General features: G+C 44.1%; 7 protein-coding genes across 13 annotated transcripts in view; 3 read left to right on the top strand and 4 right to left on the bottom strand.

Moving 5' to 3' along the window:
* Positions 1–3879: 3879 nt before the first annotated feature.
* Positions 3880–69168, bottom strand: LOC143008350 (plexin-B2-like). Of its 3 annotated transcripts, XM_076160079.1 has the most exons (43): positions 69113–69168; positions 56507–56558; positions 39814–39949; positions 29790–30307; positions 28312–28638; positions 27694–27832; positions 27353–27498; positions 27085–27264; positions 26628–26762; positions 25858–25958; positions 25622–25748; positions 23610–23772; positions 23295–23406; positions 23021–23132; positions 22834–22935; positions 22630–22725; positions 22449–22536; positions 22094–22257; positions 20482–20630; positions 20255–20390; positions 17838–17974; positions 17512–17694; positions 17226–17337; positions 15911–16120; positions 15745–15828; positions 15561–15656; positions 15101–15237; positions 14911–15011; positions 14602–14831; positions 14117–14298; positions 13855–13921; positions 13479–13625; positions 12843–12920; positions 12667–12745; positions 12451–12551; positions 11411–11492; positions 11124–11275; positions 10755–10915; positions 9500–9647; positions 9202–9266; positions 8973–9048; positions 8546–8620; positions 3880–8076 (listed from the first exon to the last, which is right to left on the bottom strand). In XM_076160079.1, exons 4-43 carry the CDS (start codon positions 30303–30305, stop codon positions 7972–7974), a joined length of 5601 nt encoding a protein of 1866 aa, XP_076016194.1. In that variant the 5' UTR covers positions 30306–30307; positions 39814–39949; positions 56507–56558; positions 69113–69168; the 3' UTR covers positions 3880–7971. The 3 variants fall into 3 exon arrangements, with proteins under 3 accessions (XP_076016194.1, XP_076016196.1, XP_076016197.1); XM_076160081.1 differs by lacking the exon at positions 39814–39949; XM_076160082.1 differs by lacking the exons at positions 39814–39949; positions 56507–56558; positions 69113–69168 and adding an exon at positions 39391–39762.
* A 47537-nt stretch (positions 69169–116705) lies between these two features.
* Positions 116706–122281, bottom strand: dclre1c (DNA cross-link repair 1C, PSO2 homolog (S. cerevisiae)). Its single transcript, XM_076160085.1, has 15 exons — positions 122022–122281; positions 121860–121911; positions 121623–121707; positions 121369–121428; positions 121212–121267; positions 120844–120945; positions 120689–120761; positions 120402–120542; positions 120195–120296; positions 119849–119985; positions 119677–119731; positions 119426–119514; positions 119226–119323; positions 118569–118652; positions 116706–118383 (listed from the first exon to the last, which is right to left on the bottom strand). The coding sequence occupies exons 1-15, from the start codon at positions 122128–122130 to the stop codon at positions 117575–117577; spliced, it is 2052 nt and encodes a 683-aa protein (XP_076016200.1). The 5' UTR covers positions 122131–122281; the 3' UTR covers positions 116706–117574.
* Positions 120293–123576, top strand: meig1 (meiosis/spermiogenesis associated 1). Its single transcript, XM_076160086.1, has 4 exons — positions 120293–120382; positions 122512–122627; positions 122919–123069; positions 123304–123576. The coding sequence occupies exons 2-4, from the start codon at positions 122617–122619 to the stop codon at positions 123454–123456; spliced, it is 315 nt and encodes a 104-aa protein (XP_076016201.1). The 5' UTR covers positions 120293–120382; positions 122512–122616; the 3' UTR covers positions 123457–123576.
* Positions 123577–124683: 1107 nt separating this feature from the next.
* On the top strand, positions 124684–128755 carry tmem243b (transmembrane protein 243, mitochondrial b). Of its 3 annotated transcripts, none has more exons than XM_076160056.1 (5): positions 124684–124888; positions 126546–126813; positions 126927–126977; positions 127081–127185; positions 127293–128755. In XM_076160056.1, exons 2-5 carry the CDS (start codon positions 126736–126738, stop codon positions 127410–127412), a joined length of 354 nt encoding a protein of 117 aa, XP_076016171.1. In that variant the 5' UTR covers positions 124684–124888; positions 126546–126735; the 3' UTR covers positions 127413–128755. The 3 variants fall into 3 exon arrangements, with proteins under 3 accessions (XP_076016171.1, XP_076016172.1, XP_076016173.1); XM_076160057.1 differs by having other exon boundaries at positions 126572–126813; XM_076160058.1 differs by having other exon boundaries at positions 126575–126813.
* A 184-nt stretch (positions 128756–128939) lies between these two features.
* dmtf1 (cyclin D binding myb-like transcription factor 1) lies at positions 128940–135034 on the bottom strand. The gene is made up of 17 exons (XM_076160052.1): positions 134966–135034; positions 133470–133585; positions 133193–133288; positions 133014–133099; positions 132769–132880; positions 132588–132664; positions 132242–132399; positions 132120–132152; positions 131926–132035; positions 131526–131754; positions 131291–131442; positions 130956–131144; positions 130728–130810; positions 130287–130475; positions 129988–130200; positions 129720–129825; positions 128940–129618 (listed from the first exon to the last, which is right to left on the bottom strand). Exons 2-17 carry the CDS (start codon positions 133579–133581, stop codon positions 129584–129586), a joined length of 1980 nt encoding a protein of 659 aa, XP_076016167.1. The 5' UTR covers positions 133582–133585; positions 134966–135034; the 3' UTR covers positions 128940–129583.
* A 415-nt stretch (positions 135035–135449) lies between these two features.
* cwf19l1 (CWF19 like cell cycle control factor 1) lies at positions 135450–140942 on the top strand. Of its 2 annotated transcripts, XM_076160055.1 has the most exons (15): positions 135450–135605; positions 135946–136030; positions 136329–136413; positions 136530–136631; positions 136729–136943; positions 137026–137141; positions 138684–138768; positions 138866–139024; positions 139127–139316; positions 139432–139511; positions 139630–139839; positions 139945–140064; positions 140176–140273; positions 140412–140594; positions 140821–140942. In XM_076160055.1, exons 1-14 carry the CDS (start codon positions 135583–135585, stop codon positions 140554–140556), a joined length of 1713 nt encoding a protein of 570 aa, XP_076016170.1. In that variant the 5' UTR covers positions 135450–135582; the 3' UTR covers positions 140557–140594; positions 140821–140942. The 2 variants fall into 2 exon arrangements, with proteins under 2 accessions (XP_076016170.1, XP_076016169.1); XM_076160054.1 differs by having other exon boundaries at positions 135451–135605; positions 140412–140942.
* Positions 140943–141440: 498 nt separating this feature from the next.
* LOC143008330 (CD9 antigen-like) overlaps positions 141441–144179 on the bottom strand; it is a 10694-nt gene continuing 7955 nt past the window's right edge. For both annotated transcript variants that reach the window (XM_076160039.1, XM_076160040.1), the window contains exons 3-8: positions 143597–143694; positions 143175–143249; positions 142985–143086; positions 142776–142865; positions 142409–142492; positions 141441–142291 (exon numbers count right to left, since the gene is read on the bottom strand). In XM_076160039.1, coding sequence (XP_076016154.1) covers positions 142226–142291; positions 142409–142492; positions 142776–142865; positions 142985–143086; positions 143175–143249; positions 143597–143694 — 515 coding nt within the window. In that variant the 3' untranslated portion in view covers positions 141441–142225. The remainder of the gene's footprint in view (positions 142292–142408; positions 142493–142775; positions 142866–142984; positions 143087–143174; positions 143250–143596; positions 143695–144179) is intronic.

Consider the following 144179-nt stretch of genomic DNA (forward strand, 5'->3'; position numbering starts at 1 on the left):
AAAGACGTTTATACTGAAAGCAAAGAAACAGGAAATGCCTTTAAAAACGCTGTCCGCTCATCCAGGTCGCAGATACAGCGTGATGGCGGTCACACACACACACACACACACACACACAAACACACACAGTAAGGATGATGGTTTTCCAGATATTCCTCATAAAGCAGGATAGCAGGGGTGGAATGTAGGTCACGTTAAAGCTGAATAAGCCCAACAGAGCTGCTGTGTAGTTTACAGCCTGTGGTTGCTGTAAACGGAGCATTTAGACATTTAATCAACCACAACTCATCAGCACTGAGGGTAAAGGTCAACAAAGGTCAACTAAGGCCACAAAATCAGGCCGACATTTTAGAGTGGAGGAAAATGTGAATTAAATATCCTGGTTTTACTGAGAATGGATGGTTTGGATCTAAATTTGAAGATAACGAAAAATGAATGAGTCTGTTTCCTGAATCTGCAGCTTTCATTTTGACTCATAAATCTTTCTCTTTGCTCTTTCAAACTCAATAAATCTGCTCCAGTTATTTGTCTTGACGTCACTACATTTCCCTCTTTTTGAGACAAACTTGTAATTATCTTAAACAAATGAGATGGAGATGAATCACATTCTGCTGCTGTTGGCCTCCAAAAACGACTAATAAGAATAAAAGAGTAATTTGAGGAAATAGATGAACGTCAGAATGTTAAAAGAAATAAATTGGAATGTTCAAAGAACCCATTATCCTGATAGTTCATCTGCTGCTGAAGTGTTTCCTTAGACACTGCAGTATAACTCAGTCTGGTTTGGGAATATGCTCTGGACACGGAGCCTGGGACTCTATTTCCTGCAGCGTCCCAGCTGAGGGGCCACAGCCTGCAGGCCGGGAGGGGGCAGAGGTGAGAACACTACAGTATGACAAAACGTGACCATGCAGAGAAACACACCGTGTGAGTGAGTATGGAAGAGCAGACAAGAGGGTGAGTGGGAGGATTTGTGACCAAGCAGCAAAAGCTTACGACTGTGTGTGTGTGTGTGTGTGTGTGTGTGTGTGTGTGTGTGTGTGTGTGTGTGAAGAGAGAGAGAGAGAGTGGGTCTTACTTCACAGTTAAGACCCACAGCTTTCCATCCACCAGTGTTTCCCAAGAAACTGTTAAGGGAAGAGCCTGACCCCCGTCATCTACACACATACACACACGCGCGCACACACACACACACACACACACAGTGCTTTACACTCACGGCCCTTCATCTCCCTCAGGGTCTCACAAATGCTCCCACTCACCCTCTCTTCCTGTTTCTGCACACACTCACAGATGCAGATACACACTCCTACACACAGAAAAAATGAATCAGTCATGTGTTGAACTCTCACCTCTCACCTTTGACAAAAAGAGGAAGTAGTACTTTGTGAAAATGGAATGAGCGGATGGAGCAGGATCTCCACGTACACATGTCATGTGTACGTCTCTGTAAAGAATCAGGTCCAAATGAATGATCGGCCTTGATTACTCACCAAGAGTCACGGCTTTAAATCAGGAAATGGAACATGGTCAGGGAAGTGATGATTGAGTAAAACGATTAGCAGGAAGGACCTTGGAAATTAAGGAATAATGTTCAGGTATCAGTCAGGAATCTCCCCTAAAAGTTGTAAATCAGTATTGAAAAGAGAAGGGATCTGCAGGAATACAAACTGGGAATATTCCTGACTCTGTGTGTGTGTGTGTGTGTGTGTGTGTATGTGTGTGTGTGTGTGTGTGTGTGTGTGTGTGTGTGTGTGTGTGTGTGTGTGTGTGTGTGTGTGTGTGTGTGTGTGTCTGTGTGCTGTCCAGCGTGAGAAAGCGGCTTTCTCCTGAGGAAAGTGTTTGACCAACATGCCCCCAGGACAGGAAGTAGCGGTCACACACGTACACACACATTCACACACTTAGCCCTCAGTTTTGAGCCTGTGTTGCCACCCTGTGGACAGTTGTGTAAATATGTGTGATGCTTTCGTCTCTCTTTGAATGTGGTCCAGTACAGTTTGGACATCACTGCACCTTCTGATTTATAAAGTAAAAAGAAGTTATGCAGCATTATAACAAATCAAATGGATTATTTATCCATTATGGAGTGATTTTAGGAAAGAAAGAAGGAAAGACAACGAGATCAATATTGTAACGTGTGGCTCAGTGTCACAGCATAAACAAGAACATACACAAAGCGCAAAAAAAAACACCATACTGACATAAGTAACACACATCAATACACAAGAGCGCACACACACAGCGTGTTGCACAACCCCATTTAAGAACTGAAGTACTTCATAATGTTAAAACGAAATCTTACACAAATCACGCTGAACATTTGATTAAAACAATTATTGATGAGCACATTACACAAAACCTCATTAGATAGTGTGGTGAAGATGTGGCGATTACCTGCAGTTCTTCTTTAGTAACACAGGGAGGCAGTGGTGTCACATTCTACATTTGGCTGAGGCAGAAATGTGAGGTTTGGATTTACAGTTTAAGATAACAGATACCAATGACATGAGGTAAAACGCTTGCTTACTTTGCTGATTCATATTATGATGTGTTGTAGACTTCTTCCTTCCTTTATTTCTCTCTTTCCTCCTGCTTCCTCCAAGAATAATGGTCTTGTACTTCAGAACTTTGTTATATGAAAGGTTGAAATACTTCCTGTGACATTACTAGTACTTTACAAATGGTTCAGAGGAGAATATTGCTGACATATTTGCTGAAATTCTTCACAGTCCTGTAGTTCACAGGAGCTGTGACTGGATGATTGCAGTTATGTGTATTACAGTTGTTCAATAGGATGGAAATGGGATTCTATGGGAATTTAAATACCATGCCATTACTGGTTGAGTGCGAAAAAGGCATTCAATGAAAAATGTAAAGATGCAACGTTTGCTTTTCTCTCCACAGCAGCTCTTAATAATGCCAATGTGACACAATAGATGGATTAGTATTATTTAAAACTCTCATAATATTCATTAATATTAAATTTTCCTGACAGAGAAACACATTCTGTATGAATTTAGATGTATTGTTATGGAAAAGAGAGTTGTTGTCCAACATTAATGAGCAAGAAATGTAAAATGTCCTTGAACGATCATAGTTATGAATAATGAATAAGATTCAGTTTCGCTGCTGTTGGTCTTTGCCTCAGGCTGAGTAGGAGTTTGTCCATTAAAAACATTATTTCCTACTGCAACACATGCATACATGTAAAGTATGCAGTTTTAAAATGCGCCCTCATTTTTATAACTCTTTAATAATCGAATGTGTGTCCTTTATGTACATATAGTGTAAAATGTCACACGTCAACAAATGAAAAACAATCTCACCTCCACATGTTTTAGTGTTTAGTGTGCATGTTTGTACAACACTGCATCTGAAAGTAAAATCCAGGTGAAAATTTGTTAAAAACTCATTTATTCCTGACTACTTGTAGTGTTTGTTGGGTCTTTGGGGATAAACAAGTGAATATCAAACAATCTAAAACATTCATGACAAAGCCTTGACGCTTATTACATTAGTGCAAAGCCCCAAGGCTGAACGCTTATTTCAAACCATAACACATACATTTCTACATTTCAATGTGCATTTAACTTTTATAATGTGACTCTTATGGGGAATACAAACCCTGAGCCCGTATCAGGCTTTGACCTTCACGTTTACACTCGGATACAGGTGGATACATACAGTGTGTGAGTGTGTGTGTGTGTGTGTGTGTGTTCCCAGTAATCTTAGGCTGTATTCATACTAATGTGCCGCAAGTGTGAGAAACCGATTTCATACTTGTGGTCGCTGAGTTAAGAGTTGTGTCATAACTGCAACAGAAAATCAATATGAGAAATGACACCAGATGAGAATAAAAAACAGAGAAACCTCCAGTTGGTATAAACATCTTTTTATTGGATAATTTGGAATTGTTGGATCTGGACTTCTTGCCCACTTCTCCACTTCCTTAGAAGAGTCACTGATTTGGGCTTCAGTCCAGTCCAGGCGGGTCCTTGTACATTTGTACTGGTGGTTCTGACTGGTAGACACTTGGTCCAGTCGGTCAAACCATTTCTCTTTTGTTATGTTGATAATGATTGAAGACAAAAAGGAAAGAAGCTGTATCTGATGTACAAACTGTTACAGTGGTAAAACTTTACATTTGTAAAGGCATAAATCTGTACCAGTGGGCTTTTTGTTTCCTTTATTACATCCAGATTCTCCTCAGAATCCTTGTTCTTTGTGTTTTGTAAACGATATTTCACAAATGTTCAGTTTACAATGTCATAAAATATAACAGATCCTCAAATCAAAGTACAAACAGAATGTCTTACACACGTCACTGATCACATCCAGCCATCATGTTTTCATCCACGGTACCTTTGGAAACACTGCTAATTATTCACAATGGCAATTCAAAGCTTATTATTGGAAATATTCACTGTACTGTCCTGGAGCTTTAATACTTCATATACCAAAGTACTTTTTTCTCTCATTTACAAGTTTATGTCGATTATTCAGTGTTGGTGCTTCTCAAATTAAAATATCCATATTATTGACATTACAGTTTTTTTCTCAGCTACATTACAGAAAAATAGCAGATTGAGAATAAAGTTGTAATATTTTCAGAAATAAACACTGCCATGACAACAAAATCATTATTTCAAGAAAGATGAATGAATTTAATGAATAAAGTCATTATAGAGAAAAATGTTCCAATTTTCCTTACAGGAATCTTTTGCGTTGCTTTCTCTTAATCTGAATATAATTGTAACAAATTCAGATGCAGTTGCTCATGTGTAGAAATAAGCGGAAATACAACCGTTTCTTTTTCAGGGTTCAATCTATCATCACTGCATTCACATCTCCTCCCAAACTCTCCTCAAAAATGCAACTTTGCTCTCGTAACATGACAATGTTTTAGTTTGCTCTTGGTCAAGAATAATTGGGTTTTCCTTCTTGTTGCAGTACCACTCCCAGCCACCATGGGCAGCACTGAGAGCACCATGGAACCAAACCTCATCTGTTTACTTCACACCTCCTTCATACACGTCACACTAGCAGGGGTGGATTTTACAGTTCAACAACGTTTTGGAGGATTAACTTCCGTTATCTCTGCTTGATAAACCAAGTGAAGTTGGAACATCGTTCTTAAATATGCAGCAAAAATGTAGCAATATATCCATGCTATTAAAATACTGGATAATACTTCACTTTCCTTCGTCTTTGTGTTGTGATTTTAAAATTCCTCCCCCACTGACCTTCAGTAAACCTTTATGTGCTTCTGTCACCTTTTTGGCTTTTATGTTTATTATTTCTACTCTTTAAGGCACTTTGCTGGTGGGAAAACCAAGGCAGAAAGCAGCTAGAGTTTCAACAGAGCTGGGAATTCGGTCATATTATTTATACTTTTTTAAACTCTATCTGTTGAGTGCTATGAGCATGAATCTCTTGTGTAAGTAAACAAGCTGAAAAAAAACGCTTTATAATGATTTAATGATGAAAACATCTCTTGATGATAAAAGCAAGTGTTTGCTTTGAAAAGCCAATGAAACGCGTGATTCAGCAGAAAAAATAAAATAAATCCTTCTGAGATCTGAGCGAAATGGAGTACCGACACATCAACAACATCCACATTTCACAACAATTTTCATAAAAGTACCACAAGATTATTTAATAGTTTTTCCTTCCCCGTAGATTTCTGGCTTTTCTTATTATTTGTACGACTAAAACAAAATTCTGTAGGGAAACGAACACACTGCAACTTCTAGGCCAATATCTGGCATGATAGTGGCGTTTATAAGCTAATAAATGAAACAGAAAGTTTATGGAAAGCAGAAGTAGATCATTATTCATCTTTTCAGTCGTGTTCTTCGAGTTCTAATGAGGCCAAATTTTGGTCAAAAACCTGCAGTGTGTCCATGATACGTTTAAGGATTTAGTACAAATATACAGCACCAGCTTCAGGTTGTATTGCTTCAGACGCTGATTTCAAAGATCCCATTTTATAGGATTGTAAAGTTTAACTTGAAACGTGAACTTAACAAACAAGAGTTTTTTTCTCGAAGCATGAAAACAAACCTTTCTTTGAGAGCAGGAATGAAACTCACAGTTTACATCATGTAACGCTTTGATAGGAACTCAAGCTGGACATGAAGCTTGTTGTTTGGGCTCAGCAGGCAAAAAATAAGGCAGCCGCACAGTATGATGAAGACCATGATGGTGAGTGGAAAATAAAGGACTTAATTCACACTGCAGCAGTGTAACGGCACTTAACAAACCCAAACCTCCATGTGGCTTTAACTGGGTCCACAAAGGGATCAGAAATCAGGCTTGCCTATGTGCTCAGAATGTAATGTTTACCTGCTGTCTTCCTCCCTGGAACAGTTCACATGAATCACGTTATACTTGTTTTATTTTTGTTTGCTTAACTGCTTCCTACTCCATGAAAGGTGCGTTTGATAACTTTGTCTCATTCTCACCACGTGTTGTAGTGTCCAAACAGCAGCAACAGTTAATTGAGCCAGAAGTGGAACCGAGATGACGAAACTTTGCTTGGTAAGAATTGACTAGAGGTGTCGTTTGGACGCCACCTAGTGGCCCTCTGGGGCGGAATGAGGCCTACTATGTTTGGATTTAAGACGTTTCAATACTTTAAGACGTTTGGAGTTTTTAAGGATACACAAATACCCTGTTTATGGAAGGCTGATCACTTCCGAGGTGAAATATAAGCATAACGACTGACTTCATTTAAACGCATTATGAAAACGGAAAATAGCTAAAAATTAAAATCACAATAACGACAAACCGCTTAAAGTCGGTGGATTTACACGGACGTGATCAGGCAGTCATGATTTTGCACAGGAAATTGAAAAAAACGTCCAACGGCATCGTGTCAAGATGAAATCATACAAACAGGATATGACATCATGGACCACCCTGATTAACCTTTCAACAAAACAACAAACAAACTGAGTGCTGATTTGTCAGTCCAGTAAGAATGTGGTGTGAGCCTCTTATTAAAGCCTGTACAAAGACTGAAACTAGACAACACAAAACAAAGATCATCCAGCTGATTATCTGTCATTTCAGTTTGTTTCATATTTAACACAAGATCATCAGCAAGAAACACATTTGGCTGTAGAATGGTGAAGTCTGTGCTGCTGTTTATCTTTTTCCTTCCTCGTACCCGGAACTCCCTCGTCTTTGTAGGCTGTGAGCCCTGATCACCGTACCGTCTTCACGTTGGTCGATTGGTGTTTATACACGAGTTAAAAAGTTATACGTTTCAGTTCTCCTTCTCTGTCGACTTCAGATCAGAAATCAGGCGAATTCATCCGGCGTCCACAGTTTGTTTACGTTGCTTCACTCCTTGATGACGAAGCAAAAAAAGTGGTCAGTTTGCCATCTCTACATCCAGATCCTTAAATGGCCGTAGAGCCGCTTCATGTGTAAAAGGCTGAGTGGTCAAAAGTAAAATATTTGGTCAAGATTTACTACTTCACTGAATCACTTCAGGTATCCAAAAATCGGTCTCCATTGCTCAGGCTGCAGGGCCTCCCTCAGTCCTTCAGTCGATAAAATTAAAGTTTGTAGATGACAGTGATGCAGCAGAGGCTAGATACAAAAATACACCTTTAATTTCCCAGAACTCCCAGCTGCAGTCACATCGCAGTCATTATCCTTCCCAAATTCCTAATAGCTCTAAATGGAAGAATGACTCCACTCGACTCGTTACCATAACAACACAAGTGTGGCACCAATGGCTGCATTAAACACTTCATTGGTCCTTAATCTCTGTTCCTTAAATGGTGGAAAATATGTAATGGAGTCCTTTAGCTCCGCCCCTTCAGGCCTTGTATGGTCATTGTTTTTGTGGGGACTTCAGTCCGTCAGCACAACCTTGTCCTCGTCGTTATATGGGAAATGGAATTCTGTGTCGCTTAGCTGTTACACACAGACCCCCCCCCTCCTGGTGGTGGGAGGTCAGAGGTCAGTGACCTTGTTCTCCAGGGCGGCGGCGATCTGTTGCAGTCGGAGCGTGAGCTGCTTGTTCTGGGCTGCAGGGTCATCGTCCAGGGACTGGATGATCTGTGAGAGACGAAAACAACTTCAATCTGACATCTTTGTAATTAAGTTATTAAAATATCACTAATCACTACGTTTACACACACGTATACACTCATTATTTATCTCCACTGTGATTGAGGCAAATGTACATGTAATCAATCCGATATAGGGCTAAATGTTGAGTAAATATAATTGATTTGTGCCTCTTTTAGTTGAATAATGGTAAATACATGATGTATGAGTCTTAATCAGTCCCATTACTCATGAGGCTGAAATCTATTTGAATTATTTAACATTCATCTGAGATTGAAACGAAACACGTCTAATCGCCATATTTACAATTAAATGCTGCCGAGTGAAAATGATGTAAAACGTTGCAACACAACTACTAAACTGTGTCAGGTTTAAATGGTTTAAATGTCCATTATGTGTAATTACTCCGTGTTCTGGTACATCAAGAGTGTTTACAGAGTGCAGAGCTGCTTCTTACCACGTCGTAGTACTTGCTGGCGTACTGGTAGAGCTGATGTAAGGCCGCCTGAGTGTTCAGCTTCTCTGTGTGTTGCTGCAGTGGAGGAAAACAGTTTAATAGCTGTTAAAGCCCTCTGAGGTGAAAAAAAAGTTTGAAACGTCTCAGAAATATGAAAATGTGATTCCATTAGGTGGATGGAGGGAAAACATGCAGGCTAGGAGGAATGGAGCCGCTGCAGAGAATATTAGTCAGTCAATTCAAGTAAAAGGATTTTTTTATTCATTTACATTTATTCTCATTCACCAGCTCTCAACAGGTCCGAATACATTTTTTTTCAGAAAATAACTAGTTAAAAACATCTACAAAATATTTCCCTTTAAGGATCAATAGTATGTGGAAACATTTGTATACTTTTAAATGGAAACCTAAAAATATAAACTCATACCCTGGACACCTCAGCCAGGTGTGTGTTCATGTCCTGATCACTGACTGACACCATCTGTCTGATTCCTTTGTAGTAACTGAGAAGAGAAAACACACAGCGTGACAAAATAAATCCACTTTCATGTAAGAACAGGAACGCGACAAAGCAGCTCAGGGAACTTAAACATTCCTATAAGAGTGAAATTAATTTCCCTGAACTCCCATCTGGAGTCTTTCTCTATCAAACTCACTCATCCACCATCTTCTTGTACGTGGAAATCTCCTTTGCATACAGCAGCTTGTTGCTGGGTGACTCCTGCAGACACAGAGAGAGAGAGAGAGAGAGAGAGAGAGAGAGAGAGAGAGGAGAGAGGAGAGAGGAGAGAGAGAGAGAGAGAGAGAGAGAACAACAGCAGATGGTTTCAGCTGAGATGAGATGCTTTGATTACTGCAGCCAAAGCTTTTGCCTAATTGTTCCAGCATCTTTCTGGTCTGCGTGAAGGTGAAGGTGACTCTGTTAGAGCGCTCGTGTGGTGAAACTCGACTCACTCTGCTGAGTTTGTGCTCTGTCTTGTTGCAGGCGTCCATGAAGGTTTGGAAGATGACGTGAAGCGACCCGTCCACCACCTCCGTCACGTGGACGTCAAAGATGAAGCTGGGGTTCCTCAGGAGGTTCACCCAAAACCTCAGGAGCAGGCTGAAGAGCGCACACACAGACACAAATACACATTCATGTTCAGGTCAGTACATCTGAAGTAAATCAATCAGCAAGTTTAACTGTAGTTTGGCTGAAATTTAAGTCTTTTCATTGCACATTTTTGACATTTTTAACTTCTAATTGCCCCAAACGCAGATGAATGGAAGCCCCAGTCTGTATCTCTGTATCCGTCTCTGTCTCTCATGGACACATCAGAGACACCAAGATCAGACTTATTATTATGGACCTGTGAACGCTGCTGTGTGTCCCTGTGAGACGCTCACATCTGTCCTCTCCCGCTCCTTTCATCTTGTCCTGCCACACAAACCTCCACAGACCCTCGCTGCCATCAATAAGTCACCGCCGCCATGAATATTTCATACTCTGAAGTTATTTGTGACGGCATGTGTGTGAGATGGTGGTGATTGACGCGCTGGGCTCAGGGCCGTCTTTTGAAGCGGAGCAGAGACGATGTGAGCGTTGTCTCTCTGTCATCGTCTATCTGTCCCGATAAAAGGCAATTAAGCCTTTTATGTGGTCAACTGCTTGGATTTAGCGATGGAGACATAATTACCCTGTAGTTTAACTAATGGGCTATAGTACACACACGCACACACACACACACACACACACAGACAAAGTGTCAGTGTGGTGTAATTATTTCCCACGTTAGGTTCCATCTCCAACAGACACATTTAGAAAAGCTTTGAAGTGGAGCTGAGACACACACACACACACACAGACACACACACACACACACACACACACACACAGTAACATCATTACATTAGTTCACAGAGATCGCCTGTCATCCAAAAACACCAACAAAAAAGAACTCTTTTGATAAAGTATAATGCAACTGTTGTATGTTGATGTTAATGTATTTAATTTTTTATTCAAGTTCACTCACACACAGATCCGCACTAATTAATTTTCATGTCACTGTTGTTATGACTGCTACTATTAATTATTCTATCATAATTAATTTTAAGATTTCAAAGTGGTCAGAATTGGAGCTGCTGGTCTCGTTTCAGCTGATCTGTTAAGGCGGCGTTAGAAGAATCAGGACAGACTGTTCGTGTGTGTGTGTGTGTGTGTGTGTATCACCTGTTAGTCTTCCAGATCTGTAGCGTCTCCTCGTCCACATTGTCGTGTCTCAGCGCCTGTTCGTCCAGGAAGTCGAAGAAGTATTTGACAGCAGGAGGAACGGCGTTGCCGGAGCACAACACACTCCGGAAGAAGTCATCCACAAACTGCTGCAGCGTGCCCTGTAACACACACACACACACGCGCGCACACACGTCATTACAGTTGTCTTGTTGTGTGTAAACACCCAATCACTCTCATATTTGGCTACATTTTTATGCAAGTAATCAAGTTATCTATGCAGGTAATTTCATTTATAATTAGGGTGCGGAATGGTGAAAATCCTCCTCCTCATCCTCATCAGCCAGATGAAGATGTGGGTGGCTGTACCTTGACTGACAGCAGCCTGGTCAGGTAGATCTCTGTGATGGCTTTGGTCATGGCTTTGTGCTTCATGCTGCCTTTCCTGGACTTCACCTCGTCGATGTCGTCCGCCGGCCTCACAAGGTGGAACGTGTTGTCCTCCTCCAACAGGGCGTTTTCTGGACAGACAAGGTTGTGAGGTTAAATTATGACCAACAGCGCCCCCGAGCAGCACCACTTTGGGATTCGGAGTAGAAAAAAAAACATGAACATTTCCAGAGGGTGTGTGTGTGTGGGTGTGGGTGTGGACATACTCTCATCATGGTTGTCTTGGTGTTGGAGGAAGGACTGTGTGTGTATAACTTTGGACAGAACCACCGTGGCATTATCCCGAACCTGGAAAACACAAACACATTATATCATATGTATAAACTCGGTCGTTCATTTTACTTTACATTTTACAGGATTTAAAGTATTCTGGCATAAAGCAGCTATAACTTCACCCAGCAGCTTCCCGACCCGTTTAAAGAATTCATTGTTTTAAAGAGAAAGGTGGCCTTGATTCTCTCCCGTTCCCGATCAGCGAACCGTATTAAATGTGTCGTCTGATTGCGGCAGAAATGAAGGCAGATAAAATGTTTAAATGTCAAACGTGGCGACAGAGGAGCGACTTTTATTAACTGCGCTGGTGTTGGTGCCACGCGGGGGAGAGTCCCATGTGCTCGGACATTGCTCTGCTCTGTGACTCATGCTGAGTAACGTCCAAGCTCCACACACTGAAGCAAAAGATGATTAAGAAAATAAATCCAAAGTGTGACCTGGAATTCCCATCATGCCTCACGGAGGGCATCCACCTACAAATGTTGTTACGGAAATCTACAGCGTGGGACAGATGAATCCTCTGGAGTCGGGAGACATTTTATGGCATTTAGAAAGAAACTAAAGCCAATTTCAAAGAAAAGTCTAATTGAATTGATTCGATGAAAATCTGATTTTATTAGTATATTGTTATTATTATTATTCTTATTGGCAGAAATGTTTCCAAGAAAATTTGAAATACCTCAATTTATTGCGTCTAGCAAAGATTAACAACATAACTTCAGACTTTAAGGGATTAAAAGAACAAGATTACTAACCAAAGATTTGATTAACCTGACACTGACTTCAATCCGCTTGGTTTGTGTGTCAGGAATTTCCTAGAAATGATGGCGGATTAACCTTGAATGACTAATTCATTAGTCTGGATTCAGTGTGGAGGTTTAATGTCCGAATGTTACTTCATGAACTCACTGGTTTCAAAGAAGCAGCCGCATTATTGAACCTTTGACATGAATTCTTCATCACACACACTCACATTATAATGAGCCAAAGTGTTGAGTCTTTTCCAGCGTCCTTCTTTCTGAGAGGTCAGGTCAAGGTCGGACAGAATCTGACCACTGCAACCAGGGCGCCACTCTGGGGATAAAGGAGGAAGAACACATTAGAACTTTGATCTCATTTTCTTACAAATGTAAACTCTCTGTGTGTGTGTGTGTGTGTGTGTGTGTGTGTGTGTGTGTGTGTTTCTCACCCAGAGCAACACTTTCCACCTTGGGCCTCTGTGAGTACGGCAGATTCCTGTAGACCTGATCAATGATCTTCTCTTTCACCTGGAGAAGAGAAAATATCAAGTTGAAAGAATGACACATGTCATTTCAATAAGCCGCTGAGATTTTCAGAATTTGAGTTTAAAAGCATCAAACCTACCTGAGAGATGGTGTCACAGTTCAGGACCTTCACCGGGGTGACATCTGGACCTTCACCATGCACCTGGACCTGCAGAGTCTGATGAGACAAACATGGAGGAAATGACATCATCGTGTGAAGAACAATGTTATGATGCATCTATTCAGAGAGTCTGTGCATCAGCATCTTCTCAGGATGCAGCACATTGCTTCAGTCTCGTACTTTGTGTCCTGATACCTTTGGTTCCCTTGATCAAGAACCCTTAATACATGTATTCAACCAACACAAACATCAGACTCTTTGTGCTCCTCCACAGGCTGCAGAGTCCAGGAGGCGCCTGTTTGTGTTAGTTGATATATTTATGCAGAGTGCAGAAGCGTTTCAGCTGCGTGGCTGAACGTCTCATCACTGTGTGTGACTTCACAGGCACACACAGATCTACTTTTACAAACACACATCAAAATCCTTTCAGTTTTTCATCTTCACTGTGTCACAGAGGAAATACATGATTCTTTTGGAATGATACATGTTGTGTTCCGCAGCGATGACGTCAGTGGTCTCTATGGGACAGTCAGTAGAGTTTAATGTTTTTTTGAATCACTTAAATATCCTGAAGATCACCCCAAATACTTTGATAGTAAAGAGAGCTGAACTCACCAGTACACAGTACTCCACATTATCTCCCAGCAGGCCTGTATCGTTCAGCGTGTATTTGGCTTTGTTCATCTTAGCGTCCACAGGCCCTTTCTCAACCTGATGCTTCAAGGCTTTGAACAGTTTGTATAAAGGCTCTCCAGCTGTGTCCTAAACCACACACACACACAAACACACATATAAGATCAGTATCAGGCAATTATCAGATCAACTCAGAAAATGAGAGAGAGAAACAGAGAGGGGGACACAGAGTGCAGTGATTATGACAGAAGGTTGTTCAGAGAGCAGAACAGGAGCCATAGTGATGATGAAGAAGAAGATGAAGAAGAAGAAGAAGAAGAAGAAGAGAACACTGAAGGAAAACAGAAAACACTCTTACCTTGAGGAACTGATAGAGACAGATGCACATCCAATTACAGAGCATCCTCTCCACCACTGTCTCTGACCTGGACACACACACACACACACACACACACACACACACACACACACACACACAAAAGGATACATCATGTGGGTGAGTGTAATCACTGGAATACTTTGTTCTAACAGAGGTTGAAGTAAGTATTCTACTCTTTACTCTACTTTCATATTTTGAATTTGTTCTTCTTCATCTCCTGTGTGTGTGTATCCTTCCTCACCTCCTCAGCATGAGCTTGGGGTTTTTGCTCTGGATGTGCTCGTCCATCAGCTCCAGCAGCAGCGTCCTCATGATGTCTGTGTAATACTCTAGTTTGCCGTGCAGCGCCACCGTCAGCAGGGAGGCAAAGTAACCGCGGGAACGGGCATTGAAGTCGGGACGACTCTCCAGTGTGCGGATGAACTGATAAAAACAAAATTTAAAAAAAGTGTTTACTATGGCAACAAGGGAACGTAACGTTTATAGAATCGTCATGGTGCTGAGGGTGGAACGGAGTAAAGGTCATGGGGTTATTACAATTGACAGGGTTCATCCTCTGGGGGGATATGAATGTGAAGATGCACTCTCTAATAGATGCTGACATGACCGACTTGAGGGACAGGGTTGCTACGGTAACGATTACGTAACCTCGCCACTTAAAACTCATCCCAGAGTAAGCAGAAACATCAGGAAACATCCTCTGAGGAAAAGGAAGAAGGGACTCACATTGATGAGGAAGGGCTTGCTGTTGAGCAGGTTGGAGAACTGGTTGAGGGCTCGTGTCACGGTTTCGCGGCGAGCTTCCGGGATCTGGAGCTTCCCGGTGATCATGACGTCGTTGGCTCCGTCTTTGGACGGCAGGAAGAAGTTCCGGTCCGTGTAGGTTTTGTAGTCCAGGAAGGGGATTCGGGCCTCGCTCAGGTCGCTGGTGTGGTCTTCCATTTCGATCATCAGGTCTGTCAGACACAGTTTTGTTTTGACTTAGTATAATGTGGATGTGGACAACAAATTGTGAGCGTGTGTTCGAGTGCTCACCAGTGAATTCTTTCTTGCAGCAATCTCGGACACTCTCCTCCAGGGTCTCCAGCTGTTGTTTGATCTTCCCGTACTCTCTCTCCGCCTGCTGACTCTTCCTCCTGACCGGCACAGAGAAACACGTATGAGCAAATATGCGGGCGTTTATGTGTTTGTGCATCTGTGTGATTGTGCGGCGAGCGTGCGGCACCTGTAGCAGTACACAGACACGGCGATGAAGAGCAGCATGGGCAGAATGACTCCCGGGATGATGATAGCCAGAGGAACCTCGTCTTTCTTGGGGTAAGAAACCGAACCGACCTTCCATTCGCCGTTACCGAACTTCACCTAAGAAGGAAACAAAAAGATCAATCAGTGTTTCTCTGTGATGCTGCCTCACATATTATATATCTTTGGAAACGTTGGGGAGAATATAACTGGATGTGAGTTGGTACCGATGCCAAGGGTGGAGTAGTAAACGAGGAAATTGCTAATCAAGGACGCTGTGTTCAATTAAATTCACTGAAGCGTGAAAAATAATTATGATGGTTGTTAATTTAAGAGTCAACACGTGGGTCTCACACACACACACACACACACACACACACACACACACACACACACACACACATGCACACACACGCGCACACACACAGACACACGCTGTTTACCACAAGCTCCAGCAGGTCACTGGTCGTGTCTCTGCGATGGCGTTTGGACGGAGCTCTGGGATGAGACGATGGAGCGTCCAGGAACAACTTATCGTCCTGTATGGAGAGAGACACACTTTCATTTACACTCGCAGGTAAAAGGGAACAACTTGTCTGAACCTTGTGTGTGTGTGCGTGTGTGTACCTGAAGTGTGTTAACGTGGCAGGAAGCGTCTCCGACAAAAGCCTGAGCCTCTCTGGCGGTCATCGCTTTTGAGAACCCTCGACCCTGAGGAGGGGAGGGGAAGGACAGTGAGACGGGAGCGAACATTGTGGGCAAACATGGCAGCAAACAAGCAGGGCGTGCTTACCGTGACGATGATGATGCTGGTCTCGCTGATGATGGTGTTGGGCAGGTCGTTGAAGGTGGGGTCCTGGTGGTAGTCGAAGCCCTTCAGATCCTCCTGCACGTTGTCCAGCTGGAGGAACGTCCTGAAGCTCAAATTGTCTGCACAGCAGTTTAGTGCCGGGGAGAAGAACTGCAGCACTGTGTCGTTCTTACTCAGAGCCTCCTGGACGAACTGAAAACCAGAACACGAGACAAGCGTCAATACGTTCCCCCTGGAGTCCAGATGACACGGACTGTAAGAATGAAATCAAAGAAGAATGATAGAACTTTGTCTTATAACTGTTCGGCTTTGAACATGGATTTGTTGGGCAGCGATGGACTTTAGGGTCTACATACTGTCTGTCTCTCAGGTTACAGGTTTCACGTCTGATTGAAGCCTATTAAAGACTTCAAGTTTAGTGATGAATATTAATGTGATGCAGGAGATGTGAAAGTAGAAGAAGAAAAAGGTCATTAAAATCTTAACAGCAGGTTTGAATGCTTTAACTGACAGTAAACTAAAGTGAAAACGACAGTAAGTATTTGTCTCAGTAATAAATCTCAGACTGCATCATATCCGTCACGTGGATGGGGAGAACAGTTTGGATCTGATTTTCTGACGGAAGAACTTCAGTGACGTTCCTCCAGGAAAACCTGGACGAGCGGGAGAGAGACAGAGTTTCTATTTCACTGCTGAGCGACTCTGAGTGACGCCGTCTCTGAGGAAGACTCCCTGCAGGCGGAGAGGAGGTGAAGGAGCTTTGTGGTCTTCATCAAAGAGAGAGTGAGAGAGAGGGAGGCAGCAGGGAGGCGGAGAGGAAAGAATGGAGGAGGAGGAGATGCAAGAAGACAGACGAAGGCAACAAGAAACTGCATATGACAAACAGACCAATGGACCAAGTACTTCCACTGCAGTACTGCTACTTCACTGCTCATTCTTCTTCTTCTTCCTCTATTAGTGGTCGTGACCATTACGATGTAGGATTCTAATAAAAAAGCAACGCTTTGTTCTGTTGTCAAGACGCCAAACAAAAACAGTTACGTAATCCTAAACTCTCCTGTGGGAACAAAGCAAGTTCTACAAAAAGCAGCACGTCGTTGTAGAACATGGAGGAAAGAGATGTGAGAACGAGCCGGACAATGAAAGAGAGAGAATGAAGGAGGGAACAAACAGATCTGTGGGAGCGATGAGACAAGAGGTGACAGACGGAAAGAAGGTGAGAGACACTGGAGTTGCTGTTTATACTCACCCACACACACTCTCTCTCATACACACACACACACACACACACTCTCACCTTTGTGGGAGTGCTGTCCTGTGGAAACTGGTCAGCAGAGGGCACCACTGTCATGGTGGCCCTCTGGATCATGTCGAAGTTGTTTCCCACCACCATGATCCTCCTGCCGCCACTGCGCACACACACACACACGGAAGAGGTAAAGCAAGGTAAAGCAAAACGTCTGTTAAGTTAAGTTTTTAAAGAATGAAACAAACATGGAAACATGAAACAAACTGTAGATGTACGTAACTCAGCGAGAAAGTCACATGACACAAACACACACTCCCTAACGAGGGACACTCACCACATGAAGCTGCCCTTGGGGTTGAAGTCAATGACCTTTGGGTTGTCGGAGTACTGGAACGCCGCCTTGACCTCCTTGGTGGTGTTTTTACCGTATTTCACCGTGACGGGCAACATCTCAGACGGGACCTTCTGCCCGCGGTACGAGCCCGTCTTACAGGTGATCTCAGCGCCGAACGACAGGCTGAGGGATAGAGAGAGACGGACAGAGGGACAGACAGGGAAGGGGTGAAAAAGACAAAAGACATTATTCATCATCTGCATGTCTTCTTGAGGGAATCTGTCCATTAACTCTTCCACCACTGTCAGTCTCTAGTCTCTGCTTACACTTGACAGCTGACTACGCCCACGATGACAGACACATCTTCTTTAGTTGCCGTGTCCAGGTGTTCTCCAACAATGGTGATGACCGTCCCTCCGGCCGCTGGACCCTTCATGGGCGTGACGGCTTTCGGCTTCGGGTCCTGGACGGGGACGACAGACATCAGACATTTGCACATGAAAAGGCGAGTTTATATCTCAAGATGGGCGGTAAACAAAACACAAGAGACACTGGAGCAGAGACCAATAATCACAAACAAAATGTCACTGATCGTAAATCTCCGATAACAGCAAGAAAGGTACCAGCTCTAGTTTCATCCCTGATAAAAAATTAAGTCCATCTGTCTTTATGTTATTTAAGGTGGAATTCTCTACTAACTACTACTTAATAACTCTAAAACCATCCTGACCTGATTATTGGTTATTGACTAAATAGGAATGATTTACTTCAGCGCGATCAGTTTGGATCGGTTGAGCTTCTTACTGTGATCCAGCTCGCGTGTCCTGAATTCCTGAACTTGGCTCCCGAAGGCGCCGTGAGCAGAATTTATTGCAACAGGTCGACTTTGTCAGCAATTTATTCACACCGCCGTCAGTTTGTGGGGAATTTATGACACACACACACACACACACACAGAGCGAGAGCGAGAGCGAGAGCGAGAGAGAGAGAGCCTGCAGGTCTAATTGGGGATTTACTTTCACAGACTAACGGCTCGAGCGGCCTGCAGGGAGTAAAGCTCTCCAGATGGACGTACAGACCCCGTGTGCTCAGGTTTCCTTTACCTGCAGTGTGCCGCTCAGGTGCAGCAGGGCACAGTTAAACTCCACACATAATCACATTTAGTTTAGAGTCCAAATACTACAGTGTGACGACGACATCATGCGTCAATAGAGGCTCCGCGCTCACAGATTTGATTCATCCGTAACGAGCCACAGCGACAGTATTACGTGTCATCTAAATGTGGTGAATTTCATCTTACTTTCCTCTCCCGGTCTTCGCTTGGGTGAGGATAAATGTTGAGCGCTGGCAGTAAAGCGGAGAGGCCAGAGTCTATAAAAGAGGTTTATAATGTTGGCGACTTCGCTCTCTGGATGTGTTTCTCAGCTGAGTTGACGAGGTTCAGGGTCAGAGAAGCTCCAGACTAATGAGCTCAGTCGCTGCTGAGGAGAGAAACTCGAGTTGCTTCACACTAATGAAGCACAGATATATCTTCACACTTCTTTAGAGCGGCCAGGAGACTGATTTACGCACTTTTCCATCCACTTAATCCTTTGACCGGAAACATTTCACACATTATTTCAATAAATTTGCAGGGTTGGTCATGAAAATATGTTGTACAGCCCTGGAAAGTTTTGGAGAAGTGATGAAAGATTTCTGAATTTTGATTGTTGGAATGTTGAACCTGAGGAGTGAAAACAACGAAGATGTTTCTGTTTCCAGAAAAAATAACTCTGCTGTCATTGTAAGAAACCAGACGGCGGCGGTTGCTAGGAAACGTTACGTGAAGCCATCGTCACAATGTATGCAAATGTTTTGTTTTGATTCTTCAAGTTTAGTTGAGTTTAGTTTTCAGCGCCAAAGTAGCTGTAGGCGGTTATACAGTTATGGAGAAGTTTGGGAATGTAATTGTCAGATGAGAGCGTAGGCGTCACTTCAACAGGCCTCGGCTGTCCAAAGATATTCAACTTTAAATACTTTGATCACATCACAACCTGAAGCGCACTCGACAAAACCAGCACAACAAAATCTGACTCATGGATGCGTCGCTTCACCGTGAGCTTCACAGTCTGGCGGCGGCGGCAGCAGCGGCGGAGAAACGGCAGCTGGTGCTTCCCATTTGTTGGGCGCAGCAAGACGGCGTATTAGAGGATGAAGCAGCTTCCAAACACCGGAATTCAATCTGCCTGGTGAATTAAGACGCCGGCGGTGGAGCTGAAATATGTTATGAGCTCGGCAAGAGAAAAGGTGTGCGCGTGTGTGTGTAATGCAGAGACTGTGAGACGGTTTCTAAAGACAAAACTGAGCAAATAAAGAGTGAAGCTGCAGAGGAACTTTAGATTTGGTCTCACCGATTTGGCAGTGAAACAAAAATATATCAGAGACAAATTCATATTATGAAAGTTATGAAGGCAAAGGAAAGGCATGAGTGTGTGTGTACCAAGTGTGTGAGAGGAAATGATTAAATTCTACCCTTCACATAAACAAAACTGATAAGATTCAGCCTCAGTAATACCTGAGAGAACGCTGAACAGCTGTATTTTGGATTTAGACTTCTGAAGGAAGAAGGTGCGTAGTGAAGTATGTTCAGAGTTCAAACCTCCACTGAAGCTCTGAAATGCTCTGAAACTGTAAACTAAACGGTGATCATAGAAAAACTCCATATACAGTATACAGTATGTGGAGTAACTTGATTCACACTCACCCTGTAGGTGAAGAGGACATCAGAGACTCCTTGTCTTCCTCCCTCTACCTCCACCGCCACCTTTCCACTGTTGGTCCCTTCGACGGGGAGGTCAGCAGGGGGCGCTCTCTTCGCTGGGCCGATCTCACACACCACACTGTTGATAGAGACAGACGCTGTGTTAGAGGCCGTATGTGAGGGTGTGTGTGTGTTGTCAGGACTCTGGGTCTGCTGGCTTTGAGGTTCACCTGGTTGAGACGGAGTATCTGTCCCCCTGGTGGACACAGTCCACTCCAGCCACCGTGATCCTCCTGATGTCCTCCTTCCGTATTCCCATGTTGGAGCCTTTGATGGTGACTGAGATGCGTCCGTTCAGAGGGCCGAAGCGAGGGACAATCTGCAGGACGAAGACAAAAGCTTCAGCTCTGTAACCTTTTCAGGTCAACACTTCAAGTCTGCATCTAAATGTTTTCCACATCGATTGTTCTTCAGCGTGACGAGTCGATTTTTCCTACCACACACACACACACACACACACACACACACACACACACACACACACACACACACACACACACACACACACACACACACACACACACACACACACACACACACACACACACTATGCAGAGTTTTGGTCCACTGTTTGATTGAATTGATTCCATGTGACACAAATATTTTCCAACTTTTGCTCTCCATTTTTCTTCAAGCTTTGTGCCTTTTCACCGTTCGACCGCTCGCCTCAATAAACTCAAGTATCGACGGGAAAGTAGAGGCGATGATATAACTGACAAACCGGGGCGTGCTCGACACGATGGAAGCTCCAGACAAAACAGGAAACAGACAGAAGGTAACACGGCAGAAACAAAAATCGATTTATACAGTAAGATTAGAAAGCGGGAAAAACACAGCAAAGTATCCGAGGATTTCTTGGTTTGTGGTGTTAATATGATGGAGGATGAGGAGAGACAAAGATTCTCCTGAAGGGAAACCGGAAAGATTCACAACCAACCAGGGAGCGAAGGGAGAAAACAGGGATTTTATTCATCCTTTTTTTATCCTGGAACACGGTGAAGACCCTCCCCCCCCACACACACACACAGTTTGATCCAGCAGCCAGAGGTAAATTTATTCATTGTGTGGGTGTGTGCGTACATAAATGTGTGCATCATCATTCCATTGTGACATATTTCTCAGTGCTTTAAAAAGCTTCGGGAGCTGTGTGTGTGTGTGTGTGTGTGTGTGTGTGTGTGTGTGTGTGTGTGTGTGTGTGTGGCACAAAAATACAGAAAAGTGTTAAAATCTGTGTCAATGTGATACATGTGCAAAGATTTCACCACTTTGCTTTGAATTGTTTTCATCTCACTGTGTGTGTGTGTGTGTGTGTGTGCGTGCGTGCGTGCGTGCGTGCGTGCGTGCGTGCGTGCGTGCGTGCGTGCGTGTGTGTGTGTGTGTCTGTTAAAGGTGCTGATTAGTGAGCCTCCACAGTTACACAACAAAGCTGCAGAGGTCGGCTTCAAACTTGCAACTCTGGTAAGTATGTCAGGGTTTCTCCTCTTGTGGAAACTAATCAAACTTCAGTTGTAGTAATGAAAAAAGTATTTTAAATGTCACGCTGTACATTCATTCAATTTAAATCAAATTGAATAATGAAGTGAGTTTGTATTTGGGGTATTTGGGGTTTATTCTCCTATTTGTTAAGAGTGTTTATTGTCATTAGCATCTTTACATTAAGATCCTGCACCGTATAGACCAGTGTGTCAAAGTCAAACTTCATCCTGTAACGTTGCACGCCTCCTAAACACATGATGGGAGGTTGTGGGTGTGTGTGTATGTAGGAGTGGTGTTTGTTCTTACGTCAGTGATCTTGGGTTTGGGGCACTGCAGCGGCTCTGATGTGGGGCAAAGCTCGCGGTAAACGCAGGCGCGCATGCTGGAGCACCACACACACTGATACTCAGTAGCAGCGTGCTTACACAGGCTGCAATCCTCTCTGCCCACAGAGCAGTTATACAGGACGACTGAGGAGGAGGAGGAAGAGGAGGAGGAGCAAGGTCAGAGGTCATTATTATAACACTGCTGAAACATGGAATTGGGATTTTGTTTTCACACAGCATGAGATCACATTGTGATCACATATGTGCTGTGGATGGATGATGGCCATGATCTTGTTTAGTGTGTGTGTGTGTGTGTGTGTGTGTATCATGCCAACCTGTGAGTGTACTGTCAATCTTCCTCTCTGTGTCTCTGTCTTTGATGTGGAAGGAAACGTTCACCTCCTGCTGCTTGTCATAGGTGAACTGCACACACACACACACACACTGAGTAACAGTTGTAAATTCTTAAATGATTGATTCTACAAAATTTGGTTGAAAAAAAAATGCCACACTTACCTCATAACCTCTGAAGTTGAACAATGGCCCCTCACCCTGAGTAACCTCTTCCTCTGTATTCTTCATCAGCTTGGTGCCGATGGAAAACGTCCGACCCTAGAGAGCGAGAAAGAGAGAGAGAGAGAGGGAGAGAGGGAGATTATACCTGCAGGTGTTTAGGTTCAGTCAGGTAAACAAGTATCTGTCAGGAGTGAGCGGTCTCACCATGTAGATTCCCAGGTTTGTTCCCTGGAAGCTGATAGGAATTCTGTGACCCACAGGAATGAGCTCAGGCTTCGGAGACTCAAACTGAGGACAGTGGGCAGGCTGGAGGACGCAGAGAGAGACACCGGGGTCAGAAGGTAGGTGAGTGTAAGAGCTTTAGAGTACACACACACACACACACACATACCTGCTGTGGTTTGACGATGTGAGCGCCAACTACAGCATCATCGCTGTCACTGCAGCTGTGGTCCCGAGCGTTCCACTGACAGCTCCATTCGCTGGTCACACACGAGATACACCTGGAAGCAAAAGCCACAGATGTCAACCACAGACGACCACAACCCCATGACCGGTACACTTACTGTATGTGCTGTGTTTGTGTGTGTGTGTGTGTGTGTGTGTGTGTGTGTGTGTGTGTGTGTGTGTGTGTGTGTGTGTGTGTGTGTGTGTGTGTGTCTCACGGCGTGTTCTGGTTCTTCCTGATGGTCGCGCCGCAGTTGTAGAAGTGATACTGTCCTGACGTCACCTCGATGTCCCGGTTCACCAGGACCTTGACAGGAACTGACACGTAGTCTAAACACACACACACACACACACACACACACACACACACACACACACACACACACACACACACACACACACACACACACACACACACACACACACACACACACACACACACATTGAGACACATCGTGCTGCAGATTTTGTGTGCCTGTAGAAGGGAACCCATGAGATCATACACGTCACCACCTGCGTTCCCGGTCACGTACCCTGCAGGTGGGGGGTGGAGGGGATGTCCACGGGGTCAGGTAAGCTGCACGTCACCACCTTGCCATCGTCGGTCACCACGGCGCCACTGCGGAAAGAGCCAAACATGCACTGCAGCCGGTCGGACACCTGCAGGTTGGGCAGGGCGGGGACGCTGATGTCCACCTGCAGAGGAGACGGGACAAGGAAATATGTATATAGAGTACTTTGACTTTAAAACAATTTTCAGATTCTCATTTGAAGGAATACAAATCTACAACTGGAATAATCTACTCCACTAGGAGTACTTGGAATACTTGAGTACATTTTAGTACTAATACTTGGAAGGTGAGTACTTCTTCCAGCTCTGTGAGAAGGGGAAGGAAGGAAGGAAGGAAGGAAGGAAGGAAGAAAGGAAGGAAGATAAACAACCAGTTAAAGAAAATGGAGAAAGTGGAAAATGCAGGGAGAAGAAAATGAGAAGGAGTAATTACTTTTTGTATCACACACACACACACAAACGTGTATATAGAGAGAAGAGGTGTGCTCTCTGTTTGTGTATTGATGATGGGAGGAGATCTAGTGTTTCATGAGTGTGGTTCTGTGGGATGGATGTGAGGACAGAAAAAAAGAGGAGATAGTGTGTGTGTGTGTGTGTGTGTGTGTGTGTGAGCTTGTGTCTTAATGAGATGCCAAGATGTGTGAGTGTTCTAAAGAGACGTGTGTGTGTGTATGTGTGTGAGTGCGATTGTGTCAAAGAGAGGCCTCTAAAGAACGTGTGTGGTAGCTCTGTTGCAGTGTGTGTGTGTGTGTGTGTGTGTGTGTGTTTCTACTGCAGTAACAATTACTCTTCATCTGCTCTGCTGTTGGGCTCCTCATTTCTCCTCGCCGACCTCCACCGTTTTAATTTGGCCGTTGAAGTTTTAATTTCAAACCTCGGCCCGAGAATCTCCAGCGTGAATTCATTGCGGGCGTTTGGCTCGTTTTTCCGAATTTAAAGCGGCAGCGGGCGAAGCATTAACGTGCAAATCCTCCCGACTCAGCAGGTCTGAGTCTGCTGCCTCATGTTTACACTGTAGAGCTTATACATGAAACATGTCACATTCATGAAAATCCCCCCCATGAAGAGAAAGAGTGACCATCATCATCATCATCACATTACAAATTAAACTTTAAAGTCACAGACAAACTTTGTAAATCAAAGCAGCACAGTCGTCTATACAGCTGCACATGAATGGATTTGCTCGCTCGATCTCTTACATCTTTTATGACGACCTGATTAAAACCATCATCATTCGCTCTTTGTTAAATTTGCACCTCATCATCATCATAAAGTGATGAGGAACACGAGCCGTTCCCCAATCAATAATTCTCCTCTACATTCCAGACGTCATTCATGAATAAAAAATACATTTCTATTTGCATTCTGACTGATTGCAACTCCACTGCTGTGTGTTTGAGTCGTACGTTACATTTACACGCATCGCAGTGACCTTTGTTTTGCAAACCAAAAGAAGTACAGATGGTACAAAGTAAAGTGTGTGTGTTTCCACTCGTTCTCAAAGCTTTCCTTCATTCTCAGTCCTACGCTTTCACAGGAGGCAGCTGGTTACAATTTGATATAAAAGACTACCACTCTTATCTTATTTCTCCATCTTCAAATCAGAAATATGAGTCATGAATTATAAGTCTTCGATTCCTTTATAAGGGTTTTTACTCTGGAGCTATTTCAGACACAAGTTCAAGCGATAGCGCCTCACAAAGGATGTAAACCGCCATTAAGACGACATTGAAAACATTAAGGGTGGCTGGTTCGAGCCCCTGCCGAGGTGACCCTGAGCAAGGCACCGAACCCTCAATTGCTCCCCCCTCTGCGAAGGGTGTTATGCAAATGAAATGTAAGTCGCTTTGGATAAAAGCGTCTGCCAAATGACCGTAATGTAATGTAATGTAATTAAATCACAGAGAAAGATCACATACATCCGAGTCAAGATTTTCCACAGACAGACAGGCAGACAGACGGACAGAGGCGTACCTGCTGTGTCTTCTTGCAGCTGAGGTTGGGAGGGTTGAAGGCTTGGATCTGGACACACTGCTGACCGGGCGACCACAGCCACGTGTTCTCCTCCGTCGACCTCCTGCACGCCATCTTCCTGGTGCACCTGCGGGTCAGACAGGAGGGAAAAGTGAAGACGTGAACACATGACACCCGAGGTCACACTGAGCGAAACGTGTCGATCCGTTTAGTATCGCGCGCACACACACACTCACCGTCCCTCCAACACACACCAGCCACAGTAAGGGTCCTTCATAGACACACAGGAGTGGCAGTCGGTCTTCAGCTCACAGGATTCAACCGGAACCTTTGTGATCTGCAGAACATCACAGTGACATCGCCTGTTAACGGTGCACAACTATAACAACAATTTAACTAAAGACGGAAGCCTGAACTGGAACTAATTGTTCACACGCCACATTTCATCTTGATTATAGAAATCTGGTCTCGCATTTTGTTTTATTTGCAAGGTAAAATGTTTTTGTATCCTTAGCCACAGACTTCCTAAATAAACAAAGACGTTTCCCTCCGTGACAGGATGAGGCAGACCGCTGTCGTTGGCTCGCCTTGATCAAAGGGAATGCGCCTCTTGAAGCGCGCTGTAATCAATTCATTTCTCAATCGATAAACTTGGCCGTCGCTCGGGCGCGGTGCGTAAGAACGATGGCGAGCAGAAGATGAAAAGACGAAAACAGAGAGGGGGAAAGATGAAGAGAGTAAAAAGAAGAGGGCGAGATAGAGAGGGCAGGAGTGATTAAATCGATGGCTGCTCCTGTGTGGTAATGCAGACGGATGTGCCGGTGCTCAGTGAGGGAGCGAGAGAACAATGAGATGAGACAGACGGCATAAACGACAGACTCATTAACAAGATGGATGGAATACGAGAAGAAGAAGGGAATGACATGCCAGAGGAGGCGTCGCTGAGGTCGGACGGACGGAGGAAGATGAAGAATCAATGTGTCGTGAATCAATGAGCATGTTTGACCTTTTTCTCCGTGGTGATGTAAAGGTGCTGCAGGCCGGCGTCCAGCAGCAGGTCCTTGTTGACCTTGTCGCCCGGCACTTCGCCCGGCACTCGCCCGTACACCTCTGGGTTCGCCGACAGATGAACCTTCAGCACCTGCAGCACCACAAAAACCTCTGTCACCATTTGTATTCATTTACCTATCAACCCATGTGTCCGTGTTTCACTGCATCCTAAGTGTGATTCATGACTGAAGAAAGGTTGGTTTAGCTTGAGCCCAACAACAGCAACAACACAATTAAGCTACATTTAATATTATGAAAAAGATCATAAATAACATGACAAATATTGTGAAAAGGCAATTTAGAAGTAAAAAAGTAACAAAAATAAAAACATTATTATAGCACTGAACAAAAAGGCTTCAGATAATTCAAGGAGACAAGAATGAAGGAAAGAAAGGAAGTCTGAAGGTCGTTACCTCTCCGGCCGACGTGCCCACAAACGCTACAGCGTGCTCCTTCTCCACGGCGACAGCCACGGCGGTCATGTGACCCTTGCTGACCAGCGAGGGCTCTGCTGCCAACGCAAACTTGGCCTTGCTGGCCAGAGGCGATGGCAGGAACTCGGATCCGCACTTGTATATCTTAGCCATGGTTTTCTGATTGGAGAGGAGATCAACACAGAATCTTTAACATCTCGAGTTCCTCTTCTTTTCTGATTTTGCCTGTGGCGTGGCAGAGTCAGACCTGATTGTTGAGGATGCACAGGTCCTCAGACATGGACGAGTACGGCGAGTAGACGGCCGCCATCCCATTAATGACGCCGTTGTCGCTGTAGCAGGCACCTATGATCTCCACCAGCCTCTTATTAATGGATTGCAGGGGGTACGCACCTGCACACACACATAAAATCACCATGAGAACCTGCCTGCCACCTCCCCATGTTCATGTTAAAGTCCAGTGAATTAGGCACTTTTGTCTCTACAGAGTTACATTACTAATAGAGTAAATGATCACAAACCAAACGTGTGTAACCTTGGTTACCACGGCAATGTCAGTCAGTGTGATGATAAGATGGTGATACATACACATAGCTGAGGTGGACGGATCTTCATCAGACGTGAAGGTGACAAACAGGACTTTGTCATGAGCTGAAACGGCTCCATACTGGCCTGATTGGGTCAAAGTCTGAGCCAGAACCTGACCTGGCGTGGCTACATATGCAGCCTGGAAGTGGAAGAGGAGGATAAAGAGGAAGAGGGTTAAGACTGTATTTCAGGTCAAATTTTCAAGTACCAAATGTTAAACATTTCAATTACTTTTCCAAACGCTGTCTGATTCCAGTTCATGACCTCAGGGTTCTAACAATGCAAGTGAATTCTATGTACATTTGATGAAGGGGTTGACGGCATGTTGCTGGTTTAACTTGAGTTTTCTTCTCTGAAGACGAAAACCAAAGGAATTGATGCTGTAAATCCAACTTCTAACCTTGTTCAGGGGTCAAGACGCAGACATTTTCTAAAAGGTTCCAATTTAGGACAAACTCGTCCAAACGTTGAAAGTCAGAATGCATTTTTCCAGGTCACCGCTGCCCACAAAACCCCAAATAAGAGAGCTGACAGACAATCCACAGCCTGTGGAGTGTTTGTGTGTGTGTGTGTGTGTGTGTGTGTGTGTGTGTGTGTGAGAGAGAGTGTGTGTATTACCTGTGCTTTGTTGTACTTGTTTGTCGCGCTACAGTTGAGCTGCAGCTCGGTGTACGAGTAATAAGCCTGATCATTCTCGCACATCCTGGAGATGAAGGTGAAGTTCTTGGTGTCCTGGATCCCCAACGTCCGCGAGAACAGGAAGTAGACAAAGCCGCCGTCTTTGAAGGCGAAGCGAAAGTCGTGGAGGTACCGCAGGACGAATGGGTTGGCCTGGACCGCCGACGCCTCGATGATGCTGTCGAAAACCACCCAGTCGCTGTAATCCTGGAGGATGCGGGTGGAGATCAGCTTTGTGCTGTCGTGGCTGCCGTAACCCTTACCGACCTACAGGGGGCGACAGAGGAGATGCAGCTGAAATACTGGAAGAAAAATTACAATAATCCTCTGTGTGCTTATTTATGTTCAGTTAAATTAGATTCCCATAGAAGATTTAATTGTATATCATCTGGATCCACGATACAACTGTAACATGTCTATTTTATTTATTTATTTATTCTATTTTCAATCATTTCATTCTATTTGACAGCGAGGTTGACATGGCGATCACGCTTGCTATGGTAGTTGCTATGTTTGGGGTGATTGCTGTTGTCTCAAATAAGTTACAGGCCTATCACCATTAGTTTAAGATCTTTTATATAAGATTTAACTAGATTAAACTAATGGAAAATCTGAGTTCTACCACACAGCTTCAGATTTCTGGGAAGAAAAAGAGGATGAGGAAGCTGAGTGAAGTGAAGCATCTTTCATGGTCCTGTGTGTGAGTGTGTGCAGTGAAGAGTGAAACCTGCTTCACACCACTCAGTCAAATGGGGCCTCTCACGTTTGCACAAAGCCATCAAGCGGCTGCACGTTTTCAGGTCACGCGTCTGCTGGCCCAGGATGACTTGGTGCCATGCGAAACATCGTAAACTCTTCAGAGCGTCCCTGTTACGACCAATTTACTCACTCTGTGTAAACACATAAAACTGAAGAGAGATGACAGCCGCTCTGCCTCCATATGGCTGATGGTCGGCGGGATGAAATTAAAGCTTTGTCAAAACGGCATTTTACCGTTTGTTCACACAGAACCACAGATGGATGTGATCATTTACATTGATTTTGAAATTTACCTCTACAACAATATGACTGATGAGTCGTCTCTTCTGCTGTGTTAGTTATCACAGAGAGAATTACACAGCATTATTGGATAAGACGCAACAAAAGCATTTAAGCTTGCAGATTTTAGCTGAACTAATTATTGTTAATAGTGTAACCAACTTGTTTGTATACACTGCAATATGTTAGTTTATGATTATTCTTCAAGAGGTTACAAGAACAGTGCATTTGACGACAAATGCAAATAGAAGTATGACCCTAATTGTAAAATATTGGGGAGTAGGTATCAGGTTTTCCCTCTTGTTGTTTCAATGTATTCATTTTCCTTCTGCACAGCACTTTGAGCTCATATCTGACTGGATGTGTAACGTTTCTCTCACCAGGAACACAGTGAAGTTGTCCATGGGCGTGGTGAAATATGACATCACGCCCACCACGGAGACGCTCTCCTCTGCACTGGCCACGTATGATTTCTCTCCTTTGGTGTCGCTGAAGTAGAGAAGCTGCTCCACGTTGCTGAGGTTCCTCAGCGAGCAGATCCCCCTGAAAACGCTCCCGCACACCACCAGCGTGTCTTTGGCTCCGTGCACTAACAGCAGCTTGTTGTGGTTGGCCGTGTCCACTGCTTCCTCGCAGGCGTCGGTGACGGGCGGCGTGCATTGCCGGTTGTCCCGCTTGGGGCCAGTCTCTGTGCGGGCCTCCACCCGCAGATCAGGGTCCAGCTGGTAAAGGCCGTTGACGGCGCCGACGTACAGCCGGCCCGTACCAGGGTCAGACACCACGTTGTTGATCAGTGTGTCCGAGTTGAACTCTAAGATGTCGATGTTGGTGGAGCCGAGGTGAATGGTTGCCAGAGCAACCAGGGCGTACTGCCCTATCCACCACCGCTCCATCATGTCTGGTGGAAAAATGAGAAAGAAGAAAAGAATAAACTTTTTACTCAATTGTCACACAAAATGACTCCCAACAACAGCAGGGTGATTACAAACTCCAATAGGATGCTCATGATGCTCTGTTTGTAATCTGTATTTAAGCAGGCATTGGAAGAAAATGCACACTTTGGTTTTATTGCGTCTATCCTCAACTATTTTAATTGTATGTTTGGACTGGAAGAACACAGCCTGGTATGATTTGTTATTGTTGCCATATAAACGTAAAGCTTCATCTATAATCTACTTATTTTAGAGTTCCTATTTTAATGCCACATTAGTCGGAAATATTTTGGGGTGTTTGTTGGCTTAAGTGTTTGGTGCGCATTCTTTCAGACAGAAAACAACAATTAAGTGAGTAAATCACATTCAGAGAAGACGAAGAGCAGATAGTGCTCGTCCTCTAAACAAAGCAGAATTTTAATTGAATGCCGGCGCTGTGGTAGGAGGCTAAGCACAGACGGCAGCAGCATTTTAAAGAGAAGAGAGCCAACGCTGAGAGCACAGAGAGAAGAAAAGCAATAATGAGGCGCCGCTCATTAAAGCCAGCACATCCTTTACTGGGGGGGGACCAGGGAGGACAGGGGGGAGAGAGAGGGGGAGGGAGAGAGAGAGGGAGAGTGGGGGAATAGAGAGAGAGAGATGATGAGGTGGAGCGACCGGCCACAAAGTGAGAGTTGCTGAAGCAGATTAGATTAGGAGACGAAGAGAACGTGTGTGTGTGTGTGTGTGTGTGTGTGTGTTAAAGATAGAGATGGAGTGTTGCAATTAGATGTCTGACACACAGAGTTTCTTCCTCTCTTAGGATGGATGGGTGTGTTTGAGTTAACCGTGTAAAACGTTTGGTAACGTCATAAAAACGCCATGCAAAATATTTTGGTTCCAAACGCACCCGGTGGCTTCCGTGGAGGAAACGGTGCAGCGTTCAGACGTCCTCCTCTCTGATGACAAGGTGGAAACATATTTAGGACGTTTATTTATGTCGCACATTTAAAGTTAAGAGTCGCCGCTCGGCCAAATGAAGACGTCTGCCAGATGATCACTGCTCGATGGAGTGAAAGGCATTTTAGTCTATTTAATCTGTTTATTGAATTCACTTCAGTTCACTTCATTGCAAAGGGATTGATTAGTGTGAACAGACTTATCTCACCACCCACCCGCTGCCCACATCACCTACACACCACCCATCTGCTGCTCCTAATGGCCTGCAGCTTATTAAGCGTTATGGCGGAGAATCTCAAACACACACACACACACACACACACACACACACACACACACACACACACACACACACACACACACACACACACACACACACACACACACACACACACACACACACACACACACACACACACACACACACACACACACACACACACAGGCACAGTGTTACATTCTCAGCTTCTTCTAATCAGAAATCATGCACATCAACGAATTGGTCTACAACGCTCGGTTACATCCTTGTTCCCTTAAAAGAGCTCCGTTCTCCTGACTTTGAGCTCTATTCTCTAGAGTTTGAGCTCTGTTCTCCTGACTTTGAGTTCTGTGTTGCCTTCATGTTGGCTGCTCTGGTTTCACTTCATCTTCCCTGCTCCTACATCCCATCAGACAGTGGAGGTAGATTCACCTCCTCTGTCTTCCTGCTCTGGGATGCGTGCATCTGCCACATCAAAGGGAAGCCATTTTTGGTTTGCGCGTACCATCTCCCTCTGCGTCGTCAGCCATCTTGGCCTACCCCTTGTTTCCTTGCCAACCTCCCTCCCTCCCTTCTTTTCCTCGTCGCCTTCTTTTCTTTCTTTTATCCCTCCTGCTTTCATCCCTTAAACCTGGCTTGTGTCAGCCGCGGAATAAAGAGAGCATCAAGGTGTGTGTGTGTGTGTGTGTGTGTGTGTGTGTGTGAGTGAATCTCAGTGAGCAACAGTTTGATTCGAAAGGTAATGAAATTAAGCATCAAACTTTGGGTTATTGTTCAGTTGAGACATTAGTGTGATCACTGTGTGGATGAGAACAAAGCCAAGTCAATCAATCAATAATAAAAGCAATCCAGTCATCATTAATGTAAACGTCTCTAATGTAAAAGTAATTACGTACATTAAGAGGGACAAAGTTAGACCCGTGGCTGTGAAGGTTAATAGAGTTTGAGTGGCTAATGTAGTCAACCAAAGCTCCACATTAATATTCTAGTATAACCCTGAGTGTGAGAGCGTGTGCGTGTGCGTGCACGTGTGTGCGCGCGTGTGTGTCTGTGTGATTACATTCACGCCCACACTCTAGGCGTCTCCTGCACAAACGTGACTAACAAAGGGATGAAATGTAAATGTTGTAATGGAAAACTGAGACATTTTATATAACTCTCACACACACACTCACATACACACACACTCGCACACACAGGCAGTACACTGTATGTAGTTACAGAGCCCAGAACAATGTGTGACTCATTAAAATCCTGCCTGCATACTTTGTGCTTTGACCCGTCTGCTAAAACTTTCTAGTGAAACTAAATCCAGGAATGTCTGCTGAAACTCCGGCCGGGGGAATAAAATCCAACTGATTCCTTTTCTCCTCCTCTTCCTCATTGTCTCTCTTTCCCTCTTCCTCTCTCTGTATCCAAACCCGTGGGGAGAGACGTGTTCAAACAGAGCTGCTTTTCCGACGGGCCAAATCCCGACAGGCCCCAGGCACATCTGAAGGTCCATCTTTGGACCCGTCTGTCTCCCTGCCTGCGGCTTCCTGTCTGGGCCCGTCTCTCTGTCTCCCTCTCTGTAATCATGTTTGACCCCGCTGCGTTTGTGAACAATGATAACCCTCATTTACCAAAACAAAGGGAAACTGCGCACTCTATGTAATGTGAGCCGCCGGGTGTCAGGTTACCCACCGATGAAATGAATGATTGTAAACGCTGACACACAGTTTGACTTTGATGCTTTAAGCCGAAGGAGAGAGAAAAATGTAATTTGTGCCATTTTATGATCATTTTTCTTCAGTCTGACACGAAAACTCTCCATTAACGAATGTAAATTAATGCTCATTTGTGTGAAAATCCACAAATCCCCATTTACATGGCACATCATCAACATGCGTTCCCGCCGTCTACATTGTGATGGGATCTCAGCAGGAGGCCGTCACGCTACTTAAATCCGTCCTTCCTCCTTACTCGTCATTTACAGAGTAACTAATAACGTCGGCTGTCAAGTCCGTCGCTCCAGCAACCAAGCCACAACTCATTCAAAAGAACTTTGTAAAAGACAGCCAGCGTTTTCACTCATGATCGTTTCCCAGCTGTGTGAGTTTCATGTGAAATGTAATGAACAAAAAACATCATTTGTGGAATTGTTGAAGATTTTATGACATTAATTAATTTAAATGTTGTTTATTTATTTAGAAAAGCTCTTTGTTTGGGACTAAGATTTCACCAGCGTGTGCTCATTTACATTCGTGGCCACCAGCGGGCGTCATTAGCCATTCGCCGCATCAGGCCAGAAGCGCGCTGAAGCTGATTGGCCGGGCCTGCGGGGGATCTGGCTGCTGTGATTGGTGGAGCTCAGGGGAAATTGAGCTCTTATTGGCGGTAATGAAGAGGCCTGGAGGAGAGCTCAGCTGACACAAAGTCAGCATAAAACTAAAAGAGCAAAGAGGATGGAGGCAGCACAGAGGCACACGACACACACACATACACAGCGTGTCTCCTCGCTCTATTGCCAACACACACACCACACACACACACTGGCTTAAGCTCTTCCATCAGTTCCAGAAGCATGACTTTACACACTCTGTGCAGCACCGGCGCACAGGCCAGGAGCGTGCAGCAGCGGGAGTCTCAGAGTTTTCCAGGCTGAGGTTTCAGGTGGGCCAAGCAATACGGAAAACCGCTCACTGTGACCACAATCAATCCACACATCTAGGACAGAAAGTTCTGTGCGTCACCCCTAAACGACGGCAACAACAACAACCACCACTACCATTCCATGTGGATTCACGAGACGACCAAATAAAGAGATACATAGAAACAAAAGACCGTAACCATAGCGATGATAAGCTTAGTGCGTGAAACTCATTGAACTCAATAAACACATTGCGCCCAATCAAGCTGTGATTGCAAGATGGCGGAGAGTGAAGGGCGAATGAGGAGGTAAATGTGAAACAACTCGGCCTAAACACTTCAACACACGTGTGTGCAAAACGGCGGCAACAGGTTCCTAAGGAGCCATCGGTTGGTTTCGCCGCCATCGCCGCATGTGAAAATGCACAAGGCCGTCAAGACTGTACTTCAAGCTAGAGAGAGAAATGATGATACATCCCAATAAAGAAGTGGTTTCAGAGCGTTTTTGTGAGAGGTACTACTGCCTAATGTTCCTAATTTGTCAAGAATTAGCTTGGAGTGAAGTTTTGAAACACACGTCAATAAGCCATAAAATGGGTTAAAGTTCTTCACCAAAACCCTCGCAAAGTTCTATATTTTGCCTATTTTTAACTTATACCTCATTTTCTCTTAAGACCCCAAAATAAAGACCAAAATATTCTTCTATTTTTCATCTGAGCAACTAAAGTGCTGTGCGTCCGACTTACGGACCACGGGTTGTAAGACACACCGCTGATCCTGCTGTGTGTAAATGTGAGAGGAGGCCGGCGGAAACACAAGTGGTGCTTTAAGAAGAGTAGAGGATTAGAGTGGTGTGCGTGTGTGTGTATCTGTGAGAGAGAGAGACGAGAGAGAGAGAGAGAGCGAGCGAGTGAGAGAGAGTAGCGGTGCCATTGGGTGATGTCTCAGCCAGGCACCGACTGAGTGAAGAGAAACAAACAAAGAGACAGAGACGACTGTACAATTAGTGGAAAGGCTTCACACTGATGCCCACTGGTGACACTGACACACCAGAAATGAGAAGAATCCAACCAGTAATCTTTAAGCCCATTAACTATAAAATCCATTTAAGGTGAATGCCACCATCTTATTTCCCATATTGATTCAAAACTTTGTATTAAACTTTGTGAACTTTGTGAATCGGAAGTTATGCACTAGGAAGAGGAAGAAATGGGGCTTAATTGACAAAGAGACACTCAAAGTCTCTGGTGACTCAGATGTATGATTCATGAATGAGTAGAAAAGTTGAACATCTTTTTTTGCATTTGTCAGTTTGAGGAAACTTTCTGCAGCTATATTCACTAATATGCAAACACAGATCCGCTGTGTATTTACTGCAGGCAGTTCCTTCATGTGTCAATATAAACACAGAACATATATGATCCTGACATTAAACACCTGCTGCTGCAACATCAGCTCCTCTTCATCCCCACTGAGGTGAGTTCACATTCATTGTCATCATTTCTTACGTCTTCATCTCTTCTGAATCTCATCACAGCCGATTCTGTGATTATTTGGGATGCAGAGTTGAATGAAAAGCTCAGTCCTTTAATGTCTCTGTCACACAGAGGACATCCTTTCTTCATCTCATCACGCTCCTCACTGTGGCTCTGGTGAGTCAAATACACACTCAGGTTCTAAAGTGTTTGTTTCTTTATAAAAATTTCAGATCTCCATTCTCTTGTTGATACCTTGACAGGAATTTGTTTTTTGTTTTTCAAATTCCCTCTGACTTTGTTTCTTATTCAGTTACAGTTTGCCTCTGCTCAAGGTCGCTCCTGCTTCATTCATTTGATTATATTTTGTGCTGATCAACATTTGTTATTTTAGTCAATAAGAATTGATACATTTTAATTGATTGACTGGTTTTGTGCCAATGTCCCTGTGTCCTTGTGGTTGGAGTCAGTTTGGAAATCGTTACCTGCTCTGGTCCAGCAGTCTGACCATGCCTGACGCTGAGGTAACCAATCAGCTTCCAGCCGCTCTTTATTCATTTCACCTTTAGTTTTATGTGTTGTTGGTTTTTCTGATTTTTAAAAGGTGAATCCAGACACTTTTCTTACCGTTTTATCTCTTTCTCTCCTTTCTCCTCTCTTTAGTGGGATTGCCTTAACCTACCACAACATTACAGAAGAAAACTTACGATGACTGTAGCAAGGAAAAAATATGGAACTGTTCCCAGAACCTGGAGTGGTAGACAAGGTTGACTAATGTCCCACCTCCATAAGGAAAATTCAACGACTTCGCCTTTGCAGCTAGAAAAGTCCTTACATGCTCCAGAAACCTGTGATGACCTTCATCACATCTGCTGCCATCAACTTCAACTCATCATAAACAAAAGGCCTCAATGATGTCATCATTTGGAAAGCTGATCAACTGTGGAGTTGTTTTAACAAACATGTCAGCTCACTTCCTGTTTAAAAATGGCTCAACAGAATCATCTCCCTCATTCATTCATCATCTTCTTTTTTATCTAGTTCTGTTTTATTTTTGCTCAGCCATCATTTAGTTTACACACTATATTGCGATTACAAACTGTGTCACTGTGAACACTACATTTTGAAATAGGTTTTAATTGTAAATTAGCAAAGTGCGTGTGTGTGACTGCAATCCTAGAATGAAACGTAGTTTTCAACTTTTTACGCCGATAATCCACACTTATCGGCGTAAAAGAGAGACACTTTCAAACAATTTACAGCACATTTCAGCCACGTGTTAAATGCAGACTGAACTGTTTATGTAAGTGAGAGCTGCAACTTGAGGGCTCACACACGAGGTCACGACACATCAAACCCTCAAACCCTAATTATGAAAATGGGAGGTCAAAAGTGAAGGTACTGTATATTAAGAAGTTGGAGAGAACAAACATTTGTCGAACTTGAGAGAGGGAGAGCAAGAGAGAGGGCGGGGAGAGATGGAGAGCGAGAGAGAGGGAGAGAGAGAGCGACGGAGGCGGGGAGGGAGGGAGAGAGAGAGCGACTTCTGAATTAACAAGGCAGGCTCTGTTTCAGCACTTGGTGTGTGTGTGTGTATGAGAGAGAGAGAGAGAGAGAGAGAGAGAGAGAGAGAGAGAGAGAGAGAAAGAGAGAGAGAATAAAGAGATTGTTCTCTCCATCCAAAGGAAGAGATATAGCTTCATTCCTACTCAGATTAAAGGATTTGGAGCAGAAAGCCTTATACGTACAAAGAGAGAGAGAGAGAGAGAGAGACAGAGAGAGAGACAGACAGACAGCGAGAGACAGGGAATGTATGCATGTTCTCTCTCTCTCCTTCTGTTCTGCGCTGATTAAAACAATGATAACTCACTGTGAGCCAGAAAGCTGCTGGAAGCCAACACACACACACACACACACACACACACACACACACACACACACACACACACACACACACACACACACACACACTCATTAAAATCCAAACACAACAATGTTTTCTGTGAACTGCGTAGGATTTCTGACCTGTTGGACGATGTCGGCGTTCTTACTCTCGATGCTCAACCTCATGCCATTAAAACATTTAAATGAAAGAGAGTGTGCATCTGTGTGTGAAAATATCACACAATTCACCTAATTCTGATAGAACAGTAAGGCTAATCAATGAGCACAAATAAAGGAGCATTCACACGCACACACACGCTCTTTACGGCGCTAAACCAGTGTGTGTTGTTAAGACTTTTGAGTCAATTGTAAGGACACACACAGACAGACACACACAGGCAGGAGAATGTGTGACCCAGGTGTTGAGCTGAGGAAATTGAGAGGATTACTGGGTATTAAAAGGGTAGACACACGTGTGCGCGCGCACACACTCACACACACACACACACACACACACACACAGACAGCTTTACAGTCTGTTACAGCAGGCACAAACACACACCTACAAAAAGGACCCGAGTGTGTATGACCCCGTTCATTATGAGAGTGTTCACAGGGAAATCCGCAGTTTAATATGCAGTGTGAATCTAACGGCTATTACAGCTAAATGCTTGTCTGCCAGGCTGTGTGCGTGTGTGTGTCAGTGTGTGTTGCTCCTCAATAGCAGCTACGAAACGACAGTGTGAAGTGTGTTCACATTTATTTGTATTGCTCAACTTTTATAGACACCTCGCGTGTGTGTGTGTGTGTGTGTGTGTGTGTGTGTGTGTGTGTGTGTGTGTGTGTGTGTGTGTGTGTGTGTGTGTGTGTGTGTTGAGCAGTAGCTGTGGTATCAGCCAGTGTCAGCCAGCTGCCAGAGAGCGATAGTTTACCCTGATTCTCTCTCTCTGAGTCACAGCCATGAGGTTTTGTGTGTGTGTGTGTGTGTGTGATACTGAACGTGTATAGTATACGATATAAACTGAGTAGCCAGAAGGGAACAACATCAACACAAAACAACAGCAAGAGGACACTTTGTCTACAGGCAAACGCACAGACAGACAGAGGGAGGAGGCAAGATTGGGCAGATAAATCCGCGCGCGCGCACACGCACATGCACACGCACACACACACACACACACACACACACACACACACACACACACACACACACACACACACACACACACACACACACACACACACACACACACACACACACACACACACACACACACACACACACACACACAGCAGAGATGTTATGACTACAACCTGCACTGTCCTGTTATGCTTTGCTGAAATGTAAACCAGGGCTCTTATATGCTGTGTGTGTGTGTGTGTGTGTCTTGAGATAACAACACTACAATAGTCAGTTTGCAGGATGAACAGGAAAGTTGGGAATGAATACACACACATCACCCCCCCATGTGTCTTATACTGTAGCTGCAGCTACTCGTACAGGGGCAACATGCACCTTACTCACATGTCATGATGATTCTGTAAACATTTAGTCTGTCTGAACCTGTGGATTGCAGGCTGACATTATCAGTAATCCATGATAACAGTTAAAGATAAAGGTGCCTGACTTCAGGGACACGCCTCTGAAAGCTCAGACCAGATTCGCCAGAAAAAAAACTAAACTGTTTCTATGAAGACAGCACAATGGAATGCATTCTAAAATGCACAGAGATGTTTCAAGTCAATCAGCCAATCAGAGTGCAGCCTGAGACAGGTTTGTGAAACCATTTCCGACCTTCCTCTCCTCCTCTGACATTTGGGAAATCTCACGTTGTTTTTTTTTCTTCACTGGGCGAATCTTTACCTTTGAGGCAGAGGAAGTATGGATTCACTTGACTTTTACTTCAGTGTGCTGCATGCTGGTGTTCATCAGGTCAGAGAGAGGGCGAGGGAGGAAGAGGAGGTGAGCGTGGTCTCTGCTCTGGGGGGAATCATCACCTCAAAAGCAGACGTGAGGAGAAACCGCTAGACAAAAGCGCGGTGACCGACGTATTGAGCCCGGACACCCCAGGGAGGAAGAGGAGGAAAACACGGAGGTGCACATGCATTAAAGATGAAGCAGCGAGCGCCATCTCAGAGGTTACAGAGATGTGACGACGTGGTCCTGAGGGGGAAAACACCTCCAGCACAAGTGTGTGTGTGTGTTTGTCCTGTGTGCTGCTGCATCTCATTCAACATTGTTTTTATGTGCAAACCAAAGTTTATTTACAGACTCTTCACGGCTCACCTGGGTCTCCTCCAGGTGCTCCGGGGTCTTCCTGCCTTTCTTCAGCTGAACTGGAAACTTAAACGTGAGGCGAGCGACCCCCCCGCTGTCTCTCACCCGGAGACCGCTGGGATGGACTCCAGTCCCCAGCAGAGCCCTAAACGGGACAAGCGGGAGAAGAGAAGGGACGGATGAGAGGATGCGACACAAACGGGGAAGGACTCGAGGGACGTTCTCAGATCTGTTTAGAGATGGATCCATACAGGGTAATAAACCTGATATGTACTGGATAAATTGGGCTTCGAACCGAGGACCTTATTAACATAACCATATTATTATCAGGATCATGCTAAGAAGGTCTTATGCACTACATAAATCTTGTTATACTATATATAGCTTCCGCACAGACCCAAACAAACCAAACGTCCAATGAAAAGCTGGCCAATTTAACACTGGGAAACGCTGCTCCCCTGCGGTGGCCCTGCTGCAGACGGACCCAGAGGCTCTGTTTCACACCACGCCGTCACGCTTTGGAAGATGTCACTGACCAAAAACGTGAAAAAATCTGAAGCTTCCCATAAATTCCACCAGGATGGGATCGAGACTAAAACAGAATATTTTCATGGCTGCCTTCCAAAAACGCCTGATGCAACGGGCTCTGAGGGGTTTCGTCACATTTACAGCTTGTCTGTATTCCGCCGTTGTGATGACAATGGGAGGCAGAGGGAAGCGTCTGTTTAATAAGCAGGAGTGGAAGTTGAATTATTGAGGAGATTACACTTCAAATATGAAGGCGGATAGACAGAAACGTCCGCGGGGTCTTTTAATATAAACTTTCTATTTCGCTTCTCCCCTTCTGAAGACTTGCCAGGTGATAACAGCTGGATATTAGTTTCCTGCTGAGGATTTCAGATAGATCGCATCATTATTGCGCTTTGTTATCCCACCATTATCTGCCATATAGACTATTACAGCAAATGTCACGCGGGAACAAATTCTAGAGCCGCTTTCTCATTCCCGTCTTCCTCCATCTCGGCCTTCATCATTCTGAAGGTCAGTATCAGGTTTTTGCTGACAGCTGATATTCGGCTGACGGGCCAGATCTTTGAATCTCATCTCGGTGGATTTGTAGCCCAGAATAATACGTAATATGACGGTATAATAAAGTGATATAATAAACCGGCCAGGGTGCAAAAGCCTCGGAAACATTAAAAAGTAAGATAAAAAAATAAAACCACGCAAAAGCTTCATCCAGACCGTTGTTGCTCAGTTTTCCTCTCATTGCGATGCTGAGGGTGGCACTCAGGCACCCGACGCTCAGTTTAGCGTTTACACACTGGAACTGCAGGAATATATATCCAAGAAAGTCCAGTCATTTCTCCACAAATCGAAGCAAATATTTTACTAACGTTTTGGAAAATGCCAAAGAATTAACGGGAGAGTTACTCTGAATCAAAACCAATAAACCCCTTACAGAGAAAACCAACGTGTACAGAGGAGTAGGAGAAGAGTTGAAGTGTAGAATATGAATCAGAGTATCTTCTCATTAAAGCTACACCAGGTGATTTTACCCACAAGAGGCCAGAAAGAAAGAAACTGGGTTCAGCGTGTCTAATGCAACTTGAAGTACCTTTTTTTTTTTTAAGGAAAATCTTAGGATGTGTCAAACAAACGGCCACAAGAGTACACTACACAACAAAATGACACATTCAAACACACTTTAGAGGAGAGCGAGTGAACAATCTTTGCTGTAAAATATTACAGATTTATGACTGCTGCAGAAAAACAACAACAACAATGTATTATATGGGATGCTGACTGCCAGGCAAAAGTGGTTAAAACAAATTAAAGCAACACTCAAACTTGCTTGCGTGTGTGTGTGTGTGTGTGTGTGTGTGTGTGTGTGTGTGTGTGTGTGTGTGTAAGACCTGGGCGTGTGAATGTGAGTGTGTGTGACCCCGTGCGTGTGCCACCTCCCTCCTCCTGTTCAGTACCATCTGCTTCATTTCTCCTCCTGTCAGCTGCATTCTGTACTTTCCCGATAACAAACCCGCACTCGGCGTTCCTTTAACACTTCGCCGGTCTGCGGCTGGCGTCGTTCCAGCGTCTCCCCCGTTATCAGCTCCTCCTCTACTTGTTTCTCTCCTCTGTGCTTGATTTATTCACTCCCTTTATCTCTCTGAAGGAGTAAACCCAAACTTTCCATACAGCTTTCAAGCAAATTCCCCCAAACAGAGTAAAAAGCCTTTGAGAAGTCCCAGAAAAGACACAAACACACGCGCGCACACACCCACACACATTGATTCATCATCTACGCAAACACACACGTCGTAAATTTCTAAAATCTATATCATGAGGCCGCTCTGTAATTATAAAAACACCGGAGCTATAAATAACAAGGTGAGGAGGTATCGACTGTGTGTGTGTGAGTGTGCAAAAGTGTGTTTGTGTGAGTGTACTGAACTTTTCAACTGTGTCACCGTGTGTGTGTGTGTGTGTGTGTGTGTGTGTGTGTGTGTGTGTGTGTGTGTGTGTGTGTGTGTGTGTGTGTGTGTGTGTGTGTGTGTCATTGGGAGAGAGAGAGAGGGTTTGGTAATTTTCTCATGCCTCTATCTGATCTACTCTCTCTCTCTCTCTCTCTCTCTCTCTCTCTCTCTCTCTCTCGCTCTCTCTCTCTCTCTCTCTCTCTCTGTCCCTCCCCCCTCGCTTTCGCTCTCACACACACACACACACACATACAGTAAGAAGTCAAAATCCAATTATAGAAGTAGCTAGAGGAAAAGGTTACTACTCTTGGCGGAAGGGGGATTCTCTCTCTCTCTCTCTCTCTCTCATTCTTGTCTTTCGTCTCCATCTGTCCATTCTGTCTCTCTCACCCTCACCACAGATCTTGGGTGAACTCTTTTTTAATTATACTCTTGACGCTGTCAATCATCATGGTGACGAATTATTTGGCAATAAATTTCCAATCAAACTGTACTGCCGACCGTGACTGATCTTCAGGTTCTTATTGATCGGTTGCATTTGCGGCTTTGATCTGAGCTGCTCCCTGCAGATTTAATTTACTGCCATCACCTTCCTCTTCTTCACCTTCTGCTCACCCTCTCTCCCCTGTCTCTCTCTCTCTCTGTCTGTCCCCCCTCCTCCTCTTTCCTTCATACTTATTCGCTTTACTCTGGGCTCGTCTCTGACTCGTCCTTGCCCTCTCTTTCCGTCCTCACCCTTTTCCTTTTATCTCTCGCCATCTTTCCCTCTCTGTTTCTAAACATAATTCCACCACTACCATCATCCATCCGTCCGTCACTCTCTCTCTCTCTCTCCTTAGGAAACACAAGGGAGAGATGGTATGAGGGATAAGAGGGTGAGCGAGTCCGATCGAGTCCGATCGAGCGATAGAAGAGCAGGAGGAATGTTGAAGAATGGCACCTTATTTCCCGTTTTCCCAACAGGAGCTCAGCAGGAGTGGAAAGTAAATGACATTTACTTCAGTATTTATTTCACACTTTTAACTCAACACAGCTGTCGTGTAAGAAACTGTTATGGGATTTTGGAACATTTGATAGTATTTTGACGGCACAAAGCCACAGAACCACGACACAGAAGACTTCTCTCTCTCTTTTCCTTCTCTCTTATTCTTCCCTTCCATCATCCCTCATACTTCTTCATTCCTTCTTTTATCCTCTCTTCATCACATTCCTCATTCTTTTCTTGCATCTGTCTTTCCATCCCTTCTCTCTTTCCTTGTTCCCTTCCTTCCTTGTTTTCTCCTTCCCTTCCTCCATCCACCTGCCTTCTCTCTTTCTTTGTCTAGCATTTTATCAGACATTATATTTCACATCCTCATCTTTGTTATATATCCTGATTTCACACAGCCAGCTGCTTCACGCTGTTCCTCTCCGTTCCCACGTCACGATGTGACGTCCCTACTGTCACGACCGAAGACACCTCGGTTTGTAGTCGACGGGAAGAACTTCACTTCCTCCATTGCGGCCGCATTGAGTCCCTTTTCCCCTCCAGAGGGACTTTCTCAAGAGGTCATGACCTCTTCAGGGGGGAAAGCGACTCTCTGCGCTTGTTAACAGACTGTTAAAGTGAGATTTACGAGGCCGGGCCAGACGCAAAGGTCATGGTACACAGGGTATAATACTACAATAACACAGAGCACACTGCAACTGAACTGTGGTCCGCACACAAACACCTGGAATACTTCTCACAAGACTCATTACTTTGATGGGTTCTACTTCATGAGACCCTGTAAATACCCACACTGCATCAGGCTTCTTCAACATAAACATTCACAACCACCATTTCTCACATAATTAAACAAACTTTTTTATGATCTTATTTGGAGTTTTTTGAGAAATAATGCACAGTGTGTGTGTGTGTGTGTGTGTGTGCGTGTGTGTCCATCTCGTTTTCTCTCCTTGTGTTTGGTCAGAATATTCATAGCCCCATATGTCTGTGCCTTGGAGTGTAACAGGCTCTCCATGTTGGCTTCACATGCTCTGATATTCCTACTCACAGTTTTGCTTTCGTGTTCATTGTTATCCGAGTGAAAGACGTTCCCGTCTTCTAGCCGGAACACAGATTACATCTTTGCTTTTCCATTAAAGCGGCTCTGTGGGGATCCGTCTCACTCTCTGATCTGACATGATGGTTGAGCATTTCAATTAAAAATGATAATCCTCCTCTTCCTCCATTTTCTTCTTCTTCTTTTTTTAACCAGTTATGCAACTTGCATCCCTGCTCCGTGCTGATTTTCAAAACAAGCTAAAAGCTGATATTAATTTTCCTCTGGATGGCAGGGAGATTGAGGTGGTGAACTCTGCTGCAACACAACAACACTCGCTTTCAGTCTGAATCTTAAACATGCAGAAAATGCTTACGTGTCAAAGTTGTTTGCCACCGTGTTCGCAATTTAGCCGTTTTATTTCCTCTTCAAAAACAGACATTTGGTCCCACTGACAAGCGTGACATCAAGAAATCTCTCCAGTGTGTGTTTTGCCTCTTTGTCCATCACTTAACCGTGACCAAAGTCAGACAGATCAGTGTGTGACAGTAAAAGCTCTACAGGGATGCAGGATGATCTTTCTGAAAATTACGATGACAAAATGACAGCCAGAGCTGACAGCCTCACGCACACACACACACACACTCTCTCTCTCCTCTGCTGACATTTCTGGCATTTCTTATCACTTGAGTCGTCTGACAGGGAGAAAGAGACAGATGGAAACAGCGACACATGGCGATAAATACAAAGGAGGAAGAGGAGACAACATGACAACATGACGAGACGGATAAGAGAAAATATATAAATTCACCACGGCCCCTAGCTGGAAAAGGACGAATCACCCAGCTGTGATTCCAGTCCAGGCTGTGTTGTGGTTGAACTATAAAAATGTTTGAATGTTTTCAGTGTCAATGACATCGAACAGAACCGGTTCTAGAACATTTAAAGATGATGAGATGTTGAAAGTTCACAGTTTGGCCTAGTGCTGGCGATACAAGAAAGGTCAGGGGTCATACCCATTAGGGTGCATCCTCTGGAGACCAAAAATGATCACCGCAGTTTACATTCAAACTTGAATCTTAAAGTTGTTAAAAACTAAAACTAGAAGTTTTGCAGGATCCAACCAACATCATCATTATCCCCTGCTGCTGCTTCTGTGTGTGTGTGTGTGTGTGTGTGTGTGTGTGTGTGTGTGTGTGTGTGTGTGTGTGTGTGTGTGTTTAGCCACTGTGCATCATCTTAATGACTGTGTAGGTGAGTTCAGACAGAAAAATCTGCAGTCTGGCTGATCAATGACAGTTTCATTTATCACCAAAAAAATCTTGCCGCCGTAATCAGCAGGGTGTTAATTACTTCCCGATGTTTCCTGGTGCAGTCGCTGAGCCGGCGTGTCATCGAGGAACAAACTGAGGAAGCTTTAAGTTTAAAATCCTAGTAAAGTACCACTCAGTACCACAAAGGACCGCCGAGTGTTACCAAAGGCCGACAAACACAAAGTGAACCCAAACCCTCCTGTGCTCTGTGGTGCCTGGTGCTTGGGGGAGATTTGGGACTCAAAAGCACTTCAGCAAATCCTAATTCAGTGCCGAGCTCTGTTATAGGACACAATTCTCTCTTATCAAAGCTCTTTTTCTATTGTCGCAAGTAGGTTTCATCAATTTATGCCGTTGCACCATGATTTAGATTAAAACTCTGGTGGAAATCTTTACCAAGACATCAGAATAAGAAGGCCTGAGACTCTGCTGCATCCAAATGAATCCAATAAATCCAATCTATAAATCAATCCAGACACGCTCACTGATCTTTGCTCTCTTTGTTGCGTCAACCAGACACATCTGGAAAGGTTTATGGGGCTGACAACACAAGAATGTGCCAACAAGATCACCTTTGAGTTCAGGTTTTAGGAGCAAAGCTAGCAGTTTCCCTTTGCTCCCAGTGTTTGTGGTAAGATAAGCCAAACGCCCGAAACTGGCATGGATCTTCCCTGCAGAAAATCTGCCTCTTTCACCTAATGTTGGAATATGTCTTTAATGACGGCGGAGACAATGTGGGGACGATTACAGTGATCTCATTAGAGACATCGCCCATAGCAACGAGCCCAGGATAAATGACAGAATAACAAAACAAAGATTAATCCCACAACACAGCCACTTCAGTGATATAATGCCTTGCTCACAGGTCCTAGGCAGAGTTTAGCTTTTTCCACTGCTCTCCCTTTACTCACATCACCCATTTTATATGTGCAGCCAGCTCATTTTGTGTGTGCTTGTGTATGTGTGTGTGTCCCTTAAGGGTTCCTAATGACCAATTTACATAATTAACACACTCAGACACGGCAGGCTGGCTGTGTCGCGGTCAAACACAGTCAATACACACAAGCGTGCGTGCACACACACACACACACACACACACACACACACACACACACACACACACACACTGTGGTAATGGATTTGAAACAAAGCCAAAACCTTCCTCCGTCTCTTTCCCTCTCTCTCTCTCTCCAGCTTATTTACTCACACTTTCTTTCTTTGCGTTTATTCAATCAATACTCTTGTGTTCCTCACGAGGCAAAAACCACTGACAAACAAAATCTAAACATCTTCTGAAATGCAGCTAATCATCACCGCATACCACAAAAACTAGCATGAAGTATTAAAATGATGTCCAGTTAGCCCATACATGACCACACATGACCACCAGGCCTCATGACTCAGCAGCCATTGTGATACGGAACGAAGAGGCGGAATGAACGGAACTCACACGTCCGCCCTCCTGTTTTTCCACTGGTGGCAGTTTATTGCGTCGGCGATAACAATATAAAACTGTAATGAGGAAAAATGTTGGGTGAGAAAATACGCGCGCGCACACACACACACACACACACACACACACACACACACACACACACACACACACACACACACACACACACACCTCATCAATTCTGTGCATAGATTTATGCTAGGCAGACTAAATCAAACAGGATTAGATGGACAGGACGTATTAATCCATCGCAGACTGTCGCCAGCGAAATCCATCATCAGGATTAGTTATGAAAAACGATATTTACTCGACTCAATCAACCCACAGACGGGAGGAAACATGGACGACGACAGAATGGCGTTCATCTACTACGACGTCAGAGTTTAGCTGCGGGTATGACTTTGCATTTAAAGCTCAAACTCCAACTCTACTGACAAACTTTATTAGACACGTTTGTCTCATAACAGGCTGCTGCTACAAACAGCTGCAGTTAAGTTACATTAAGTCCCGATAAGCACAAACAGCTGGACTCTATGTCACTTAGCCCAATGTGTTAAATTCCACAAATCTACTTAAACAAAGCTGTAAACGTTTGTCCATAAACTGGGGTTTGAATGTCAGCTAGGTGATCTCAGCTCTGACTGTATTTGCTGCTCTGTCACTGCTCGAGCGGCTCTCACACAGCCTGGCGTTCTCACCGAGGAGGACGACGCAGCGCTGAGGCGGGCGCCACTCTGCCAATGCAAATACTACTTAATGTCAAGAGAAAAGGCAGAATGCTAATTCACCTGGGAAAACAGATTGTGTGTGTGTGTGTGTGTGTGTGTGTGTGTGTGTGTGTGTGTGTGTGTGTGTGTGCATGTGTATTGAGTCAGTGAGGGGTGTGTCTGGTGTTGTATTTCTAATCTGTAGTCTGAATAGTGAGTCCAACAACACACTTGACTGCCATAATGAGGTGTTGTCGCTGTGTGTGTATGCATGCTTGTGTGTGTAAACAGATTTCTCTGGTGCAAAGGGAGGGGTCAGAGAAATGGTGAAGAATAACTAAACAGATAAAAGAGGAAAGTAAGAAACTGGAGAGAGCAGTGAAAGGAGAACAAGAATCCCTGGAGTTACTCCTCCTCCTCCCCCTTTGTCCTTTCACCTCTATATCCCTCCTCTCTTGCTTGTACAAACAACACCCCCCTTTATCCCTCTCCCACTTTTCAACCGCCCTCTTTATCTCTCCTTCCTCCTCATCTTTCTCCCTCTTCCCTCTCTCTCTCGCTCTCCCTGGTGAAACACAAAACCCCTGTAATCCTCATGATCCAGACCTGTCCAGAGGGGAGGAGGGAGAGGGAGAGAGGGAAGGAGAGAGGGAGAGAAGGGGGTGAGAGATACAATACATTTTGGTGCCAGTCAGCCTGATGGTGGCTCTGTAATAACCACTTTAACATGTTGGCCTTTAACATTTGAGCTGTTAGTCATACGATGAAACTTTTTCCCTGGATTCTTACCATTTTCCCACACCCACTCAACTGAATATTTAAAGCCTGCATCTAAATCTTTCCTGCATTGATTTTTCAACAGTGTAAATGGCTCAGAAGTGTGTGTCTCAGGTAGTAGTGAAGTGAAGTCCACCTACTTTAACTTTGCAATTTATTTCAGATCTATCACGGGTGAGGGTGTGTGGACAAAAACCCATCAGAGCACTCCTGGATACACACACACGCTTTAAAAACACACTCTGTTTGCTGATAACAGTATGTTAGCGCTTCCTCACCATCCAATCATGGCATGATTTAAAAGCTGCAAAGTGTCTGAGGCGACTAAAACTATTTACATCAAATTTTCCACTGATTTAGCAGCTCGCCGCCTGTTCACCGTGTCGCTGTGTGTTTTCTACACGGGTGGCCAAGCAACCTTCAGGCATCTGAGCAGCTACTGAATTATTTCTCGCCTTTGCTTTCTTTTTTTTATTTGTATTAACCCTTTGAGGTCACGGCTGCTTAGACTCAACCTGCACTCATCTTGTTATACTAAGCGGATTCGGTCACTCAGCGTTAAACACAATATGGCTTTAAATCCAGTGCATTTACAGTCATAATTAAGCAATGATGGGCAAATATGTGAGATTTGAAAATAATAATCATAAAAATTGTAATATTCTGTAACCATTACACCCAATAGAAAGCTGCCTAAAACAACACTGAAATGCTGCCCCTCGTGGTGGCTCTGTTTTACTCAGATTTACAAAGCAGTCCCCTGGCAAAGTTAGGGTTTTCTTTTTCGCATTATTCAGTCTTAGTTCAGAGATAAACCGCATGAACAAACACGTTCAGGTTTGCATCAGCGCTCGCGCCTTGCTTGCAGCTCTATGATGCAGGTAAGATCCAAGCTGTGACAATGGAAAAGGTTTAACACAAAATGATGACATGGAGTGATTGCAAGAGATCAAAATGATCCATGAGATGAAAAATCTGGCCTGTAGCAAATACGGCAGCGAGGGAGAGAAAGAACAAGGGAGAGGAAGAGAGAGAGAAATCTTTAGAAACTAGTTTCATTATGTTACGGAATCCTTCCTGAAGCTTTGGGGAAATGTTTGAATAGCAGAATAAAAGAAGTACTCACTTTTACACACATGCACACACACACACACACACACGCCTACACACACGTGCACAAAGCCAAATCTCGCTTTGAGGGAAGATAATCTTCAGAGAATAATTTTATTCTCCCATTAAATCCTCTCAGATGCTTCCGTAGACCATCTGAATGGGTGAAGGAAGGAGGAAAAAAAGACGCACAGTGGCTGCATTCACTCTTGCTGATGAAAAAGGAAACGCTCATTTGTCACGGATCGCTGCCTAGTAACACTTGCACACACACACACACGTGCGTGATAACGCACAGACACTGCAGGAATTGGGAAGTAATGCAAAGAACTGAACTGAACTGAAAAGCAAAAGCAAATTGCAGTGTGTGTGTATTTGCATGCGTGCAGTTATACTGTGTGCGTGCGTGTGTGTGCACCACTGATGCACAAACAATTATCTCTTACATGTATACATCGGAATAACACATTTGAATTTACTCGCCTACACTCCTCATCTTGACACAACCACCAAGTCCGAGGCAAGACAGGGAGTGTTTGCCGACCTATCAGAACACAGCAAGATCTGAGGTCATCCATGACATCAGGTGTTCATGTAAAACTGAAGAAATCTCAACTACTGCACATCTTTCCACAGGAAGGAAGCAATTTACGATCAGACCCAAAATGGAGGTATCCTGTTTTAGCATAGGCAGTGACTAGCAGCTTATGGTACCATAAGCTCTGTTTTTGCCCAATCAGGTCGACTGGCAGCTCGATTCTAAATTCTACACAAGTTACAAACCACAGCTTAAAAGTACAGGAAGTATTTGAAGGCCAGTGCATAAATGACGAGTAAATGGTATTATTTGGACATTATAAAAAACAATTTACAAACTGTTTATTCTTAATGAAACAGATTTACTGCAGAAACTTGTGTTGCATGTCATTTACTGGACCACTGCAGAGCTTTACTGTAATGCATGCCTCAGTAAAGCTCTGCGGGAATATCTGCCATATGTATAAGACATTAAACCATAACCTGTTGCTACGGACACACACATGCGCACGCACGCACGCACGCACGCACGCACGCACACGCACACACGTTTTTGGAAGAAAGAACCAGAGGGAATACTGGAGGGTGGACATGCAGAGAGAAGTGCAGTAAGCTGCTAAATCCATCAGAGGCAGGGAGGCTCCCTGCTGTTGTCCATAAAAGCTTAAATGTAGCAGACAGATGAGCGAATCTGCGCTGGAATTTTTTTCCTCTTTCCTCTCCCTCCTTCCTCCTCATTTTTCAAGCCTCCTCTTCTACTCGTCTGCAATATTACAAAGTTATGTATAATAAAAAATGAGCTGCAGGTATTCATGATTCAGCTTCTTCTGACATCAAAAAGAAGTCAAAGAAATGAAACATTCAGCACAACAAAGCTCGGACCGCATGCAAAGTCGACAATAAATATATTCACCGACCTCCAAAAAACGTCACCTCAGGGCTCAAAGGCCGACCGCCTTCCAAAATGAAAAACAAGGAGAAGAAATAGAGGCATTACATCATTCTAATTATGCTTAAACAAGAACAACTACATGAGATTCTGGTGAATTTCGGGTGTCTGCATAGTTGCTGATGGTGTATCAAAACCAAGACTTAAGTGCTTAGATACTGAAACACTTCAATCGTGAGTATTGACATCGGGAAGCTGAAGGAGAAAGGCATCAACTGAATTGTTTAAATCTTGACAGTTGGAGAGCAGAACAAAGTGAATGACTGACGGGGAAATAAAAAGGAGAACACACTGAACACAGGTAGGCGGTGATTAGAGATGCGTCACTAAGCAACAGCCCCAGTCCAGAGAGATAGAAAACTCGCATGACAATATCAAAATTGAAAAGAACACCATCAAGACACAATTACACTCATTCATGTGTGCTGCAATTTGTGGCATGGAAAAGGGACAAAGCATGGAGGAGAGGAGGAAGGTGGTGAGCATCTTCCCACCTGCAAACCGTCAACCAGAAATCACTCAAAGCGCAAATCAGCATCGGCGAAAAAAATCCAAATTACCATTACAACCCAAACCTGCAATCCTATGTACATTTGACTCTTATAATTGAACGCCATCTTTGAAGTAATAATTAAGAATGAATCCAATTAACACGATCAACTAGATGATGGCGGTAGTTATATTTGTAGCCCTGCTAGGCTCCCATCTGAAAATGTATTTCTAATATGATCCAAATCATAGACCTAAGTCTCCACTGTCATCTAGTGGTAACCTCATGTTAACACAGGACAAGCAGTCTGAATGGTTGTCTATGGCCTTTGAATTATGTTAAAACATTTAATAACTTTAACACCATGGTCTGGATCCTCCTCACAACCTCCTATGATGTTCCTTGGACTATGACCCACCTCTACACGAAATGTCACAAACATCCACCAATAATTATCATGCTTAAACACAACTGCACACACACATGGACCGGGGGGAAAAAAAACTAATAATGTCCAAAACATGCCGCGCATAGACCATGTTACCATAGCAGCGCATTGTTATACCTCATCTTGCACTGTAGCAACAGTTAATGCAAATCGGGTGTTGAAAGGAATTGATTTTCTGAGGAAACTGTATCACCCTGAACATTAAAAATGGAAACAGATGTTCTCCTGATATAGCTTGTGAAAGTAAGAAAACCTGATGTTTGGCATGGAAGAAGATATCGACTCAGGCTAAACAGACATGGATTCTGAACAGACGCTTGGATTCTTTCCAACATTCCGCAACGTACACGCAAGGTATAGCAACCTAACCGTCATGGTATTGGAGCCCATATGGGGAACCCAGAAGCTTGTTGCTGTGAGGCACCATGACCAATTAAGAAACTGTATTGGCCCCATTGCAGTGGCAGAATGATACACACATGATGTCATCGCAGTTCCTACATCAGGTCCTGCTATTGTCTGGTTCTCACCAAGAAATAATGTGCGTTTGTATGTATGTTTGCAATTCAAATCCATCAAAATAGCAGCTTGGATACAAAACTTTACATTTTCCTTGACTTCTATATCTTTTAATGTTTACAGAGATCATTTATGTTTTAGACGTCATTGGCATTCATACTGTTCTGTCAGGATGTAAAGGGTTAAAGGTGCACCGACAAAGTAAACGGAGCTCAGAAACTCCAAAAGAAAAATGGAGGAGAAACAAGCTTCCGTGCTGAGCCATCTCTGGGAATTGCAGCACAGCGGTGAGCACTTAGCAGCAAAGAAGGAAGAAAAGATGGAGGGTAAATAAATGACAGGCGGCCTTTCCCGACTTCCCCGCTTCGTTCTGATCCAGCGGTGACTCGGAGTGGCTCAAAGAAGGAGTAAGAATGCTTTCCATGGTGAATAGACAGAAGCCGCTCGCTGCTGGCACGCACAGAAAAGAAAATAAGAAAACCACACATAACATCCATTCATCCACGCCCTGCGCACACACACACACACACACACACACACACACACACACACACACACACACACACACACACACACACACACACACACACACACACACACACACACACACAGAAACTATTCAATCACACCACAGTATCCAGTTGGCAGATGATAAAAGTGTCCTCAAAGTCATCAACGTTGCCTTTTAAATCCCCCCTCCCTCCTTCCTTCTTTTTTCCTCTGCATTTCTATTCTCTTTTGCTGTTTTCTCTCTCTTTTGTCTTTGTTGCTTCTCTCTCTTTTTCTCCTTACTAAACTCCCATCGTGTTTGCTTTGCAGTTTTGTTTGTTTCATCTGTTCCTTTCCTCCTCGGCCTCCTATGTAGCTGATGCTATAAGTTAATGAGCTGATGAAGAAGATATAATGACAAAGACAGACTCACACAGAGCTTTGGCAGGTCCAACGAATCATTTGCTGTGTGTGTGTGTGTGGCCAGTCCGCCGGCTGGAAGGCTGTTGTGTTTGGGTTTCATCCCAGATTGTATCATTGCGTGAAATTTTAGGTACTTGGACGGCCCACATCACACACACACACACACACACACACACACACACACACACACACACACACACACACACACACACACACACACACACACACACACACACACACACACACACACACACACACACACACACACACACACACACACACACACACACACACACACCTACCTCTGTACAACAGCATAAGGAGCAGCAGTCATGGTAAAGGGGGGTGAGGAGCAACAGAAAAGAAAGGAGGAGGTTTGGTGCAGTTAATGAATGTTGTTTATCGATCGATGTAATAGACTTCTTGCACAAAAAATGTGTTTACTTTGGGTGGCGGCCTAACGTATTTTGCATTTAGAAGGTCAGTATCTCCATTATCAATATGCTTTGGAGTGAATCTGCTGATGGTTCATATTTTCTGTTATGTCCAATATCTTGCGCAGCCAGTCTCAGCCTGTGGGCTCTGTCAGGGTGTTTCTCCATCAACTCCTGACACCAAATTAAACACAGATTCTATTTTGATTGATGTTCATTCACTAATTTGACCTGAAAGCAAACAGCAGAAATGGAAGGTTTGAGTTGCTTTTGTTTATAAATACTCAATCTTGATCTTTTCTTGGGGGAAGAGAATCTGAAGCAGCATTTGTAACGTTAAACATTTAAAACTGAAACTTGATGCCAAGATGATTCTAATCACATTTTACGCTGAAATGACTTTGGCTCTGTCACACACCACACATGCACAAGTCACCTACATGTGTGTGTGTTTGCGGTGACTGGGCCCCTGGCAGCCACTCTGGCCCCCTGCAGGAGCCATCTGGGCCCTGCAGTGATGCCCAGCCTGAGGGGAGACGTCCAGCCTGAGGAGAGACGCCCAGCCTGAGGAGAGACGCCCAGCCTGAGGAGAGACGCCCAACCTGAGGAGAGACGCCCAACCTGAGGAGAGACGCCCAACCTGAGGAGAGACATCCACCCTGAGGAGAGACGTCCAGCCTGAGGACAGACGCCCAACCTAGGGAGAGACGCCCAACCTGAGGAGAGACACCCAGCCTGAGGAGAGACGTCCAGCCCAAGGAGAGACGCCGCCGTAGGAGGCTGATGAGGTCCAGTCATTAGTCCAGTGTGCGTGTTTGTTTTATACTTCCATACAGTTTAATGTTACACGCTCACACAGGGTGTTGTCTTCTTTAGTCCTCAGTTTGGGTTTAAGTTTAAGATTACAGTGAGGACATTTTAATAACCTTATTATTGAAAAAATACTTGTGATATTGTGATATAATTTCCTTCTTCCTCGATTTCAATTTCAAGCCAACGCAATAATTAGAAATCGTTTAGGCTGAAAGTTGCCATAATGGTCAAAGAAAGATCATTATATTTAACTACATCCAGACCTGTTTGATTTATAAACAACATGATCAAAGAGCAGCACAGAACACAGAAGCTAACAGTAACAAAGCCGCTAAATACTGTAAGAGAATCAGTAGATAAATCAATTAGCAAAGTAATTGATAGTGACAGCCCTGCACTCAACACATCACTATATGCACCACGCTTCCCATTTCCTCACTTGCTAAATGTATTCTATACTAACACATTCAGCACAAGGTTACATCATTTTTCCCTTGATATTGAAATTCCTCAAAGACGTGAAACAGATCAAACTGCAAAGAATGGAACCTGCACTACCTGCACTGTAGATGATGCACCTGAAATATAGGAGAGAGGGGAATGATGTGACCCTGAGAAAACACATGCACGCACGCGCCCGCACGCACACATGCACGCAGCCTCTTGTATTGAGAAAGCGACAAGCTACAAGCTCCCATGGAAGTCTGAGAAAATGATGCAGTTTATGGGAACAAGAACTATTTAAGAAAAACAGAGGGCGAGCGAGAGAGAGAGAGAGCAGGAGTGAGAGAGCACATGGATGCCAGATAGAAACAGTGATGGATGAAAGACAGACGGGGGAACAGAGGAACGAACTCAGGGATGAATGCGCTCACACACATTCACACACATACACACTAACTCTCTCTCTCTCTCGCTTTCATGCACACACACACACACTGTATGGCCACAGTCTAATGTGATTTGGCAGACTGGGAGCAGACCAGAGGCAGATCATAGAAACCAGTCATTCAAATCAGACGAGCGTTCAAATCAACCTGTCACACTGGCAGCCTCGTCTCAGTCCCGTGTGGCTTTCCGAAAGTTGATAGTTAGACTTTGGGATTGCAAACTTCTAATGCATCATAACAACAATGATCAATACATTTCAAGACTATGAATTCCACACAGAACAAACTGGATTCTTTCATGTGAACGTGACTGATGTGCGAGCCAACATATCGCTGCTCATCTTAACCCTCCTACGAGTGTGTGTGTATGTGCATATATATATATGTGTGTGTGTGTGTGTGTGTGTGTGTGTGTGTGTGTGTGTGTGTGTTCTTTATCAGTTTGGGCTTTATTGGTGTCCTCCACCTGGAATAGTAAAACATTTTGGTGCTTTGCATTCTTGCTCGCTGTCACTTTGCCCTGTAATGGCAACAATATGGATTCTGGAGGAGAAAAGCAATATGTTATGAAAGAGGTGAGCGCGGAGTGACAGCGATCGGCTGATATGTGAGATCAGCGTTAGTGTGAGGGCGGCCAGGTCTCAGCTAGAATTCATTTCTTCAAAACGGCCCGGGGCCTCTAATTAACCCTTTAACCCTGCAACCCCCACCCCAGCTTTATTGCTTTTCTGGAAAATTACGTTACTAGATTTGTTGTAAGTTGCTGTGTCATTTACGCCACAACAAAAGCAAAACATATCTCAGGGTTTTTTGAATAGAAAAGGAAGAAGGAGAACCCGGCGTGGCTCCTACCTGTTCAGTGTTCAGGCCTGTTGATCTGTGATGGAATCAACCACGTCACCACCTGAAAGAAAACACAGAGAAAGTTCATGAGGATGTGAAAATCTAAACCCAGCTGGAGGTTAGAGGACGGGGATGTGATGGCCGTCGCCAGGGAAACGTCTCTCAGGTACTCTGAGAATCAGCCCCAGCCTGAAGGCGACGCTCAAATTTCAGGGTCATAACCAGGTGAGGTGTTCTTCGCTGCCTGTTGGCGTCGCTCTGTCCCTAGAGCGACGCATTTTGAGAACATTTAAACAGTAAAAATCCAGAGCAATTGCTAGAATTGCAGTTCTATACTTTATCTCTTGGAATTGATCAAGTACTTACACACAACCCCGATCTGTTTGTTATTGCTCATATTCTGTTTTAACATTCATACTGTTTTTCTAGTTGAACCAGTAACGACCCAGTTTCCCCTGCCAGCGTCTCATTTCCATTAGATTTTATGACTCGAAATAGAAACAGCAGGAGGATTAAAAGCTTCATGATACTCGATTATATTTTGTCTCTCACCAAACAGGAGCACAACAGAAGCTGTAATAGAGTGGAGCTCATCATCCTCACCGCAGTGACGAAGCCTGAGCTGTTACACCAGTTGTATGGGTGGTCTGGTTACCAGGGCGGGACTCCAACACAATGGATAACGTAGAGAGTATAAAACAAAAGCGGCGGCCTGTAACCATCTAAACTCGGACATGTAGTAAAAAATAACCTCAAAATGCATCTAAACATAAAGAACAAGTATAAAATACAAACCCAACAGACTTTTTGTTTGCTTCAGTTTTGTAAAATTAAAACAAACTGAACAATTTTCACAGTGAAAGTTCCAGCTTGTGTGTTACATGTGATGCTGACTGCCACACTGATCTCCATAGAGCAACAACTATTCAGACGGCGTTGTTACATTTCTACTTCAGCGTTTAAGTGGTTTATATTTCAGCGTAGAGGAAGAACAACAACACCAGTAATTGGTATTGGATCGGCTAATCATAATGACATAATACGTTATTAAAAGGAAGCTGGAGCCTTTGATAAACTGCTTTAAACAAACTGCTTTTGCTCTGCTACAGAAAACTCATATTCACAGGACAGTCATCTAAGAGGACTGATGGGTCTGCTAATGTTAATTAGGCATAATTAATTTTGCAGAAAGAGCCATAAATGCAGTTCTAACCGCCGGTGAGAAAAGCATAACACTGCCTGGAATAATAAGGGGAAGCTGGAGAGCTGCCTGGAGAAGCTCAGAGCTCTTCATCACGGCGTGAATTACACTACAGGCATTTTTACTTCTGAAAATCAGAGTGGAGACTTAGTCTATTCTCGTAAAGATAACATTAACACTTATAAGCACCCAGGCTGTAAAATAAAGGCAGTTTCTCCATGGGAACGATAAAAGAAAAATCAATTACTAGAGTAATCTTCATAATGGGACGGAAAAATGGACAAAACCCCAATGCACGACACACACACACGGCGTCGCAGCTCAGGACGAAATGTTGATGAATAATTCTCCAGTAATCCGTCTGCAGGTACGACCGCTGCGCACTTGATGCTCAGATGAGGCTGCTGCTGCTCCGACACAAACAAAAACGACTCCATGCTGCCTTCAACTTCACGCTGAAACCACTAACAAAGCAGCAAGTGAGGCGAGGCAAAGTGACGTGTGTGTGTGTGTGTGTGTGTGTGTGTGTGTGTGTGTGTGTGTGTGTGTGTGTGATTGTGTGTGTGTGTGTGTGTGTGTGTGTGCACTGAGGGTTGTTTGGCAGCACTTCTAACAATGTTCAGGCCCTCTGTGCTATCCAACACAACAGCCCAGTCTGTCTCGCCTCTATCGCAAAGAACCATATGCTGCTGAAGAGTTGTTTGTTTGTGTGTGTGTGTGAGTGTGTGTGTGTCCATATGCCGTAGCATCTAACATCCAACATCTAAACTTCCAGATGGCGAAACATTGTTGACACGATGTTTCCTTCCATCATCAGGAAGTAGATTGAAAACCGTAAAAACAATGAATATTCACCACCTGGGATTTAGAGTAACGAGTGCAACGTTCTCATGCAAGCTGATCTACAGCTACACACTGACAGTGACATGGAGAGGAGGATAGGAACATACAGTGATACACACAGGTAAATACCAGAGGAGGGAAGAAGCGAAAGAAGAGGAGAAAGTTTGATGAAGATCCATAGACTGTAGAGAAGTGAGTCCATAAGCAAAGGTGAGCACACGGACGCTGTGTCACTAAACGGCCTCATTTCCCTGCTTTGCTCTCTTAAAAAATAAATCATTTTCTACCACCCTGCAGGAAATTATGATAAAGAAAAACACAAACAAGACAAAAATGAAACTTCCATCAATCAAAACAACATTCAAATATAGATAAAAATGCAGCCAAATCAACATTAGTCTGCTGCAGTTTATTTTTGCATATCAGCCAAGACACTGATAGCAATTTATCTGAGATAAGCAATATTGAGGAAATAATCCGATTTGTGCATTACTACACTAACAAAGTCTTATTTTTGCATCATGATATAAAATAAAAATGTATTATTCAGCTGCATACAGAGCAGCACAATGACTCAGGTTGAGGCCATTTTGTTGACCCGTTTGGATGTGAACTATTGAAAAGTGTTTATGTTCAACACAATCAAAACTGTGGATGGTTGAACCAACAACAGAATACGAAGCCTCAGTCTGATTACATAACATACACTGAGTGCATGTGAGAGCAAGACACAGCACACACACACACACACACACACACACACACACAGAGACAAAGAGAGCGAGAGAGAGAGAGAGGGAGAAAGAGTAAGAGAGAGAGAAAGCGAGGGAAATAGAGAGAGACAAAGAGAGTTAGAGAGACAAAGATGGATACGGGGACAGAGAGACAGACGGGGGCTCACAGCAGGTCCAGATTGTGAGCAGGGATGGCCTCTGCTCTATGTCTGACCTCTGCCAGAAACACACACACACACACACACACACACACACACACACACACACACACACACACACACACACACACACACACACACACACACACACACACACACACACACACACACACACACACACACACACACACACACACACACACACACACACACACACACACACACACACACGGAAAGATGGTGAAACAACAGTGGTTATGTGAGACGCTTGGATTTCCTCAGAGAAGGAAGAGGGATGCATGACATAAAGAGGAAAAGAGAGTTTGGAGAAAAAAAGGAAAGAAGGTGAAGTGCGGAAGGAGGAAGACCATAAAGACAGAAAAGAAGAAGAGGAATATGTTGATGATCAAGGGCACAGGCAGAAGGAGCTCATGCACATGTGTTTGTGGGTGAGGCCTTATTTGTGGAGGATTTTGAGCAATTAGGACAGGAAGCAGAAAGCAGAGGAGCTGTTGATTTGCCTTCCCAGTGGAATTAAGTTATGCACCATCAACATACACACACACACAGATAATTCCCACACGGACCCAACAAACGATCTCAGCTGCGAACCATCACATGAGCACACACAAATATACACACACACTTGAAACACGCCCTCGACTTCCTCTTGACCCATTTCCCAAACATCTCTCTTTCTTTTCCTCTCCCTCCCTCTTTCTTTCTCTCTCTCTCTCTCTCTCTCCCTCTCTTCGTCTGTGGAACACAAACCAGAGCTCGTCTGCCTTGTGTCATCAGATTACACACACGCACAAACACACACCCACAAACACATGGGGTCACACGTGGAGTTTGTCCAAAGTGAACTGGTAAAAATGATGGATGAGTTACAGTAAGACTGATAAATGGAACCAATGGTATGTTTTACTTTAAAATGTTTGTAAAATAATTTGGATGTATGATGATTTGTTTGGTTGATTAGCTATCAGTTTTTGGGAGTAAATTCTAGAGATATTATGATCAGAATGGATCATTTTTAGAAGCAGCAGGTGTAATTGGAGGAGTACTTTGCTTTTGGTGCATGTTAATGGTCTGCATAGATTTGGGGGCTTTGGTGGAAATTAGGCTGCAAATTGCTCAAATTATAGGAAATGGAAGTTAAACAAGGAAGCACTCAGAGCGCAAACCGCAACTATTCCCCTCCACGTTGCCAGGATACCAAAACCCACATTTCTGTGTAGATTTGACTTCCATCTTTCACCAGAATAGATGCATAAATAAATAAATCAATTTACAATCACATCATCTCAAACCGTCCCAAAGAGTAAATTGAAATCGATTTAGGCGGTAGAAAAAGTTGAACCCTTTTCCAAAACACATCCAAACCTAGAAAACACAAATCAAATTCCATGACTTTCCCAGGATTCTCACCACCGTAGAGATCCCTCCTAGCAGCCTTCATGGTGAGGAGTTCTGTTAGGTCGGACTGACTGGAAACCTTCACACACGCCATCAATAGACAAACACCGATAGAGTTTCACTACCGCATGTGTTTGTCTAAGTATCTATTCATTCCAAAATCCATACTGGTTGAAACTTTAACCGCAGAGGTTGTGCACCGAGGCTGGCAGTTCGCTCCAAACACTGAAAATTGAGTTTGGCGTGTTCCCACAGGCCAAATTATGGGTCCCCTATGAAAAAAGGAGCCCTGCATTTGGCTTTAATCACCGCGGTGAGCAAAGGCCAAACCTGCAGGAATGGTCCCCAGCCTCGTTCATGAGTTACCGTCACAGCAGTTTTCGGTACTTGGAGCTTTTTGTACAGCCTGGAGGTTTGAAGAAAAAGACACCAGAGGGCAGATGGACCAGCAGCGATAGGCGAGCAAACAATTCCATCACAGAGGGATTGTGGGCATTGTGCCGTTTCCAACATGTCAGTGGTGATGCACTGGAGGCTTTCCCCTCAACTTGTGTGACTGCTGTGTGAAACAAACAATGACCTACGACGTTAAGAGTGACAGGAAAGTGTTTGATAATCACTGAAAGGCTTCAGTTTGTTGCCCACAGTCACAAGAGGGGTCGGGCCACGAAAATGTTTAAAAGGAGGAGTGGCTGTGGGGCGGTGGGGAGGAAATGAAGGGTGGATGGAGTGATGGAGAAGCAAGGGGAGGTAGAGAGCAGCCGAGATTGGAGTTGAGACAGGAGGTGAGGAGTTCAATAGAGCTGCAGCCGTTTGTTTAAGAGCCTGACAGGAAACGTGGAATCGGGCTCATCAGTCTGGACTGATGAAGGCCGCAGAGACGGAACGCTCTGGAATGAAGTGGAGATTAAATGGATCCATGTCGGTGGATGTATTATGTTGTTTACTGACACATTATATAAGTTTGCTGGACACTTTAGAAAAGGAAATAAGACTGTTAGAGGGCATAGGACAGAGAAACCTGTGATACACTGAGTAATAACAATAAATCCACAACCTCTACCTTTCCTCTCTTCACTGTGTAATCTTTACCTCCATTTCCTTCCTCACCTCCTCCCACTTCTACCTCTCTTTATGAAAACTCATTTCCAAGAGTTTTCAAAGTGACACCCTGAGACGAGTGTAATGACATTCCTTTATTTCCCAGGAGAGGGACGAATGAACAACTAACTTGCCTCACATTCGCTTAATCCCACACATTCATAACCAGAAGCGGCTCGCTCCTGTCGCCTTCCGCCGATGAGAGAAACCCATCATGGAGCGCGTTGGGGATTCGGTGCCTTGCTCCAGGGTTGCTCAACAGAAGTTGCTAATCTAGGGAAGAGGGTAATTTATTTGCATGTAATGGAAACACTTGGATATCGCAAAGAAAAATTTGAGCACTTGCTTGAGGTGGATTTGAGGTGCAGCTACATTGTGTGCTACGCTGACAATGGAAACTCGTCTTACCACGGGCCGACGCATACAAGACAAACAGACTCATTCCTGCTCATTTTCACACCTACGGGCAATTAAGAGTCTCCAACCCACCTAACCTGTGTGTCCTTGGAGGTGGGAGGTAATCGGAGAGCCTGGATGGAACCCGAGTGTTCACTTGCATGGCCTAACTGAATCCTACTGAATCTGTATATACTTTAACAGGCACAATTTGACTCGTGACGCGGGTAAATTCACCTACTTCCCTGCCCAACCGCAGCAACAGAGATAAATTTGTGGGTAGCTCTTTTGACATTAGAAAAACTTTGTATAAAATTCCCAAAATATCTCCAGCAGCCCTCAGGAAGCCGCCTCATCTGAACTCTAGACATGTGCAACACAGTCTGGGTGGATGTCTGAGTAGGTAGGGGCACCAGCGTCTGGATCAGGTTAACATGACTGACATTCCTTAGGAAAGAGAAGGTGAGAGCGAGCTCAGTGAATGTCAGCTCTGTCAAAACACGATCCCGAGGGTGCGTCTACAAGGATCAGAGGGATGAGATGTTTACCGTGTTGTACACATGATCCCATGATTTCTATTCCGGTAGAACTGGCATACAAACTCTGTAGACATCCAATACTTCAGTTGTTTCAATGACCTCAATATTACATTGTCTGGTTTATCATACTGTGTCGAGATGTCAAACAAGTTGGTAAGTGACCTGTGAGTACACTGCCCATAGCTCAGCATGGCTAGGAATCCATAGAAGGAGCTTCTGAGACTAAGCTGCATACGGTCCTACATGCAAAGTAAGGGCGCTGCTTTGCATCAATCTCACGGAACAGGACAGTAACAGACGATGCAGGGGCAGGCAAAGGCTCGACGTACATATAAGGATTTCATGCACAGACTCAGGCGGCCAATAATCTACTTTATTACCTATATGAACAGATAGACATAGGAATAATGAGGCACACTTTCAGTTTCCCTCTTCTCCTTGCAGTGAAAGTAAAGTGGGTGTGTACATGAAACTGAGAAATGAACAGATGTTATATTTCACTTGTGAAAACCCTACGGTGGTTCCTTTTCTTGCCGTCCTGTATGTTTTCTTTAGACATTGATTAATGTAAACAGTTAGATTTGTACATCATCTCTAGCTGCTATGTGGACCACAATGTTATACCTTAAATCTTCATTCTTGCCATTACCTCACAGCACAACATGAATATTAATGGTCTCACTGTTAGTTTTCTGTACAAATATTTGTCCAGGAGAGAGACTTTCTGTTCAGTCACCATGCTCTCCGGGCATGTAGTGTTCTCTGTTAAAGGATCTGATTCCTGCCTTCTTACAGACCATAAAATTGGGATTGGCGCAGTGGAAGCGTGACGGTGCTGATGACAGTACGAGCAAACCAGAATGGTTAGTCACACAGCTGCTCCCGCTCGACTTTTCATATTCACAAACGTCTATTTTTAGGAGCGGATGCAACCAAAACACAGGCGGCGCCCCGTGCCGTTACCTTCCCCACCATCTCTGCATGACAACTAACACAGCACAAACATGAAATATTGAAATAATGTCTCAAATATAAACACAAACTTTGGTGGAAAGATGATGTAGCTGTGAAAATAAGAACTTCTCCCTCACTGCAACAGCAAATGAAATGGCAAGCCTGGCTAAGGACATAATGAAAAAGCTATTATCAGCACGAGCTTTCATCAGCGCTGCATTCAGCCATGTTCAATACAAACTGATTCTCTCGTCTCAAGCTGTAGCCGGCTGAGTGCTGAGATATAATAAAGGGGGGCGAGATAAGAAACATAGATTGCAATTCTTTTTCCTTTAAAGAAGAGCATCAGCACATTTATAGACCAGGCAGAGTTTTCTGAAGCAACACACAGACACATAATCCATCGCACAGGCCGACATCATCCACCTGTCACTGTATCAAAGCTTTATTCAAGTATTTAAATGGCGTTTCCATGCATGTACGTTCTCATTATACTTCTTCATTTGCATCCATCAATCTATCAGCACTTCCATCTGTCTGTGTTGTTAGCGATTCCAAGTATATCGTGTTTTTGTCCCCATCTGTACAGTATAGCAACCGTCCTAGCAACGAAGCGGAACGCCAGAGCAACTGCCCTTGTAACTAACCCAGAACTATCTCAAACACCATGGCAACCATGCAGAACACCAAAGCCAACCAGCACAATCACCATAGCAGCCATGTAGAATACCATAATAACAGCTCTGGCAACCACCCAGAAGACCAGAGTAACCAGCCCCAACCACCTACGGCAACGGGCCTAACAACCACCAAGCCAAGCACCAGTTTTTCCTGCATTACAAATATTGCAGATGTCACATTTTTATCTAATTTGTGTTTGTAGTATTTGTTAAAGCTTATGAAACCAAATTGGATCAAATCGGTCTTAATGGCTCAAAGTTATCGGTCAGTCTTTTCCAGCTGTTGCAGACTCTTGTTACACATTCTGTTCCTGGGTCCAGTGCAACCATCCATGAATTCCAATAGATTCATACAGTATTCAACAAAACGCACAGAGTCACATAAATATAAAATATTCAAAGTATATGCCGACATGCGTCGAGTTCTGATGAGGAGGATGGGTTGGAGTTGAGCCCGTGAATTAATGAGCGACACACAGTGTGAAGAGACTGCAAGAGATTGAGACAAGATGGTCACCTTTTGGAGGTTGTCCAGATTTTTCAGGGTTGTTGCAGACCAAAGAGATTTGCAAAGTTTATGACTTTATTACAACCGAATACGTAGAGTTCTTTCCTCCTTTCCAAGGTTATTTTTGAATGTTCGCTTGTATTCGACTTCTCAGTTATTTCTGACCTTCTTGCCCATTCCAGGCTTTTGGGAGGATTACAGGGTCACACACACCTCCGACTCTGTTTCAATCTGAAGGCACTTTTACCCAAAACCATCTGCATTCAACAGGGAACAATTTGGCTTTATTACGCTGTGCAACTTTTAAACCAACTTTCTCACGCTCTCCCTGGCAGAGAGAGCTTCTGATAGTGTCAGGTGTGAAGCTGCGTCGTCGGTGTGACTCCACGTTTTTCTTCCCTCCCCTCAAACTGAAGCCCCTGACAACGTTTTGGCAGCCTCGGCTCTTTTAGGAAAATGATTACACAGCTCTACGATCGCATTCATTTTCTTCAAAATAGCCTACAGACCATAACAGAAGTGCAGTGGCAAGAGGATCCGAGGGAGAAGCTGGTGGACCGTGTGCCATTTCCTATAGACAAGCAAAAATTCATTTTTGGGTAGTGCATTGTATCTGCTGGACCAAAGAAACTCCTATACAACATTTATGCTGATGTCAATCAGATTTCCGGCCTGTAGATTTCTATCCATTGTAAGGGCGTACTGCCACAATACTTAAATCTGGACTCAAGCCTTCGAAAAATGAGGGGATTTATTTTTAATATATAGCAGGAAAAGAACTGTTGACAGTTCCTGTGTCTGCCTGTGTCTGTGTCTGTGTCTGTGTCTGTGTGTGTGTGTGTGTGTGTGTGTGTGTGTGTGTGTGCGCGCGCGCGCGCGACTGCAAGCGGAGTTCATGTTTTTGAGTCAGCCGTCACAGCTGCAGCACCCCTCTGAGACACACAAACACCCACAGACTAACACACACATGCAGATGCAAACACCCTGTAGAAAACAAACCAACGCTTTCCTGCATACTTCCCACAGGAAAGTGGGAGACTATTTGTGTGTGTGTGTGTGTGTGTGTGTGTGTGTGTGTGTGTGTGTGTGTGAGAGAGAGAGATGTGAGATCTTCCATTGGGTTTCTTGTTGTAAATGTGGTTCTTTAAGTTAGCAGGATGGTTCGTTTAACTGCAGCATTCATCAGGTGTTATCAGTTTGTCAATGGAATTTCGGGATGGTAGCTACAGTTTGGGAGGAAAACACAATCTTGTGATTGACGCACCTTGTTTGTGAATAGTTTTGTAATGTGCGCAACAACACGTAGACATCGCGACAGGAAACAGAAACTAGAGTCTTTACAAATGTACAAATGGTGGCGTGTGTTTGGCTTTAGGCGAGAAGCTCATCCACCAGAGTCTCCTTAAAGACTGAAAGAGATAAAAGTTTTCATTGGGGATCATTGAATCAATAAAATAAAAACTGTACGACTTCCAATTTCAATTTTGACTGAAAATTGTCCTGATTCTGTTTAAGAAGTAGGTCAGTTACAGCTGCATTTCATCTGAAGTACATGTTCCCTCCCGTTCCTTAATGAGGCAACATTCACACAGTATTATTGATGTTCGTGTAGCCCTCTCTGCTCACACGGCATCTTACATTCCGTGTCAGATGCACTCAATAAAAACAATCCTGTGTTGTACAAAAGAAGAGTTGCCGTTTCTTCTTTTCTTTCATTTCTCTGCTTGTCAAACTCACCTGTTACTTCCCTTTGTCCTGGCCTCTCCCTCATTCTTTGTGGATGAATGGCAACCTCTTCTCTTCCCCGAAACTTCCATTTAAAGAAAAAGACAAAATCCTTCCACTTTTGTTTGTTTCCAGACAAACAGGACTCGCCGAATGAGACCAAATTCCTCTGTTATGGAAATTACCGCCAGACATCTGCGTTTGAGCGCACCGTTTGGTCCTTCTCGTTCATGGGTGACATACAGACGGCGGACACAATGTCATCAACACCTGCACAATATAATACAATAACAAAATCCAATAAAAAAAAAAACAGACACCCAATAAATCCCGGCTTTTTGTGAAGGCTGCAATCTTTGACACCTTGTCCATGAGGTTTCGATTGAACCCCGAGTTATTTCTGAGGCTGTAAATGGTGACGGTGTTTTATTGAATTCCCTTATTTTGTAAGGCGTTACTGTATTTCACCACGAGCCCACATTCTCATAAATTGCAAACTCACGTCAACAGAAAAATATTACCCAGCTCTGAGCAAAACAGAGCTGCAGCATCCTCCTGAAGAATAATAAAAGCAGCCAGGGACTCAAACCGTTTCAGCATTTCTCTCCAACTCATAAGACTCCACTACAGAATGGCAGACGTGATGGGAATTTAAAACAGTAAGGGCCCTTAAAAACATACAAGACAACACTGCAATTGACTGCACACAGACACGATCGAGTTATACCCAGGACGTAGAACTGGGGAGAAAAGACAGCATAAACAACACCAGACGAGAATGAGACAGGATGGAACCACCTAAATACACCACATTTTGACTATTACTGTCCGACTACTACTATCACTATGACTGTTATTTTCTCTCTGACCTGTGATTGGATAAAGGACAGAGTTAAAACTGTTTTTGTACAACAGGGTATCAACTGCATAGAAGTATGCGCGGATAATTCAGTGAGTTATACCGCCTGATCTATGGAATACAGATCTACTACGGCCATGTAAGTGAACACATAACACACAACAGATACCTCAAATAAAAGGGCCAACTTATAAAACTTTATACATTTAGTAAAGTCAGAGGAGCGTCGGTATAACAGACGGATTATGATTGGAAGAAAAAAGGCGATAAACTTTAGGAGTGGCTCGCAAGAGGCTGAAGGTCGCGATAAGTCCAACTCCTCTTACAGCTGAAGCACTTCCTGTATGAAACAGATTATCAGACTTAACCTTCCTTGGAACCCTTTATCACCCTGACAGGCCCGTACACAACCACACACACATACGGAGAGAGAGAGAGAGAGAGAGAGTGAGGGAGAGAGAGAGCGCAAACCTTCACATAAAAGCAATAATATGTTTGTGTTATGGGGTTAAATTAGGTGACGGCCTTGCATTTGCTTTGTGTTGATACAGCATCTACAGTTTAATGAACTGTTTTTTATGAGAATTTCATACGACTTCGCCTACAGAGGGCAACTTGCCAGTACTATACATTAGCCGGAGAAGTTATTGGTAAAAGCATAATGTAACGCGGCCTTGTTTCTCCATTATTACAAGCGGAAGAAGAGAGCGAGCGAGTGAGGGAGGAGGGGAGGAGAGTAGAGTAGAAAAGAGGAGGCCAGATGAGGAGAGGAGATGGTTCAAGTTTATCCTGCACGTAAACTTTCTTGTGCTAATTTTTCATATCACGCTGATGCCTCGCTCACACACACACTTCAGAGAGGCAACCGTGCAGGTACGTCTGAGGAGTCAGAAGATCAAAGCAAATTATCAAAGTGAATATAGGAAGAACTGAGAGACGACAAACGGCTTCACCGACGGAAACTCAAGCTTAATCATCAGGAAAAGGGAAACAGAAACCAATTTACCAGTTGGAGGAGGGGGAGCTGCTACAAGGAAAAACAACCATTTGCGAATCAAAATCAGAGGAAAAAGCATTCAATCAAAGCACGAGCAGAATCAAACGGAACAATGACAAGTGATGAAGTGGAATTCCTCATGTGGGCCCGAGTGTTTCAATCATACCTCTGTATTAAACAACAACAACAAAAAGAAGAAAGTAGCAATCATGTCGATCGTTAGGTTTATGAGAAAAGACAGTACGAAGAGAAACATTTTAAATCAAAAGAAGATAAGAGAAAGCACGAGAAAAGAAGATGAGACGAGAGGATGCGAGGCGCAACAGGACAGGAAATGGGACGAAATGAAAGAGGAGAGGAGAGACTGAAAAATGCAAGACTCACTACACATTGAAACAGACACAAAAAGAGGCTGAGACCTGAGACAAGAGTAGGGGAAACAAGGAGACAAGAAGAGACAGGAGGAGAGGAGAGGAGGAGAGGTGTGATGGTTTTGCTTACCTGTTCGGTGTTGAGGTCTGTTGAGCTCCAGTGACACCTCGCCGTCCTCGCCTGCACAAAAACAAGATGATCATTATTAGCATATCAAGTAGGTCAGGTCTGAGCTCAACTTCCTGTAAAGGAGGAAACAAATGAAATAAAGAAGGCAGAGGCAAACAAACTTCCTCCAGCAGCCGTGGGAGGAAAGATCCCAGAGCATCAACAGGAGAAAAACGTTTTAAAATAATAATTATCACTATCAGCAAAACAGTTTTTAGCTCCATCATTATCATCCCGTGGGTTTTGTCTGCGCGAGTTTAATCAGCCGAAGGGTCACGCAATCCTCTCGACCCCGCGAAGGCGGTCAATTAGAGCCAAAATATGCTAATGAGCCAAATTGCAGCTGTGAGGTATAAACTGTGATTTCGAGGTTTAATTACGCAGAAACGGGCGAAGAACATCAACAACCAGGAGCCAAACTTTGGAGGAGAGGATGCGCGCACACACACACACACACGCTGTGGGGCGGGGTTCTCCACACACTAATTGCACTCAACGGAAACGCTCAGGCTCAGCCTCTCTGTGACTGAGCCTAATCACACTTGAACGTCCATGAAATCTCGACCAAACTAATCAAGCGCCTAGATTACCAACCATCCAGCCTGGCCTGATAATCAATCACCGATTAAATCAATTATCAACACCTCAGCTTCATGGTAAACAAACAGCACAGAAAATACAGCATCAATTTGATTTACATGTCGATGTTTACAATCCTTCCACTATTTGTCCTCACGACGCCCTGCTTGTTTATCTCCACAACATTCTCTTTGCTACTTCACCTTATGGGGCAACGTCGAAGGTGAAGGCACCTGGAAGTTACTATAGGATAGAGATCCATGACAACATACAGAGGGTTCGGGGTCAAAGGTCAGAGTTACTATAGGATAGAGAGCCATGACAGCATACAGAGGGTTCAGAGTCAAAGGTCACAAGAAAACACTTTGTGAAGCATCAGTAAACAGTGATTTGCATCTCACTAATGAGTCATGATTTCCCTCCACATAGCTCCACAGCTCCTCTCCTCCTAAGGTAGCACACAAGCCAATGACGTAATGTTTGTTTGTTAATTTAGGTTTTATAAGAATCTCGCGAAGACGACCACACACTCAATTAAGTCCATAACAAGCCAGAATATCAAATTGTATAAGCCGCCTTTGCGTTTGTTTATCCATATCATTCCTCCTCTTCCACAGCTGCTACCTCGCCATCAGAGGATGTTCCCGTGTGCTTGGAGAGTGAAGTTAGTCATTACAGGAGAGGGAGGGACGCGGGGCTGCAGGGATTTGACAGCGTTCACTCCTTAATTACCTCGATATTATGCATCCATCCACCCATCTGCCAATCGATGGAGCATTTATCCAGTAAATACAACCTTGTGTAGCGCTGCACTCGTCGTCCTTGAGAGGTAATTAACTCGCTCATATTCAAGAGCACTTACTTCATGTTTACGCCAGTATGTTGTTAGTTTATGGATACGTGACGAGTCATCCTTCGGTCTCTACGCCGAGAGGTTCATGCATTTCCCCCCGCAGAGAGAATCGCACAGACCCAAACGGGGAAAATTGGAGTGGATTGTTGATTTTGTGCTGCATTGGAAAACTGTCACCAAATCAGTGTAAACGACGAGGAGATAAATCTGAGTGTCGGTGGAACCTGTGATTAGAAAAGCTTTTATTTTCCTTTATTAAGTAGTGTTTGATAGAGAGGGGCAGGATGATAGGATGATTGGTTTCTACAGATCTTTACGGGCTCGCTTTGATGTAATGCATCATAAACTGCACCTCCTCAACTCTCCTTTGAAGCTTTGACGATCAAATGATGAATCTAATATGTATAAAACTCAAGGATTTCGACGTGAATTTGCCAATTAAATCTTTCCATAACTTTACCCACAGAACTTCCATGACTGCCGCTCCCCTTCTCCACATAACTCAGAATTCCTCAGCACTTTTTGAAGATGGAGCGGAGTCCACTCGACTTTGGCAGGCAATTGCAGCAAAACAGTAAGGAACGTCAAAAAACTAAAATATGACTTTTGTCCAGCTTGCTCCAAACATTCTATGTGTAAGATTTTGTGACAATTGACTCAAAATTGAGATCCAATAATGACATGACATGTAGGAGAGGTACTGTTTGATTCTATGACCTACAGTCGAACCCAAAAAGTGGCAATCACAGCGCCACCAACAGGTCAACCCGTTCCAGAATTTACGGTGTTCCCCCCTGGATCAGGTCAAACCTGGACGCCAAGTTTCAGTCGCTCAGTAACTTTTCATGCAATCCTGCTGTCAAACTGACGCCACAGACAGACGGACGGACCAAACACAGCTAATAAGATTATACAAGTGACATCTAGTTCCCATCTTTAAAATTCCAGACATTTAGACGACATTAGACCTTGAATTTACAAATGGAGATTCTTTAAGCCATCCTGAAGAACTGGGCAGAACAATGAGCTGGAGTCTGGAAGAGCCTGGTGGCTGGAAATCTAATAAAGCACGGAGTTAACGCCTGCATTCTTGGAATTCCCCCTCCCCTGTGATATTGATGCCTGTATCAAATAACTGTTGCTGAGAGCGAAATATGTGCGTGTGTGTGTGTGTGTGTGTGTGTGTGTGTGTGTGTATGGGAGTGAACAAAACATATACCCTCCACCCGATAAGCTGAGGAAATGCCAGAAAAGAAATGTAATACACACACACCCCAGAAAAAGAGGAGGAAGAGGAGAAAGAGGTGAGACTCAAGACTCAACTCAAGACTGCATGTACAGAACACACACTTTCCCACACACACACACTGCTGCTGACAGATGGTATACGAGCTCAGATTGCTGTGATGTGATCTGTGACTTGATAAGTTCTTGCTGGCTGTGTATTTCATGATAGTTTATTACACTTTAAGTAAAAGTAAATCAGTAAACACATACACACAGAGAGAAGGAGAGAGAGAGAGAGAGGGATGGAGGAGAGGCTTGTAAATCAGTGTTGGTGTGTGGTCCTTATCTTAGAAATGTGAGTGATGAGATGGGGTTGTTACAGTGCAGCAGAGCTTTCTCTCTCTTCAATGCATCGCTCCGGTTGCCAGATTGAGGTGAGAAAAGCATCACAACACAAAATCACAGACATAGACGGGAGGAAGCAGTATTTACACCCTAAAACCCATAACCCACCAAGTCACTGTTAGACCGGCCGGACCTGTTGGCCTGTCCAGATCCAGTCACGTATTCATGGATCTGGTGGATCATGGAAGGGTTCAATCAAAGACATTTTAATGCCTTTAGAAGCCTGATAACCCTCAAATCTAAGATATTTCATCAGGAAACCTACCCACACCTGGATGCACCCACGCACGCCTCAGCAGCTCATCCGTCTGTTTCAGGGGTGAGAAACGGGTCGCACCGCTTCGATCTATATCTGCAGGAGTTGTTAGAGGCAGCGAGTTCTATTCTGGTACGGATCTGTGTGGAGGCTCTGTAGATGTTTTTTCTGGGCTGGAATCTTCTAACTGGAAATTGATCTCCAGAGATGCAATGCGGCTCTGTGAGGCTAATGAAGAGTTTGCAGGTTCTATCGCAGGTTTTTAGCCCAATTTTAGATTTCTTCTGGGAAATAACCTCCTAATTACTTATTTTTTTAAATTCTCTTTCAGGAGAATTTGCCATTTGGAAACTAGTTAAAGCAAAACTATGAGAGTCTGGCAGTGGAATAAACAGTAACGAGTAACTCTGAGGTTCTTTTAATCGCTGTTCTTTCACAGTGAAGAGAGATTTCTGGCCGACAGTCAGTCTGGAACTCTTCTTCACAATCCAGCTGTTACTGTTCAAACTAACCCACTGTGGCTTGGTAAAGGTCACACACACACACACACACACACACACACACACACACACACACACACACACACACACACACACACACACACACACACACACACACACACACACACACACACACACACACACACACACACACACACACACACACACACACACACACACACACACACACCTGTCGTGGAAGCCTCACAGACATGGGATTTCCGTTGGAGACTAAAGTAACGTTGATAAGAGCAGGGAGAAGCTGCCTGGGTGCGCAAACACACACGCACACACCTGTACAAATATAATAGCAGCATCAGACACAAACATCAATAACCTAAACACAATGTGAACATGATACAACATGCAGCTCATAACCCACCCAAACACACACACATATACACCTTCCTCTGTAAGAGTCTATAGACAGGAAGCTGGTGGGACTTAATTACAATGTTGAGTCTGAACAGCATTCGATTAAGATCCACAGGTTTCAAAGGCAGGCCTTTGAAGAGTTGGAACAAAGTGTTTGTGTGTGTGTGTGTGTGTGTTCAACGCGAAGCTCGTACTGTTGATTCCCATGTGAGCCAATGAGCTCTCAGCACGTACAAAATATATTAAACAGCAGCAGAACCTTTTGCTTTAGCGACCACAATTATTACGGGAGGGGAAAACTGTCAAACCTAAACAATAAAACACACACACACACACACAGCAAGTAAATAGCAAACACATCGTGCCCCGACGTGTGGAATAATCATCCTAAACTCCATTATTCTGGCATGCAGACGACGCATCTGCTCGCCCGTATGTCTGCTATTCTAACTGGAGGTTCAGATGTGATAATTAATGTGAATAATTAGGTGTGTTTTCACAGAGGCGCCATGCTGATCGTCTGTAGCGAGTCAAGCAAACAAGCAAATCGTCTCATCAGGGGAAACACCAGGCAGGGCATCGCTCCCTGTAAGGCTTTTGGGCAGCTGAGCCAGGATCAATCACACAGACCAATTGATGAGTGATTAAAGCCTCGTTCACACCAAAACACCATAGATTATCTCACAACAAACCCTCAGAACACAAACCGAAATTTGCTACCAATTGGCACAGCAGGGGAAGTTAAGGGGATTGTCAGACAGAAATCTTCTCATTGACCTTGTGAGCACTCAGGTGGAATAGAACAGATATGAGATAATGCAGCTGTGTGTAAAATATAGAGTCGGAAAAGTCATCTTAGTGAGACTCTGTGTTCCGTCATTCTGTGATTCATTCTCTCGCGTGTCCCAAGTGGTTCTATTTTTATCAAACGCTGCTCCACTAATAGGCCACCCTCTGGCCTGCTGTTACGGCTGAGCGCAGCACCGTCTGCAGCCAAGACACCCGCAATCACTGTGAACCAGTGGGCCAGAATGCACAAATGTCGACTTTCGCGTCGTCGCGCGGGGAGCGGAGCCGCCACGAGAACACGGCTCCAGACACGGCGGCAAACTGTAGCATCGATCGACCGTCCTGTCTGAGAGCGAGTAATGAATCACCGAGGGGAATCACCCGAGGACATACTTGAGGAAAGTCAGGCAAAGCTGGCTGACAGAGGAATTTCATCTTTTTTAATCCTGAAACCAAACACGTGAAGAGAAAATCCTCTGTGGAGATGAACAAACGCGGCACGGCTGTCCTGTTCAACATCTGAAAAGCCTTTACACTTAAACCTTCTTGGCAGTTACAAATTTTGAGGTTAATTGCAACATTTAATCTCACCGACATTGACGGGTTTGAGATCTTTTCTGATGGATTGACAAGGTTTCCTGATATCAATGACGCGGCAAATTCCTGCAATTTAATCATTCAATCCAAGTCCTTTGCCAAGCTGTGTATTTCTATAATGCACTCTGATTTCTGCAGTATTTCTCTGAGGCTTCTTTGTCCAGCTTGAGGAATATTGAATACCTAAATACCTAAAACATCAACATTGGTCTCCACCACTCGAAAAACATTCAGCCACAGAATGAGATGTGATTGGTTTGTTTGCACGGTAGAGGAGTGAGTCGCTACGGACCACAGGATTCAACCGTCTACACAGGACACACAGATCAAAGGCCGTCCCCTCAGAGTCTTCATGTTCTCATTTATATGCAGAAAGTAGGAAACATCCATATTACCAGAGCGCTCTGTGTGATTACTTTCCACACACAACAGATCATTAGCAACCGAGTTCAATCAATGAGAAATACGTGGAAGGACTCGATTTCTCGGATGACAGAAGAAGCAAATCAGCATGCCGCTCCACATTCCTGCACTGTCTTAGCCACTGGCAATCATTTGCATGCCAACGTGAAAACAAAGAAGCTACACATGGGGACGTTATGGTTTAGGAGGATTTCCTATCAGAAGAAGTAAAACTGCTATTAGAATCGACTGCTTGGGTTCAAACCGAAGGGGAAACAAAGATTCCCAAAACAAATGGAAGGGTTTTACGGAAGCCTTCGTAACACGCGAAACAGGAACGTGGACGCAGGAGAAGAGGAACCGCCCGACCACACAGATGTCTCAACATGAAAGCTCTTCCTCCCAGGGTTTTACATTCAGAGCCTGTGACCCTGAGGGACGTATCCTCATGTCAAGTCCATTGAGAGAGAGGAAAAAAGCAAATCCCCATAATCCTGAGACAGAAAAAGGCAATAAACAAAAAACACGGAGGAGAGGTTGGAACGAGTCAGCCGAGTTTAGGAGCCGCTAGACCAGACTGCAGTGACAGAAATATCTGCTCCCAAATCATTCCTGCACGGATCCTCAGTGGAGACCAATCACACTGCAGATAGAGCAGAACCAGAACATATACTGCTACCTGGACTCAAATTTCATCCCATTTTTATATCCAAATCAAAGACACAAAGCTGGTGAGACACGCACACACACGCGCAAATACACACAGGCTTTTGCTGCTGCAATACAGACGATAACAAACCAACAGTGTAAAACCAACAAGAGGAAATGAGATATTAAGACATAAGACTTTGTGTATGAATTCATTAGGGAAAGAAGATATGGAGGTTTAAAGCGCATATTAAGTATACAAAGCAAAAGATACAAATAGCAAGCGTCTGCATCTGAGAGCTACTGTGGCGTGCAGATACAGATAATTACAGAGGTCAACTATTCTGTTTAACAAGCAAAGACTCCTTTTCTTGTATCGCCAGTGTGGTAATTAAATAACAAAGAGCATTCGGAGCTTTTCTTTGCATGAATTTTTCTATCGCAGGGCATAAAGGGTTAAATTTAGATCATAAAAGAGCTTTAGATGCTCAGTTATGAAATGAGACACAGCACATGGTTGTATTGTGCGTCTCAGTCCGGTCTGAGCTTGTAGCTTCTAACGCTTCCAGCTCAGACCAGATCAAAGCAGATAAGAGATGTTTATCCGATTCATCCGTCTATGTCATCCTACAGCCAAATTCCCTCTTATGGAAGAAAGGAATGAAGGCGGAGAGGGGGAAACCTTTGAGAGGATCCAGCCGAGGTTATCCGTCGTCAACGGTGAAACACAAAATCTGTTCTCAATTAGTTCCTACGTCATTCCAAAGCCACGCGCTGCTCCTCAGAGGTCACTTGGGCTCCGGTCCCAACCCAGGGAGAGGCAAACGCAAAAAAAAAAGGCGATAAAGAGTTTGAGCAAATGGAGGTAAACAACAACAAACAAACTACAAATAAATGGCACTGAAGCCAGGCGGAGGTCAGTATAGACGCTTTGTTGAGCTCATTTAGGAGCAGAAACAGCATCAAGTCCTGACCTCATATGAATGCAATCAAAGAGCGCGACCGCGTTAACCACGCATCAAACTTCTGATTATCCCACTTTACTCTAGGTGACACGTTCACCCGGGAGCCCGTGTCTGAGCGTTACACAGCACACAAAAGCTTCCACGGGGGAAAGTCATTAGGGTTCAACAAGGGTCTTCTGAGGGTCATGACCCCCCCCCCCCGGTTCTAACAATGAACCCACTGACGACTAAGCTGGAGGTCAAAGGTCAACTGACAGAAGTGCCTAGTTTAATGAGCGAGGCGACGCTGTTTGTGTCTAGCGGCTTTTACACACTGTCAGGATTACGTTTCCTCTTTGTGCCGGCTCGCGTGTCCACATACGTGCACACACACACACTTTATCTGACACGTTTACATCATCGCCATGTTGTTAATTCTTCCACAGCACAATGCTAGAAGTTATTCACCACACAATAAAAGCTAAACGTACCAAGAATAGAGCTCAGTTATGCTATAATACACTTAACACCTTGAAAAAAAAAAATGTTCTTCTTCCAATATTTTTCCTGCATGTCCATCTCCACAACATTCTCTCAGAAAGTTGGAATAAAGATATAAAAAGTGGCCAACTCGTTACACATGATGGTTGCTGCTGCAGTTAAATACACCATAAAAGGACAAATAAAAGGTAACAAAATGGAAAAACATCATGTTAATTTGTTAAGTGAACTATCAACAACCGGCGCTAAATTACACCTAAACAAGCTAAATTAGATGTAGCAGAGCAACGCCATAACACCAGATGCCACTTACATTAGAGTTGTACTTAACACGGAGCCTAACGACTTCAACGCGCTGAATGAGACTCACGGTGCGTTTAAAGGAGGCGTCTCCCAGCTCTTTGCGCGTGGAAATGACTCATTTGTTTTCATGCAACTATAAAGCTATAGAGGGGGAGGAATTAAACTATCCAGCCTCAGTCATCAGTTCACGTGGACACACACACACACACACACACACACACACACACACACACACACACACACACACACACACACACACACACACACACACACACACACACACACACACACACACACACACACACACACACACACACACACACACACACACACACACAGTATGACTGGGAAAAACACACACACATCCAGCCAAGCAATCACAAATGTGGCTTATTTCCATAATGAAGTTCAGGAGGTGAAATAAAGTCCTACCCGTCCGCTCTTCATCTCTTTCCTCTCCCTCATGCGTTCACTGTTGGTGGTCTTATTAAATCCTCAGCCTTTCCTCTGGCTGTTCAGAAACTCATTAGGCTGCTGGATGGCACGCAGGCAGGCAGCCACACCAGCTGAATATCCCTGATATTTAATCCATCTCTCGGGTTGTCAATCTGTCTCGTGGGTGGGTTTTTTTAAACCGTCCCCCAACGTTTGCTGGACAACTCCAATATTAAATGATCAATCTTCATGCGGCAGTAGACACCAAGAGACACCTTAATGAGTTATAAGCCCACTAGAAGCTAAATGTGCGATCTGGCAGTGAGTGGAGAGAAGAAGAATTAATGTTAATATTTATGAATCCCTGTTTAATAAGCTGCTTGTCCACCTGCACAATTATGAGCTCTCACATCGCCTAAGAGAGGTTCAACATCCACGCCTCGAGCTTTGTCAACTCCACTTTGACTAGAGGCTATATAGAGGCTATATGCACGTATTTTATATATGCAAACAGAGCTTTCAGCGCATAAATGGTTCATAAGATTCGCAGAACCCTCAAGGCTAAATTATGCTACAGACCGGCCGCGTCCTCGGCCTGTAGGGGACGGGACCTCTAAAGGCCTTTGAGACGTTTTCTACCATACGGGGCAACACAATTAAACATGAATTGACCTACATATTGCATGCTTTATAACACCTTCAATAATTACATTTATGGGCCGAAAGTCAGAAATGAAAATAAGGTAACTTGAATTCATTTGATTGATTAAATACTTTGGCAACCTACAACAGAAAATTACAATATATGTGCTGGACTTGATAGTGTTGTGGATCAATAACCGTGACTCCATTACTTCTGATTGTGATTTTCGTATATCACACAATCAAGACACTTTTATACACTCAGATATCAATATCACCTCCAACGATCCAGTCAATTTCACTCAACTAAACCAAACTAATTGGGATCAATTTCACACCGTCGTAATCCCGGATGAGTCGAGGTTTTGTGACCGATCAATATCGTAGCCTGTCGCTGCATCTTAATGGGGCGGCTTTGGCTGGAGACATCCTTGGTTTCACTTTAAACCACTGAGCTCGGGGCACAGCGGCTGATTAATCATTTAATTGTGCCGCATTAAAGCACTGATTATACATGGCTGGTGACTTAAATGGGCTGGAGCAGCATGAATGAAACTACTTTGTATAACTCGTTGTTATTATAAGTTATAGACCAGACAAAAAGGGGGGGGGGGGGTTATCATATTTCACTAAGGCCTGTCATCTCTGTTTTAAAAGGGGCAATAAGCGAGACCTCCATAGCCCCACTGCAGAAAATTACAACAATATATCTGCTGGAGCTGATGGGGTTGTTGATCAATACCGGCGACTCCATTACACAGCCAGGTGATAAGACTCCTGGCTCTCTCTTAGTTCTGCACTCGGTTCGGGAACAAACACCCATCTGAGGTTCAAGAAACACCCCAAAACTCATGAATTATTTGGAACCTTTAGTCACGAAAGAGTGGAAGTGTGAACACTCAACTTGTTTTAGGGGCTGCAGTTGCTTATAAATTAACTGTAGGAGTCAGAGGACAAATATACTGACGCCGCCAAACAAGTAAGAGCTCTTGGGTCAAAACATTTCAGCAGAACTCTTCAATCTCTAAACCCTGATGTGTGTTTTTCTGAATCATTTCATCATAAAGTTAGACCCAATCTTAGCAGCCTTGGTCCTTTGAGTTCACTCTCCATGCTTCATGTCACACCGTCATGTGATACACCCAGAAACTCAGCGGCTCCACTGGGTCCAACAACGAAAAACAAAAAGCAGTACAACAATATGCATTTGAAACGCATTATCCTCCCGTCTCTGGAGATATCTGCTCATTTAAAGCAGTAGCCCAGAGACAGTGCACTCATTAAGGCGGCAAGTTAATTTGTAGAAAACGAGTGAAGCCGAGTTCCTCTGTTCTCTGGTGCAGTTTGACTTTGTAATTCAGTCGTCTCGTGTAGCTCTCAATCACTCAAACTGCTGAATAGAACGAGAGCGAGGGAAACGGTAAACAGACGAGCACGCGAGCCGTAATACTAATTACGCTAACAAGTCATCAATCTCAGTGAGCTCGAGAGCGAGGGAGGTTTTGGCACAATTCACTGAATCATATCTGACAGGAAACGTCCAAGTTTTAATCTCATTTATGCTTCGTGTGCCTGCGGCCCTTTTTTCTTAAGCATCAAAGCAAATTTGGGTTCAGCACAAGTACCAATTTTACACACACTCAATTACATGTTCTGGGCTTAAGTCAACTTCAAGCAAATTTGACGGAGCGCTTCCATCATGCCGCCTTCCTGTGAGCACGCCTGCCCGCCTGCCTTTCCACCCCCCCACATAAATGGTTGACGTCTTGTTTTGGAAGAGAAAAATGAAGATGTGTCAGTGATGAGGGCCAGCAGCACTGTAGTGTGTGTGTGTGTGTGTGTGTGTGTGTGTGTGTGTGTGTGTGTGTGTGTGTGTGTGTGTGTGTGTGTGTGTGTGTGTGTGTGTGTTCAGAGCTTCCTGCTGATATCAATCACTGTCAGGACACTTCAAAACCGCTTCAGCGTGCGTTCTCGGGGGTTTCAGAGATCACAGGCGGTAAGAGCGCAGAATGTGCACGATAAAGAGCTTAACTGCCTGTTTTCATTTCTAAAGCTGCCGTGGTGACTTTACTGTCAGGTAGAGCCCATGAAGACGCGATGTGGGTTTTATACAGGCTGGTGCTATTACGCGATAATGAGCCGCAGCAGTTACAGCTTCTCGGCTGGAATTGGAAATAACTTTCAGAGGCAACGCTGAACATTTTCGTATCAAACAAAACTCATAACCTCATGTAAGAGGAGCTTGAACACGTGGTCTGCGCTTCTGCTGGGGTCCAAGCAGAGGCCCTGGATCTGAGCCCTGGAAAGAACAAATAAGGCAAATATCTCCAAAATTCTGCTACTTATGCAAACAAAAAATGTCAGTGTTTGTTTGCAGCAAGTGTAATTGCTCTAAGCGGGACCTTGTTTAAAAAACATTCTTGCAACAAATGATGCAAGAATATTTTTCCATTTCAACCTTGGTTCCATCGTTCCAGAAGCCTAAACAGAGAACTACATGGGAAAATATGTGAACGACCCTTTAACCTTGTGGGCTCTACCTTTGTTGGCATTTCTTTTAATCCTTGTTGTGACTATACACAAGTCCTTAAATCACACACACACACACACACACACACACACACACACACACACACACACACACAGTTAACGCTGCATTTTGCTCAGCTGAGTGTGCAGCTCTAATTTCAGCAATCATTCTCAAAAAGAGGAAAAAAAAATAAGAGCTAAATGAGGCAGGAGTAACATATGGGCCCTGGAATGCACACTTGCTCTCTGATAAACGACTCACACTGGAGGTTAATGGGAAACCAAACCAACTCATACCGGATGTTGATGGGAATTTGCCAAAATGACTCCGGCTCAAGGTTAATGTGGGTTCCGGAGAAAACTAATTGGTGAATTTGCTACAGGAGGAAATTACACTGAACCACGGCGTTTTAATATCAACCTCCAACTGAATTTAACAAGTAAAAGAATGAAAATAAAGCGGCTCATCTTCAAAATATGACAAAACTGGAACAAAGGGGAATTAACTGGTCACAAGCACCGGCAAAACGTGGGATTTATAAACAGGTTTACCTGACCTTCTTTATGTTTTCATAGTTCTTAGAACTTAAAGTAACTTTGCGGAGGAGGGAAATGGTATGATTAAAAGTTATTCCACACAAACACACACCCGGATATAAACAGACACTAACCAGTGCCAAATGCTTCCAGTTTAAACGGTCTTCAAGAACAAGAGAAGTGTCAGCAGAACACACACACACACACACTCACTCCTAAACTTTCCTGTGTGCATGGCGGTGCGCGGCAGCACCTCAGGGGGGTTTCTCATCAATCCTCAACCTGACAGAAACGAGGCGCACACAGCGTCTGAGTACAGAGAGACACGAGGGCCTGTGGGAATCGGACTACAGGCAGCCAGTTGAGTGACACGCAGAGATACACAAACATAATTCCTGTCGACATTTCAATGAAGATTTCGCCGTTTATAGCCTCAGAGGCCTACAAGTATTTGGAGTGGAGACACTGACTGATTACAGCTACGTGTTGATCAGGAAGGGACATGAGGTAAATACTCCACTTGCAGGTGGCAGTGTGTGACACTTTATTGCCGCCTAAATGGACAGTATATGATGTTGAAGTGAAGCACAGAGGAGGACGAGCTGATTAAGATTGCCATCACACTGACGGCTGCAGGTGAGTTTAGCATTCAGTGTGAGCTCTTCTTCCTGAAACGGTATCACTCAATCATGAAATTACTCCTTCAACGGCTGTGCAGGTCTTAAACAATAAATGGGGAAGAGAAACGTCAATAAATGCACCAATCGGTTTGATTGGCCAAAACAACGTTGTCTAAGAAAGATGAGCATATTCTTTTTTTGCTTTATTCATGTATGAAATCAATGGAAAGGAACTTCCATATTGGGAAGGTGAACTCGGTGCGAAATGTGAAATAACCAGCAGTAATATGGATATGCGGAAGGGGGGGGGGGAATGACTCAGCTCAGCTCTATCTTTAAACTACTGATAGTGGTTTTGCAGACTCTATAGTTACAACCTGCAAGAGGTAAGATGCCCGTCTGCCAAACTCTCTGTGTGTGTGTGTGTGTGTGTGTGTGTGTGTGTGTGTGTGTGTGTGTGTGTGTGTGTGTGTGTGCCATTCAAAATAATTTCATTTCCAATATACAGGCTGTTGAGGGTCCAATTTCCTGACCAGTGAAGCGAAGCAGGCTGTGTGAGACAAGTGTGTGTGTGTGTGTGTGTGTGTGTGTGTGTGTGTGTGTGTGTGTGTGTGTGTGTGTGTGTGTGTGTGACCAGAGTCCAAACCTCAGCAACCGCAACCAAGCGAGAGATGAACATCGCTGGGAAGAGACAGAGGTGAAAAAAAGAGGGAGCAACAGAGAGAGAAATAGAGTGATTGAGGGGTGAAGACAAAACAAAAATGAGGACACCGTGTTTAATGGAAGTGACAGAGCAAATCCTCGTCACCTACAAACTACTGGACAGTGGCGCGCGCGCGCGCACACACACACACACACACACACACACACACACACACACACACACACACACACACACACACACACACACACACACACACACACACACACACACACACACACACACACACACACACACACACACACACACACACACACACACACACACACACACACACACACACACACACACACACACACACACACACCAGCATGCACACCCGCACCCTGTTCATGTCTGCTGAACACAAATAAAGCAAGTCTTAAATCTCCTTCACCGGAGTCGCCCTCTCTCTCTGAGAGTGAGTGAGTGTGTGTGTGTGTGGTGTAGGAGGGCTGAAGGCAGGGTGTTCACACGTGGTTTGAGGTGATAGCACCTTTAAATGCTTGTAACATTTGGGGAGAGACAGTTGGTGGGTGGTAAAGGACAGATAGAGACACACACACACACACACACACACACACACACACACACACACACACGGGTTTGCAGTATTTACCAAAAATTCCCTCTCCGTCTATATGAAGCTTTTGTTAGCACAGTAGCCTAATCTGTTCCAGTCATAACAGAAGGAAACTCCTGACATGAAGTATTCATACGTTTCTCAAATGTTAAATATTTTATCAGCAGCCTCAGTGCACAAATATCATTAACAGCCCCAAAGCTCCCTTATCGATCAAACCTCCCACTTCTGAGGTGTCAAGAACTCGTCTCTGACTTCACTTCTTGCTCCCCGCCTTCCATTCGTTTCCGTCTGCTTCGCTCTCCCGCCCCTGTCCTGTAAATCCTTTCTCTCAATGCGTCTCTATCCTCCACCACTGCTCGCATATCTGCACATTGCACATTATCAGATAGAAATACAGGGAGCACTCTGAGATCTATCACAAACTGCGTCTGGAGAGATAAATCAAGAAATGGAAAGAAAAGCTTTTCTGAGCGTGGATAACGCTATTTTATTGGTAATGAGGCTGCAGATGTGAGAATATAACCAATTTATCTCCTTTAAAAATGGAAATGTATTCTAATGTGATGCAAAAGTATTTGAGGTGTTGCCTAAAAGTGAGTTTCTCCATAAAATTTCAACTTTTAGAGGATTTTCTTCCCAGACACAAATCTGAATGAAACTCTTTGAAGTTACCAAGTACTGGCATAGCTACTGGAATCTTCAACACAAGCAATCTGGCTCTCAGTGCTGAGCGTAACCTTCTAATGATCATCTGTGCTGCAGGTGTAAAGACTTTGTTGGTAAAAATCCTTTTTTACGGGCCCACACACTGCAAGGAAATGATCACAGTTCAAATTGTAAGTGAGTTGCAGGTGAATGTTTTGAACAAAGCCTTTGTCTTAACCTCTAAGTAACCCACTTGGCTGATGTTCACTTGGAAACGATTGGTTCTTCTCCAGAATCTCATGCTGACACGAGACACTATTGCCCACCAGCATATTGCAATCAGCTGTGTGTATGTCAGTGTCCTTGAGAAATAACCCTGAAGCATGTGTGTGTGTGTCTGTGTGTGTGTTGTTGGCAGTGGTACCTACTGTTTGGCATGTCTCACTGCAACACACACACTAATGAGATGCAGCTTAAGACCAGCATATCAGTCTCCTGTGGAGTCTCACACATGCTCGTTCACAGGCACATTCTTCCAGATGTGTCGATCACACACATTCCCATTTCAGACTCCACAACATTCACAGGACCTTGGACTAATGCTGCTTACGGGACCTTAAACTCCTTTGAAAACGATTGTGCTCAATTATTTTCATAACCAGTTCCCCTCCAAATTGTGGTGTTCCCACTGCTTCACGCCGCGTTTCAAACGGCGGGCTGAGTAGAAAATAACAGTCCGATTCATTAATATGCAGAGTTGAGGTCTCAGAGTCCCCGAGCAGCTACAGAATACAAACAGAGGAAGAAACTGTGAAATTAAGACTCGAGGGGGCGCTGTGTGGCAACTGAGTACAAATGACCTGCAGCCAAATAGGTATTTTTAATTAGTGAGCTACCGTGAACAAAAGCTGAGCATTAGTTAGCAGTTGATTACTTTGCCTACTGTAATAAGTTCTGCCTATGTTGAGCGTGAAACTGGCAATAACGACGCAACAAAAACCTTATTGTATCAAATAATTTGTTGCTGTGTGGGTGAAAGTCTTCAGGTAGAGCACAAACTTTTAATCAGCGAAAATTTGTCAACCAATCCTCAAATGATCAATCACTTTCATGACAAACTTCTCTGGAGCACAGAAAGCAATTTGTATCCTATTTATAGTTTGTCGATATGCTGGGACACCATGGCTACACAAAGGCGTCAACCTACGAGCTCAGAAGTTATCAATCAACCCTCACAGAGCATTTCATATTTCAGTAGCTTTACATGAGCAGAGATGCAAATAGAGGAGAGAGTGCCACCTACAGAAGCTTCAACAAGAACAAATTCCCTATATGCTGGGCTCAAAACTTCTCAATCAACCCCCCTGTGTTTCTGGATAAAAGTAAGACAACCAGCCGCAACTTTCACTTCCACTCGTGACGCCTGAACTCCACAGCGCCGTGAATCATTCCTGATGCTCCGCATTCATTCCAGCCTTTAACGTAAACAAAAGAGCAAAGAAAACAACAACGGCGACGATGCTTAAGCTGCTGGTGCGCCGCCAAAAAAGAAGTTACCTCATGTCGGGAATGTTCATTTCCATTGTGGCGACGTTCAATTAAAGTCTTTTGAAATCAAAGAAGGAAGTTAATCAGGTTTCTTCAGTCTGAACGCTGCGTTTGAAAGGATTACTGCAGCGGTTTGCTCACTTTCACGTCGCTGCTTTGTTTTATTACATCCTGCTGCTCCGCTCCGGCTGACCCCTAATCCGTGTTATCAGACGCTGACATGACCGGGAGCGGAGGGAACATTCCTCCATAATCAGAGCAGCAGACAGTGTAAACACTCAGCAGGACGCCGCCTGTCTGTCTCCCTGTCTGTCTGCGACTCTGTCTCATCTACACATCGTCCTGCCCTCTGATTGGCACCAGCGGTTGTGCGAGATGCAGGTTGGAATATTGATGAGAGCTGGGACGCACTCGCGCGATGCAAATATGAAACCTCGCTGATTAGGTTGTTTCCATTAATGCAACTTCTGCCGAGGTGTGTCAGCTCCTAATGAAGACAAACAGAGACCCAAGTGTGTGTCAAAGAGTCGAAAACTGTCTCTCGATTGAGTATTACAACAACATGTAGATGCTGAACATTGATTCCGATCCTCAGACTGGCCAATCAGAGCGCCTGATCCAATCCAGTCATTGTCTATGAAACTAAACAAGCAGGAGACTTGGCAGCACAATCTGAGGACGATACTATCACTACTGTTAATAACCTCCATCCCAACCTGGCTGTGGCAGTACAAATGGTCCAAATATATAGCTGCTTCAACAAAGGCTGCAGTGTGCCTACATGTGGGCCCTGACCCTATGACCCCATGATCCCCTCACCCTAAGCAATGGCAATAAATTGTTGCATAAACTCAGCGTGATGCCACAGGAGTCAGACGTTTGAGAGGTCACAAACGCCTACTCCTAGAATTGAAGTTTGTGCCATTGTCGATTAGCAGTGTGCGCGCACACACACACACACACACACACACACACACACACACACACACACACACACACACACACACACACACACACACACACACACACACACACACACACACACACACACACACACACACACACACACACACACACACACACACACACACACACACACACACACACACACACACACACAAAAAGAAAAGAAAAGAAAAGAAAGGGAGAAAGGGAAAAATGCCAGAAAGTGAGGAGAGAAAGAAGAGAATAACTGAAATGGAAAAAGTGATGAGAAGGTTAAAAATGGGGGGGAGGAGGAGATGATGGAGAGAGAGGTGAAGAAAAGTGATTTTATAAAAAAAGGCATGTGAATGAGGATGAAATGAAGAGGAAAAGGCAGAAGAAAAGGAGCGTGGAAGGAGAGGGGCTGTTTTTGGCGGCGTGCGGGTTCCATTACTGGCAAAACAAACTGATGCCACATGACTAATAACCTCACAACTCCGGCTCAGGAATTTACTACGATGCATACTTAGGAAAATATTACTCTAATAATGGAGGGGGGAGGGAGAGCGAGAGAGCGAGAGCGAGAGAGAGACCGGGAGGGAGGAAGAGTCCCATTCAGAGCAGGAAATACCGACGGATCTGAGGGACGCAGTGGGAGAGAACAGCTGGCAAGAGAACAACACGTTAGGAGGGATGCGACCACTTCACTGCAGGCTGAGCCATCTGTTCCTCGTCACTAATGACCGACAACAAAGATGTGTACGCATCTCCACTGCGTCGCCGCCGTCTGCGCACGTCCCAGCATCCAGGAGGCCTGAAACCTGCAGAATGATGCAACAACTCTACTCCATTTGTCTTTGTGACTTTTGGCTTTATTGTAGCTGCAGTGTTGGTTGCCATAGGATCACTCTCTCTCACACACACACACACACACACACACACACACACACACACACACACACACACACACACACACACACACACACACACACACACACACACACACACACACACACACACACACACACACACACACACACACACACACACACACACACACACACACACACACACACACACACACACACACACTATTGAAGCAGGGGAAGGCATTTACCAAACAAGCTGACACCCTGCTGCAAATTAGGCCGGCAAAAGAATCTGCAGTGACATTTCCAACCTGCACAGTGTTACAGCCAGTTCTTGTTTTATTCGTTATAAATGGAGCCGACTGTCACCAAATACATGACACAGCGCTTTCTGATTATTACAGGGCTCACTGTGTGCAATCTCTGTGCAAAACACAGAGCAAAAACCATCTCATCACCATAACACGCATCTAATAACCCAAATCATGACATAAGCTTCACCTTTGACCTCCACGCATCATTTCTGCCAGCAAATGCATGGATTCCCTTTCCCATCACCTCATCAGGCAGAGGTGATGCGTCACCGACTCCAACCTCCACCGGCTCAAATATCACCTACACCCAGCACACACCCAACACACACACACACACACACACACACACACACACACACACACACACACACACACACACACACACACACACACACACACACACACACACACACACACACACACACACACACACACACACACACACACACACACACACACACACACACACACACACACACACACACACACACACACACACACACACAGGGTTAACCCTCATGTTTACATAGCGGCTGACCTGTTAAGCGTTGCCTCGCTGCCTCCATAATGACCATAACACTGTTTAATTTGCTCCCCTTCTTCTACCTCCCGTTTTCTTTGGAATGCTGCCATTCCTGCGTTCCTCATGGGAATTTTGGAATGCAGATAAGAGCTAAGTGTGGAGCGGATGTTTGCCCAGTCACAAGTGCTCAGGCTGATTTTATCCACAGTGAAACATGTTCAAGTACAGAACCTCTATGACAAGAAAAAAAAAACACAGAAAGCTTCTCGCAAACTACAGCAAAAAAGATGAGATGAACACAATTAGAGGACAAGAGAGGGCGAGAGAGAGAGAGAGGGCGAGAGAGAGAGGCAGAGATCGAGCGAGAAAGAGAGAGAGCGAGAGAGAGAGCTTGGATTTCCCAGATCAGAGATGAATGTCTTGACCTTCCCACTGGCTTCCTGTCCGATTCTCCTCTCTCTGTAATTACTGTAGGGATACGAAAATGACCTAACTCACAAAACACACACACACACAGCAACTGCCAAATGCACACACACACACATCAAATCAAACTGGAAAGCTACACACATGCTGAGCCAAGTGTAACATTTGGTTTAGTTTAGCTGCAACAATGTGACCAAAAATGAGCTCTGCACTTTAATTTCACTGTGTGTGTGTGTGTGTGTGTGTGTGTGTGTGTGTGTGTGTGTGTGTGTGTGTGTGTGTGTGTGTGTCTTTGAGATAAGGGTGAATCGTAGCAAAGTCACAGAGGCACAAGAGGTAAGAGAAACACAACAGAAGGTGCCACACACATTCATTCAGTCCCTACCACAATACTGTTTCAAATCCAGGGATCTGTTGTTGTTTATTTCAGCATGGAGAAAGTTTCTGAGAAGAAACAGGAAAGGGAATGCAGAGACAGAAATAAAGCGAGAGAGAGAAAGAAGCCCAAAAAAAGAGAAAGAAACAAAGATAGAGAGCCAGAATACACAGCTGGATCACACAGGCAGGGGGCCAACACACAAGAAGACACACACACACACACACACACACACACACACACACACACACACACACACACACCAAACAAACTAACACTTGCACTGCATGGATGCAAAGTAATGTAAGTAGCCAGTACACACACACGTCCAGTATGACTCAGAGGTCTAACTGAATATCTGTGAGTAATCAGGATCTGGAGTTAGTTTCCAGAAAGACGGTGTGATGAGAGCGATCCATCAGCAGGGACGGACCTGCACAACCAACCAGACAAAGGCTCAGAGAAAGAGAGAAACACGCCCCACATCGCCGTGTCGCACATGTAAACACTCCAGAATTTATGGGTCAAAAGTCATAACCAAATCAACGTGATGAGGATCTGGTGAAACGCCGCAGGGCGACAGGAAACACGATCAGAGGGCTGGAGTGAAATAAATGATGTAAGCGGCGCCCATTAGAAGCGGCGTCGGTGGGATCTGCGAGCTTTGCTGATGATGCGATTAGCAGGCGAGGAGCGCAGCAGGAGGTATAACCAGGTTTGAGTTTAATGGAGGTTAACAGAGTTTCAGGAAGCTGTTAGATCTCAGTCGAGGCTCCTGGACAGAAGAGAAGGAGGAGGGGAAGAGCAAAGGACAGAGGGAGGGGGAGAGGAAAGACACATGAAGAAGAGAGGCAGAGCGGCGAGGAAAAGAGCGGAGAAGAAGAAGAAGAAGAAAGCATCGAGTGTTTCCAGACCTGATGCTCTCCCCCCTCCGAAGGTTAATAGGCGAGGACCACACACACACACACACACACACACAGGGCCACACCTCGCCTCGTGTCAACAGTCACAGTAACTCTGCTAAACTGGTTTACTCATGGCTAACACACTGTGTCACATCCAGAGGAAGGCACTGACTGTTACTGATTTGTTTGCGTCGTCTATTTGATTGTGTCTTTGTGTGCGTGTTCTCTCCGCTCGCGAACCCAAACAGGAAACACTTGACAAACATTACAGAACTCTGACAAACAAAAACATAATTTCCACCTCCCCTTTAGTTTCACCTCCACCCTCCTCTGCTTGTTATAACCATTTAAATGCTTTGGATACTAACCCTCTTTTCCTATGACCCGGGAAGCCCCACTCTGATAGCACCCTCCGGGTGTCAAAGCATGACATCCGGGTCTCAGTAATGATTTTACTCTCATACTCGTATCCTTCATGGCGTTTTCATCTGTTCCTCCGCTGACCTCCTGTGGGACAGCGCTGACCGAGCGGACCCAGGCCCAGCTGGACCGCTCCACACATCCACGCCAACGTTGCCATGGATGCAGAAGCTGCGGTTTCCGCGGTCTAATCTTGCAAATGAAGGGAAACGACGCATGATATTCAGCAGAGACTTAAGCTGCCTTTGTTTGTAATAGCATGATTAAGAGGATAATGACATTTTGGAGGACGTCTGTCTGCTGGTGATTGGGTTTGGAGTTTATTTACCACCTCATAAAAAAAATGTAACGCTAATCCGTGATATGATTTGAAGATTACAGCGCGGCGGCGCCTTGACTGCACGATGAAGAGGATCACCAGGTCAACAGTTGGAGATGAACAGAAGGTTTGTGAGTTAAAACAGCAATAAAACAAATCCTGCTGGAACGTTTCACACATGAGTTACTACGGTTTATTTTTACTCTTCGGATATGAATCCATGTGAAATAAAAGAAAAAGTCACTTGAACGAAAAGGTAGAGGTTAAAAAAAAACAGATGAAAAACAAGGAGGGAGGGAAAAGAAGCAAGAGTAGCAATTTCCAGAACGGATATGGGAATGTTTGGGAATAAAACACTGAAATGTTGATTGAGAGAAAAAGAGTAAATGAAAAGAGGAGGGAAATGGTGGTTTGTGGTTTCCTGTGGTGGGAGACAGAGGTCACACACACACACACACACACACACACACACACACACACACACACACACACACACACACACACACACACACACACACACACACACACACACACACACACACACACACACACACACACACACACACACACGGAGGGAGGGAGAGAGAGAGAGAGGCAGAGTGAGAGAGAGAGACAGAGACACAGAGAGCAGGAGAGAGAGACAGAGAAGGATAGAGGCACAGAGAGACAGAGAGAGAGTATTTTTGGTTAACACTACAAAACCTTGTGTGTGTGTGTCTTTATCTGTCCTTTAACCTCCCACCAGCTGTCTCTCCCCAAATGTTGCAGGGAATTAAAGGTGCCATCACCTCAAACCACGAGTGAACACCCTGCCTTCAGCCCACCTACACCACCCACACACACACACACTCTCTCGCCTGCTCCCCAAAGCACTGTGTCTGTAAATGTTTGTATATCTGACATCAGCTCTTGTGTTTGACCATCACACACAAACACACACTCACACACTCTCTGGGTTTGTGTTTTTGAGACGGTGCTTATTTGACGGCGAGTCTGTTGGGGTAATTGCCACATGGTTGCTGTTGGCTAATAGGAACGTGTGATTATGGCCACACGTGTTGGTTTGGGTTGGTTAAGGGTTAACTGGAGCTAAGTGTCATATTGACCTGAGAGCTGTTTCATTTGATCGTCTGAGATTTCACCAACACAAGGTCATATTCCAAGACCACTTCCAATAAATCCAGAGTTGCTCTTCAGCCTCGTCTGTGTGTCTTTTTTGCCATGACCTTCTTTGAGCAGCGTTGCATCGTGGGCTCGCTAGATTAAGTGTCTGACTCGCAGCATTCGGGTTCAGTTTTCCCTATTCTGCTTTTGAGGCGTGAGGAACCGCCACCTATATCTGATAACAACGTCCGCCTCCTCCTTCCCATAAACCTTAGAGTTCTAGGATCACTTCCTGTATTTGGCTCGGGTTACCTTTTCGCACTGCGGCAGGGACGGACACGCTCGGTGTGAACGTGCTGTCAACGCGGACATGTGGCGATCATGTGGAATTAGCTTTACAGACCACACACACACACACACACACACACACACACACACACACACACACACACACACACACACACACACACACACACACACACACACACACACACACACACACACACACACACACACACACACACACACACACAGAGAGAGAGACAGAAAGAGAGAGAGAGAGAGGGCGCACTGTCAGTCTGCACCGTCTGTGTTTGTGAAAAGGTTTTCAGGCGTGTGGTTTATCTCCTCGCCATGATTCAGAGCAGACTCTGCGTTCTCAGACTTGGCACAATTGTACCTGAAAGCGTTCAGTTTCATTCCTGCTCTGACATGAGACCACCTCAAAGCCACATTACATCAACACAGACTAAAATACAACGCTGGAAATTCCCACCGGCAGGATCGCCTCAAAGATTCCAGCCTTCCTGCAACTAATCCAGAAACCCCCAGTACATACAACAATCATCGCCAGGCAGCTGAGACACCAAAGTTTCAGTGTAAAGTGTAGATTTGGAGTTTTACGTCGCATTGACCTTTATAGAGTTTGATAACATTTTAGTCAGATTATTTATTTACACACCGATTGGGTTCTTCTGTTTATGTTTAACTTGCCTAAAAACTTCTTTAACGCTCAGTGGGAAGGAACGATGTTAGCCATTACAGCATACTTTCACAGTTACAGAATGAGTCCATCTGGTTTCAAACTGCAGAACCAGATTTTAGGGAAAGTTCAAAGAATTGGCCGATTAAAGGATTAAAATAATTTCTCCTGAGGGTGGCGCCGTCCGTCTCCGTCACATTTTTCAAAAGAATCGTGTCCACTGTAGGGAAAGTGTTACACCATACAAATAAAGGTAAAGTCGATTTCATTGATCAATAATGAACGATGAGAGCGATCAGTGCTATATGTAGAGCTTTGTCTTCCTCTTCTGCCACGCCGGGATGAAGCTCAACAAGAAACTGAAAGGCAGATATCAGGTCGCCAGGTCGGCGTCACCTTTATCAGATCTACCTATCTGAATAAACACACAGTGCAGTGGGCAAGGACAAACACACACTCTACCGTTTCTACAACAAACACAACCTTCGGACGCTCCAAGAAGCTCAAACATAACACACACACACACCCCAGCAGTTGGTTGTTAATGGACAAACTCCACACACACACACACACACACACACACACACACACACACACACACACACACACACACACACACACACACACACACACACACACACACACACACACACACACACACACACACACACACACACACACACACACACACACACACACACACACACACACACACACACACACACACACACCTTTTAGACAAATGCTGCAGAGGTTAATTAGGAACAGCTGGAGACCCTTGTGACCTGAAATAGCCAATCAATTAGCTGATGGGTGGAAAATAAGTGAAAACAGAGGAGAGTGTGTTTGGATCCATAAACAGCAGTCATTTTATATTAACACAACACTGCAAACATTAAAGTGATCCTGTTCACTAAGACAGCATATGGCGCCAGGATGCCACGCCTGCATTTCCACCTTATTGTGTAAATATCAAAGTTCAATAAGTTTTATTGACAAAGCAGCAGATGGATTATTGGTGGTATAGTAAGCGTATAAATGTTTCGAAAGGATGACTTTGACGGATCACACTCAGTCAATACTAAAGTTGGTACCCTGACCTCAATCAACCACACCCCAAAGGTACAGAGGACAAAACGTGCAATCCATCGACTGCTCCAACACCACCTCTTCGGGAAACACCGACCAGGCTCGCTTTGAAAAATCTAATCCAACATGGGGAAATGTAGAAACGGGCCTGTGGCATGTCGCGTCAGTTTCATAACCCTTGTCGCAAGAAAGAACAAATCTGATGAGATTGAAGAGCTGCGAGCAGAAGTGTGACGCACCTTCAGTCCTCCTGAAAATAAGACGACACAATGGATTGAGAGCAACCAGAGCGGCACCTAATTAAAGGCCTTGTATGAGATTAAATAGGAAGATAACATGTGGGTAGAATCATTAGACGGAGGCCTTTTGTAATCGTCCTCCCACGGTTCGGTTTTGTCTTTGCGTCTCTTTTCATGTTTCCTATTCTTTACCAAGCGAGCAGCGGCCTTTTATTCGCTTAATGATTACCCTGTCTGTTTGCAGAGAAACGCCTGCTGCCTCCCGCTGACTGACGCGACCCTGAATTACCAAAGAGCCGCAGAGAGAAAGAGTGAGAGAGCAATTTGCCCAGGTTGTTAAATGGCCCTCCATGCTTCCCACCATTCACTCAGTGGTGAAATATCAATCATCGCAATCTGCTGCATGCGTGTGTCTGGTGCGGCTGCTAGGTAGACGCGCATGGAGAGTGTGTGTATATGTATGAGCAGTCAGGATGATAAACTAAAGGGCATCCGGGGTAAAATAAAGGACGCCTGGTGGTTGGGCGGGCTGCAGACACGGCGCTCTTGGGAGTCTTGTGAAGCGTGATGCCTGACAAAACTGACTTACAAATTGTTCCATCAGCGAGACGATGCAACACAAAGTGATGCGATGCATTCATCCACCGGGCGTTCCTCCTCGCCTTTGTAATGCGAGAGAGAGACATAGAGACAGAGAAAGAGAGAGAGAGAGAGAGAGGGGGGAAGCGATGACAGGAATAATTTGTAAACTGTTCGTGTCCTGCGAACAATCGACCTGCCAATGTGCTCATTTGCATTTATTCTTCATTAATCCTAAAAAACCTTGTCTGAAACCGCTGAAATGGTGACAGTTTCCATGCAGGAATGTCGATTAGAAACGATGGAAACAAATAAGTGATATCCATCCTAATTATAGATGAATGGAATTGAGGTTTTTCATATAAACCGTTTTAATGTTTGGCCACCAAACCTCTCAAATCCAGAATCAATACTAATCAACAATAAGTCTTGCTGCTCCCAAATCAAAATTAGCATTAAAATATAAGAATAAGGATAATGAGTCTTGTTTACGTTTCGTTTCAGTTAAACGGCAAGCTGTGGCAGGGACTGCAGCCAATCACCTGCTGTTTCCAACATTTTTTTCCTGCCCTGGAGGCCCGACAGACGGAGGAAGCGAACGGAGGATTTCCCCTCAACATGGGTGTGTGACAGTAATTTACACACTAATCCACGTTAAGCTACACAATATTTATTACATCTACACACATCTATGTCCACTGGAAGTCAAGATACAAACAACAACATTAAATTCATGTCAACATTCAGACGCCCAAGTTCAGTAACATGACTTTATAATTGCTAGAGTCGACCCACAGACACACACACACACACACAGGAAATGCCACTGTCATTGTTAATCAGTTGCCAGGAACCCAAACTAATCCAACCTTGCTTAATGTTGGACAGTTTCATCCAACTTGTGCAACCACACACAAACACTGACACAAAAAACAAGATGCTGTGCCAAGGACGCAGAGGGGAAAAGCACACACACCAAGCAAACACAGACGCTGGAACACTGCTACTAATCTGCAGCAGAAAGTGTGTGAACGTCTGCGAGACTCTGCCTTCGTGCTCTTTGCCTTTGACCTCTGACCCCTGAAGGCTAGTGGTCTCTTCCTGTTCTAAATCACTGCAACATGGAGAAAGCAGACAACACTCTCAGTGTTCCAGCTCTCTCTCGTTGCTCTGTCCTCAGCTGAACTGCGCACAGAGTAATTAAAGTTTCGCATTAACAGATTTGACTGTTTAGCAGTTTGGACTAAATACAACCATGTGGTTCAGCTTTCGGCGGGTTACATTTTGGGCACACACTGGTATATTGGATGACTCGTAGGCCACATTAAAAAGAGAAAAACAATCCCTCCTGAGAGACGTTGCCGCCGCGTTCCGCTGTTTCTATTCCAACATAAACCAGGCAGAAAGCCGCTCCCATCGCAAAGCAGAGGCTCAATCGGCAGATCAATAACGCTGTAAAGCCTGAGCCAAACTCCGTGGCAGTCGGCAGATGGTCGGCGGTGAAAGTCTGGTGTCCTGTTGGCGGTGACGATGGGTTTTCAATTTCACAACCCATGAATGTAGATTAGAAGCAGATTAGCTGATGGAAAAGTGAAAAGTGCTACGATGGGACGCTGTCAGTATGTTATCAAGTCATTATAGACATGTGGAGTGTAGCAGTTCTGTGTTTACTTCCTGTTTACACATGGGCCCTCACTGGTTTGGGAGGACTGACTGCCACGTGACGACAACCTGAATTCCACTCAAACGGGTTTGTGAACGCCGAGTTGCTTGGGCTCCATAAATCTAGACTTTAGTTGACGTCTGCAACAGCGTTTCCGGGGCAGATTACAGGTTTGACGACGCAGACATTTCCGAAAGAAGTTTATTGGTTGAGGTAATCATCGGTGGGCGGAGCCAAACGTCTACTAGCAAACAACACAGCACCATCACAGGAGAGGAAGACGCTGAAAAAGACTGAAGATGTTTAAATTGATCCAGAACGTTTTCATTCAGGGCTCCATGATAACAACAAATATATTAAGCAGTAGGAGGACATGAGTATGGAGGCTACCTCGGGTTACAATGTTTAGATACCCGAGTTTTCAGTTTACTAGTTTACCATCCAGGTGTGTTAGTCTGAGTACACTGGTGGGGACGTGTGTGTGTGTGGTACAAGGCACATAAAAAGGTGACGACTCTCTTGTTATTCAAATAATGTTACTTTGCATACGCATGTGGACCTTTGACCTGTGCAAACAGGACAGAGTAGTTGTAAATGAAGGGAGGAGGTCAGCTGCTCATCCACGATCTCATTTTACTGGATTACATTCAGGTACACTCAATATGCCATAAAATGTATAAATATACACCATGTACTGTGGTAATGTATAGAAAGAAAGTTTGAAGTTCTGTTTTTGTAATTGGTTTGGATTTAACCAAAACAATGAGATCATTTGTGCCTCTAAGAGACATCCGTGTTCATTTTGCAGACGGTAGATAACTTAAATGATGGTACAGTTTGTCCCGAGGCGGCGCAGCATAAAGCACAGCAGTCACTTCACACACAGTCACTTCACACAGAGGAGACAGGGCGCTTGTGTTGGGCCTCTGTGTGAGGAGGGAATGTGTGGAAGAAGCTCCTGCTTTCACCCAAAGAGAAAGGGGAAACATTACAAAGGATTTAGTGAGCGGCTTAATCAAAAGGAGGCTGCACTTCTCTGATGTCTATTACTTGAAAAGCACACAGGAGCTTGCATTTCCTTGAAAACAATAACGGGAAAGACAACGGCAAAGAGCGCCAAGACAACTTCTCATCTGGGGCGCAGAGAGCCTGAGGCTGTGGTTTGCTGCACTGACAGCAGCAGCACCATCATCATCATCATCATCCTCAAAGGCCCTTTCCATTACATTTGATTGTTTTCTTAAAGATCCCATTTTCATATCAGGCGTGTACAAAGTAAGTGGACCTTAAATTTGTGATCAAGACTGAACATAAAGACTCTGAACATGAGCTACAAACTTTACTCCAATGAAGACATCCTGCATAATGGAGGTCTTTTAGGAGGAAGTATATTTCCATTTCTGCCAATGTCAATATACATTGATTGATTTTTTTTTTTTTTTTTTTTTTTTTTTTAAATCAACATAATCTATTAATTTAAATTTCATTGTGTGTGTGAACGTATGTGCATTATGTCCTTTCATCACCAATCTCAGGCTGCTGCTGTATAATTCTACCCGTTTTGCCTTTCCTGTAAATTCTGTCAGATCTGATATTTCCCCTGCACACACTCACTACATGGAGCACTTTGAGAACAGAAAGCACCTTGAGCAGTGTCACCATTCCGCTATGCAATGTGTCTAGCAGTCCACTGTCTGTAATGGTAGCGGCAGTAATAGCAGTGCAGTGGTAATAGTAGTACTCCTCGTCTTGTCTGCTGTATAACATGTTGCACTTTGCTCCAGGTGAAACCATATTTCACTCCTCTGTGTGTCCTGAGCAAACATTGAAATGACAATAAAGTGAGTCGACTCTAGCACTCGGGACAGTTTTGTCGGCTTTGCCTTGAAATTGCACACCGGGCCAACCGCCGCTCGAGTTCAGCCGTAACGTCAAACAACCTGAATCCGGAGAGTGCAGCGTCTCTGAAGCAGTAATGATTTTATGGCTTCATAGCTCAAGGTGCAGTGGAGGCCATTCTAATCCATTAACCCACAGCACGGCCAATTACCTTCCCATTGTGTACGCCAACGACTGAAGCAAATGGTCAAAGCCACAGTCATTTGTCAGTGTGTGTGGGGTGGTACGAGAGACAGGCGGCGCTCCGTCCTAATGACCCATGGATCCCAAATGAGAAAAGGGAATTTCACTCGGTACTTTTCATATCTGGCAAGTACTGTTGTTATTTCAATATGTGGACGTTATTGCTGCCACCACTGTCACATATGTATCATGTCACCCCATGTATCCAATACACGCTCAACCTGCCTCCTGCTGGATTCTACTCCCTGCTCCACGTACATTACACACATCCGCTCAACATAGTCTGTTCATACACTTGCACAAAGAACCTTGTTAATCTCCACCCATGTTGTGTTATTTCCATTCCATTCCTGTGCAAAACAAAAGCAAAGTCCACTCAGTTCAACACAAATTGCCAGTGTTTGAGTGTTACTCCACCAGAGAGATAGGAAGATCCAAAGTAATCTAATCTAGTGGAATCCATAATCATGACATGCTCACTGCTCGAGTGGTTTTAATTTGGAATGCAGGACTTGCCAGGGTGTTTTTGCCACATATCCTCTGGCAATTCCATCTAATAGCTGTAACTTCTGTAAACATCCATCACACCCAATCCCATAATGAAACACTATACAACATGTCCTCCAGATTTTGTGAATTACTTTCTTAAAGTGTTTACATTACCCATGTCTGAACTTGCATCTTAAGATTGCTTAGAAAGCAGGACAATGAAAGCCATTACTTACCCCAACCCGTGATCTGACAGCAAGCAGGCAACCAGTCTACAAGTCTGGAGCCAACACGGTACGAGTCAGGGGAAAGGTCCCAGACGTCAACAAAACCTATGAATACTCAACGTTCATAGATTTTATGGTAATGCCTCCTCAAGTCCTTGTTGTCATGCATGTGGACTTGCACTTATATTACTGTTTATATAACTATCTGTAATTCCTCCAACTCTACTGTCTTTGTTTTCTTTGTAACACCAGAGCCATGTCTGGCACAAGAACTTCCTTCAGGGTTAATAAAGTTTTATCTTATGACACAATTTGAAGAATAACGGCACTGCAGCAAACAATACAGAGATATAAACCATATTAAGGAGAACCTGCAGTCTTTCTTCATGGTCCTCCTCTAGCTCTGCTCCCCACTCCCCGCATGGAACTATTATGGCTTTAATAAGGGGAATCAATAAGAGTTATTGGTTTCTGCCCATCAGATAACTTCACTCAAACAGATCCTGTGTGATCTGGATCTTGTGCATGTGTTGTTGTAGAACCCATGGTGTAAAAGGAGCAGCAGTCAGGCCAGCGTCTGGAATTCATTATTCCAGCTGTGTCACTTTGCTCAACAGGATCAGCCCTCTGCTGAGCCTCCAGATGTTCTGAGTATTGATAAGTCCCAACATGTCCCACACGCCAGACTCCATTTCAGATACCGAGAATTAAAATTGAATCTCAACTTTAAGGGACTTTCACATCGCCGAAAAACTCGGTTGAATACCTCCAGCTCATATGTACGGTCTGTTGTTTATTTCGGCCAAGATCAAAACACACTAAGCGCGTTTAAACGAGTTTAAAGTTTGACAGTCATGCTGTCGTCCTACTAAAATTACAATATTCCAGCATGAGGATAGTTTGCTTAATTACAAGTACTGATCCGCTCAAAAGTTGAGACCTTCTTGAAATTACGCCCCGTTTTGTTGTCAAACTGAAAACCGAATTTAACATTAGGCCACATTTGTTAGCAAACAATTCTGTTTTATGTCTTATATCATCGTATGTGTCCGATAATTAAGTAATAACTAAATCCAAACATTTTTAAACGGAGTCTGGGCCGCGTTCCCCAAACGCATCACAGCTACGCGTTGATAAGAAACCGCGAGTCTTGCTTACAACTCCTCTTAATCCCGTTTAATCATTTCTTGACTGCAAAAAGCTTTGAGACGAATGAATTAATCAAGTTCTTGCGAGTCTGTGTTAAACACAAGATATCAAAGTAAAGCCGGGCAGATCGGTGTTTACCTTCAGATCCGGCTGAGCTCCTCTCTCCGAACAGGCGCAGAATCTGGAGATATTCCCCAAAATGTAAGAAAACAAACTCGTCCTCCTCGTACGCAGCCGGCGAAAAAGTTCCCAGATTTACATCCTGGTGTGGAAAGCCGTCTTCAAAGGAGGCGAACGGAGAGGAGCGGAGTTCGTGGAGCGATGTGCTGCAGTCAGTCGCCGTGGAAGTTTAGTTTCACTGGATTTCCACGGCAAACAAGTAGACGAGCAGCTTTCTCTTGATTTTCCACGCCCAGGAACCCGTTTACGTGCCCGACTCAGGTGTAAGGCAGGATTGAGGGACACACACGCACACACACTCTTTCTCACACACACACCTCCAGGTTTAAGGCAGGAGTGTGTGCTTTCTCTTTACCGGAACCTAACACTTCCAAACGTGTCGTCCGCCTGGTTCTCCACCGTAAACGGTGCGATACTCAACCAAACTGATGAGTGTGAGGATGGGGAGTATTCTTCCTCTTCCTCTTCCTCCCCCTCCTCCTCCTCCTCCCTCCTCTCCCCCTCCTTCCAACATTAAACCCTCAACGCTTCCATGTTTACAGGGGAGTGAAGTTAGCTCCACTTAGCTCCCAAAACACCAGGAATATGGGGAGGATACCTTCACAATAAAAGCTTCTACTCTACCCGAGCAAAGAAACAATTGAAGTTGGGAATACACCAACTTTACAGGAGCACTATTAAGATATGTCCATAATAGCTTTGGGTATGTGTGTCTGATCAGGTAATGCCTCTCTGTGGCTTGTTTTCGCGGTGGTCTTTTGAGAATGGATTGTAAACATTGGCCTTCTTGTCAGAATTATATAATTTGCTTTCCGGCATGACGGAAGTGCAGCATTTTAGCAAATACCACTGATGATGTGATAGCATCAAGCATAAACAAGCTTCATCATATCTAAGGTTTATCTCTCCACGGAACGTTGCTGACGTCTGACGTGACTGTGGGCCACGATCTCACGCTCAAAGCTTCATGCATTCTCGCTTTTCACCCATTTCTCCTTTCAACAGCAATTATCTCCACTTGAAAGAGGAAAATAAATATGTTTAATCCCTTTCTTTAATATTTCTTCACTTTGAATGTCACCCATTGACATAAAACAGCAGCCTGAGCCTTTCCTCTCTCTAAATTGGCTGAATGAATAAATGATTATGACTGAAAACACCTGTGATACCAATTAACAGTATGAATATCACACTTATACAGTTGTTTGTTGGAGAATGTAAAGTTTATGTTGTTTCGTTTCACTCCAAACTAAACCAAAAGGGTTTGTGAACATCTTTTATGATCTCTTATTTGAGTGATATACAAATAATGTCACTCATGCCAAGTCAAAGCAGGGCTGTATAGTGCACCTGCTTGGGTTAATCATTGCTGTTTTGAAAGTCCCGCAATAGAGCAGCGTAACGTGTCATTTACTGGCATTTCATCTAAATGAAATAACAAGTCAACAATATTGCGCAATTCTAGAAAGATAACAGATTCTGAAACAGACCAGGTGTGACATCAAAGTCAGGGTACTTTATGGTCCTTTAGGGAAATGTGTCTTTGGCTCAGTGTTGTAGCATAAATATGAACATAAACATACACAAACCACAATAAATACTATACTTTCCCTGCATACATGCATATGTAATGGAAGCAGTAATATAGGTCAGTGAAGATCAATAGATTCGATATCTTCCATCTTCTATCTTCCACCACTTCTTATGAAACTTATAATAACTGTCAATGGCGCTCCAGGAAATACTCTAAACACGTAAGACGACTCGTGTTTCACATATTTTAGAAATTACATTGACACTAAAATGGTTTAAAATGGACTTTGATTAGACAGCGGAGTCAAATCAGTCTTTGTTAGACAAATAGATGAGGTTGACACGCATCATAGCTGTGTTAATTTCTACCAGATTCTACAGCACATTTATTTGTAGAGCACAGTTGATGTCCTTGTTGTTTTCTGTTTGAGGAAACACTTTGGGGACGAGGGGGTTTTATTTTGAAGGTTGTAAACAGAAGAGTGATATTCCATTATAGCTGACTTGACACTGGTGGGGGTAACATGGAGGGCTGTGGAGGAAACCCAAGACGCCCTCAAAAAACAACAAAATAGCAGCACATGTTCACTTAATGGTCAATTTTCGATAAGGGACTGCTCAAAACTAATAACATGACTTAATCCATGAACCAACAAACAACAAATAGTTAATAAATCCTGTGTTTGTAGAGAGCCTGCAACTTTTGCACATGTTGTCCCTTACAGATGTTTTATCTACTTCTGAGATCTACTTCAAATTCATTGGATTTACAGATAAATCTACTGCTGGTTCATTTTCCATCACTAGTGGATGAATCTACGGATATACATCTACTTTGTTCTGCTTCATTACCATATAATTTGTTTGACGTTTGGACTCAGAGCAGCCCGAGTGGATCTTCGGAAAGGTCTGGGAGAGCGGTCGCCCCTGTCAAGCCCAGTTAAGCGTGCAGTCGCCCCTGCTGCTAATTCGAGGGCTTGGCGGCGCACAATGGAGTCTTTGTTGATGGAGAATTCGTCTGAGAGGTAATCCTTGACACTGGACCATTCAGGGGACAAACCTTTTGTTTCATAAGTCTCCTGAATGTTACAGCAGGCATCAGTGCATTAGAGCAACTTAACGTACGTGCAGGTCGCATGGAATGGCAGGAATGGTTAGCGTGTGTTAGTGTGTGTTTCTGAGTGTGTGTCGAGGGGTCAAGGGCTACGAGCAGGAGATGAACTTACACACATTTGTTGGTATAGATTATGTTTATCTGCAGTTTATCTGGTGAAGGATTTTGCTTCACTTGAATGTGTTCTGGCATGTTGAAGATCCTTTGACACAGAAACATTAGATTGGGTTGTATCATATTTTAACACACATCATGTTACTGTATCATCGTGTCGTCTGAAAATGAGGTGACGGGTGTGAAGGGGTAAACCCTCCACCTGCCAGGGCGTGACTGCCACCATGTGTTCAGTCACCACCTAAATCACAGCCCGACTGACAAACTGGTTTACTGACCCATCAGTCTGACAGGTTTCTTATCCGCTGTATCTGCTCTGCTAGTGTGTGTGTGTGTGTGTCTGGCTGACTGTGTCTCCGGCTTCCAGGGTTGATTGGCTGACTAAGGGAGCTGTTAAACGGGGCACTGGAATGAGGTGCGTGTTTGTGTGTGTGTGTGTGTGTTTATGTGTGTGTGTGTGTGTTTACGCTGGCTTTGCGAGTAAAGCACATGTAAATACGCACACCGTCTCTTGCTCTTTGATGTGTTTCACAGATCCCCTGCAGTCTGATCACACACAGTGTTTAGACTGGGGTCAGCACATATGGAACCCCCCCCCCCCACACACACACACACACACACACACATACACACACAGAGTACTCCGACTTTCATTTCACATTTGCTTTCATGTTTTCTCATTTCTCGCTCTCTCGATACCTGAAGCATTAAGCCCGGCTCGCCCTCGCTCAAAGCCTAACGTTGACCCACGACCTTTGCTCCTCGCTGCCTGTTGACCTTTCCACATGCCAGCCCGTCTGACCAGTCTTCCGTGGATAATGCATTCCTGCCAACTGCCCATTTCTCTGTTTATCCCTGCCATTGTCACCAGGGGATCAGTGGAGGCCATGAGGTTCACCACATGTTGTCATCGATCTATCTATCATCTCATGTCATCTGTCTGTCTGTCTGTCTGTCTGTCTGTCTGTCTGTCTGTCTGTCTGTCTGTCTACCTATCTTAGAGGGCCTGTTGTGGTGGACGTATTTGTGAGCTGAAAGAGCTTCAATGCCTCACTATTACGATGCGGTGAGAGTGGCTGTGTGTATGTGTGTGTGTGTGTGTCTGTGTGTGTGTGGAGGCAGAGAGAGGTGTCAGATGTAAATGATTTATGAGAATGTAAATGAGCCTGTTGAACTGCTGAAGGACAGTGAAGAGCATGATTGGCCCCCACACACACACACACACACATATTCCATATTCCCTTCTGCCTATCAAAGTCACCAATCTACGGCTCTTTTTACCCACATTGCATCTGTGCAAGAAACAACACGTGCATTTCTCAATGTTATTGAGCGAACTGAGGCTGCATTCAAGTGTGGACGTCTTTACAAATCAGCTGAGTACTTCCTGCTGCGAAAATACTACAAGTACTACGAGTATGACGATCACTGATTGTGTTTTAATTTACCACTACATCAACCTAATGAAATGTGCCTGACAATGGTGAGGGACAAAAGAGAGGAAGAGAATGCAGAGAATGCAAAGAACATAACACACCCTAATCCATTATAATGATCCAAATGTAGACACATATATCTTGCTGTTGCTGCTGCACATAAAGAGATCCTATCAAGTTTAGTTGGACGGTCCAGGATCACACACAGATCGGTGGAAACTGTCCCACTATATGACAGCAGGGGACAGAGATAAGCACGGACGGGGAATATATGATTCCTGCTGTAGGTTGTGGTGTTGTCACATATTTTGATGATAGCGTGTGAGTGATTCCTTAGGTCACCATCAAAGGCAGCGTGTATTACCTGACTGTAACGCCCACAATCTGCTCAGGAAGTCTGCTGGCCCTTGTTGTCAGTAAAAAGCATGTTTTTCCCATCTTTGGGGGTTTTGGCGGTTATTTATCCTCACGATAACAGCGCTCCGATGTTCCTCCGCGCTCCATTACTTCCTCACATTGCTGCAGTGCAAACGTGCTTGATGGTATCTGTGAGATGTTGACAATCCTGCTGCAGTGTTTCTGTGAAGCTCTGTTTTCCTCCCGTCCGCACTAAATTGCGAGAGTGGTGTTTTCCATTTTACCCACTTGGCAGAGGTTTTAGAGAAAGCACCAGTTTACAGGCTGGGGAGTGTAGAGTGAGGGTGAGTGGATGGGCCAACCAGAGAACATGAGCTGAGAAGATGTTTTCAATTTGATCTGCATTACCTGAAAATGGCACCAAAAAAACCCCCCAGATTAATAAATTGCTGTTTTTGTGTGTTTGCAGCTCCTGTAAACAAATTTTACAGACAAGGTCAGTCCTCAATAACACACAATAACCATTCAAGTGCAGACCCGAGCCTTTCAAATGAAGTCACAAGTACGTTGAGAGAAGTCAAAATCAAGTCTCCAGTCATTCAAGACAAGAAGAAAGTGTAAGTGTCAAGACTTATCCAAGATACTCATCAAGACCAAGTCGAAGTCAAATTTAAAATCAGTCATGACACGTACAAGTCAAGTCTGAAGTGTAAGTCCCAAGTTACTGAAGACAAGTCCAAGTCCAATTTCAACAAGTCCACAATAAGTCTGAGGTCATTCAAGACAAGTGTTAAGTTTCGAGTCATTGGTAATGAGTCTAAGCCAAGTATAGAGCGACTATGTGTGTGTGTGTGTGTGTGTGTGTGTGTGTGTGTTGGTGTGTGTGTGTGTGTGTGGCTGAAGGCAGATTTCACAGGAGGAGCCTCCATCATATCAGAGGAGGGTGACAGTCACCACCTCACCACCATCCATCAGCAGCCCCACACACACGCAGGTCGATACAGGGAGGAAATGAGAAGTGCTGCTGCGACGCTAGGCGCCCAGATGTAAATGGAATAGAATGTGAACGGGACAATGCCACGAAGACGGCGGTGCAGTCAGGATGTTATTTAAAAACCCATTGGCTGCTTCCTGGTGTGTAATGAAGCCATTTTTCTGCACGATACCAACGGGGGCGCTTCATTTCTCAATGAGTAAAAGCCTTTCGCTCATCAGCCGCAGTAATGACGCCTTTGAAGAGACTGAATAATGGTGTTTTGTGTTTCAGAGAGTGGAGGAAGGAAGGAACGCAGTGTGATCCCATACAGCAGCTTGAGGAAAAGCTTCAGCTCAAGCAAAACTCTAATCCTACAGCAGAGTGTTGTTAATGATGCAATATGCAGGGTTGTTTTGTTTTCTTAAGCCCTGTTCAAACGGTCAATGTCTGCTCGTACATTAAGGCGGCAATTAACCAAAGAGTATTTATCAAAGGGGACGAGGGAGTTTTGTCCTCTGAAAGAAACTGATCGCTTCATTGTTTTCAAGTCACTGTTGCCTGTGTTTCCTTTTACCGTAATTTAAGAGGGAGTACAAGCTGAAGTTTGGACCTGTTGATTCTGATCCTTATCGGAGTTAGCAGAAGGGGATTTCACTAATAATTCCATAATGTCTGAACTGTTATGGATGGAGCTCTGTAGCGGTTTAAGATGCATTCAAACCAGATCCGGAGCAGACTGATCCAGATCCGATGTAGTGAGTGTTTCATTTGAATGCTGGCTAATCCTTCCTCTCTGCTACCACCTAGTGGTGACTGAGTGTTAGCAAGCGATATGCAGACAACGTTTGTCTATAACATAAAAATAATGCTTCACGAAATTTATAATCTGGACTTCATTCAAATCCATCGCTAACCGTTTGATTTATGTGACAAACACATCCACCCTGGCCAAAACAGAACAACCTCAGCTGAGGTGATAAAGCAAATTTGAACTGAAATTACAAAGAGAAGGAAAGTGTAAATCCTCAGCAAACTGAATGTGCTGATGCTCTGGTTTCTCCCAGGCTGTGAGGCAGGATTCCAAGTTGGAATAGTCAATATTGATCGAAGGAATCATACAGACCCGAGTTCATCTTCTCCGCAATTATGGGCGAAGCAAATTGAGCGGCTCCTTCAGTCCATTAAGGAACAAATAGAATATCTGACTTTAGTCAATACGGCACTTGTTAACAGCTTGGCCGATGTGCTGGGAGTGATTTCTTCTCCTGCTGTGTAAATACGTACCACCTTATTCATTTTGCACCACCTGCTGTTGAGAAGGGGCAGTGCAGCAGAGGCTCATTGAAATTCATAAAGCAAAATCAGCAGAGATCTGAGCAGGTGTAACTCGGGTAAGGCCACTCTAGCTTCCATCTTCAATAAAAACCCTTTCACCGGTTTGTTAACGTGATAGATCACATAAATGAGAACGCTTTGAAGTTGCTCACACTTGCAGGCCTCTGCACTGCACACCCACCCACACACACACACACACACACATTAATCTGATATTAATCTTCTTATCTGAACAAGCATTTTTTCCAAAATGGTGAAGTGAACAGAAAGCTGAAATGTTGCTGAATATATGAGTGTGTACATCGCCGACATCAGCAGCTGCACGGAGAAAAAACAGCAACTCGCTGTCAAAAAGGTAAATCAGTGAAAACCTTTAAACTGCGACAACTTTGACAGCACGATTACTTACTCGCCCAGGCGGTGGAGGAATCAAACCTCTCACCTGGCCTGTGTTAGTGCCTTGCTCTATGCACTGACCCACACACGGGCGAGGAACCACAAAGCCATGTGGAGAAAGAGAAGGTGTGTGCGTGCGTGTGTGTGCTGTGAAACAAAGAGCAGGTAGATTGATGATTGATTAGCTGCGGCTGTCTGGCTGACTGAGACTCATTGGCAGCCGTCACTTTGATGAATTACACCGCTGAGAAAAACACACTGCACTCTGATTACTGCCAGCAAGACGCGTGTGTGTGTCTGTGTGTCCACGTGTAGGTGCGCGTGTGTGTGTGTGTTTGGGTTGATGGCCTGTGTATATTCTGTATTAGGGCATGTATGCGTGTGTGTGTGTAAAAATGCTCTGCAGGCGCAGGATTTTAATGGATGTTGCAGGTGTTTCCATGCTAAGCTGCCTCCTGTGTGTCCGCCTGGACCCAAGGTCTCCACGCCGCTCATAAACTGAGGACAATTTGTCCATATTTAACAGGATGGATGACAGCTATGTAGGTTTTTGTTGTCCCTCAGCGGCCCTGTCATGGGACTCGCTGAATAATTCATGCAGATAAAGGCCACAACCGCGTCGCTTCTGGCCAATTTATTGAAGAAAACATGTTTATGACACGCGGTTAGACGGCCATCGACGACGTGAAGGCCGCGGCGCGGACAGAAGCTCCTGACAGCTGATGATTCCTGCTCCACGTACGATCACCACTGACAGCTTCAGCCCCGAGCTCAGGATCGTACTTTTATTACACTCACCACATATTTCTTGCTCAACGGAGCTGGCAGTCAGCATCGTCTATAATACATCACACATAGCGGCACAAGTCAAGTTAAATCTCAGGTCGTGTGCTGTAAGAGGCCAGGTCAAGGCTTCAGTCGGCCTGAAGTCCAGATTCAAGCCAAATGATTCAACAAAGGTCAAGTCGCTCAAATCTGCGTATGGCGAGAAACACAGGAAATGATCCGATTTCTGCACTGCATTGCTCTCTCTCTCTCTCTCTCTCACGCCCTTTAGTCCTTGATGAATTTCAACCTGAACACTGCGTGCGAGTGTGAACATCGACTGGCCCGTCTGTCTTTCGCTCAAGGCCACAGACAGTTTGCTGAAAAATGAGAAGCGTGCTCAGCAGTGTTTCCACGGGAAAAATAATGGCACATATGATATCACAGTCACTATATATATACACACACACACATACACACACACACACACACAGACATATATATTTATATATGCATTTATGCAGATGCTTTTATCCGGAGCGACTCTTAGTATCCTGGCAGTGATGCTGGTGCTGTGACCTCCTCTCTCTCTGAGCTACAGGCAGCCGAGGCAAACTCAAGCTATAAATCAAAGGAAGCATTCAGAGGCACTCCCCCAGCAAAAACACAAACTCATAGAAAACTGCATTTATTTATTTTCTAAATTCTAAATCAAAAATACAGAAAGCAACCCAGCTCTGTGTTCTTCAGAGAGCTGTAAACCAGAGCTGCACAGAGGAGGAAGGTAAACGTTTGACATTTGAGCCATACGACACTGAGGGAGAGACTTATTCAGGGTTTTGTGGGGCTTTTACAGACGGTAACCATAAAATGTGCGTGTTTGAGATCATGCATAGGCATTTTAGGGTGTTCTGATCGCAGAGAATGGACATTTAGGCACACAGCATGGTTGGTCACTGTTGCAGCAAAGGAAACATTTCAAAAGCAGGTGTGAACTTCTTTGCAGCTTAAGATTGCACACAGCAGTTTGCAGGAGAGACTATCGGTCGCCCCTCTGCCCGTGTAGCAATATGAGTATTTCTATTTATTTTACATTTGTTATGAATAGTCATCTTAAGCAGTTTGGGAGAGGATAATCAGATAAATAGTTTAAATCAAAGCCTTTGTCAGGGATTCATTGGAAAACCCACAGGAATCCCACACAGGAAACTGGACGCCAGTACCGGACTTGAAACCTTGACCTTCCTGCTTGTGAAGCAGCAGTCCTAACCACCATACCGCCGAGTAATAGACGGGCTGTTTTAGTAGCAGTAAGATCAATTTCTTACCACTTAAACCGCTCAAGGAAAACATTTTATGTAACAGTGCTGCATGAGCTGAGCCCTGAGTGGAGCTGCGACAGAACAAACATCCAGCTCCCCCATGTTGGTACACAGATATACATTTTAAAAAGGCAATTTTGACACCCCGGTAATGCATCAAGCCTAGTCTGGTCTAAAGTTCAAGTCTGAAGTTGTGAATGTTAATAAGTTCTGAATCGATCGATTATTGTCTGCAGGCCCTGTAATCCATTTCCAGATGCTAACAAGACAAACAGTGTGTCGGCCTTTCTGGTGAATTAAAGAACGGAAAAGAAAAAGCTGGAGGAGGAAATACTCAACGCTGACACACCAAATTAGATAATTGATCATTAGTAATGATTTGGAGTCCCAAATAAACACTTCATTTATAAAATGTTGACCTTACATTCTAGCAGTAAAATTATTCAAGCTAAAATGAATATACAGCTTTGCCTCTGCACCAGATTGGTTTCACAATATTAAAACAATGACTCAACAGAAATTCACTGAATCATTTTTGTTCTAAATGCAGACATATGAGGGTTGATTGTTGTTGAAGTTCTGAGCCCACCATAAAAACCTCACAGACGCTGCATTTATTTATTTTTCAACACAATGTAATTCCAACTGAGCAAACACCAGCCACACATGCTGGAGGGACTTTATCCCAGTTTAATTCAGAGACAATCGGAAAAAATCCTTCAGGTCTGACATAATGACATCATATCATTACTTGATATGATGTTAGAATGAGGTGGTCAAATGAGTGATGAGTACAGTCAGTGCAAAATAAGTTCAGCAAGTTAAGAATCATGTCATCTCATATCTGTGTCAGCCTTCAGCACATCTGGAGCAGTGAACTTTACCCCACTGAACTCAAATCAATGCAACTGATGTGGGAAAAAAGTATGGCTCAGAACTTATCAATCAACGCTTGGCTCTCCTGGACACAGAAGGTGACGCACTCTGGTTTGACTGACTGTCACTATCGCTGCAAAGATGGGAAACAGCGCCACCCTCAGGAAGTCAAACCAGAAGGATCACAAATGAAATGGTAAAATAAGCCGACGACGCCCCCCTGTGGTCAATATGTGCTACAAGTGAATCTCACAACTGACCAGAGGGAAAGGGGAAGCTGCTGTTCGTACTTTCACTTGAATCCCAAATTAACTCACAGAATACGCAAAGGCAGATTAAGGAGCCGGTCGAAGCTTCATCGGCAGGAAGAACATTGTAATGGTTTCAAAGAGCCTGAGATGAAAACAACATAGAAATCTGTATATTTACCCTATAAAGCTATTAACAAGAATCTGAAGGCTGAATTGGCCATCTCACAACCTGACACGTCCAATCAGTGCAGCCTTAAGAAAAGCAAACAGATGGAGGATTTACACCACAAAGGAGCTTTAGTACTTCAGCGGTTTGTTCCCATTCTACCCACACATCGTCTCCACTGTCATGTTTCTGCCTTTTAAAAGTTTCTGTGTTAGTGGAAGACTTCTGAGAGCACACAAAGTCATTCACAACAAAGCTCGGTCAAATCATTTTAATTATTTCTTTCTTAAACCAATTAAAGCCAAAGGCAGCGTAATAAATCCTCTCCTCTTGGACGGCAAAGCAAATTGAAACGCTGGATGACGAATTTTCCTCCCCAGCATGGCTTCAAAAGTCATTTGAACATCCGCTGGACACAGAGAACATTCAATTACTTTTCTGAAAGACACTCTTCTTTACTCTGTAATTGAGATGAGTATGTGAGAAGCTAGCTGAGAGCACGCACGCACGGACACACACACACACACACACACACACACAAGCATGCGCGTGTGTGTATGACTGCGATGGAGTGTGTTTCAAATGCACTTAGACGTTCATGCATGTGTGTCTTTGCGCGAGATGTGTGTGTGGGTGGTTTGAGTCACTCCAAGTTGAGGCAGGAAGACGGTGAAAAATAACGAGCACTTCAAAACTAAAAAGTATATTGTGTAAGTGTTCTTTTCTCCGAGTTTATTCTTCATCCGGTGCATTGTTGCCCAATCTCAGACCACAAACTACTGACAGACCTACAGAGCAACTGATGGCAGTCGCCCTACTACAGGTCCAGACAGATACAGACCTTCATGTCAAAATGTACAGCTTCTATTTGCACGAGCTGCAGTTATACTAACTATCTGCATTACTAACTCCACTTACAACTGCATTAACAAACACTGCAGACTTGATGATTTAGATCAATCTGAGCAGAAAGAAAGCCAGTCAGCAGCATGATAAGTGATCGGTGTGTGAAACGTTCCATATTCCTCCCTTATGACTCAGCTGGAGTCGCTTCTCATCATGTTGTGTTTCTGTTTCCTGCAGCTACGATCTGTGACTCTGACTCAGGCGGCAGTGGCAGACCAATCAATCGAGGTCAGGCCATCGACAATTATCATATTAGATTAATATAATGCAATAATAGGTCAATCAAGTCAATGTCTGGGTATGTACGATAACTAATCAATTATCATTAATCGCTATGGTAGGAGAGGAACCTTTGAGGACCTTTGGGAAAACTGCTGCTCCTTCAATGAGCTAATCCTCACCAAAAGGGAACTTGTGACCAAAAGTGAGTCTGCCCAGAGAGTGAACCAATTACACACACACACACACACACACACACGACTTTCCCTCAGTTGCCTCATACCTCTCTTGATCTTCCCTCTCTTTTTCCTCCCTCCCTTCCCCCCTCCTCCTTCTCCTCCTCTTTTTCTTGGCGTCATTTTAATCTCTCGTCCATGCTGAGGTAAAAGAGAAGAAGAACGAGGGGATGAGGCACCGTCTCATCCTCCTCTGATCGTCCTCTCTTCATCCCTTCATCTTTCCATCATCCCTCTCCCTCCCTTTCTTGCTTTCTTTCTTTCTTCTTTTTTTTTGTTTTCCCGGAGTGAGCTGAGAGATGGGATGTGGAAATTCCTCTGCCAACAACAGCGCCAGCAGCTCTGGAGGTGAGAAACTGTGTGTGTGTTTGTGTGTGTGTGTGTGTGTGTGTGTGCCTATATGAGTCATCGAGTGGCATGGTAACATAACAGATTACCTGCCTGGTCTAGTGACTTTAATGTCAAATAATGCTGTTAAAGGGCAAACTGGTCACTTCCTTGTTTTGCAGAGCATAAAGCTACTTTATGTTAGGAATGAATAACCACCTTCACAGTAATGACAGTCAGAAGCAGTAGTTACCTTTGTTAGGATCCAGTTGTTTTGACAACTCAAAGACGAAAAAGACATTCAAATATAACAGAAAAGGATGAACTGCAGTCTGTTACCTGCAAAACTTTCATCTGTCTGTGATCACAGGTCAAACTGAGTCGACAAAAGTGTGAGTACCATTTACACTCACTCTCTCACACACACACACACACACACACACAACCATCTCCAAATCCACTCTGAAGTTCAATACTTCTATGACCTTTCTTTGATGTTACCTGGATAACTGGAATGATCTGACTTCAATCCAGACTGGCTTTAAGTGTGTGTGTGTGGTGTATGTGTGTGTGTTAACAGGGTAGAAGAGTCTGTGGCGGATGATGACAAGCGGCAGTGAGTGAATTCAATTCATTCATAATGCAATAATTGTGACATGTATGTGTATTAGTTCAACTTGTGTAACTGTGTGCGTGTGTGTGTGTGTGTGTGTGTGTGTGTGTGTGTGTGTGTGTGTGTGTGTGTGTGTGATTAGGAACTACGGAGGTGTATATGTGGGTTTACCAACAGATCTAAGCAGCATTCCTCAAGTACAGATAGGAACACTAAAGAGGTAAAACACACACACACACACACACACACACACACACAGATACATGCGGACACACACACCCTTAAAGCTGCTGGAGCTTTTCTGTAGTTGTTTCAGTCTGATGGTACAGTTGTCTCTATAAGCAACTCTCACAGTCTGACAAAACCGTTTCCATCAAACAAGCTGCGACTATACTAGAAACAAAACTGTACGTTTACGTGTGACGGACACTTACTGAGCCAGTGTGTGTATGCAGCTTCATTGCATTTTTGCCTTTGACCACACACACACACACACACACACACACACACACACTTATGTATTCAGTGCACGCAGACGCACATAGACGCCAACACGTGTTAGTAAAGAGACCTAACCGAAGCAGTGGGAGTGATTAATGGACATACAAGCTACTGATTGTCAACCCCCTAGTGGCCAGAAATGATTAATTCAGCTTACAAAGACAAAAAGGAAATGTGAACAGAAGGCAGATGAAAGGCAGCTGAGTGTGAGTGTGTGAGTGCTGTTCCTGCTCTGCCTGTCAGCCATGTGTACGTGCGAGCGCACAGCTACATCTCTAATTCTCAATATTCTCCAAACACGAACACATAAACACACACACACACACACACACACACACACACACACACACACACACAAACTCGGCTCCAATTTCCTGCTGGGTCTCTTGGGTCATGAGAGCATGGGAGAGGGAAGACATGAAATGATCACGACATGGGCTGCATGTGTGTGTGACCCTGACCTCTGTGCTGACACTGGTGTAAGAATGTGTGTGCATGTGTGTGTGGGAGAGAGAGAGAGAGGGAGAGAGAGAGAGGGCATGCATCTAAGAATTTGTATTTTTCTAAAATATTAGTGCAAGTTCATCTGGGGTATGTGTGTGTGTGTGTGTGTTAATTAATGAAAACCTTTTCCACAGAGACTGAGCAAGGTGTGTTGTCCCTCAGGAAGCTGCTGTGAAGGGATGGACTGATTTTTAATGATGCACAAGGTTTGTGCTTGTGTGTTTGTGTGTGTGTCCTCTATTTTCCTCCCTGTCTTTCCATCTCCAGTAAAGCATACATGTCTAGATGTGCCTTTGGTTTAAGTCCATGTCAGTGCAGAAAGCAGCTGGTTAATCCTGTTAATCGATTAAAGTTAATAAATACAAATGTTTCCTCCTCTTGTCAACTTCCTGAATTATTTTCCTCTTAGAATTTGATTCTCTTCCCTAATTTGCTAATTAATTTCTATAAGGGTATTAATACAAGGTCAAGGTGTGAATGCTGAACACAAATGGGATCAGAATGCTATCAGATCTGAAATGCTACACGCCTGTTTTCACTCATAATGTATTGACAAGCTGCAATGTCAGCCACATAACATTCATTTCCATTCGTCCCTATTCAACTGATCTGTTCTCTCTCTCTCTGTCTTTCCCATCATTCACTGAACTCCACAAGAATTCCAGATGGAGTGAGCCTGTGACAACACCTGCAGTCCTTCATAAGGTTCTCATGGCCTGACCGGAGAGCCTGGTCTGCGGGGCCGTTTACAGGGGCAGCTCTGTCACATGTTAAACTGGACTGCAAAGGGCCTGGAGGCCTTATGAAACAGAGACACACTGACTGATGGAGACATGTTGGATTGTGGTATAAAGCTTTAAGAATCTGCAGCTAGTTCATCTCACTATCATCTCCACTTCATTTGGGACTCGCCGGCCTGAGGAGATCAAAAATCTATTTTCACTGCCGATTTAGTTTTTCCACGCACCTAAAGGTTGTTGTTGCTTTCCGGCTGTAGTTTAGACACTTGCACCCTTAAGATCTCTGACATCACCTGCGGCTCACCCACTGTTTACGCTCAAGCACAGTCAAAACAAAAGCATAGGAAATCCATAAACAAGCTACAATTCAAACCTCTGCTAAAGCCTTTACAATATCACCTCCTCCTGTTTCTGTAGTAAACACACAACCATTCAAAACACACACGTCTACAACAGATGTTTAGAAGAATGCAATAATACATATTACATTTTACTAACAAGACAAACCACCTGTTGTGGCCTCTAAATGAAAATGTCAATCAAGCCGTCAGAACACATTTGGCCTGTATTTTCAAATTCAACTCTACATGTGAAAAAATAAGTGAGTCAAGGAGGTAAATAATGGGTTTGGACTTTGCCTTTGACTCTTAAATAACAACAATGCATGCGTTATGAAGGTTCAGTGTGTGTGTGCAGTGTGGACTTGCTAAACATCATTTCCCAAGAGCTTTTTTGGTTTTAATGACTATATTTCAATTAACTGCTATACAGACAAATATAGTCATTGAAATGCTGTTGAAAACTGGTCAAATTAAACTTAAAATTTAAGTTTTCACTATTGAACAGAGTTTTAGCTTCTTCTTTGAGGGTGAAATGAACCATTAACAGCGCGCTAGTAGAGCTAATTGAACTCTACTTTCAGCTGTTCTCTTCTAACTCTGTCACCTTACTTCGCTGTTTTCGTCCTCCTCCTTTTTCGTTTTTTATCCTCAAATTTTGTTTCTTCATCGGCCCCTCGCTGTTATTGTTGTTGTTTGCTCCCCACTTGCTTCTTTTACACAATAAATGTGTCATTTTGGTGGTTTGTTGTCTCGCTTGGTTTTAATAACGCCGCTTAATTACACCTGACTAGAATCGCCGGTGGCACAGCAGCGACACCTGCTGGCCATACGAGTAAAATAAACGAAGCTTGGATTTGAAATATTAGATTGACGTTAATATTGATTCAACAGTCACTCAAAGTCAGCTAGTGACGTCATGCACTGATTTGGAAAGAGGGTACCTACTTTGTATTTTAGGGGTGAGGATGCATCTCCGAAACTATCGATTCACACAAACTTTCTTCAAACTTTAATATGTAAAATAAGACACAACTCTATTTCAAATATATAAGTATATTTATTTATTTGCAAATATATAAATAAACGGAATCGGAATGAAAATAAATTGGAAAGTTAAAGTATTTATTCACCGAGGCAGTCAAATAAGATTTTCAACAACTTGATTCGATGTCGGATTTAAGAAGAAAAACTTCAGCTATGTTACAAAAGTTTGTTTACTTCAAAAACAATGATCCACTGCTAAGAAAACAAAGAAAAGAGCAGAACAGACCACAAACTGTCAACAAAAAAGGAAACAGCAGCCATGAAATGCACAGGTGCATGAACTCACCATGAAGAAAAGGCAGGAATGAACTGAAGTGCGTTGGAGTGAGTCGTGTGTTAGTATGCTGAGGTTTGTGTGGTTGAAGGTTAGAATCATGTGCAGCTGGAACGAGCCTGAGAATTGTGTCAGAGACGAGAGAATGACCCCGTTTACGATGCACTGAGGTCTGAGCAGAACATGGTGTGTTTATATAGAAAGAGGAAATAGACGTATTTGCAGCATGTAGCTAAAACACCAATGCATCCACAATGTAAACTACATGGTTATCAAGGTTCCATTAATGTGCCTGTAGAACTGCACAATCAGAGAAAATCAGAGAACACATGGTCGACAATGTGCAAAATAAAGTTGTAAGCTGCTCAAAACTAAGAATGTAACCCGACTGAAAATGTACCTGGTAATGTACTTGATTGTTGCAAACCTTCCCAATGTCTTAACTTCCCTTTCTCATACCCACCAGATAATCTGAGCCTTTGCTTTAGATGCTGTTTGGAAAACATCTACGGGTGGCGACTGGCAAGAAAAGCATCGAGTGCAACGTGAAAATATAGGTTGACCATTATAGCATTTTTACCCTGAAGGGTTTGGTCACTAAACAGAGTATAAGTCATTGTCTCTGGAGGATCCCGGACTTCCTATTCTTTTGATCACTTCCTCTTCTGAGGCCAACTTCCTGTACAGCTGTGACAGTTCATCTGGTCGAGGAATCTTTGACTCGGGCGTGCAGGGAATGTCAAAGTCCGACGACACCTGAGACGCAGACATCTCCTCTGCTTCTGACTGGAGCGTTTGGCTGTCGCCCTCCCTCCTCTCCCGCATGATGTCAGTCCTCGCCTCGCCTCCTTCATGCCTCTCGCGTTGTGATTGGAGGATGATGGTGTCGGGTAAGCTGCGGTCCTGGTTTTGCGAGGAATGATTGGATGTGGATGCAGACAGCGTCAGGGCGAATTTGTCTTCCTCGTTGCCGTCGCTGTCGCTGAACAAGTCAGGGGTTTGGGAGCCTGTCATCCTGGAGGGGGAGGTGCTTGGGTGAGAGCAGCAGGAGCGTGATTGGCTGTTTTGGCTGTCAGTCAGTGTCTGCATGGTGAAGAAGTCTTCCCATCTCGGACGCTCAGACTCTTTGCTTCCCTCCTCCATCCCCTTCTGCTCAGCGTCTCTCCTCTCATTCACCTCTTCACCCGTCCCTGTTCTGTCCTCCTGTCCCTCCTTTTTCAGTTCCTTCTCTGTCTCTTCCTTCGGCCAATCCTCTTCATCCTCCTCCTCCTCCTCCTCCTCCTCCTCCTCACCATTGGATTCAGTGCAGTCCATGTAGTTTTGTGCTGTGGCTTGCGTGTCTGTTGCTGACAGAGGTAGGGTCTGCTCAGGAGGGATGGGGGGCGCTGTTCTTTCAGGAGCTTTGACTAGAATGAACACAACAGTTAGAGAGCTACAGGAAAATATGCAAAAATGTATAATGTATAATAGAAATTCCTAATGGGGATCAGTGTTGATTATTGTCATAATTTCCTGTGTACAATATCTTCATGTAAACACCTCAGACACAATGAGGACAAAAAGCTCAAACATGAACATTTTTCTTACTCACCATGACTTTTTCCTTCCTGGTTCATCTTCTTCCTCGCTGGTGCCAGGTCGAACACGTCAAACAGCCCGTCATCACTGTCTGAATCTGAATATGAAGCATGTAAACACACATTACACATGCTCATAATTCCCACGGCGATAAGAAAACGTCAAAACAAACTGCACCTCCGATACCATGACTGTATCTATATTTATCTATTACTTTACTTTATATCTACTGAATCTTTACTTGAATCTTTTAGCTACAACTGCAATTTGCAAGAAGTCTGCAAAACATGAATTTGAATTCTCCTTAGATGATCTAGATGATGCTTATTTATTCATGTGTTCAGCAGGTACATACAGACACTGTTGCTCCTGTGAGGCCTGTAGCTGAATCTAATTTGCATCATTTACATACTTATCAATAGAATATTTATGCTGTTTGAGGCTGATGCTGTTGCTGTGTATTATTCATGCATTGTCTGTATTAATGTTGTACACTTTAGATGTGTTCATAGACACAGAGTGTAAACCAGAGGGCTGTAGTTTTCCTGGAGATACCAAACAAATATTGGTTTAAGTATTGAGCTGAACAGACACACAGAACACTGACCTACATCAGTGTGTGTGCGTGTGTGCGTGTGTGCGTGCGTGTGTATGCGCGTGTGTGTCTCACCATATGTAGGTTGCTCCACCATGGTGCGTTTGAGGATCCCCAGAGGTCTGTACACAAACTCTGCTCTGTCAGATCTGTTTCTGCACATCAGCCTCAATCTGAACAACAAAAAAGAGGAAAAGTGTTTTTATTTACTATATTCAATCCTTGCCATATTCTGGTCATTGGTCAGATTTAACAAACAGTCTAAAGTGACTCACATCTCTGTAACATCGCTCAGCGTCCGACCGAGCGGTATGACGCTGGGGTAGATGTTGACTGGCTGCAGGTAAGACAGGAAGTCTTTAATCTGAGAGCACAGAGGACGGGGAAGAAGGTGGAAATGAATGAAAACAGGTGTTAACGTTCACATTTTTTGAGGGACTCTTGTGAGTGAAGCTGTGAAGACCTTCATGTACAGCAGCTTCAGCACATCTATGGTGTTGGTGTATTCTATAGAACATGTAGGTACCTCTGAGTAGGACGAGTGGAAGCTGAAACAGGCTCTGAAGGAACTGGACCCTGTTCTGAAACACAATAGCAGACAATCTCACCCATGAATGTACAAACTTCAAGGATACTGTTTATCACTATAAATAATACGTCACACGTTTTGTGAGTGTGTGTGTCACTCGTGCTCTCACTTTATTACAACTTTGGTTTTCTTGGTTCTCTCCCCAAACCACATGGTGGACGGTTTGATGCTGATGATGCGGAGAGGAGTCCCATCAGCAGCTGTGGGGCCGCACGGCAGCCTGTTACCATAGAGGTACTCCTCGTCCTGCACACCCACACACACAGACACACACTGTTGCTGAGGATTATGCACTAATCACAAATTTAAACTTCCATGACTTTCAAGGTGTGTGAACTGCCTGTGTGTGTGTGTGTGTGTGTGTGTGTGTGTGTGTGTGTGTGTGTGTGTGTGTGTGTGTGTGTGTGTGTGTGTGCGTGCGTGCGTGCGTGCGTGTGTGTGTGTTGTTCTGTGACCTTTGGATGTCGACAGGCATGGATCTGCGTCCTGTAATCGGTCGTCACGTAGTTCAGGATCTCTGGCATATTCTTGAACATCGACAGGCTTTTAACGTGGATCTGCCAATAAGATAATCACAGGAACGAAATAATAAATTACATTGCAATCTGGGGAGCGCAATATGAATTTGGACCCGTGTGTGTAGGTGAGTGTGTGTGTGTTACCTGTGTGTTGAACTCCTCTCCCAGGTTGGTAAACAGGTATTCGTACCCATACGCAGCTCGACAGTTGAGCCACACAACGTGATAAGAGCTCTGAGTGATCCAGTCTCTTACCAGCTCAGTAATGCCGCTCAGACACACCTCCTACACACACACACACACACACACACACACACACACACACACACACACACGTACATTGAATGGGAAGATTACTAATCGTATTATTGTGATTATTTCACAAGCATTTAATTGTATTGGACCTATGCTGAGTCAATGCAGATTCCTACCCGACTGGGAATTTGATAGAAGCGTGGATCATAGAAAGTGGAGTCCAGATAGACGCTCTGGATATCTTTGACTCTGTGTGAGGAACAGAAAGAAAACTACTGAAACGTGTCCCGGAGAGATGATCAAAAAGCAGAATTGATGGACGGAGACAAACCTGCTGCCAGAGTGCAGAGCCTCCATGCGTGAGACGTCTCCCATCGCCAACCTGAAGTCTCCTGTATACAACACATTACCATGGGAGCCCTCAAACAGGAACCTACACACACACACACACATGCTGAGTTAGTCTTTAACTCATGCATTAAATTACACATGCCACATATTTTAAAAGCTGGCAGCCTGTTAGACAAAAACACATGCATCTCCTCTGCGGAATTTATACTGAAGTAGGAAGGAAGAGCAAAGAAAACATCTGAAGATGCAGAAGTACTGACAGGGAAATTCAAGAACTGGAAATGCAGGAAAGAAGTTCACACCAAACTAAATCTAAAGCCTGGAGGACTTGGAGAAGGTTTGACTCACATGACTGAGCCTGGACAGTGGCCTGCTGGCAGCAACGTCACCACAAGGTCTTCTTTCTGTGACGCAAAACACACAGGATGGAGAAGAATAAGATGGTAATACTGACCCACCTCAATGTGACAACACAAGCTTCTGTCAAAGCCTCTCTTTGTTTCACCTCTCCTGATGCTTCATCCACCAGGGAGATCTGAGTCGGGCTATCGAGCTCCAAAGGAACCTAAAGTAGAAAATCACAATCGCGCAGATTAACACTGTCTTTCATTGTATCCTGTTGTGATACTGAAATAAAATACGTCAGTTGTACCAACATAACAAAAAGTTATTTCAACATGAATCCCTACATTCGTTCTATTAACATTTAGACATATAGAGTAACACAGTTGTAAGTAAAAATTAGTTGGTGCAACTCACGATGTAATCCTCCCAGAAAGCATATCTCGGGTTGGTCAGCAGAATCTCTTTGGTCACGAAGGAGCAGTAGAGTTTGACTGTGCGACTGGAAAGAGACGAAGCACAAGATGATGATGTGGGTCAGACTTTACAAACGAATGAGTACTTATATCAGTACTAACAATACTACACAGCGTTGTGTTGGATAAAAGGAACAGGACATATACAATAACCTGATTACTACTAATGACTCATCACCTGAATGCCAGTTTTCTCTTCAGCAGAGGTCCTTTCAGTCCTTTCATGTGATCTATACAGAGGAAACACACCACATCAGACAGAAGCCTTTAAACGAAGCCCAGAGCGATTCGTTTAAAGGCTCTGGGCTTGGGTGGTAAACATTGTTCATTGTTGGCTCACCTTTATGACAGTGGGACAGGAAATATGCCCGGGCATGTAAATTCTCCCTGTCGAAGCGGTCCAGAGAAATGTTGGGATACTCCTTCATCCGACCCGCGAAAGAACTCATGTTGCCCTCTGAAAGTATTTGGTTAATACTCTAAAAGTTAATGCGCGTTCATAAAGTCGTACATCTTAAATTCCCAACAACAACGCCCGGCGTTTGTTATTGTTATTCACAGAGTCCGCTCAATGCTCTCTCCCTCGTTTCTTTTTGCGGTAAGGACTTGCCGCTTGGGACGCACTACCGCCATCTACCGACAACATCTACACATGCATACATATTTTGATCCAACACGTTCCTCTTTATACAGAGATCTTAAATAAGCGCACATCGCGACTTGATTACAATTCAATTACAAAACAATTTATTAATTATCAGTTCCAAAATTATATCCTCCTCATTGTTCAGCTCTCGTTTGATTGTCAATCCCTTTGGCGTCATCTGCAGGTAGCAGACAGAATGTCTCCGGTTACCAGGCAACCAAGGACAAGCCATAACACTGACGACGGAGCTGTACATTGGCTGGGAAACTTGTTTAAACGTTTACTTTAAATGAAAGAAAAGTAAGTTTTGTTTTGTGTGGCCAGAGATGTACGAAATTTGGTTGCAGAAAGTCGCCATGTAACGTATGTTTGCTCATTATGAATACATACAAGGCTCATACAAATGTTTTTTCTATATATTCATATCAACTGTGGTTCGTTATGTAATTCGGCATACATACATTTACTTGTACTCTATGTATTATTGTTTTTTAATTATTTTTATTAATGGTCAGGTTCTTAGACACTTTCAAGCTGTTCTGTTCTATGAATAATGCTGATTATTTTTGTACTTCTGTGACACCTTACTAGTAGCAACGACATGTCCTGTGCCAACAACTCAGAGCCAAAGGCCATGAGCAGAGCCAAACAATGGACCACTGAGGTGGAGAACCTGTTCAGGTTCCAGGCGGCCGGCTACAGAGACGAGCTGGAGTATAGACAAGTCAAACAAGTGGCTTTGGTAAGTGGCTCATCATTCATCTTCAACTTCATAAATCACTGAATCTTTACTCTGAGATTATTTCTACTGTCTCTCTATTGATTGTGTTATTAATCTGCAAAGACTGTTAATCATACAATAGTATAATCCTATTCACATGCTGTAAAAGTGCATACATAACCTTGCTGAAGACAGGTGGTGTGCTCACAATATAATCAAATATTTATCATTCATCTCTCTCTGTTTCTGTCACAGATCAATACATGGCCAGACAATGGGTTTGTAAAAAAGCTTCAACGTCGAGATGGCACATTTTATTACTACAGCAGGAAAAGGGAGTGTCAGGACAGGGATGTCCACAAAGTCAAAGTCCCATCCACTGGAGATGACGATGCATCATCCCATTAATAATTATGACCCCAGTCAGTGTTGTTTGTTGCTTTTACAGAATGGATAAAAATCCATCTCCTTTGATGAGCACTTGTTTTGTAATGGGAATGCTAGTTTATAATTTGCAATAAAGATGTCTTTTCCAAGATGGATTTTCCAGTAGGAAATGCTTTAATTGCTCCAACTAGCTCAGCAACAGAGTTTTGTTTCCAAAAAAACACCAGCTACTCTCATTCAGCTGTGGCCATTTGAAGGAGTTAAAGAACTGTGTTTAATCTGTTTCTGTAGAACTTCAGATATAAAGGTCAGAATACTGAGGTTGTCAGGCTTTTTCATGCCTCCTCACTAAAACATTTATCACCTTTTAGAAAATGTGACTGAACTTTGCATTTGAGGATTAGAGCTGGGCCCGCCTATCACACTCTCCTCATGTGATGGCAACATGGAGACTGAGATTACTTATAGCCCGCTGGCAGTCACATCTGAGCTTTCTACACGGATCAAGATCACAACGTTTCATTTAGTTTCCTCCATATTGAGACATACTGTATATGCTTAGTAGGGTGTCATTAAAGATTGGATTTCTAACGGAGAAAACTCAAAACTGCAGTGCCTGAACACAGTTAAACACAGTCCAGGCAGGTAAGTGCACTTTTACTTTATGGAACATTCTATTTATTTGCTTATGATGTTTGAAATATAACTATGTTGAGTTGAATTACCATTTTAAGATGCCCGTCAGCCTAAAAGAATGTTCCTAGTTTTGATGATGTCATACATGTTTTAAAGGTTATGTTGGAAATTGGGCTGAGCCTGTTTCAACAACAAACCTTTATATAACTTAATAATATTGTGTCAGTGTTGCTAATAATGCTCGGACTCTTTTGTATATCACACAGGAAATACTTGCTTGTAGTATTCATAGGAGTAAGAGTTGGTTATTGTGATGTAAGCGTTTTAACAACAAAATAAAAAGGGCGACTAAATTATCTGTCCCCAGTTAACATGGAAACGAGTTACTCCGAAACACCAAATCTGCGTTTCAATCTAGTGTTTCACCCTCGCCCCGCACACAATCATGCCCTAAAACGTGTTTGTTACTTTGGAGTTGAGTATTTTCTTATATGTTAAGCCAATACTTTTCTCAGAAATTCACAACTCACGCTTAACATATCGACCTTTTTTATGCTCGAAAACTCTATTTCCCCCCTCAATGGCCCCTAAAACCCTGTAAACGCGCAGTGTTAAACTGTCTGATATCTCCATGGAGTCTGGTCGGCTAAACGGTTACCCGGTTCCCCTTTAAGTACCTGCCCGTGTCCTTCCCCTTTAACAGCGGCTTGACCCCGTTGCTCTGCTGCTCTTCTGTTGGGTTCCCAGCGGAGTTTGTTGTTTGAGGGCAGAAAAGCGAGAGGATCCACCCGGGGAGAGTGAGCAGAAACTCGGCCAGGTTTGTCCCGACGCTCCCTTATATTCTCCCGGACCTTCTCCGGAGCTTTGCTGAGCAGTAGTGCGCTAACGTGGCTAAGCTAACCTGCTGTAAAGTTGGCCTTGTAGCTCTCTAACATAAGTAAAAGCAGCTTTGGCGCCGTCATGTTTAGTTGTCATTTCGCGACGTGACACAGTTAACATGTCAAAAAAATGTGCTTTGGCTGTAGAAATAAGTGCTACTCATGTTTACGCTTCACCTGCTGTTACGGTTTACAGCCAACAAGATGTTAATGTAAAATAAAGGGTATGAGTTTAGCTGTTGCCATTAGCACGACAGCTAATCAGCTCTTTTGGCAAACAGTAGTGTTTTGTTGTCACAAAGTTAACAGCTGTTAAAGTTTATCAAGGTTTTTGGTGCTTTGCAGGTGTTTTACTGCTAAATTAGATCTCTGTCCGAGTCACAGTCATCTACCACAGTCACAGTCGATATATCGACCAGTTAAGCAGTTTTATTAATCGATTAAGTCTTCCTCTGTGTACACACGTCGATATTTTGGCCATGAATCGGTTCTTTTAGTTGTCAGTGTGGAAAAGTGGACTTTTGAAAAATAAAGGATGCCTTTAAATGTCATTAAGTAAGCTTTATTTGGCTTTAAAAGTCACTAATTCGTTTAACTAGAACGTGTCCGATCTTAACTCCAACATGAACTCGCTTGATTTATGTTTATATAAATGATTCTGGGATGTTAAGTTGCACCAAACCCTCGTGTGTGTCCTGGTGTAAGTCGCGGGGTCTCTCTTAAGGAGCCTAGTGAATCACAAGGCTGCAGTGGAATGTTGCTCTGGGCCAGTTTAACGTTGGCCATAATGAAACTGTTGTTTTGTGCTGAGAAAGCGCTGTGATTTCCTTCACCGCTGCCTTCTGACACATAAAGGAGGAGGAAACAACCACAGCTGCTGTTCTTGTGAAAATGGCTGTTGAACCCTGCTGGGGTGAGAGAGCGAAAGAGGATTTATAATAATAGAAAAGAAAAAAAAGGTGTTTACCCACTTTGACTGAACGTCCTGTTATTTTAATTCCACCATGATCTCCCATGAGTATAATTCTGAGCTGATGACTAAATATTCCCCTTTATTTTGGTTTCTGTTGTGTATTGAAGTACCTGTGAAGATATAGAAGGCAGTTTAAAGCTTATTTGCTACTGTATTTGCTGTATCAGCTGGTGAATCAGTGCTCAGGATCTGCTTACTTCATATGCAGTTCTGCTTTTTGGATCTGGTTCAAAGTTGGCAACAACAAAGTTTTAGAGAGTTTGGGATTTTTCATTTGGTATGTAGGGGTTCCTCCTCCAGTCATCGTCTTCATCATAGTCATCATTTTACTGAAAGCTTTGACTGGCTGACTTGTGTCACACCTGTGCGTAGAGGAAGCAAAGCAGAAGTCAACAAAAATCAGTTGTCTGTTTCCTGTCATAGTGCCCAGCAGCTGTTAACCACAGCAAGCAAACTAAAAACCACAGTAACTATGGCAACAACACTGTAACAGAAACAGATGTTGGATTAGGTCAAATGAAGAATAACAGTTAAATATGAAGGCAAAGATATGATTACATCTATTCAGTGCATATGAATCAAAAGCTTGTATCCCAGGTTATTTTACCTGTTTTGTTGAACAGGTAAAATAACTCCCCTTCCTGGCCAGCAGGGACAGACCTCCACGATGTCCCCCCCAGCCTGCAGACACTGAGGCCTGGGGACAGAGGAAGCTGCCGCGAGCTGGCGTGCAGCAGTTGCTTCACGCTTCCATGAGGCGGCGTTGCTGAGAGGAGAGCACACTGTGTCTGTCTGCACGTCTGTCCAGAGGTTATGGAGGAGTTCAGCGGCAGGACGTACGGCACCAGCGGCCTGGACAACCGGCCTTTGTTTGGGGAGACGTCGTCTCGGGTACGAGCTGCAGACTGGAAGCTTGTGAACGCTGCGATCCAGTGACGTTAGAAGTTGAGATATAAGCAAACATCTGTCCCATACTAACACAGATGTTTAACTGCTCTCCTCAGGATCGGATCGTCAACCTGGCTTTGGGGGGATTCACGTCTATGGTTGTTCTGGTAAGTCAATTTAAATACACTAAAAAGCCTTAAAAATGAAACAAATGTTATGACCCAAAATTTTGAAACGTGTAAGAATTCTTCAAACTTTTGTCTCTTCTAGTTGACTGTGATCAGTTCCTTCGTTTTCCCCTCGCTGCCTCCACGACCGTTGAACGTCTTCTTTGCCGTGTGCATCCTGTTAGCCTGTGGATCCGCCATAGTGCTGGTAACACACACACACACACACACACACAGCATCACGATGATGTGAAATCTTCGCCAAACTTTCGGCAGACACCATCAATTCTGAGCTTTTGTCTCCTCCTTTTCCAGATATTTTGGTATCGGCAAGGCGACCTGGAGCCAAAGTTCAGGAATCTGATCTACTACACGCTGGCGTCCATCTTGCTGCTGTGTCTATGTGCCAACCTCTACTTCCATGATGTCAGGTAGAGCCGAAGAGGAAGAAGGGAGGACTTGGACTTGGCCAACGGAAACACTCTCACAGACACGCAGAGTGAAAGAGACGGGGAGAACGCAAACCAAAAAACACAATGACTTGAATATGCTTTTGTAGCCACAGCAGATGAAGAAATCTCCAGTGGGACCAAAACAAAAGCCCTGCTGGTTCCAGTGGGAGAAGGAAACTCTTGACTTGTTGCACTTGCACACACACACACACACTCACACACACACACACACACACACACACACACACACACACGGTGTAACTTTGTAGGAAAATATATTATTCTACTGTACTGTAAAGAGGCCATATATCTGCCTGATACACGCTGCTGGAGTAAAGAGTGTGTGTTTACATGCACGCGCACACACAGTCACATTGGAGCACTTATGATCCTGTTACAAAAGTTGGAATTCTGACGACAGTGGGTGGGAAAGCCAGATGTCATGTTCATATTGGGAATGTCATTTTACAGGGAATGTTATCAATTGAATTTTGCCTCATTTCCTGACAGTTTCTCATCTTGCGTTTATTGCAGTCTAGTTTTGTTGTGAATTACCGGTGTTTTTTCTTTCTCCTCGACGTGTTGAAATTGTTAATTCAAGACACATGCTTTTGTTTTTCATTCGGGGGAAGAGAGAGTGAAGTTGTAATATTTTGAGGAAGTGTTCTAATCGTATCTAAGACTTTTTGTAATATTTCAACTTTGTATCTTTCTCTTAATATTTCTACTTTCACAACATTTTCTCTTGAAGTATTCACAGCTTCATTCTTACCACAGTGATGACACACTGATTGTCGGTCGCAGAGTTCTGATCAGGTATCAGGTATCTGTCACGTGCATGTAAACACACAAGGTGAAGCCAAACACACACACACACACACACAGCAATAACAAACGGCGAGTGTCAGGGTTTGTAGCAAATTATGCAAGTTTGTTTCTCTTTTTAGCTTCTTCTCGTCATATCTGATGACCTCGGCTGGATAGAATGAATTTTCCAAATTATACGTAAAGCCAAACCATTAGAACCTACTGCCAGCACTCAAAAACTGAGTGGGACTGAATCACGCGTTTGTCTAAGCCATACTTGCACACACACACACTCAGGCCAGCTGTAGCACAGTTGAATATAATTCCTCGAGGCTGCACAGCACAACAGAAGGTGATGTTTGATTCCATCCTATATTTTGACATGAAGAATGAGCATTTAACTGGTTAAATCCAGATTGAGACCTTTGCGATGCTATATTGGGGTTGTAAGGGTGTCATAGGTTTGATAAAAAAAAAAAGTTGGTTTATATCATCTTCCATCGTCATGACATCAGAAGAGCCAGGAAAAGACTGAATGAGTCTGTTTGCCTCATTCTTCAAAGACCTGTTTGTAAATTAGGCTTTATCCCGAGAATGTAACTGGAAGCTGTTCGTCATAAGAGGAACAATGATGAAGATGAACATGAAGAAAGACTCGTCACGACCACAGGATTGTCAAAGCCATGTCTTTTTTTATTTAATGTTATACGGAATAAACAGTTGTGTATCCCGACATGTCTCCCTTCTCATTCCTCCCTTTAGCGTTAAACTGTAATTCATTGTAATATAATAAAGCGCATAAAAGTGTTCATTTTGTCAAGTACCATCATCCAGATGATCAGATCTACAGGCGCATAGTCACATTAGAGGTCCTCCTCCTTCCTCTTCTTCTTACATCCATCGCTGTTCAAAGAGTCCTCAACAGTAAAATGGGCTAAAAATGGCAGGAGGTCAGAAGGTCCCCAACACCACCAACAACACAATCCATGGCAATCCATGTTGCTCCAGTGGAAACATTGGTCTGATGGTGCTGGAGGAAAGCTCACCATCACTGCATGAACATGTTCACATCCCTGTCTTCCTTTAGGTTCTCTTTGGCACCGCAGTTGATTCACATTTCTTTCAGGGGTCCATATGAATCAGAGATCAGATTCCATTAAAATACAACACCAACACAAGTTCTGTCTCACTTACAACCACGGCGAGCAGGTCTCACCGGTGTTCCCGTGGAAACCGACTTTGTGTCGCAGCAGATCAGGACACGTTGTGCGTTGTGTGTGTACCTGTGCAGCAAATACTGAACACGTTCCCTATCTTTAATGCCCCCGCTCACGCTGACGGTCCAACTCAGTCGGAGCCTTCCTGGTTCTCCAGGATTGGATCTGTGGACACGGAGGGAGACAAAATGTATGTGTGTTTAATCTAATGTAAGAAAGTACACACTTAACTCAGACAAATGTGTGTATGTTTATATGTGTGTTACCTGTCAGTGTGCTGCTAATGTTGGGAGGAGAGACGATTAACGTGGCACTGTCAGATCTGATCTCAGAGTGCACCACTGGAGGCTCCTCTGAGGGGGAACTCAGCTCCTGACACACACACACACACACACACACACACACACACACACACACACACACACACACAGTGAATTTCCCAGAATTCCATATATTCATCGTGACCCGCAGATCAAAAGTCTGTCAGAGTTGGACTAGGTGTCACAAACATCAAAACATTTGGCACATTTTTACCTTTTCAGTGAAGCCTTCCGTCATTGGTTCCTGGGTTTCCGCAGCGACAGTCTCTGAACCAACCAGGAGGCTGGTGGTGTCCTCTAACCTGTCCTCCTGGCTCTGCCCCCCTGTCTCCACCACCAGCTGCGTCTGGCTGAGAGGATCTGAGGAGGCGTTGTCTGAGGCCACTGTCTGGATGATGACGCCATCGCTGGAGCAGAGGCCCTCCGTCTGCGAGAACAAACACACACAAACACACACATCCCGTTGTTAATCTATAGACTTGTGGTGAGGGTTTCTGAGATGAGAACACTGACCGACAGGCTGTGCAGGATGATGTGTTCTTGTGAGGAAGGAGAGGAGCCCGTCGTTAGGGTGACCGTGCCGTTGTTGGCCAAGCTGAGAGGGAGGCCCTGATTGGGGGAGAGGCTGAGCGGCAGGCCCTGATTGGACGTGGTCTGAAGGTAGTAGGTGCCAGGGGTGCCGGTGGGCTGCAGGTGGAAGGACTGCAAGAGAAGAAGAGACAGACGTGAGGCGAGACGGCTGAACAAGACTTTTATTGTGAAGGAGCAACAGTAGTCTTAAAACTGCCCATCATTCCAAATATATCCAAATAAGAACAAAGCCTTAAAGTTTGTGAATTGCAGGGTTAAGTGAGAACACGGTTGTCATGGCAGCACCAGGTAGTCCTGCTTTGTCCTGGTGTACCTGGTGTACCGTGTGTGAGTGTGTATGTGGTTGGTGTGTGTTGTGCTTACAGGTAGAATCTCGAGGGTCTGCAGGGCTCCCGTGTTTAGCGTGATGGTTTCACCGTCGCTGGCTGCCGTCGAAGAATCGGAAGCTTTCACATACGCAAAGAAACGCTGTTAAATGCTGTTATCTACCATCAGACACATCATCATCATCATCACTTTTACATCAGATGAAGAATCAAGACCAATTCCTTGTGCTGTAAAATTCACATGAACGTCTCCAGTTTGTCTCACCCAGGTGTGCGATCTGCAGTGGAATCTGCACAGGGATCTGCAGCGTGGTGAGTGTGTTAGGGGCGGGGCTGCCACCGCTCTCCTCTAACCGCGTGAGTCGGATCTGGAGCGAGGAGGATGAGGAGGGACTTCCCGGTCCGCTCGTCACCTGCGTGGACGACATCAGCTCTTGGAGGCCCTTCAGTAGAACTGGACACACACACACACACACACACACACACACACACACACACACACACACACACACACAAAAACAATGTCGCTGACCTAGTTTGGATGTAATTTTCCAGAATGTCATCACCTTTTGCACTAAATCAGGAGGTAAAGGTGTTCACCACTAAAGGGGATCTCCTTGTGATTGGACACTTGTCTCTTGATGCTCCACCACTTGGATCGCAGCCACTGGGGAGAACGGACGCTGCTCCATCCGCCTGCCAGGTCCTCCCACTTGATTTCATTCTCATCTTCCACTTCAATCTCTGATATCCTGAAACCCACGTGGCTCGGGTGTTAATTATTGGCATGGCACGGATGGAAGAATGCGGCCGTCGTGGTTCTGACGTCTCTTACCTGCCGATGAGGTTCAGGTCGTCGTCCTTCGTCCATTCTGTCCCTCCGCTGTGCTTCCAGTTCAAGTAGTTGAGCCATTTAGAGCGACACTGCTTCTCTGAGCGAGTGCGGACCTGGTCGGCAACCGATGCCCAGGAAACACCACCAGTGACCGCAATGCCCGGCGACACACCCGCCATCTCGTACACCACCTCAGCAAGGCGCCGTTCCTCATCCTCGCTCCATTTACCTTTTATACAAAGTGACAAAAACAACAAATAATACAAATAATAATAAACAAATATCACGGCTACATATCAAAGAAATACCAAATTTCACTTAAGTTATTGAATTTAAATCAATTCTTTCTAGAGATACTGTATTTTACGTCATCATCATCATCATCATAACTTCTATGTACCCGTGTTGCACGTGTCCTTCATCAGCCGGCAGCGGTCTTTGACGGAGGAGGAGCTGCGACCCAGTGCCGCTCCAATGGTCGCCCAGTCGTTACCGTGCTTCTCCCTCAGCCTAAATACACAAACACACACACAAAGCATTACATTATCCATCTACAAGATCTTAACAAGGAACTCATACAGAAGATTTACTTACGTTTTAAGCTTCTCGATCTCATCAGGAGTATACCTGAGGGGAAACACATCAGTGGTCACGTGCATGCTGTTGATTTGTGCATTCGGGCCTCTCTCGCTCTCTCCATTTTGTTATACACTCACTTGCCCACGTGGTTGCGGTTGTCGTACATTCTCAGCACTCGTCTGTAAACGGCAAACAGTGGCCTGTTTAAGCCCCACGCAACCGAGCGGTAGAAGTCCTTCCTCTCTTCTTTGGACATCTCAAAAATGATCACTGCAGGGTCCTCTATGCCTCGGCCCTAACACACACACACACACAAACACAGAGTCAGTCATGGAGAGTGTGTGTGGCAAACACAGCATTGTTCTGTCCACCAGAGGTCGCCCTAAAACTATGAGGTTATAGAAGAGTTGAATGGACTGTGTTTCTGTCATGGAAAACTTCATTTGATTCATCTCAAAGCGTTTTGTGTAATGTTTCTGTCACCTTCACATAGGATTCAATGTTGCTCATGAGAATGTCGATCTCCTCCTTAGACCACATGCCCTGCTTCCACTTATGACCTAAAGGAAACACAGTTCTGGTCTCAATTTGAAGTTTTCAAGTCAAAGTGCGTGCGTGCGTGTGTGTGTGTGTATCTGTGTGTGTGTGTTTATATCATGTGTACCTTTGTTTGTCAGGGTGTCTTTGTCTTCTTTTGTAGTAAACCAGGCCTGACTAACAGGTGAAGCCTCAGCCTTCGGATTGGAAGAGAGCGAATCCTCCTCCTCTTGCAAAATCTCCACACACACACACACACACACACACACACACACGTACAACTAATTTATTATCAATCATGCCATTGCAGTGAAAGACAGAGAGAGAGAAAAGTGGGAGAGACAAACTAAATGAAAACATCTTTGTCTGTACCTCGATCTGAGCGACGTCCTCCTCAGAAATGTCCCCGTCCGCTGTCGTCGTCATCGTCACCTCGAAACTCTCGTCGTTGTCTGACACTAAGAGGAAGTATTGCCTCAGTATTGATTTCAGATTTCACCAGAGCAATGACAACACAGTGAAAGGTGTGTGTGTGTGTGTGTGTGTCTCACTCGGTAAGGTGACCACAGAAAAACGTGTTGGGTCAGCATGTTCATGTTCTTCTGTGGAGAGGCGCAGCTTTTTCTGAAGGGGTTCTGAGTCCTCATCTAGACACACACACAGACAACTTGTTACATGAACTCATCTAAAACAATACAAACATCTAATCAAAGTGTTGTTACATTGTTCTTTAAAAAGGCATATCCATCTATGCATTCACAACATAAGCAACAACTGAAGCCTGATAAAAAGCTGTGCGTGTGTGCGTGTGTGTGTGTGATAACCCACCAGTAGGAGGACAGTGCAATATGATGCTTCCATCAGTATCCTGAGTGAGTGTCACAGTGTTGACAGTTTCTAACAGCGCTGCCTCCTCTTCCTCAGCCGGGGAACTCATCATGCACCTAAGATGGGATGACAATAAAATGGAATTACCGAGTTATATGAGAAACGATAAATCAACCTGCCACATCTTTATCACTATAACGTTCTGGCCACAATGCAGAAAAGTTCACTCGTTCTAAGCATTTATATCTCTGTGATGTCCGTGTTCCTGTGGATTTGTGTTGGTGCTGCATTATTGCAACTCTGAATGTCTTTACTCATATCAAGCAAACATCTTTGAATTCTGTTCAAACTCACTTACATAAAAGTTAATCAAACTCTTAAAAGGAAAGCTCAGTCAAAACCCATTAAAATACACAACATTTACAAGAAACCTATGAATATCTATTTACTAACTGTTTAGACGTTACAGGGGGGAGGAGACAAAGTGGCATGGAACCAAACATTTCAGGAAGGTAAAATGTGTAAAATGTAAGTAAAAACATCTGGATCTGTAATCATTACCTCCCAGCGCTGCGGTGAAGATAATACATTATAAAATGTTCATTTACTTTAATGTTATCATAAATATGAAAATGCTCTTCTGTATCCATAGAAAGAAGTAGAGTTTATTGTCTAAAATAATGGAGCATCTGCCTGTAATAAAAGACAGTTTGAGCTTTAGATGTTCCTCTGTAGCTGTGTTGGTCTGTAAAGGAAGTTAAGTCAGAGAGTGTAAGAGACTAAGATGAACCAGAATTAGGATCACTTCTTAGTTTGGATGACATCACTGCTGTAAGATGACATCAGTTTTTCGGTGATGACCTCACTATTGTCTCAGCATGTGCAGTCTGACACTAACATGTGAATCGACAATTGTTTGACCTCACCTTTGATTAAGTAATTAAACATATTAATTAAAAGGTTGCCTAAAAGACCTAGAAGTGACACATCTATGAAGAAGGAGGCAGGACGAGGGGTCATTACAGTCCCGTTACAGCAGGATTTTAAGCATATTGTACATGGAGACATATAAACTTAAATGGCTGGATTTTAACATGGAGTCTGGTTGGGGGGGGGGGGCGCTGTTTGTGCCACACGAATACTAAATAATACAAAGCCTCAACATGAGCGAGATAAACAGAACAGACGACTGTATGATTTTGACAAATACAACTTTAATGATTTCCCAGTGACGACACATAGGTGAACGCGCAACACACAGTGCTAACTGTTAGCATCCCGCGGGATAAGCAAGCAGCTAAATGAAAGAAGAAAACTCTCCGGCGCCATGTTAGTGGACAAGGTGAAGCTTATGGCGTCTGTACAGTTTGCCGGCCTTCTGCAGCCTTTGCTTTTGTGTGCTGCGTGCTTGTTTCTAAACCGAGCTCAATTCGGGATGCCGACCGGCTCCAGCGACCGAACAGAAAGCGAATTTGACTTTTGTTTTGTCTACTTACTTCCTGTTTTTGGTCCGGGTCTTGCGAGTTACCAGGATGAAGGTAAATGCCAGGATGAGAAGCGGCCGTTCGAAGGCCACTGGGTTGCCAAATAGGACATTTTTCGCAATCTACAAGGCCTGCGCGTGTTTCTACAACATTGTTCTGTATATCATGAAGCCCTCAGTGTGTTGTATATAGATATATATAAATACATATATTTAAGTTATTTAATTTCACCTGACCAGGTCAGACGCTTTAACTCTGTTAATTTTTGCAACCCTTTTCTTGGATGTCAATTTACTTTTAATAGCTAGACCTGGCAACTTCTGTGTCCACTCAAAAATCTCCCCGTGTAGCAACAATAGACCGCATAGCTTAATTAACGTTTATGTTTGATGTTAGATGACATAAAATGCACATGTGTGCTGACGAAAAATTTAATGTATTTAAATTTTTTGTAAAAGCTGTATTTAATGAGTAAACGACGTTCGATCTCTCCAGAGTGCTGCTTTGGTGATGGTTCCACATGCGATACGGTCGGACCATAATTTCTGACGCGCGAAGCTTCCAAACTGCAAGAATCCAAACGACACTCTTTCATCTCGAGCATCTACAGGGAATCATTTGGTGTAGACATGGGAGAGAAACCTGTGAGAGTGTAAGTTTGACACTCGCATATATTACCTATAGGTTATCAGGTTAATGATGTGGTTTGTGATTGATTTTCTTCGATTTGAAAAGCTTTGTTTCGCATTTATGTCAACCAAAAAATGACGGTGTAACCACCATGATGTGTACCAGTGTAAAGTTAATATTTTACAAGATTGACCAGGTTCACATTAGCCTTTAGGTACTTGATATTACATTTAGTACCTCATTAACTTTTATGTAATGTTTGCGAACATGGGAACATTCATTTAGTGTCTATATGATCATATGTTCAAACATGTATTGTGTTGATTTATGTAAAAGCACGAGTGTGTGCGTTTGTCTTGCAGTCTGGCCTGTGGGGATGTTGAGGGGAAGCTGAGTGCTCTGTTCAGTCGAGTTCAGACCATCCAGAAGAAAACCGGACAGTTTGATGTGAGTCTGAGAATCTAAATGAATGTTTTTGGCTTTTACAGTTACACCTGTTAGCCTGGATGGACCCACTAAGTATCAGATTATGGACCCACAGTGTGTTGATGATGTTTACATCCTTTGGTCCAATGTGGCAAACAAAATATTAACTCCAGGGACGAAAGAAAAAAGATTTTAGTTATTATGGGCTTGTAATGTTTTACAAAATACAAAACACACATCTGAAGCATTGGAGTGTGTATGCAGTTTAATGTTCTGATCTCTCATCCTGTTGAACTTTGGTGCTGCTGTGTGTGTACAGCTGCTGCTGTGTGTCGGAGAGTTTTTCGGAGCGACGCCAGAGGCCGAAGCCGAGTGGCAGCAATACAAAACAGGAGCCAAGAAAGGTGAGAGCAACTGGATAATGATGAAGAGTGTGAGTCTGTGTAAAGCATAAAAAGTTGCATTTTTATGGTTTTAAGCTTAAACACATCCGAGTGTGTCTATTGTTTTGCATCCTCAGCCCCGATCCACACGTACATCCTGGGAGCGGCGAGCCAGGAGGCGGTGAAGTGTTTCCCCAGCACTGATGGCTGTGAGCTGGCGGAGAACATCACCTACCTTGGTAAGACAATTTGCCACATCCATCAGAAACACAAACCTCACAGCTGCAGTAGCTCATGCTCACAAATAACAGCCAAATGTGTGTGCATGTGTGTCAGGTCGGCGGGGTATGTTCACGGGGGTCTCGGGCCTGCAGATTGCCTACGTCAGCGGTCGGGAGGCCCTGCAGGAACCGGCGCCGTCCCACTGCTTCACACCCAAAGATCTGTCAGCCCTGGTGGCCCCGCTGACCAGCAACTCCAAATTCAAAGGAGTCGACATCCTGCTGACGTCACAGTGGCCTAAAGGAGTTTGGCACTATGGAAACAACCCGGTAAGACTGAAGAAAGGTCAAGGGTCAGTAAGAAAACATTCATTCACAGAAGACTTAGTAAAAGACACGTCTTTTGTTGCAGGAAGTAAACACAAAGTTCTGTGGAAGCTTCTCCGTTGCAAACCTCGCTGACAGACTGAAGCCTCGCTACCACTTTGCTGCACTAGAGGGCGCTCACTACGAACGGCTCCCCTACAGGTTAGACCAGTGGTTCTCAAACTTTTAAAATCGGGTACCACCTCAGAAAATATTTGGCTCTCCAAGTACCACCACTATGGCCGATGTTAAAATACTGAGGCACATTTATTCCTCATAAGAATATTATTTAATTTGACCTTTTGTCAGTCACAGCCACATGGCCACAAATTGGTACTAGAACTCTCTCATATGAACAACTCTCCTATATGGGGCAGGGGGCAGTCCCTCTTACACTCACAGCATGTTCACACACACACACACACACACACACACAGCATGTGAGAACATTAATAACAGCTGCATTTCATTCACAAACACGCATACATGCAAACAAACACACACGAGAACATAAATCAAAAACACAACCAACTGTACTTCAAACACACGGCATTTTGGCAACTATTTATAACTCTTATAGGCCTGACAGAACAGAAAATCCTCCTTAGCTGCACCGCCATGCTCATATCTGACATAAACAAGTCAATTGGCAAAACCTGCATCATCAGTAGTCTCGTCCAGTTCGATGGAATAATAGCGACTATTTTAAATGCGTTCAATCAGTGTCTTCCTAACGTCATCTGCCATGGCTCCTATTCTCCGCGACACTGTGTCATTTGAAAGTGGCACCAACTTTAACTGTTTGGCGATCTTCTCGCCACACATAATGTGTACCATCTCTTTTGCTAATGGTAAACACAGCTGTTCACCGCTGACAGCTGACACAGCTGACACAATTGTGTGCGGCTTACCTGCTTTCGCTATACGGAGGCTGGGCACGATAAGAAGCCTCCTGTGCTTTAACCACAGGTGCGCCACTGAACTGAATTGCGCATTTGGACTGCCTCAGTTCATCACGTTTGTGTACAAAAAACTCCACTGGTTTGTCTTTCAGCATTGTGTGTTTTGTTGGAAGATGCCGTTTGAGATGCGCTGGTTCCATGGACTCATTGCTGAGATCATCACCACATACCACACACCGCGGCTTTGGCTCGTCCTCCGTCCCGCATTTTTCCGTATTGTTTTTCGCTTTTTGAAGCCAGCTGCCGGTGCTGTGTACACTTCTCACTTCTGATGTTGCTGCTAACGTTCACATTTCGTTCAGGCTGTTTGAAATATCCTCCTCCTGATCCGCAGACTTCGTCCTTTTAGTTCCCCTCTGGAGCCACGACTTAAGTGCATTTGGACCGCTCATACGTTTTTCATCCTATCTCCGCTTACCACCTTCAAACCCTTCACAGTTAAGTTGAGCCTGTAATAGTCAGCTAAAAGTTGACGTTTGCACGCAGCGCCACTATCGGTAAGGGGTAGTAGTGTGCCGTGTGCAAACATTTCTTTGAAGTCGCATTTAAATTTTTTCATGGTTCAGATTTCTTTTTTCTTCCGCCGCTTACCTCCCCGTACCACCGGTGGTACACGTACCACAGTTTGAGAATCACTGGGTTAGACCCACTACTAATACATAGTGTCGTCTCAATATGAAGCTATAGGGGGCGCTCTCTCCCTCCCTGCTGACCAACAGTGTATGTGTGTGTCCGTCCTCAGGAACCACATCATTCTACAGGAGAACACACAGCACGTCAGCCGCTTCATTGCCTTGGCAACTGTCAACAACCCCGCCAAGAAGAAAGTGAGTGAAGAAAAGCTGTCTCTCACACACACACACACACACACACACACCATCATTGATCAGTTTTGGTATTGATGTTTTGCGTGTTGTGGTGCAGTATCTGTACGCCTTCAACATCGTCCCCATGAAGACCATGGAGGCCTCAGAGCTGGTGAAACAGCCACAGGACGTCACGGAAAACCCTTACAGGCGCTCAGGAAAAGACAAGGCGGACGCACAAAAACACAAGATAGACCTCGGCAACACGGAGGAGGAGGTATTATGTGTGTGTGTGTGTGTGTGTGTCTGTCTGTGTGTGTGTGTGTCCAGTATCTTGACCATTAGAAGAAGATACTAAGCTTGTGTTTCCCACGCTCAGGAGCCGGCCCAGCAGTTCTTCTTTGACCTGAACCAGAAGCAGGGCAGGGGGGGCTATCGGGTGCGCGGCAGGAAGAGAACCTCGGACGGAGATGGACACCAGTCGGGAAAACGCTGGGAGGGAGACGGGAGAGGACCGGAGCAGATGCAGGACGGAGACGGCCAGCAGCACAGAGCACCGCGCAGACCTCGTGAGTCCAGAACGGCTTGGATTAAACATTTAATTATTGATACGTTCTTCCACGTGACCAAAGAATTATTGATGGATTCAGGATCAGAATTTTACAAACGTGTCTGTGTGTGCAGCTCAGCCGTCTGGTCCGTGCTGGTTCTGCCTGGCGAGTCCTCAGGTGGAGAAACACCTCGTCATCAGCATCGGGACGCACGTGAGTATTTTCTTCCGAGCATAAAACATTAAATTATAAAGTTAAGTTCAACTCGTGACCATAATTTTCAAAGCTTTAAAATGCTTTGTGGTTCTTGTTTCTGCCTGTGTGTCTTCAGTGCTACCTGGCCCTGGCTAAAGGCGGTCTGACCCCACGACACGTCCTGATCCTGCCCATCGGTCACTACCAGTCTGTGGTGGACCTGAGCTCAGAGGTGGTGGAGGAGATGGAGAAGTACAAGTCTGCTCTGATGAGGTTCTACAAGAGCAAAGGGGAGCGCTGTGTGCTGTTTGAGAGGAACTACAGGAGCCAGCACCTGCAGCTCCAGGTGACGCAACACAACCACAGAGAGAAGAGATGATGGGAGAGGTTTCATAGGGGGTGTCAAGCAGCATTGAATCCTCTGAGCGTCGGGTCTGATGCTTTGTTTCAGGTGGTCCCTGTCCCCACAGACCGATGCGCCACAGACAACATCAAAGAAGCCTTCATGGTCCAGGCCCAGGAGCAGAACATGGAGCTGATGGAGATTCCTGAACACACTGACCTCAGACAGGTACACAACACACACCCTCTACACATGTACTTCTACATGTGCAAGTAGATGACAAAAGCACTACACAAGTTTGTCATCTCCCGTTGTTAAAATGATCGTGTGTGTGTGTAGATCGCCCCTCCAGGGACTCCGTACTTCTACGTGGAGTTGGATTCAGGGGAGAAACTCTATCATCGAATCCAGAAACATTTTCCACTGCAGTTTGGGAGGTGAGTATGTTACTGCTCCTGAGCAAGGCACCAGGCTACGGCTGCCAACTGCTGCTAGAAGTTAAGGTGGATGAAATGCAAGGGACACGTTTCCTGACATGGACCCAAGGGACACTAAAAGTGTGTATGTGTGTGTAGGGAGGTGCTGGCCAGTGAGGCGGTGCTCAACATGCCGACTCGTGCAGACTGGAAGGAGTGTAAACAGAGCAGAGAGGAAGAGGAGGAAAGCAGCAAGCAGCTGAGAGACGAATTCCAGCCATACGACTTCGCCTGGGAGGACTGAAGTTCTATTTCTCGTTTCCACAAAATTCCAGCATCAAAGTTTGTACAGCTGCTTGTGATAAAAGTTGTCTTCTCTCTACTGCCTGGCTCATCGTGTAAAAATCTGAAAGTCAAACTCCAACATCACAGAAATTAGGGAGTAAAAAGCCAGGTTAATGTTTTGTCAGATTTCCTCAAATGTTTTTAAGAATAAAATGAACTATTTTGTATATTTGAGAGTAAAGTTTGACTTTGTGAAACCATAGGTGAATATTTTCTTTTGCAGAAGACACCGGGACGTACAGGAGTATGAATCGGTCCCAGTGATGTTAAACTTTCACCACAAAGCTGTCACATTTCTAAAGACACATTTTGTCACAGGTTTTAAATGCATCTCTTGTATATTGATTAAACTCTTATTTTGGCTTTCTGGTGTCACGTTCGTTACAGCATTGTTGCCTAGATACAGCAACTCACTCAAGTTTTCCCCATCTATCCTTATGTTTACATGCACCTTTCTGAGCAACGTGTCTTGAAGGAAATTTGTATCAAGTGATGCGAGTTTATCTGGACAAGGTCACCAAAGTCATTTTCCTGCAAGTTGTAGCTTTGTGGAGATTTGGCATCATGCAGCAGTTCTGCAGGCCTTTGAATGGCACCCGACACTAACCTGCATGGGAAAAAGTTACCCACCTGGCTCACATGTGAATGACTTGAAATCATTAGTTTGTAAAATGGCCCCTTAAAGGTTTAAAAAAAAAAAAATCAGACATCTGTCAATTCTACATTATAAATTTTTCCAACCTAAGATATGTTCAAGAACTGCTTTGAAATCATGAAGAAATCTTATAGAAACCATCTTTCTCTGTTAATGGAATACTTTTACTAACAAAAAACAAACCAGTGTATTTATTAGTTCTTTTATTTGGCATCAAAGATATGTTTGAACTCCATTTCATCAAAATATTTGCATAAAAATCCACAGTTCTGCTTTTTATAAAAATCAAAGCTCATCTTCAATCGGCAACGTAGCATCAGAGCCAAACTAAGCGAAATAAGCGAAATAAAAATAAACTGCACAGTAAAAATTCTGTTAGCTTCAAAAAAGACCTGTTAGGTTAACGATCAGTCACTGGCAAATGTTAACGGTTTCTCACTCAAACTCAACTAAAGTCGACATCTTCCTGCAGCGAAGAGCTCACATCAAAAACTCAAAGAGAATTCTGGGTATTATCGTCTCGCACAAGTCCACTGGAGGGCAGCACAGTCAGGAACATCTCAACCCATTTCCTGCAACCACTTTAAACCTCAATATGTGACCTTTGTTGTCGTGCGCTCTGAGGTGGTAGAAGCATTTTATTTGTGGTTGAATATGAAATTTACATCACAATATTCTTCCATTATAGTCTTATTCATGGATATGGATTAATTTGGGCCTACAATAACCAGTTTGTGCCTCTCGGTCATTTTAAAAGAAGAAAGTAGTTTGTTTTAAATCTGAGCGTTCTTGTGGTGACGTTAAAAGGAAGAAGCGCGGCCGAGGTCTCACACTCTCACAGGTCACAGAGACCATCCAGCGTGAAACCAAGCAGCAACGTAAAAGTAAAAAGGTTAATATAAACTCTGTGAGGAGCTCTAAAGCTCAGAGGGTGTAAACATAAGTTAGGTGGAGTTTGTGTTAGTGTGGGTGTCTAAACAAAGTCTCTGGATCGTTTGATGGCGCAGCAAAGCATCATGCTGAAGATCATCCCAAAGATCTGCCAGGAACAGACAAAACATCAAGTTACACATGTCCGATTTGACATTGTTCTGCATGTGTGTGTTGGAGCAGATGGATCACACACACACACACACACACACACACACGCACTCACCATGATGACTCCGATGCCAATGCCCACGCCGCCGATGATGTGCAGTTTGTTGTTGAACATCTCATCAATGGCAGCTGGACAACTCTGAGCGGATACGAGGACAGACAGATGGGATTTTAACCCAGTGTCTCACGGTGTAGAGGAGAGTTATTGCTCAGTCCAGATAAATGTTTCTGAACATTAAACAGCTCATGATTTGTTTTCTGAGATGATGCCGACTTAAATTCTCCCTTTCCCATTTTATCTCCCAACATCCTGCTCCAAAAAACAGCAAAAACTTGAATTTCCATTATATGAGCACAATGAGGCACCAACAATGGGGCTTTAACCCAGATTAAGGAAGGAAAAAGGCTGTGTATTGCATTACCGTGGTGATGAGGACTTCCAGCCCCTCCTTTTTGGGACAGACATCCTTGGCAGCATCAATCACTGTCCCTGTGGGACCGCAGCAGTTCAGCTGAAGAGTGAGAAGGAGGACATGAGTTTGACTTCAGCTTGAAGAGAATCAGGGACTGTGAGGAAGGACAAGAGGAAGGTCCCAGAAACTGAAGAAGGTGAGGAAGACGAGACCCTCACCCCAAAGTGGATGAGGCGGAGTGTCTCCTTCAGCGCGTCCTGTCTGGTATCTTTGTAGTTGGTGTAGGTCTGTTTATAAAACTCTGTGACATCCTCCACCACCTGAACACACAAACAAATTCACACCGACTGCCAACAACAACAACAACAACAACCGCCGCCGCCTGTCTGTGTGAGTGTGCGTGTGTACCCTTTGCTGGTTGGAGAAACCCCAGATCCCTGCGGCAACTTCCACGGCAAAGATGAGGAGCAGGAAGAAGAAGAACTAAACCACAAAGATGAAGAGATCCTGATCACCATCCTCTGTGCATCAAACTTCATGCTGTACTTGAAAGGTTGAGTACTATAAGACCTAAGACTTATTACTTGTGTATCCTAATTTGATTTTTATTTCCCCAAATGTTCCAGCAGCTTCTGCTAAATCAAACTGTTGCCTTTTAAATCATCTATATGAGACACCAGCCATCATACTGGACCACCGTTTGATTTAGAAAGTCAAGATTTATTGATATAGTATATTGGAAACTTTTCCGAGTCTATCAGAGGCTTGATGACCTTCATATGTTGTCATTTTGTGTGAGTTCATCATTCTCTAAATGTCACATGACTCACCAATCCCAGCATGCACGGCGACTCTTTGATGGCTCCACAGCAGCCCAGGAAGCCCACAACCATCATCAGAGCCCCCGCTGCGATCAGGATGTACACGCCTATCACACACACACACACACACACACACACAGAGACAGAGAGATACAAGCAGCTGTCACTTACACACTCGCTCCAACACATCAACATTTGCGTATTACTCGTCTGGTTTCTCTGAAATATTCATTTGCATTACAAATTTTGTTTTCACATGAAGCTGCACAAGTTTAAACGTTGCAGTTTACATGTAATAAAAGTGAGTTTCTACAGTAACACGCAACATCATCCAGCCTTACCATGTTGTCATGTACTGGATACAGAGCAGCAAATACACATTATACTGTGTGCTCACATGAATGACTTCCCTTGCATCTTTGCCTGGACGCTTATATCGGATTTAAAATGCGACCCAACAACGAGTTACCAACAACATGACCACCAGAATATTTGAACCAAAGCCAAATTCAGTCACATTGTAATAACCTGTAATCAAATTAATCCCAATCTGAATATGAATACACTCATCAATAGTGTCCGATTTCTTCTC

The sequence above is a fragment of the Genypterus blacodes genome, unplaced genomic scaffold, assembly GCF_046128005.1.
Source record: "Genypterus blacodes isolate CSIRO-AG114 ecotype Tasmania unplaced genomic scaffold, CSIRO-AGI_Gbla_v1 ptg000103l_1, whole genome shotgun sequence".
NCBI lineage: Eukaryota > Metazoa > Chordata > Actinopteri > Ophidiiformes > Ophidiidae > Genypterus > Genypterus blacodes.

Bases quoted from the DNA above. Each gene is read 5' to 3' on its own strand.
- LOC143008350 (XM_076160081.1), bottom strand. From the start codon at position 30,305: ATGATGGAGCGGTGGTGGATAGGGCAGTACGCCCTGGTTGCTCTGGCA. The intron at 22,936-23,020 runs GTATGTGTGTGT...TGCGTCCTCCAG, and splicing joins ACATCGTCAAACCACAGCAG to CCTGCCCACTGTCCTCAGTT. The intron at 12,921-13,478 runs GTGAGTTCAGCT...TTGTCTCATCAG, and splicing joins ATGTGGAGTACTGTGTACTG to ACTCTGCAGGTCCAGGTGCA.
- meig1 (XM_076160086.1), top strand. The intron at 123,070-123,303 runs GTAAGTGGCTCA...TTTCTGTCACAG, and splicing joins AAGTCAAACAAGTGGCTTTG to ATCAATACATGGCCAGACAA.
- tmem243b (XM_076160056.1), top strand. From the start codon at position 126,736: ATGGAGGAGTTCAGCGGCAGGACGTACGGCACCAGCGGCCTGGACAAC. The intron at 126,978-127,080 runs GTAAGTCAATTT...TGTCTCTTCTAG, and splicing joins TCACGTCTATGGTTGTTCTG to TTGACTGTGATCAGTTCCTT. The intron at 127,186-127,292 runs GTAACACACACA...CTCCTTTTCCAG, and splicing joins GTGGATCCGCCATAGTGCTG to ATATTTTGGTATCGGCAAGG.
- dmtf1 (XM_076160052.1), bottom strand. From the start codon at position 133,581: ATGATGAGTTCCCCGGCTGAGGAAGAGGAGGCAGCGCTGTTAGAAACT. The intron at 132,665-132,768 runs GTACACATGATA...TGTTTCCTTTAG, and splicing joins AGACACCCTGACAAACAAAG to GTCATAAGTGGAAGCAGGGC. The intron at 130,811-130,955 runs GTGAGACAAACT...CGTATGTGAAAG, and splicing joins ACTGCAGATCGCACACCTGG to CTTCCGATTCTTCGACGGCA.
- dclre1c (XM_076160085.1), bottom strand. From the start codon at position 122,130: ATGAGTTCTTTCGCGGGTCGGATGAAGGAGTATCCCAACATTTCTCTG. The intron at 120,543-120,688 runs GTAGGAATCTGC...GTGTGTGTGTAG, and splicing joins TCTATCAAATTCCCAGTCGG to GAGGTGTGTCTGAGCGGCAT. The intron at 119,324-119,425 runs GTGAGTCACTTT...TTTGTTGTTCAG, and splicing joins CTGAGCGATGTTACAGAGAT to ATTGAGGCTGATGTGCAGAA.
- cwf19l1 (XM_076160055.1), top strand. From the start codon at position 135,583: ATGGGAGAGAAACCTGTGAGAGT. The intron at 139,317-139,431 runs GTGAGTCCAGAA...CTGTGTGTGCAG, and splicing joins CAGAGCACCGCGCAGACCTC to CTCAGCCGTCTGGTCCGTGC. The intron at 139,840-139,944 runs GTGACGCAACAC...GCTTTGTTTCAG, and splicing joins GCCAGCACCTGCAGCTCCAG to GTGGTCCCTGTCCCCACAGA.